The following is a 128770-nucleotide window of genomic DNA, read 5'->3' as shown; positions in this document are numbered from 1 at the left end:
TGACTTAACGTCAGTGTCAAAATTGATTCGAGTTTCGCAAATTTTCCACCGTTTGTGAATTATTCGGCGAAGCAGGACAAATTCGCACATCATTGCTTGGATAATAAAGGGGCTGTTCACCTTTAAATTAATGTTTAGTATGATATAGAGAGTGATATTCTGGGAAAATTTGCAATTTGTTTTCATTTTTTATTATTTGTGGTTTATTAAGCTTTTTATTCAGAAGCTCTCCAGTTTGTAATTTTAGCAATCTGATTGCTAGGGTCCAAATTCCCCTAGCAACCATGCATTGATTTGAATAAGAGACTGGAATATGAATAGGAGAGGCCTGAACAGAAAGATGAGTAATAAAAAGTAACAATTACAGCACATTTGTAGCTTTACAGAGCTTTTATTTTTTAGATACTGTAGGGTCAGTGACCCCATGTGAAAGCTGGAAAGAGTCAGAAGAGTAAAGCAGTTAACTTAAAAATGAGAAAAAAGAAAAAAATGAAGGCCAATTGAAAAGTTGATTACAGCTAGCCATTCCATAACAAACTAAGGGTTAGTTCACAGGAAGATATTCGGGGAGATTTTGTCGTCTGGGGACTAATCATCTCGTCTTCTGAGCGACAATCTCCCCAAACTGCCTCAGCGTGTTTTCCCATAGGCTATAAGGAAAAAGCACATGCGGCAATGCATTTTCCATAGTCGCCCGAAGTTGCCTCACAGAGGAAACTTCGGGCGACTATGAAAAACGAATCACTGCTTGTGATTAGCGCCGGAGTTTTCTCATTTTAGCCGGCGTAGATTGAGGGAAGGCGTTTGGGGAGATTGGTAGCCGCAAAGACAAGGCGATTAGTCGCCAAGCGACCAAATCTCCCCAAAAAGCCCAGTGTGGCCTTACCCTTAGATACATTTGTAACAATTTAAGATAAACCGCACCGGGATAAAGAAGCAATTGTAACAATTTAAGATAAGCAGGTCTCTTGGGGAAACTGACTTGCAGCTTAAAGGGAAATTCAACTTTATTAGCAAAACTGTAATAACACATAAAAACCACAGAAATGAGTTTTCATAACCTGCCAAATTTTGTAAAATGAACATTAGGGGGCATGGCCACAAAATGGGCATGGTCAAAAAAAAATTCACCTCTTTCTATTTCCAAAATGTTGGGAGGTATGTTACAGTAATATCTGAGTTAGCTGCAGTGTAGCCATGAGGGCAGCCATTCATAGGAAAAAGCCTTAGATTACACAACAGATAAGCTTTGTAAAATGTGACAGTGTTCTATAGAGCGTATCTGTTATCTGCTATTTAAAGGAGAAGGAATGCTATTTTCTACTTGGGGGTGCAAAAAGTTAGGAACCCCCAAGTAACTGCTTTTACTTACCTGACACCCGGGCAGGTGCTCCTATCAGCAGAAAACTGCACCGGCCCGGGGTTCTTCTAGCGAGAACCACGGAGCGATCCTCTTCCCGCTTCTTCGGGTCTTCTCGCGGCTGCGCATGCGCAGTAGAACGATATGTTGAACTTTAACGGAAAAAACGGCTATTTTGCTCTACTGCGCATGCTTCTGCCCCGGTAAATTTAAAAACTGAAGAAGCAGGAAGAGGATCCCTCGCTAGAAGAACCCTGGCCGGTGCGGTTTTCTGCATGATAAGTGCACCGGCCCGGGGTGTCAGGTAAGTAAAAGTAGTCCAAAAAGTTCCAAAGGAGTGTTACCGATCGTACCTCAAAGAAGATGAGTGTAGAAAAAAACAAGAAAAAGCATATACAGGGGCATGTAATAAAAGTCGCAAAGAGCAAAACAATTCGCACCAATAAGACTAAAAATCCACATCTCGCAATGTAATATTGTTCCTTAAACTTTTATTGCATTGCTTGAAGGTGTCGTAATCTTTTGGAGCAAACATAACGAATTTTTCAGTAAGAAGTTTTATTACATTGACTGCGCATTGGCGCAAACTATAAAATTCGCAAACGATCTTTCACTGTCGGAAGTGGACGCTAAACAGTTTCCGGGCTCGCAAAAGCTACATTAAATTCGCACAAAGCAAAATTTGTTCGCGCAAAGGCATAACTTTTCGCATTGCGAATAGTTTTTCCGTTAGCGATTTTTATTACATTCCCCCGATAGTGTAGCGTTCTTGGGTAAGGTTACACCCAAAGTGATATCATTCACTCACTATCAGTGTATCAATTCCGATTCCAAGGTAATTTGTGCGTTAGTGAGATTAATTCTCATCTATACTTAAACACCTTCAACTTAAAGTGCGATTGTGCTAAAGAGTGAAGAAAAAGTTTTAAGAGGTAGAGGGATACCCACATAATTTTAGACGCCGTTTCTGGTAGTCGATTATACTCACAGACAGTCAGGTTAAAATTCCCATATAAAAATTGTTAGCTGCTTCTCGAGTCCTTCCTTGTGGACAACAATAAGAGTGGCATGTGCGGAAATTTTTTTTAAAACACTTTAATAAAAATATATTGCACTTACAAAATTAAAAAAACGCCTTAAAATCAACACGCAACGTCCTTTCTCCTAAGGGCCAAATGCTTTGTGCAGTTTTGTGACCTTTACGGCGCTTTCTCCCTGTGTGCAGGTACTCCACTCTGTGTCTTGGGAGAAACCGCACCCAGGGAGAAAGCGCCGTAAAGGTCACAAAACTGCACGAGTGAATGATATCACTTTGAGTGTAACCTTACCCAAGAACGCTACACTATATGCTTTTTCTTTCCTTTGGAACTTTTTGAACTATTTTGGAGGTTGGAGAGAACCTTCGTTGCTACCAAACTGGAGAACACTTTTGATTTGGAACTTTAATCCTTATTATTAAGTACTTGGCACCCCAAGTAGTGTCGGATTTTCAAATAAATGAATTAATCATAAGAGTGTTTAGGTTTAATAATAACACATAATTGTTTCTGTTTTATATAATATAACCTCCTATTATTTTATGTATACACGATTTATATATTATGCATGTAGTCATGAAGAATAAGTATTTTATTTTGTTTTATACAAATTAATGTTGGGTGGTGAAGATCCATGAAAATTTTCGAAAAGGATAAGTTAGTTGACCCAGGTGTGCCACAGCTTTAGACTTAAGCAAATTTCAAAGGTTGTAGAATCCTTGGTGTATGTTTGAGTATAAGATGAGAACATCTTAAAGAATAGAGTCTATATGTGTGTTAGGGTAATAATTAATCAAAGACCAGACCAATTTTGAATGGCTAGTGTTTTCACAAGTATATTATATGTTCCAAAAGTATTAAGGAATTGTAGCACCTATTTGGGCTGCATAGCACACAAATAGTTAAACTGTCCAGCTAGCAGTAGAAGCATGGGTTACACTGCGACTTACACAACAGGGCCAGGGCCTTCGCCATGTGGAAGTGTTCCCTCTATGGTGTAGTGCAACTACATCCCCCAGGCTACTGTGCATACAACAAAAGATGGGCGCCAGGAGGTTCTTGCAGTAAAACAGAAAATGGTTTATTTAACTATGCACGAGGCAAGTGACCACAGGTTTAGTACTCACACAGGAGCTGAGGCAATAGTACATTTCTCACACAGAGCTGCAGGCATTAGGCATTTCTCACAGAGGAAAGGTCTCCATTAGGCATTTGCAGTATTCACACACATTCCCTCCTGGAAGTTGTCAGGAAGCAGCTTCTACCCTACAGTCCCTCTTCACTGAGGTCCCTGACTGGAGGCAACACACAGAGCCTCTGGGAAGCTCCTCCCTTACTGCAAATCCTTGTTGGAGCTTCAGCTGCTCTTTCTCTCTCACCTCTCTGCCTTTCTCTCCTAGAGAGACTATGACAAGTCTGCCCTAGTGTAACTATTCCTCATTCACGGGGTTACCTGGTCCCCGACTTCTTCTCCAAAGCACATGGGCCTTTCTGGGCCTTCTGTATCCAGGCTCCCCTGAGCACACCCAGCTGGATCACCATCCACAGGCCAAAGAGGAAGTGGCCACTCCCTACACACACTATATAGCAGTGTAGCAGGGGAGTGTCATTTCTTTCCTGGCAGATCACTCTAAGAAAAAGGTGGGGGCCTTAAAGCTGCAGGGCACATTAACCCATAGGGGCCCCTACATACACCCGGGGGAAAAACCCATTTAGTCCCGACAATGGTTCAAACATCCCCAACATATATCAACTTACAGTACCATCACATCCACTTCTGGTATCCTCTCCTAAGGCATACCTGGTAACAATGGTCACTGTAAAGGAAACACAGCATGCACAATACTGTATCAAACATTTTCAATTGCATTATAAACAGTTGCGGTTGGTCAACTTTATTACACATCAGCAAAAATACTTCTCCCCCTCCCAAGGGTCCACACAGGCCAGTCCTTGGGTGCAGAAACACTACTCAGCGAGTAGGTGAAGGCAGAAGAAATGGTGGTGGGGATCAATAGTCTTTTGTTAGAACCCACTTAGTCCACAGTCCTTCAAGCCACAAATAGCAGCTGTACGCTAGGCATCTCAAACTCTGAAGTGAGTCCGTAGAGAAGCTGTAGAAATCAGAAGAATCCATCCTCCAGGTCCTTCTATCACATCAGGGGGCACAAATGAACAGGGAGTGGTCCCAGCAGAGACATCCATCTTCCTCCCATCCATTCCAACTGACATCCGCAGGCCTTCGTGAAATTCGGGGCGAACCTCCAAGCCCGAACCCACGACCAAATACTTTGAAGGAAATCCATACGATTCGAGCAAAACAATGCACAGCCTGGTTTTAGGGAATCAAGCCCACATTGGGCGCCAAATGTAACACCTATTTGGGCTGCATAGCACACAAATAGTTAAACTGTCCAGCTAGCAGTAGAAGCATGGGTTACACTGCGACTTACACAACAGGGTCAGGGCCTTCATCATGTGGAAGTGTTCCCTCTATGGTGTAGTGAAACTACATCCCCCAGGCTACTGTGCATACAACATAAGATGGGCGCCAGGAGGTTCTTGCAGTAAAACAGAAACGATTTATTTAACTATGCACGAGGCAAGTGACCACAGGTTTAGTAGTCACACAGGAGCTGAGGCAATAGCACATTTCTCACACAGAGCTGCAGGCATTAGGCATTTCTCATAGAGGAAAGGTCTCCATTAGGCATTTGCAGTATTCACACACATTCCCTCCTGGAAGTTGTCAGGAAGCAGCTTCTACCCTACAGTCCCTCTTCACTGAGGTCCCTGACTGGAGGCAACACATAGAGCCTCTGGGAAGCTACTCCCTTACTGCAAATCCTTGTTGGAGCTTCAGCTGCTCTTTCTCTCTCACCTCTCTGCCTTTCTCTCCTAGAGAGACTATGACATGTCTGCCCTAGTGTAACTATTCCTCATTCACGGGGTTACCTGGTCCCCGACTTCTTCTCCAAAGCACATGGGCCTTTCTGGGCCTAGCTGTAGCCAGGCTCCCCTGAGCACATTCAGCTGGATCACCACTCCCTACACACACTATATAGCAGTGTAGCAGGGGAGTGTCATTCTCTCCTGGCAGATCACTCTAACAAAATGGTGGGGGCCTTAAAGCTGCAGGGCAGATTAACCCATAGGGGCCCGAACAGAATCATAAAGTATTGTTCCAGTCTCAGACAATGTCAACAGTAATGTTTAACACCAGACTAAGGAGGTCAAAGGCTATTATGTATTTTTTAGATATTTTTAGGTCACGATGTTTGAGGCAATGGTGCCATCTACAGGTAGTGTAGGACATCACGCCCAAGGGTCAATGATTGACATTTTACAAAATATTTAGATTAGATGATGATAGTTTAACTTTTGGAGACTACCCTTCAATTCCAATTGGTTAATTGATTAATCCCAGGGGTTGAGTTTTAGACAGAAAGGAGGGATAAATTAGGGGACACTGGGGTACTAAAAAAGAAAAAAAGAACTGAGAAAAAAAGAAGAAAGGAATTAAAAAGAAACTGAAAAGAGGGAAAGGACTAAGAGCAGGAGAGGAACTAAGAACTGAAAAAGAGGAAAACAGACTTTTAAACTATAAGCCAAATTAAAGAAAATAATCAGATGTCTTAAAGCTCCAAGAAGAGATCAGGGTGACATCACAGGCCAGTGAGAACTTACAAACCGGTAAATATAAATTTCAGTTATATTTAATGCCATTTAAGTTATCTGCTTGGATATTTGTTATTCCTATATATTGTATAGTATACCCTAAACATTGACTTTCCCAGCATTGCAAACTGGGAATAATCTGTTTAATTTGGGTTTATTTTTCTTGTTATTAATATATATATATCTTATGATGTCCAAGCTAATGACTTAATGGGAAAATAAAAGATTGAGGGTAGAAGTCCTTAAACAGACCAGATCAGTCACATATTCCTCCTTTGATTCCAATACCTTATTATTAATAAGAGTGTATATTGTCTTGCCATATTGATGATTTTGGTCTTATCAATTAATATCTGTTGGTAAATTTTATCTTGTGTTTATATCAAGAAGTATTTGGTGGATTTTGTAAGAAGTGATAATTTGATTTGTTATTATTATATATAAATAAATTAATTATTTTGTTAAATAGTTGTCCTGATTTTTCACCCTTTTTCACCCTTTGTACCAATTGATTGGGAAGGCTCGATATCGAATTCAGAGTTGGGCATATATTATTTAAGACTCCTCCTGTTTATTACTTATAAGGAGCCTTAAATTCTTTTATATGATTTTTATCAAATATATGTTTAAATAGCCCGACATAATTTGGAGGCACTGCTGAGATCGAGATTATTTTCTCATATTGGTACAAATAGTGAAAAACCTTCCAATACTTCTGTCAAGATAGTTTTTTTTATTAATTAACTAATTGAGACCATGATTATTGCAAGCAGTGAGAGTGGGAACACCCCTGAGCAAATGATCCACAATGTTGTTCAATTCATATATACACGGTTAAAATTTGATCAAGGGATGGATAGTTGGATTAATGATTTGAAGAAAAATGCTAGAGCAGATCTTAATGATATCTGGGCAACAGACGGCATGGTTGAACGATATTTAACATGTATGAACTTAGCCTCTAATAGTTCAGACACAGAGAAAAAATTAATGTGTGCCCTACCGCCTGTTTTATATGCATTAATGGAAGTAGATACTCTATCAAAAGCTAGAAAAGAAGATGTAGAAAAATTGAGGTCTCAATTACATGAGATAGAATCAAACATCCAACATATGGAATCTGAGAGAAACCAATTAGAGATAGATATCTCAAACAATGCTTTCTTTTTGGTCTTGTTTGTACAATTTTTTCGTTCTTTTTCTTTTTCCTTCTCTTATTACTCATTTATACTGGCATTGCATCGATATTATTCTCTCTGAGTGCTTTGGAGTGTTTTGTTCTTTATAAGTAACCCTATTTCTGACACTTAATTATACATATTTAATTAATTATTTATTTATATGATATATTTCTATATATATAAGAAAATTCTAATACATATGTATAATTTGAGAATTATGCAATTTGTGACTACCATGTTTTTAACTAGATTGATATTCATCATCTGGTGTTTTTACTTATTTAATTAACGAATATGCATAAATGTGTTGTCAGCAGGGGGCGCTGTTGGCTTCTGATGAAGTGACCTTGCAGTCACGAAACGCGTAGAGCCATGCACTCCCCTGCCTTGCACTTCTGGATTTTGTGATTTTAATGAGATTCAATAAAGGAAAATATTTTATACAGTCATTTTCATATGTGGAGTCTATCCAAAAAAGTTCACCAACGTGTGCGCATTCATTCTTGAATCTCAAACAAGGAAGCCTTTATTAGGGACTTAGAAACTGATGCTGAACATAGTCGCATAGCATACCGTAAGCTCAGAGAGGATTTTGAAGAATTACGGCAACAGTTGTTTAAAAATCAACAGTCAGATATATATGGTGTGGAGAGATCTCCTGATCCTCCAATAATCACTCCCCAATATAAAAATTGGGCACCATCTGCTCCTAGAGCCAAACTAATTAGTAATGGTAATTAAGAGGTACAAGATGTTTTGAGCCGGTTGAGTGAAGCCTGCCAAGCTTAATAGGTAATCACAGAACAAGGGTTTATAAAGATTCTTCTTCGGACACATCCCCAGAGAGGAATGTGCGGAATCAAATACCTATGTCAAATGTATCCCATAGAAGTGGTGTTTCCTATTCTGATACAAGTGAAGTTGAGAGTGATGAGAGATGGCAGGGATCCAGTCCTTTCCCAAACAGGGGAAAGAATATCCATAAGAGGGGTTCAAAAGGGAAAAATCCCCAATCTCCAGTAGAAAAACAAAATTCTGCCAGCATAATTAAATTTTTGAATACTGCTGTACCAAAATTTTCTAAGAAAGGTTCTTCCCAAATTGCAAACCACTTAGAACTATATGAATCTACTATGGATTCATTAAAATTATCTGAGGCAGACAGAATCAGATTTCTTCCATGGGCCTTTGATGACAGATACCGTCATTACTTTTCCTCCTTTAGAGAGAGAAGAATCACCAAATGGCAGTCGGTCCTACATGAAGTTAAATTAGAATTTGGGCCATACCAAACTACCACTGCCGCAAAGAGAGAAATTTATAAACTTTCATGTAGATCTAATCAAAGCCCTCGAGAATTTCTCTCTGTACTTAAAAATGCCTATGGGTTGGCCTACAGAAACCCCGATTGGGAATCTGTGGAATTTAAACAAGTATTCTATGAGGCCTTACCAACCCAGATCAGATTAAGTCTTGCTCATGATCTTGATTTTGAAAACCCTCTAAAAAGACTGGTAACATCAGCAACCTTACTGTTTAACATCAGTGAGGGCCAAAACTTAAATGAAAGGAAAATTAAAAAATTCCCAGAACACAATGTTGATGAGTCCAGGGTAAAACCTGATTTAAATTTTGAGTCACAGCCAAAAAAAAATACCTTCAGCCACTGGGCCAAATCAACAAAACCAAAAACAACAGCTAAATCCCAGACAAACTAAACCTCAAATTGCTAAAGGGTCAGAAAGAATTAGCTCAGGTTCTGGAAGCCAGGATTACCGTCCTCGTTTCAACCAGGGGTACCAAGGATACTGGGGTAACCAAAGTTATAGGGGTTACCAAGGATACAGGGGTCCCCAGGGGTACAGACGTTGGGACAATAGGCCCAGGCAACAATAGGGAAAAAGGCAAGAACCACCAAATTCACCTAGGGATGGATCAGCCACAAGGAACCGGCATGACCCTCAAAACCAAAACACCCATAAACCTAGCAGGTTTGATCAGCTTACAGATCAGGTTTCCAAGTTAAGCGAAATTGTAATTAAATTATCTCAAGTTTCTGCAGGAAAACAACCTGAAGTTTTTTTAGAGGAAAAAGCGGGGCCAAGCTCCGCCAAATAAAGGAAGCAGAACCAGATCCCTATATGGAAATGAACATGAAAGAATCAAATATGGTCAACGAACATGTTTTGCATTGCCCCGACCCTGGATTCAGGGCCGGGGAGGGAAAATCTAATATTTCATTTGTGTTACAGCCTAATAAGGACAATTTTTATAATCCAGTGTTACTCAAACCCGTGTGTGAAGTACCCTCAGTTCAGTGTGGTCCACTGTTGAAATCCATAGAAACAAAGATGCCCTGCAGACAGAACAAGGAGGAGCAATCTCCAAATATCCTGACGCTGCAGAGAGATCATTTCTTAAATCAACAGATGATAAAACACTCCAATTTTCTCTGTTATCTCTTACAGTTAGACGGCCGGTATTTTATAGATACCTGTCTCCAAGATGGATGTGTCGGACCAATCCAAGGTTTATTGGATACCGGGTCTCAGGTCACTATCTTATCTTTTAGCTATTTCCAACAGGTTTTGGAATCCTCGAAAAATAAACCGAGATTGACGACATTCGATGGATCTCTGGTAAGTGTAGGTGGTGATAGTCTACAAGTAAGAGGCACATCCTGGTTGACATACTGTATAAGATTGGTAAAAAAAGATTGGTAAAAAGACCATTAGACATCCAACGTTGATTGTAGATCTTCCATATGATCGGCTGATCATTGGAATTGATCTGCTCAAAAGATTAAGATCCATAATTGACTTTGTTAACGAAGCAATATGGACTCAGTTAAAAACCCCAATCGCTTTTGAGCACTCCCACAATGCACGGCCACAACATAGTTGCCACATGATTGAAGAAAGGCCTAATTCTGTTGAAATCCATTTCTGGAACAGTCAAATACCAAATATATCAATCCTGAAAAACGGTAAACCTGAAGAAAGTGTTACTTCCTTCCACGTCATTAATATCCAAAAGGACAAAATTGAAAAAATAATCCTGGAGGGTGATGTACTAACCATTTCTCTTAAAGGTGGAAATCAGGAAGTTGCAGGCATAACCAGACATACACAATGATTGGTTAAAATCGAGAAGACCAACGATACTGTGCTGGTTCCCGTACAGGTAAATAATATTGCCCGGGTGAAGTATGCCAAGTTGGATCTGAAATCTGAGGCCAGCTACATAAGTCTAGGACTTCTAAAGTGTATTACAGATCCTCAGATGATTACGTTTTCCTCCTCACAGGAGTGGGTTTATGACCTGGATAAAGATGACCAGAGTCAAAATGTGATTGCAAGGTGCATTTTATCCATCTCCCTAGGAAACAAATCTACAGAACACGGTTTCAGTGTGCTAAAGGAACCACAATATCAAATGTATTTAGGAAATGACATTATACATCGATTTGGCATACAGGTTGATCTGATCAGTAATGTTCTGTGGTCCAAATTACCAGGAAATCCAGAGGAATTCCAGGATAAAGAGCAAACCCTGAGATGGGGGCAGCGAACACCCTATGCAGTGGATATCTTAGTCGCCGAAAAGGTAAAAATCCCTGCGGGATGTAAATCATTTCTTTTACCCATTCGAGTGAAGAAGGGGCAAAAGCTAAGAGATGCAGATGCATTATTTTGTTTATCCAATCAGATACAGCAATTTGGATTGAAGGTAAAACCAAATCCCATGATAAACATTCATCAGGATCCATTATACATGGTTATCCAAAACATGAGCCCTCATAGCATTACATTACAAGAGGATCAATCTAATAGCGTAAACAAGGAAAAACCTGGGAGGCAGAAGGTATCTGCTCAAGTGATTTTATTGGTATTTAACACTACATGTTTCGAGCCTCCTGGCTCTTTGACAAAGAGCCAGGAGGCTCGAAACGTAGTTTTAAATACCAATAAAATCACTTGAGCAGATACCTTCTGCCTCCCAGGTTTTTTCTTGTTTACGCTATTAGATTGTTCCAGTTTGAACTGTACCTTGGTGGAGGTACACAACAAGGAAGAAACCGACTACTGCACGCACCAGGGTCAAGGTCAACAGTCACCTGTGTTTATACATTACAAGAGGATACGATGATTGGTTTAGCCATTGACTCAGAGTATTACACTTTTGGGTTCCAAAATGATATAATTGGACTGATACCTGATGAATATTTGACAGAAGAACAAGTAGTGGATCAACATTTCTTCTCAACACCTGAGGGATTGTTCAGTGTTCACTCTGTTTATCCTTTTAGTCCTGAAGAAGGTACATGCTACATCGACAAGACATCATTGATCTTCAACCATGAGATCAATAAAAGTGAGTATAAGTTATTCCAACAGGGGAAGGATCAGATATATCACACCCCGGATGACCTGACCAGCAAGCTTGAAGAGGCTTATGAGGTAAGTCAACCTGAGATTTTCCCAGAATTTCAGGAGCGGGTGGAAGAGCAACTCTCTATAGCTGATGCATGTTCTGATGAATCAGAACGACAACAGCTAAAGGAACTATTCTGGGAATTCCAGGATATGTTTGCCAAGGACTCTTATGACTGTGGGGAAACTAACCTGCATGTTACAAGAATCCAGACCGATCCAGATGCATCCCCTGTGTTTGTTAAACAATACCGACTTCCGTTAGCGGCTTATGAGTCACTCTCGGAAATCGTTAAAAATCTGGAGAAAAAGGGTATCATCCGTCCAGTACACAGTTCTTTTAATCATCCAATACTTGAAGTCCTTAAACCCAATGGTCAGTTTTGTCTTTGCTCAGACTAAAGACAGTTAAACAAACGAGTCTACATGTCTGGTTGGCCCGTACCATACATTGACCAAGGCTTGGCGCAAATCCAAGGATCTAAAATCTTCACAGCCCTTGATTGCGCACAAGGATATTGGACAATTAAAACAGATGAAAGGGATCAACACAAACTGGCCTTTACATTTGGAAAACAACAGTATGCCTGGACCCAATTACCTTTCGGGTATATTAACGCAGGACATGAGTTTGCTGTATTCATGCACAAAGCAATGCCTGATGCTGCTGAACGAGGTACATTATCGTATGTGGATGACATATTGATAAAAAGTACAACTTTTGAAGAGCATATTGCAGAACTAAAATATGTATTAAACCAGCTGAAGAAGGCGGGTGTAAAACTTTCTTTTCAGAAGGTCCAATGGTGCCGATCTAAGGTAAATTTCCTAGGACATGAAGTTACTGCCGAAGGAATCAATCCACAGAAAAAGAAAGTCGAAGCGATAAAAAACACGAAATCTTATACAAATCTCAAGGAGCTGATCATTCCTGGGTATGATGAACTATTCACGTAAGTTCATAGACAACTATGCGGAAATTACAAAACCTCTTTTGCAGTTACTGAAGAAAGGAGCAAAATGGGAATGGAATGAGTTTCACGAACAAGAAGTATCTGAAATTAAAACTAAAGCTTATTCAGGCTCCATGCCTTGCTTATCCAGAAGGTGGAAAACCCTTCTATGTCGAAACAGGTTTTATCGACAAAAGTGTAAGTGCGTTTCTTTTCCAAAAACAAGAAAAACTGAATAAAATAATTGCTTATGCCAGCAAGTCATTATCTCCAGTTGAAATTAAATTTAATAACTGTGAAAAAGCGTTATTAGCGACTGTATGAGCTTTGCAATATTTCAGGAGCTTTATTCAGGGTGAAAAGATTATTGTGGAAACTGCACATCAATCACTACAATATTTACAGAGTGGTCAGTTAAAGGATGGAAACCTGTCGTCAGGTAGGATAACTGCATGGACAATGTCCCTTATGGGATGGCCATTAGAGATCAGATACAAACAGGATACTAAAAATCCAGTTGCTCAAGGATTAGCTGAACTCCATGATTGTATTAATATTGAACATAAAGATGAGTCACCAGAAAATGACTTTCTGGAGGAACAATCATTATCTCCATATAAATCATATGAAGAGGAATACTGCAAATCATTACCATGTGTATATGTTGATGGCTGTTCTTTCCACATAGAAGGATCTGAAAAGATGCTGGTTGCAGGTATCAGGATCGTTTGGAATAATACATTTCCCGAGATATCCGCAGGATATCAAATTGGTCCCAAAAGTAGCCAGGTCGCAGAGCTTGCTGTATACAAATGGCTATAGAATATGAGCTTAAGGAGCTTGTTTTAATTACAGATTCTGATTATGTTCGGAACAGTTTTGTGGAATACTTTCCCGGATGGAAAAGATCCAACATGTTGAGAAGTAACAAGAAACCAGTCAAACATGGTAAGCTGTTCTGCAAAATCGATGAATTGGTTACTACCTACGGTCTTACTATCTATTGGAAGAAGGTAAGGGGTCATTCAAAACATCCAGGCGCAGATAAAGATGGGAACGACCTAGCGGATTCCCTCGCCAAGAAAGCAGCCATTGATGGAGAGATCTTAGATATCGATGACCTCATGGGAACTATCCAAGTGGATGTCACAACCAGGGGACAGGCCCAAAAGGAGTCTCAACCTAATGTGGCGATGTGGAGCCAAGATTCCCCTAGCGAAGATCTCATTGAGAGCCAGAAAGGGGATCCTATTATCGGTTTATTTTATAAATATATTCAAAATCCACAAGATCATCCCATAACTATAGAAGACTGTGCTGATAATGAGGAGTTACGCGTTTTAATGAAAGGTGAGTCCCAATTCTCATTACAGGATGGATTGTTGATACGAACCTCGAAAAACGGTATCACACAATGGGTAGTACCTGCAGCATATCGGGGTTTGATGTTACAACATGCCCATGATGCCCCGACAGCTGGTCACCGAGGAGAGAAAATAACATATGAGTTGTTAAGGGACTGTGCTTACTGGCCACTCATGTTACAAGATGTCAGGACATATTGTCAAGGATGTTTGGTATGTCCTCAGTTCCAACCACAAGGACCCAATAATCGGGCACCACTGATGAAAAGAGGAATATCCATGCCATGGTCGGATATTCAGATTGATTTCATCGGACCAGTAACAACTTCCTCAAAAGGAAACCGATACATGCTGACTGTAATTTGTTTGTTCACAAAATGGGTAGAATGTCTGCCATGTAAAACATGCAGTTCTAGTGTATGCGCATCACTGCTCATTAACCATATATTTTCCAGATTTGGTCTTCCCCAGCATATTGAATCCGACCGTGGAAGTCACTTCACCAGTGAAGTAATGTGGGAAATTCTAGGAGTAAAAAGGAAGCTACACATAGCTTACCGACCAGCTTCTAGTGGTGGAGTAGAGCGTTACAATCAATCCATAGTAAAAATTTTGAAAAAGTTTCTCAAGGAATCTGGTTAAGACTGGGATGTCAAGTTGCCATTGGTTCTCATGGCTATTAGAGCCACTCCAAGTGCAGCAACCTACATTTCTCCATTTGAGATGATTACAGGTAGAAAAATGATGTTACCTCAACATTTACTTTACAGGACCACAGATCATAATTTGATGAATGCAACAACTGCACATCAATACGTGGAGAACTTACGTAAGCATCCACAAAATGCTTTTGCGTTTGCCCAAAGAAATATTGAAAAAGCTGCAGTAAGTACGAAAACGTACTATGATCTAAAAACAACTCAAAGGGAATATCAGGTGGATGACAAAGTTTATCTTTATAACTTTGTCAGGGATCAGGTAAAGGAAAGGAAATTCCTACCTTCATGGAAAGGTCCATATATAATCACTGATAAATTATCTCCTGTGGTCTATAAGGTTAAAATCCCTAAGGGGGATAAATTTGTAGAAAAATGGGTACATATTAACCAATTACGTGTTTGTCATCCTAGCTCACAGCTTCGGAAGATAGAGTAAGTCGAGAGCTGAGTGGTAAGAGATCCGGAAATTCTGGTTAAAGATGGAAGTAGAGATTAATATTGTATATAGATATGTGTATCATGCTATGCCTATGTCTACTTCCTCTGCCTTCCAACTATCCTTTATCTTACCTGTGAACTGAGACCTGCTCTGTTATAGGAAACTTGCACCAATCTGAAAATTTATGATGATGTTAAAACGTTGTCTTCATGATAGCTATACTTAATGGTGTTTCATATCATAGGCACAGAGATGCCATCCAAGAAGATTGCCATCATCTATGCTGTTCTGATCTTGGGGAAAGATTTCCACGCCGAGCCGATTGTTGTGCCAGGTCCATAATCCGGGATCATGCTACAGGATACGGCGGGGTTCATCATGACCAACAAGAGGGTCTTATCCCAGAAGGTCTATATAAGCCTAGACCAGCGCTGTATCATCGAAAGACAAGACAAGTATTAGGAAAGCTTTTCGAAGGGTTAATAAAGGATAAGATACTGGACTTCATAGCAAATCATAATACTATGAGTGTGTGCCAGCATGGTTTTATGCGTAATAGATCTTGCCAGACTAACTTAATTTCCTTTTACGAGAATGTAAGTAGAGACCTCGATTCTGGGATGGCAGTGGATGTGATTTACTTAGACTTTGCTAAAGCATTTGATACAGTGCCACACAAAAGGTTACTGGTTAAATTAAGGAATGTTGGCCTGGAACATAGTATTTGTACCTGGATAGAGAACTGGCTAAAAGGTAGACTACAAAGAGTGGTGGTAAATGGAACATTTTCTAATTGGACCAGTGTTGTTAGTGGAGTACCGCAGGGCTCTGTACTAGGTCCCTTGCTTTTCAACTTGTTTATTAATGACCTGGAGGTGGCCATTGAAAGTACTGTTTCTATTTTTGCAGATGATACTAAATTGTGCAGAACTATAGGTTCCATGCAGGATGCTGCCACTTTGCACAGTGATTTGTCTAAATTGGAAAACTGGGCAGCAAACTGGAAAATGAGGTTCAATGTTGATAAATGCAGGTTATGCACTTTGGCAAAAATAATATAAATGCAAGTTATACACTAAATGGCAGTGAGTTGGGAGTTTCCTTAAATGAGAAGGATCTAGGGGTCTTTGTAGATAACACGTTGTCTAATTCTGGGCAGTGTCATTCTGTGACTACTAAAGCAAATAAAGTTCTGTCTTGTATAAAAAAGGGCATTAACTCAAGGGATGAAAACATAATTATGCCTCTTTATAGGTCCCTGGTAAGGCCTCATCTGGAGTATGCAGTTCAGTTTTGGACTCCAGTCCTTAAGAGGGATATAAATGAGCTGGAGAGAGTGCAGAGACGTGCAACTAAATTGGTTAAAGGGACGGAAGACTTAAATTATGAGGGTAGACTGTCAAGGTTGGGGTTGTTTTGCGAGGGGACATGATTACACTTTACAAGTACATTAGAGGACATTATAGACAAATGGCAGGGGACCTTTTTACCCATAAAGTGGATCACGTACCAGAGGCCTCCCCTTCAGACTAGAAGAAAAGAACTTTCATTTGAAGCAACGTAGAGGGTTCTTCACAGTCAGGACAGTGAGGTTGTAGAATGCACTGCCGGGTGATGTTGTGATGCTGATTCAGTTAATGCCTTTAAGAATGGCTTGGATGATTTTTTGGACAGACATAATATCAAAGGCTATTGTGATACTAAACTCTATAGTTAGTATAGGTATGGGTATATAGAATTTTAATTAAAAGTAGGGAGGGGTGTGTGTATGGATGCTGGGTTTTCATTTGGAGGGGTTGAACTTGATGGACTTTGTCTTTTTTCAACCCAATTTAACTATGTAAAAATTTAACTATGTAACGTGTCCGAGATCCGATCACCAGAGATTCAAACTTGGTACCAGCTACATATCGAATATTCACAAGAGCGGGTTACTCAAATCCTGGAGCAAACCCGGAAAACTTTAACCAGAGAGCCCTTTTCTTCAAACCAAAGCGGTTAATTTCTGACATAGTTGCTGCAATGATTTTTGCGATAGTTGTAACTGTATTTGCAACCGGAGTAAGAATCGCCAATTCCGCCTCCCTTAAAATATTGAAGGAGAGGTGGAAAGCATTGATGCATTCCAAAACCAGGAGATTGCCATAAGTCCAGATTTAAAATTTTTGTTGGACAATAAGCCCAGCCATACTGTCCGTATGGTTATTAAAAAACGTAATGTTACCATGGATACCCCACAATTTTCATCAACCGATGACGAAATACTGTTTCCTTCTGTTTGGTCATGGGGGAAAACTACATATGGAGTATCTTGATCATAATTATAGTCGGGTGGTTAACTGTAATCACCATTTTGGCAACCCGTTGGATGAAGTTCATCAAAGAGACTCTAGATAAACTATGGCTTAGATCTCGTCGAATGAGTCTACATGATGTTTATAATGAAGATAGAGTTTGAAAACCCTTGTAGCTTTTCTGAAACCTTCACAGTATAGCAAAGATTTCAGAAAAGAGGGGGCTTTGTCGGGTTTCCAAATCAAGAGATTAATTAATACATTTATGATTGAATAAAATGATATAAAATGTTATTATCCTTATAGAATATAACCTCAAGATTATATAGTTTATTATAGATATTAGTGAAGTGTTTATTCGTTTAGGCGTAATTGGTCACATGGTTATAGAAGAAATTGGTATTTTATTCCCGTTTTTATACAATTTAATATTAAAAAATCTGAATTTAGGAAGAAATTCAGAGAGGTTCTTTATTTTTAGCTAGTGACAGAATGCTGAGACAGGTATTGACACAACCTTAGAATAGAACCAATATTTGTTCAAGTGTTTCTGTCTGAATGATTCCAAGTATCTCTGTTTACTAAGTCCAAAGAATAGAAATGACCTGAAGTTAGGAATCAGCTCATATATTTATATATCTAGATATCATTATTCGTAGGATATGCCACATATAAGGTAACGTTAGGAATAGAATATCATATCCAAATATGTATAGAAAGTAGAATTAAAATGGAATTATCCCATATTGATAAAAGATACATATCTATAGAGTTTTAAAAGGTCTGTTCTTACAGAAGACAGACGAAGCTATATGTTTGTTAAAAGGGTAATTATTAAGCTCTCCTGTGCTAGCCAGACACATTGGGGCAAATTCACTAAGGCGCGAAGCGCCGAACGCTAGCGTTAATTCGCTAGCATTTGGCATTTTCGATACTGCGCAAATTCACTAACGCTGGCGTAGTTTCGCTAGTGTTACTTCGCAACCTTACGCCAGGCGAATCTTCGCTAGCCACGAAACTACGCAAAGACTTTACGCTAGACTTCCTTCGCCACCTCAGACCTGGCGAAGCGCAATAGAGTAGATAGGGATTGTTTAAAAAAAAAGTCAAAATTTTTTCTAAGTCCCAAAAAACGCTGGCGTGTTTTCTACATGATGGCTGATAGGCTGAAAAAGATCGAAAATTTTTTGGGGCTCCCCTTCCTCCCCCCTACATTTCCTGACTCATTGCAACTTACCTAGACAGTGGGCACATGTGTAGGGCAAAATAAAATTTTTATTTGCAGATTTGAAGGTTTTCTAGGCATTTGTAGTGCAGATACGTGTTCCTCCATTGAAATTTGAATTTCGCGCCGTATGCAAATTAGCCTTCGATAGCGCAACTTCGCTTTATATAGCGAAACAACGCTAGCGCAACTCCGCAACCTTACGCTACCCCTGTGCGCAACTTCGGATTTTAGTAAATTTGCGAAGCGCTGGCGAAACTACGCCTGGCGAAGTGTGGCGAAGTTGCGCCTGGCGCAACTTCGCATCTTAGTGAATTTGCCCCTAGAGACACAACTATATTGACCCAGATGACCAACTGTTTGCCAGAATAACTGACTTTATCCAGTTGTATATTCCCAAGTATTGGAAGGTATTAAGAGATTACTGACCATTGTCTACTCAAAATGAAATGTAAACATATTGTCTATTGAAAAGCCGGCAGGTCAAAGTTTATTTGGGGAGATTTTGAATAAAATATATGTAAGACAATATTGCCCCTGCTGGAAAATGTAACACATCATTAAAAAAAAAATGGACAATGTATATATTGATTTATGGAGATTCACTGAGTAATATTTTACCCAGTGACTTCCCCATCATTTCCGATTGGGTAGTAGCTAATCCTTTAGGGACTGGATGATAGATAAGAACAGGATATAATGGTGTAACGCTTTCGTGGCCTATCCCGCCAATTAGGGGTTAAGGGTGTCCAGCTAGTGTATGAGCATGGGTAACACTATGATACTACACTCAGGGCGGAGCCTTCGCTAAATGGAAGCTTCCCCTTTAAGATGGTGTAAAACTACAACCCACAGGCTAATTAGTGTTAAAATAGAATAATGGACGCCAGGAGGTTCTTAGATAGTGAAAACAAGTGAGATAGTTTATTAGCACACAAATATGCAAAGGCAATTGACCACAGGTTTACTCACGCAGGAGCTGTAGTAGGAGTTAGCATATCACAGAGGAGAAAGGATAGCACGATGATGATGCAGCATGTACAGATGTCACTCCTCAGATCAAACAGTAGGAAGAATATCTCACTCTCAAAGACCAGCGACCAATGTGAAACAGGATCAATCAAGTAGGGGTCAGGCAGTGCTCTGCTAAACTGAATTCCCTATCACTGAGTTCCCTACACTAAAGGCAACCTTAGAAGCCTTTGGGAGGCTACTCCCTGCTATTCTCCTTGATGGAGCACACAACTGCTCATACTACATAAACCTGGCTATCTCTCTCTCCTAGAGAGACTATTACAGAATCTGCCCTAATGATAACTAATCCTCGTTCATGGGATTGCCTGGTTCCCGACTTCAGCACCAAAGGTACAGGTCCCTTTGGGGTAAATGGCTTTACTGGGGCCTTGGTGATCCCAGGCTCAATGGGAAACACCTAGCAGCACAGACACCAGGAGCCAAAGAGGAAGAGGCCACTCCCTACACAGCACTATATAGCAGTGTAGCAGGGCAGTGTCATTACACTCTTTGTCCAATAGGTGTAGATGTTACACTTTACCAGTTAGAAGGGCTTGGCCCAATAACAAAGGAAAAGAGAATTTAGAGAAGGTAGGGGATTAATGCTATAGGAGCCTAACAGATCCTATAGGTCCCTACAATGGGAAACAGGGGGAAAAAAAAAAAAAAGAAAGGAGGATGGAGAAAAAAGAAAAAGAAAGGAACTAAGAACAGTAGAGGAACTAAGAACAGGAAAAGAATCAGACAACTGCAAGGATAGAAAGGACAATTGGGATAACATCGTACGCCAACAGAATCCTATACTTGGTAATTATAAATTTCAATCATATTAAAGCACATTGAGCTATACGCTTGGATATTTGTTGATTCCCTATATATATATATCATATAGTCAGACTCTAATAGACACTAACTTCAATGGAGTTGCAAACCATTGACACATGTGTTTATTGTGGGTCCATACTTGTCCCAAGATATTATTAATATATGTGTTCCGATGTCCAAGCGTATAACTTAATAAGGAAAGAGATTGGTTAATATAAAAGTTTCATTAATAGATCAGGTCCAATTTTCATATTCCTTCCTTCGTTTTCCAATGGTGTTGTTATATGATTAAAGTTTTATAGTCAAATGTAATGTGGACTATTCTTGTGATTATCCATTGGAGAGGCTAAACAAATTAGATAATTTTTATATCTGCTTTGTTTTCAAAATAGCCTGTGTATCATAACTAAGCCTCGCTGAAAGTAAATGTATGCCATGTAGATGTTGCACAGCTTATTGCGATTAATAGTTTTCAACTGTGTTCAATTTTGCTCTAAATTTTTATAGTGAGCTTATATCAAAAAGTGTTTTGTGATTTTATTCGTATAACAACTTTATATATTTATAATAAATTAATTATTTTAATTTGTTGTCGTGATTTTTCACTCTTTGTATCAGTAGCTTGGAGAAGACTCAATAATACTGAACTTAATCGGTCATATTATAATAAGATTTCCTCCTATTACAATTTTTCAGGAAATTTTAATTTCGATTTTTATATTTCGGTTACTGTTTATGTGACTGTAATTATCTATCATAAATAGCCCGACAGTATTGGCGTTTCCCGTGGCGGATTTCGGCTGGCAAGCGCCCTATGAGAAATGCCCTATTGCGTTTTCCATTAGTTTCAGTGGTCGTGCAGTTTATGCGTATTTACGCCCGACGGAGCTTTTGTAAAAACAACGGCACATCTGGCCTTGCCCTAAATCTGCCTGAGTTTTTGTTTATTTCCACTTCTTGAACACAATTTTTACTTTTAAATACAAAAGAAAAAAAAATTAGAAAAATGGCTATTTTTACAATATAGGGATTTATACCAGAAAAATGTTTTATTTTGTGCACAACAATTCAACTGATTTGGAAAGCCTGAAGTGTCTCAAATGTGCCAATATCAAATCTGTTTAGTTTTATGAAGATTTCTGACTTCTATTGATCGGAAACTCCCAGCACTACCGAATTTCAAACCACTACAGTAGAATAAGGCCTACTTTAAATTCCAAAGCCAATAAATCCTGGAACATTAGGTTTACCCCCAGGAAACCATATATTTTTGAAAAGTACAGATTCTTTTGAATCCAAAATGGGTAAATATGTATTTCTACTTCTAATTATCAAACATCTAAGCTTTTCTGAATTCAAATCAAGACTTCTGGACACAATTTAATATAGGAGGTTGCTGGACAAAACCTAGGCAGGTCCAATTTTGTACAGAAACCTGCTATATTACATTTTGTCCAGAAGTTCTTTCTACGTCGAGTCTCGTTATTGGATACATTGTGGTCACTGGAGACTGAGCACCTGGGAGGAATTGAGCGGTGAGCTTGAGCGGTCTCCCCTTTTTGTTTTTTTACTTTTCTGAACTATAACAATTTCTATAACAATGTATGAAAATTCAGAAAAAAAACCTCAAACTTTCATTTTGCAAGTTTGTATCTCCCACACAGCATTGGGTACCAAGAGAGAACACCCTAAATATGAATGCCGGGGTCCAATGAACCGTTTGATGACCCCAAAATAAAGTTAGCCCATACAACTTGTCCCGGAGGTTATTTCAGCTACTGAATAATCACATTTACTGTATTTTTTGCGGGGTACGAAAGCAAATATATTTTTGGAAATTACACATTCAGGTGAATCAAAAATGGGTAATTATGTCTTTCTACTCCCAACTACTGAGTTGCAATGCTTCCCCAAAATTGTCGGTTTTAATGAAATACCTGAAAATCGCTCCTTATCTCATACATAGCATTAGGTACATAGAGAGAACACACACGGTCCGAAAATTGTACGAATCCTAGATTCGTACGATCTGATCTTTGTGTCTATGGCTTAACTCTGACTGGGCCTTATTTACTGGGACCGTCCCATCCCCCTGGTTCTTCCCTGAGGCCTAGAGCCTTTATCCAAATGGAGGAATTGCACTGGTACAGGTATCGCATCTGTTTCCCTGGAAACCCGTTATCCAGATAGCTCCAAATTATGGAAAAGTTGTCTCCCATAGACTCTCTCTTATCAAAATAATCCAAGTTTTTTAAAATGATTTCCTTTTTCTGTGTAATAATAAAACAGCCACTTGTTCTTGATTCCAACTAAGATATAATTAATCCTTATTGGAAGCAAAACCAGCCTATTGGGTTTATTTAATGGTTATATGATTTTCTAGTAGACTTAAGGTATGAAAATCCAAATTACGGCAAGATCCATTATCCGGAAAACCCCAAGTCTGGAGAATTCTGGATAACGTCCCATACTTGTAGTAAGAATGTTTATTATATAAGTGTATCATTCAGCTGTTTGCTCTTTGGGCAACTGGATCTGATATAAGGGCTGTCCTGCTCTGCACATTAATTGTGTAAATACAATTTAAAAAGGGTAACCCTAAGCAAAATAAATTCATAGTTTTCCAAAAGTTATTTGGAAATGTAACTTGTTGTTGAAAGCAGGACTCTTGTTTTGCTGGCCAAGCCTATGTTGCTGCATTAGTCAGAACCAGCAGTGCAGAGAAACAGCTAGACAGATGCTGCCTTTAATAGCAGTTGCAATTACCAATGAGTTTTTAAAAGTGGAAAATACTAAGGGGGTTATTTATCAAGGTCCGAATTTATCTCAATATCGTCTGCTACAAACTCCTGATCTAACCCGCTCGGGTTTTTAATGCTTATTTATTATTAACTTTTTCCCGAGAATTTGCTTTGCGGGAAAAGCTCAGATTTTCACAAATTTTTCGTGAATTTCCCCCGAAATCTCGGAGTTTTCACCCGAAAGCTCCGAAAACATAGTGAAATTGCCCGAAACCACCAACACATCCAAAAATCAATGGGACTGTACCCATTGACTTTTTTGCAACCTGGACAGGTTTGAGATGCCGTGTTTTTATATTCGGGCTTTTTAGCCCTCGGGGTTTAATAAATTCTGAAAAATTTGTGATTTTTTTTAAAAGTCCGATTTTATTAAAAAAAATCACCAATTTTTTGGATTTCAGGGAATTTCGTGTATTCGGAGCTTAGTAAATACCTCCTTAATGTAAGCGATGTCTGAAAGACGCTTAAATAAACATTTATTTCATCGAATGAAGTTCCCCTTTAACACAAAAGCTAGGAAATAAGGAAATAGAGAGAACTTTCTATTCTGGATTTCAGCATGCCTCTGCAGTTTCACTTTCATTTCTCCAGAAACTGGTGCAATGCGTGAGCTAGAGCCACTTATATAAGAATCCTTTCCTGGGAGGGGAGCTGCAGTCACTGTGTGTCAGGATTCCAGGTGAGAACAGCTCTTTCTTTGTAATGTTAGGGGAGCTGCTTTATTATTGTGCTTGCTGTGAATGTGCAGCTCCCCCTTTCTACAATATTATAATGGCACATCCTTAAATTAGCTTTTATGGCTGATCAGAATGATCCCATTATTATTTTTTAAGGGGCCAATGCATCAGAGAAGAGTCAGGCTGTTCCTGCTGAATTGTGCTTAGTATAGGGAATACCTATGCTGCCATAGTTTTATGGGATCTCTCTGTACAGACTATGAGCAAACTTAGGGACTGTTCCTGCTGAATTGTGCTTAGTACAGGGGAATACCTATGCTGCCATAGTTTTATGGGATCTCTCTGTACAGACTATGAGCAAACTTAGGGGCTGTTCCTGCTGAATTGTGCTTAGTACAGGGAATACCTATGCTGCCATAGTTTTATGGGATCTCTCTGTACAGACTATGAGCAAACTTAGGGACTGTTCCTGCTGAATTGTGCTTAGTACAGGGGAATACCTATGCTGCCATAGTTTTATGGGATCTCTCTGTACAGACTATGAGCAAACTTAGGGGCTGTTCCTGCTGAATTGTGCTTAGTACAGGGAATACCTATGCTGCCATAGTTTTATGGGATCTTTCTGTACAGACTATGAGCAAACTTAGGGGGCTGTTCCTGCTGAATTTTGCTTAGTACAGGGGAATATCTATGCTGCCATAGTTTTATGGGATCTCTCTGTACAGACTATGAGCAAACTTAGGGGACGGTTCCTGCTGAATTTTGCTTAGTACAGGGGAATATCTATGCTGCCATAGTTTTATGGGATCTCTCTGTACAGACTATGAGCAAACTTAGGGGACGGTTCCTGCTGAATTTTGCTTAGTACAGGGGAATATCTATGCTGCCATAGTTTTATGGAATCTCTCTGTACAGACTATGAGCAAACTTAGGGACTGCTCCTGTTGAATTGTGGTTAGTACAGGGGAATATCTATGCTGCCATAATTTTATGGGATCTCTCTGTACAGACTATGAGCAAACTGAGGGGGCTGCTCCTGCTGAATTGTGCTGAGTACAGAATTATTAAAGAAGAAGAATTAAAGGATAAGTTGACCTTTTCAAACTTACGGTATGTTATAGACTGGTTTCCTATTTCCTACTTTGTATGGTTTTCATACAAGTTCGTTTCCTATTCGCTTTCTGGGCTGCAACTAACAATGCTGTCTGGTTTTTCTGGGAGGGGACATTGACCCCAGCAATCAAAACTTAAAATGACCGAGAGGAGTTTGATGATTTGTCACTTTGGTTGACAGATGTCAGTCGACAACATCAGATCATCCCAAGGCTGGAACTCTGAAGTGAAAAAAAAAAAAAGAGAGTGTTGCAGGAGGTGATTAAGAGTCCAATAGACGCCGGTACCAAGAAGGTAAATCTAAATACAAAACTCTTGAAAATAAGAATATCGACTTTAAAGGGGAACTATTCTTTTTCAGATAGTAGGCCCCCTACTCAATCAGACCAAGGTGGCTGCTTAATTGTCTCATATCCATCCAATATCTTTTGTTCTACAGCAGAAGATGGAGAACATTATGAGCAGCCAGTACGAGGAGAAGATCCGCCCGTGCATTGACCTCATCGACTCTCTCAGAGCACTGGGGGTGGACAAGGACCTGGGCCTCCCATCTATTGCGGTCATTGGGGACCAGAGTTCTGGGAAAAGCTCAGTCCTGGAGGCGCTGTCTGGAGTGACCCTTCCTAGGGGCAGTGGTGAGATTTGCACTTTTATTATAAAGAGATATTGGCATTCAGCAGCAGGAAGTCTGAATACGTCTACATTTACATTTTGCCTGCATACTCTTACTTCTTTAAAATACACAGTACAGACAATGTATGTATATGCGAATTTATCTTTAGATGCATGCTGCAGACTACACTGATGCCCATGCAGCATGCATCTAATTGAATTGCTGCATGTGAACTTGATTAAACTGGCAGTTTAGATGAAGCAAAACATATATTTGTGGGAACCTCCGGCCAGGGCTTGATGAAGGCTGCACCTTCCCCTGTAGTTACACCCCTAAGGAAACAGATACAGTCAGATTTGTTTAGTCCTTTATATGTGTGTATCTAACAACAGGGGCTCTCAGCTGTTTATTGAAACTGGTTTAGCAACCACATAACCCATGCAGCCTTTTATTGCCAGCACCAACCGCTTATACCCCTTTGTTCTTTCTCAAAAGATTGCATTCCTATGTGATTTAATGAGCCTTTATTGGTACATGATACAATAGTTCTGCTGAAAAGGGGTGTGTAGTAACCGGAGACATCTTAGGGCAGAGACACGCTGCGATTCGGGGAGATTAGTCGCCCGGCGACATGGCACTCGGATCACTTCGTTTTCCGAAGTCGCCCGAGGTTGTCTTACGAGGAAACTTTGGAAAATGAAGTGCTCCGAGTGTCATCCCACTGGCGATTTACATTTTAGCCAACGGGAAGGCAGTTCGGAGAGATTAGTCGCCTCGAAGAAGAGGAGATTTGTCGCTGGGCGATTAATCTCCCCAAATCTGACCGTGTGTCTCTGCCCTAAATGTCCTATACTGGAAGTACTGGTAATTAAAAGTTGGAAAGGGAAAATGAAAGGAATTGGACCAAACCGGGGAATACAGAAGGATTCCCAGATGTTTCTAATATATTGGGAAGTGGTTTGAGAACGGACTCATATAAACGTTTCCCTCTTTTAAATGTGTCCCAATCCTGCAGGCATTGTTACGCGGTGCCCACTGGAACTGAAGCTTAAAAAAGCAACAAAGTCGACAACCTGGAGTGGAAAGATTTCCTACCGTGACCATGAACTGACCATTGCAAGTGCCGCAGAGGTGGAAAATCAAGTAAAACAAGGTAAATCTGATAAAGCAGCCGACTTATCCCACTGAGATGGGAGTGGAACATTATGAGCGGCCTCTAGAGATCCCTGAGCTTAACCCACCTGACCCCTGTGGGATGAAGTGGAATGAATATGTGAGCGAGGCCCCTGATCTTTCAACATCAGTGCCCAACAACTGGAAGCAAACCCCACCAGGGCTGCGCCTGCAATGAAGGAAGAGTTGAGAACCTTGCCTCAGGTGGCAGTTAGCTGCCAGTTACCATGGGTGGTAAAAATTCGACTCTAGGATACTTTAAGAGCTGAATTTCCATTTATTAAATTGAAAATTCAGATATTCCAGTGCAGACAGTTGAATAGCTGACCTGTTGTGATGCCAAAGTTTAAGCTATAACAGCCTCTGCTCTTCTGAGAAGACTTGCTAATTGAAGTTGGATCGTTGGTGGTGGAACTCAAGAATATTTCTGGGGAAGCATTGGGACTGGAGCTCCAGAAATGTCTCTGAATCCCACCAACAACATTCCAACTTTTAGTGGCAAGTCCTCTTAGAGAAGAAGAGGCTGTTGTAGCCTTGATATCTATGGTTTGGGAATGAGCTGTTGGATAGACGAACCATGTACTTGGACATATAGTGCAGGAGAAACAGGTCAGTAGATACACACAAACAATGTGGGCTCTTTCATATGCAACAAGTTATACATAATTTTCATCCAAATATGATCACTTTCTGAGGACTTTATCTGCCTCTTTTTTTCAGCTCAGAACCTTATGGCCGGTAACGGCAAAGGAATCAGTGATGAACTGATATCGCTAGAAGTGATATCTCCAGACGTTCCGGACTTAACGTTGATTGATCTGCCTGGAATCACTAGAGTTGCACTGCCCGATCAGCCCAAAGATATTGGACAGCAGGTACGACATATAGAGGCAGACAGTTTAACGATAGTACTTGGCTTCCATTGTCCCAGGCCATCAAGTTATAATCTACCCTATCTCTCATATGCCTGCCATAGGGACATACTCTTCTCCCATGACTTCAGTAATGTTGTGTGCTCTTGAGATGAGGAGTATTGGTTGAAGTCACTGGGAGTGGTCAGAGATAAACATCCATATATGGTTTTCAATAGCCACAGCTCTTAATATTTTGATTAAAGAAATATAAAGAGAAAATAACACATGGAGGTATAGGAGCCCCTTCAGTCTTATAATGCTTATGTTTTCATTCTGGCAAAAACCAGAAAAACAGCCAATCAGCAGTTGGCATATGAAAGTAAACATTTGATTGGCGCTATGGATAAGCGTCTGGCCACACGAGCAGATTCAGGGAGATTAGTTGCCCCATCGACAAATCTCCTCTTCTTTGGGGTGACAATCTCTCCGAACTGTCTTCCCCGAGCCCTCCGCCGGCTAAAATGGAAATCGTCTGCGACAATGCACACGCGGCACTTCATTTTCTGAAGTGGCCTGAAGTTTCCTCGTGAGGCAACTTCATGCGACTTCGGGAAACAAAGCAATCCGAGGGCCATCCTGCCTGCGATTACGATTCTAGCCGGCAGGGAGGCAGTTCGGGGAGATTAGTCACCTGAAGAAGAATCGGTTTGTCGATGGGTATGAAACAAGTGAATGGGTTGAGGGAATATGACCACTTGAAAAATATCAATAACTTACTAGGGTACAAATGTTTCATAGATCAAGAAAATGATCAGAAAATACATCCAGAGGCAGGAGACCATTAATCTGGTTGTGGTTCCCAGTAATGTGGATATAGCAACAACTGAGGCCCTGGAAATGGCCCGGGAGGTGGATCCTAATGGGGAAAGGACTTTAGGTAAGTGGTAAAATTTCAATGGGGTCGATAACCAAAAGCACCACCAGGGCTCCCCATATGGTCAATTGTAGGTTTTGAAGCTGAACATTTACTCACCTACATTTGACCCAATATCTTGAATGGGACAAGCGTGAGCTCTTTTTAAGTGCTAAATCCATTCAAGTCAATGGGAGTAGTGGCAGGCTTTTACTTTTTGTGTGTGGAGTGCATAGAAAGAACTGTTATCGTAAGTCTCAATAATAAGGCACAGACGCTGTCCTGCTTAAAGGACCAATAACATAAAACTTCCCTTATAAAAAACTTGTTTGCACACAACAACAAAAAAAAATGAAAAAAAAAAACCCCCACCAAGACTCACTAAGAAACAACCCACCAACACTCTGCCCAACACTCCTCCCCAGAAGCCATTTATTGAGCGTTATTTTGAACATATTCATATTATCTTGACAAAATGATAATAGTCTCTAGGAAGGGAGTGTGACCGTGGGATAGCAGGTATAGTAGTGACAGATGGTGCCTATAGTAACAGTGGATAATAGTCTCTGGGAAGGGAGTGTGACTGTGGGATAGCAGGTATAGTAGTGACAGATGGTGCCTATAGTAACAGTGGATAATAGTCTCTGGGAAGGGAGTGTGACTGTGGGATAGCAGGTATAGTAGGGAGAGATGGTGCCTATAGTAACAGTGGATAATAGTCTCTGGGAAGGGAGTGTGACTGTGGGATAGCAGGTATAGTAGTGACAGATGGTGCCTATAGTAACAGTGGATAATAGTATCTGGGAAGGGAGTGTGACTGTGAGATAGCAGGTATAGTAGGGAGAGATGGTGCCTATAGTAACAGTGGATAATAGTCTCTGGGAAGGGAGTGTGACTGTGGGATAGCAGGTATAGTAGGGAGAGATGGTGCCTATAGTAACAGTGGATAATAGTCTCTGGGAAGGGAGTGTGACTGTGGGATAGCAGGAATAGTAGGGAGAGATGGTGCCTATAGTAACAGTGGATAATAGTCTCTGGGAAGGGAGTGTGACTGTGGAATAACAGGTATAGAAGGGAGAGATGGTGCCTATAGTAACAGTGGATAATAGTCTCTGGGAAGGGAGTGTGACTGTGGAATAACAGGTATAGTAGGGAGAGATGGTGCCTATAGTAACAGTGGGATAATAGTCTCTGGGAAGGGAGTGTGACTGAGGGATAGCAGGTATAGTAGGGAGAGATGGTGCCTATAGTAACAGTGGATAATGTCTCTGGGAAGGGAGTGTGACTGTGGGATAGCAGGTATAGTAGGGAGAGATGGAGTCTATAGTAACAGTGGGATAATAGTCTCTGGAAGGGAGTGTGACTGTGGGATAGCAGGTATAGTAGGGAGAGATGGAGTCTTATAGTAACAGTGGGATAATAGTCTCTGGGAAGGGAGTGTGACTGTGGGATAGCAGGTATAGTAGGGAGAGATGGTGCCTATAGTAACAGTGGATAATAGTCTCTGGGAAGGGAGTGTGACTGTGGGATAGCAGGTATAGTAGGGAGAGATGGTGTCTATAGTAACAGTGGATAATAGTCTCTGGGAAGGGAGTGTGACTGTGGGATAGCAGGTATAGTAGGGAGAGATGGTGTCTATAGTAACAGTGGGATAATAGTCTCTGGGAAGGGAGTGTGACTGTGGGATAGCAGGTATAGTAGGGAGAGATGGTGCCTATAGTAACAGTGTATAATAGTCTCTGGGAAGGGAGTGTGACTGTGGGATAGCAGGTATAGTAGGGAGAGATGGTGTCCTATAGTAACAGTGGATAATAGTCTCTGGGAAGGGAGTGTGACTGTGGATAGCAGGTATAGTAGGGAGAATGGTGTCCTATAGTAACAGTGGATAATAGTCTCTGGGAAGGGAGTGTGACTGTGGGATAGCAGGTATAGTAGGGAGAGATGGTGTCTATAGTAACAGTGGGATAATAGTCTCTGGGAAGGGAGTGTGACTGTGGGATAGCAGTTATAGTAGGGAGAGATGGTGCCTATAGTAACAGTGTATAATAGTCTCTGGGAAGGGAGTGTGACTGTGGGATAGCAGGTATAGTAGGGAGAGATGGTGTCTATAGTAACAGTGGATAATAGTCTCTGGGAAGGGAGTGTGACTGCTGGATAGCAGGTATAGTAGGGAGAGATGGTGTCTATAGTAACAGTGGGATAATAGTCTCTGGGAAGGGATTGTGACTGTGGGATAGCAGGTATAGTAGGGAGAGATGGTGTCTATAGTAACAGTGGATAATAGTCTCTGGGAAGGGAGTGTGACTGTGGGATAGCAGGTATAGTAGGGAGAGATGGTGTCTATAGTAACAGTGGATAATAGTCTCTGGGAAGGGAGTGTGACTGTGGGATAGCAGGTATAGTAGGGAGAGATGGTGTCTATAGTAACAGTGGGATAATAGTCTCTGGGAAGGGAGTGTGACTGTGGATAGCAGGTATAGTAGGGAGAGATGGTGTCTATAGTAACAGTGGATAATAGTCTCTGGGAAGGGAGTGTGACTGTGGGATAGCAGGTATAGTAGGGAGAGATGGTGTCTATAGTAACAGTGGGATAATAGTCTCTGGGAAGGGAGTGTGACTGTGGGATAGCAGGTATAGTAGGGAGAGATGGTGCCTATAGTAACAGTGTATAATAGTCTCTGGGAAGGGAGTGTGACTGTGGGATAGCAGGTATAGTAGGGAGAGATGGTGCCTATAGTAACAGTGGATAATAGTCTCTGGGAAGGGAGTGTGACTGTGGGATAGCAGGTATAGTAGGGAGAGATGGTGCCTATAGTAACAGTGGGATAATAGTCTCTGGGAAGGGATTGTGACTGTGGGATAGCAGGTATAAGTAGGGAGAGATGGTGTCTATAGTAACAGTGGATAATAGTCTCTGGGAAGGGAGTGTGACTGTGGGATAGCAGGTATAGTAGGGAGAGATGGTGTCTATAGTAACAGTGGATAATAGTCTCTGGGAAGGGGAGTGTGACTGTGGGATAGCAGGTATAGTAGGGAGAGATGGTGTCTATAGTAACAGTGGGATAATAGTCTCTGGGAAGGGAGTGTGACTGTGGGATAGCAGGTATAGTAGGGAGAGATGGTGTCTATAGTAACAGTGGATAATAGTCTCTGGGAAGGGAGTGTGACTGTGGGATAGCAGGTATAGTAGGGAGAGATGGTGTCTATAGTAACAGTGGGATAATAGTCTCTGGGAAGGGAGTGTGACTGTGGGGATAGCAGGTATAGTAGGGAGAGATGGTGCCTATAGTAACAGTGTATAATAGTCTCTGGGAAGGGAGTGTGACTGTGGGATAGCAGGTATAGTAGGGAGAGATGGTGCCTATAGTAACAGTGGATAATAGTCTCTGGGAAGGGAGTGTGACTGTGGGATAGCAGGTATAGTAGGGAGAGATGGTGTCCTATAGTAACAGTGGATAATAGTCTCTGGGAAGGGAGTGTGACTGTGGGATAGCAGGTATAGTAGGGAGAGATGGTGTCTATAGTAACAGTGGGATAATAGTCTCTGGGAAGGGAGTGTGACTGTGGGATAGCAGTTATAGTAGGGAGAGATGGTGCTATAGTAACAGTGGATAATAGTCTCTGGGAAGGGAGTGTGACTGTGGGATAGCAGGTATAGTAGGGAGAGATGGTGTCTATAGTAACAGTGGATAATAGTCTCTGGGAAGGGAGTGTGACTGTGGGATAGCAGGTATAGTAGGGAGAGATGGTGTCTATAGTAACAGTGGATAATAGTCTCTGGGAAGGGATTGTGACTGTGGGATAGCAGGTATAGTAGGGAGAGATGGTGTCTATAGTAACAGTGGATAATAGTCTCTGGAAGGGAGTGTGACTGTGGGATAGCAGGTATAGTAGGGTAGAGATGGTGTCTATAGTAACAGTGGATAATAGTCTCTGGGAAGGGAGTGTGACTGTGGGATAGCAGGTATAGTAGGGAGAGATGGTGTCTATAGTAACAGTGGGATAATAGTCTCTGGGAAGGGAGTGTGACTGTGGGATAGCAGGTATAGTAGGGAGAGATGGTGCCTATAGTAAACAGTGTATAATAGTCTCTGGGAAGGGAGTGTGGACTGTGGGATAGCAGGTATAGTAGGGAGAGATGGTGCTATAGTAACAGTGGATAATAGTCTCTGGAAGGGAGTGTGACTGTGGGATAGCAGGTATAGTAGGGAGAGATGGTGCCTATAGTAACAGTGTATAATAGTCTCTGGAAGGGAGTGTGACTGTGGGATAGCAGGTATAGTAGGGAGAGATGGTGTCTATAGTAACAGTGGATAATAGTCTCTGGGAAGGGATTGTGACTGTGGGATAGCAGGTATAGTAGGGAGAGATGGTGTCTATAGTAACAGTGGATAATAGTCTCTGGGAAGGGAGTGTGACTGTGGGATAGCAGGTATAGTAGGGAGAGATGGTGTCTATAGTAACAGTGGATAATAGTCTCTGGGAAGGGAGTGTGACTGTGGGATAGCAGGTATAGTAGGGAGAGATGGTGTCTATAGTAACAGTGGGATAATAGTCTCTGGGAAGGGAGTGTGACTGTGGGATAGCAGGTATAGTAGGGAGAGATGGTGTCTATAGTAACAGTGGATAATAGTCTCTGGGAAGGGAGTGTGACTGTGGGATAGCAGGTATAGTAGGGAGAGATGGTGTCTATAGTAACAGTGGGATAATAGTCTCTGGGAAGGGAGTGTGACTGTGGGATAGCAGGTATAGTAGGGAGAGATGGTGCCTATAGTAACAGTGTATAATAGTCTCTGGGAAGGGAGTGTGACTGTGGGATAGCAGGTATAGTAGGGAGAGATGGTGCCTATAGTAACAGTGGATAATAGTCTCTGGGAAGGGAGTGTGACTGTGGGATAGCAGGTATAGTAGGGAGAGATGGTGTCTATAGTAACAGTGGATAATAGTCTCTGGGAAGGGAGTGTGACTGTGGGATAGCAGGTATAGTAGGGAGAGATGGTGTCTATAGTAACAGTGGGATAATAGTCTCTGGGAAGGGAGTGTGACTGTGGGATAGCAGTTATAGTAGGGAGAGATGGTGCCTATAGTAACAGTGTATAATAGTCTCTGGGAAGGGAGTGTGACTGTGGGATAGCAGGTATAGTAGGGAGAGATGGTGTCTATAGTAACAGTGGATAATAGTCTCTGGGAAGGGAGTGTGACTGCGGGATAGCAGGTATAGTAGGGAGAGATGGTGTCTATAGTAACAGTGGGATAATAGTCTCTGGGAAGGGATTGTGACTGTGGGATAGCAGGTATAGTAGGGAGAGATGGTGTCTATAGTAACAGTGGATAATAGTCTCTGGGAAGGGAGTGTGACTGTGGGATAGCAGGTATAGTAGGGAGAGATGGTGTCTATAGTAACAGTGGATAATAGTCTCTGGGAAGGGAGTGTGACTGTGGGATAGCAGGTATAGTAGGGAGAGATGGTGTCTATAGTAACAGTGGGATAATAGTCTCTGGGAAGGGAGTGTGACTGTGGGATAGCAGTTATAGTAGGGAGAGATGGTGCCTATAGTAACAGTGTATAATAGTCTCTGGGAAGGGAGTGTGACTGTGGGATAGCAGGTATAGTAGGGAGAGATGGTGTCTATAGTAACAGTGGATAATAGTCTCTGGGAAGGGAGTGTGACTGCGGGATAGCAGGTATAGTAGGGAGAGATGGTGTCTATAGTAACAGTGGGATAATAGTCTCTGGGAAGGGATTGTGACTGTGGGATAGCAGGTATAGTAGGGAGAGATGGTGTCTATAGTAACAGTGGATAATAGTCTCTGGGAAGGGAGTGTGACTGTGGGATAGCAGGTATAGTAGGGAGAGATGGTGTCTATAGTAACAGTGGATAATAGTCTCTGGGAAGGGAGTGTGACTGTGGGATAGCAGGTATAGTAGGGAGAGATGGTGTCTATAGTAACAGTGGGATAATAGTCTCTGGGAAGGGAGTGTGACTGTGGGATAGCAGGTATAGTAGGGAGAGATGGTGTCTATAGTAACAGTGGATAATAGTCTCTGGGAAGGGAGTGTGACTGTGGGATAGCAGGTATAGTAGGGAGAGATGGTGTCTATAGTAACAGTGGGATAATAGTCTCTGGGAAGGGAGTGTGACTGTGGGATAGCAGGTATAGTAGGGAGAGATGGTGCCTATAGTAACAGTGTATAATAGTCTCTGGGAAGGGAGTGTGACTGTGGGATAGCAGGTATAGTAGGGAGAGATGGTGCCTATAGTAACAGTGGATAATAGTCTCTGGGAAGGGAGTGTGACTGTGGGATAGCAGGTATAGTAGGGAGAGATGGTGTCTATAGTAGCAGTGGATAATAGTCTCTGGGAAGGAGTGTGACTGTGGGATAGCAGGTATAGTAGGGAGAGATGGTGTCTATAGTAACAGTGGGATAATAGTCTCTGGGAAGGGAGTGTGACTGTGGGATAGCAGTTATAGTAGGGAGAGATGGTGCCTATAGTAACAGTGTATAATAGTCTCTGGGAAGGGAGTGTGACTGTGGGATAGCAGGTATAGTAGGGAGAGATGGTGTCTATAGTAACAGTGGATAATAGTCTCTGGGAAGGGAGTGTGACTGCGGGATAGCAGGTATAGTAGGGAGAGATGGTGTCTATAGTAACAGTGGGATAATAGTCTCTGGGAAGGGATTGTGACTGTGGGATAGCAGGTATAGTAGGGAGAGATGGTGTCTATAGTAACAGTGGATAATAGTCTCTGGGAAGGGAGTGTGACTGTGGGATAGCAGGTATAGTAGGGAGAGATGGTGTCTATAGTAACAGTGGATAATAGTCTCTGGGAAGGGAGTGTGACTGTGGGATAGCAGGTATAGTAGGGAGAGATGGTGTCTATAGTAACAGTGGGATAATAGTCTCTGGGAAGGGAGTGTGACTGTGGGATAGCAGTTATAGTAGGGAGAGATGGTGCCTATAGTAACAGTGTATAATAGTCTCTGGGAAGGGAGTGTGACTGTGGGATAGCAGGTATAGTAGGGAGAGATGGTGTCTATAGTAACAGTGGATAATAGTCTCTGGGAAGGGAGTGTGACTGCGGGATAGCAGGTATAGTAGGGAGAGATGGTGTCTATAGTAACAGTGGATAATAGTCTCTGGGAAGGGAGTGTGACTGTGGGATAGCAGGTATAGTAGGGAGAGATGGTGTCTATAGTAACAGTGGATAATAGTCTCTGGGAAGGGAGTGTGACTGTGGGATAGCAGGTATAGTAGGGAGAGATGGTGTCTATAGTAACAGTGGATAATAGTCTCTGGGAAGGGAGTGTGACTGTGGGATAGCAGGTATAGTAGGGAGAGATGGTGCCTATAGTAACAGTGGGATAATAATCTCTGGGAAGGGAGTGTGACTGGGATAGCAGGTATAGTAGGGAGAGATGGTGTCTATAGTAACAGTGGATAATAATCTCTGGGAAGGGAGTGTGACTGTGGGATAGCAGGTATAGTAGGGAGAGATGATGCCTATAGTAACAGTGGATAATAGTCTCTGGGAAGGGAGTGTGACTGTGGGATAGCAGGTATAGCAGGGAGAGATGGTGCCTATAGTAACAGTGGATAATAGTCTCTGGGAAGGGAGTGTGACTGTGGGATAGCAGGTATAGTAGGGAGAGATGGTGCCTATAGTAACAGCGGTGAAGGAAGAGCAGGTATAGTAGGGCATGAAGGCAACTGTGTAGAATTTGTTTGTGAAGTTTTTTAAAACACTTTGTGTGCAGAGTGGTTGTGGGGACCAGGTAAGTACTAAATGACAACTTGGTCTGTGTGTAGATTTCATACTAGCGAGCAGAGCTATGAGGGACCCTTGGATGAAGGCATCAGTGTTATTGATACACAACACCCAGCAACATCTGTCATTTGGATTTTGCCGTGTGATTTTCAATTTTCGTTCTGTTGACAGGGATTTTAACAAAGCCAGACTTGGTTGACAGAGGAGCAGAGTCAGATGTTGTCAGCGTTGTTCGAAATCTTGTTTACTCCCTCCAAAAAGGCTACATGATTGTGAAATGCCGCGGGCAGCTGGAGATACAGGAGAATCTTTCGCTGAAGGAAGCTTTGGATAATGAACAGAATTTCTTTAAAGAGCACGAACACTTCAGGTAAAGTGAGCCCTTGGGACCGATATTTTATAGCCTGAGCCATCACAAGGGCATCTAAGACTTCTTACATCTAATACATCTAATACGTTTATCATTTGGCTCCTGACCATACGGTATATTAGATAACCGGCTCACTTTATGGAAACAGCTGGATCACAATGCACTAGAGAAAGGCTTTGGATGATCATAGACAAGGCTGTAACTAGACATTCTGATAAGTATTGAGTTTTAGGAAAGACTGGCTGTGTATTTATACATTAAACCCTTAATATTGCCATTAGCAAGCAACAAAGTAAAATGATTGTGACTTTACTGACCTCAATTTAGCTGATAAAAGTGTATTGCCATCGAGCAGTCACAAGGCATAACTTGAGTTTGGGGGTCCCTCCTGCAGACTAACACGGGGGGCTCCACCTCAGAGGAATAATGAAGCACATAGTAACTGGTAGATGTATTGTATACCTTGCAGAACATAATAGAGAAATAAATTATCTGGTGCATAGATCTGATTCACTCCACTTTTGTAAGTGTGAGTCCAGCATTTCAGACTCCCTGCTGGGTCAGAGATCATTCCTCAGATCTGGCAATAAATATTTGACTTTTTTTCTTTTAGCGTTCTTCTGGAGGAAGGGAATGCTACAATTGCTTGCTTGGCAGAGAAGCTCACCAACGAGCTTGTAGATCATATTGTTGTAAGTTTACTAACCAAATCAATGTACTGGATTTACTCTAATAGTATTTCTCATAACTGGTTAGAGAACAAATTGCACCCACTAGATGGCAGCAGCTAATATAGCTTCTTCATAAAGCCGATCTACCTCCCATACATAAGTATAACTACTGCAACTTCTACATAGAGCCTACTCCCCACACTTCGTCATATCTAGTGCTACTTATACATAAACTTTATATATGCCGCATGCATGGCTACAAATATTGCAGCTTCTATATAGAGCTCATCTACCCCCCCCCCCCATACATGGCTATATCTACTTCTATATATAGCCCATCTCTGCCCCATACATGGCTATACCTACTGCTTCTTCAGTATAGAGCTTGTCTACTCCCCATACATGGCCAAATGTATTGATACTTCTCTATAGAGCCTATCTACTTCCCATACATGGTTATATCTATTGCTACATCTATATAGACTCTATCTACTTCCCATACATGGTTATATCTATTGCTACATCTATATAGAGACTATCTAGTCCCCATACATGGCCATATGTATTGATACTTCTCTATAGAGCTTATCTACTTCCCATACATGGTTATATCTATTGCTACATCTATATAGAGACTATCTACTCCCCATACATGGCTATATCTATTGCTATATCTATATAGACTCTATCTACTCCCCATGCATGTTTCTATCTATTGCTACATCTATATAGACTCTATCTATTCCCCATACATGGCTATATCTATTGCTATATCTATATAGACTCTATCTACTTCTAATACATGGCTATATCTATTGCTACATCTATATAGACTCTATCTACTCCCCATACATGGTTATATCTATTGCTACATCTATATAGACTCTATCTATTCCCCATACATGGTTATATCTATTGCTACATCTATATAGAGCCTACCTGAAGGCTTCAAGTTGTTCAGTAATGGTATGAAGGGGCAAATTTATGAAGAAAAAACTCAGTGTTGGTCTTTGGGGAGTCTTTTCTCTATTCTTCTTCTTTTTCAAATACATTCATATTTGTACTGTTTATATCAGTACTTGATGCAGAGTCTAGTCCAGTGTACCTCTGATATTGCTTTTTTTTTTATCACACAGAAAACTCTGCCAGCACTGGATACCCAAATCAGAAAAAAACTCAATGAAGCGGAGGAAAAACTGAGAAACCTGGGCACCAGCGTCCCTGACTCGGAAACAGAGAAGCTGAGGTTTCTTATAGATGTAAGTCTAATGTATATTGGTAGGTTATTACCTTGAACATTGATCAATGACCAGAGTATGATGTAAAGATCACTATGGGGAAAGGGAAAATCAGGGATCTCTCTCACATAGGCTTTATCAGCATTTATATTAGGTTGCCATTTAAAGAGATGTCTAAACTAGGCATGTAAAAAATAGACAGTTGTTTTTATACAGTAAGTGGAATAGTCATAGGTTGAGAGGACTAAGAGACCATGAAACGCATCAGGCTGTGTGTCTATTTATATTTAAAGTAAACTTTCTTTTCCTCTTTGTCTAAACCGGGTTTTACACTGAGGACAACATTATAGACACAAGGTAAATCAAAGAAAGCTGTGATCAGACACCTGGAAGATACAGTATATATTCTACATAATGTCTGCAACAGAGCCTTATATGATTTATTAGCTCAGTGCAAGGAAAACTGCATATGCTCTCGGGAAGAACCTCTATATGTTCTGCCTTACAAAGAAACTGGTGCGCCATATGAGTAGATGTATTATTTATTTATCTATTGCAGGTTATTTCAGCTGTAGGGTGCCAAAGATGTTTGACCATAACAACAATTAATTGAACACTCTTGTTTTCTGTTTTTTTATCAGAAAATCACAAGGTTTGCAGGTGCAATCATAAATGCAACTCAAGGAGACGAAGAGATGACTAATGGTTCATTGAAACTGTTCACTGTGATCCGAAAACATTTCTACTTCTGGGAATCTTTTATCCAGAAACAATCCAAGAGTTGTAAGTATAGCTCTGACCCCAAATACAGGTGCACATTTGATTTTTAACCTAACAGTTAACCTGGGACATTCATAAATATCGGTGCCCCGGAGTTCGTACAATAGATACAAGGTAGAAACTATAAAGAGGGGTTGGAGCAATTCTGGAAAACTCAATAATAAAGCAAAAAATCTGTTATTGCTTAGTAAGCAACTAAAGGGATTCTGTTATTGGATATATCAGTTACTACTGCTGATGTGTTTATATTTAATTTTGAAATCTGACATGGTGCTAGACGTTTTCTCAGTTTCCCAAGTGTCCTCAGTCATGTGACTTGTGCACTCATAAACTTCAGTCACTCTTTACTGCTGTACTGCAAGTTGGAGTAATATCACCCCCTTCCTTTAGGGATCCACCATTTTTGATTCGGCCGAACCCCCGAATCCTATTCGAAAGATTCGGCCGAATACCGAACTGAATCCGAATTTGCATATGCAAATTAGAGGTGGGAAGGGGAAAACATTTTTTACTTCCTTGTTTTATGAAAAAAGTCACACGATTTCCCCCCCCGCCCTTAATTTTTATATGCAAATTAGGATTCGGATTCAGTTTGGCTGGGCAGAAGGATTCAGCCGAATCCGAATCCTGCTAAAAAAGGCTGAATCCGAAACCGGATCCTGGATTCGGTGCATCCATACCTTCCTTATGCCCCAGCAGCCTAACAACAGAACAATGTGAATGTAACCAGATAACAGTTCCCTGACACCTGCATTGCTAAAAATAAATAGATAGGGTCGATATGAGAATAGCTCTCAATAGTAAAACACCCAAGCCTGATCTCCACTCCTCCAGTTATAGTGAGTAGGAGAAACAATAGCTTATCTGAAAGCAGTTGCTTTGTGGAGTACTGGCTGTTTCTGATCAAAGATGGCTGCCTACACACCAAATAAGGTAGAATGAATTATGTGCAATGTACACAGTGTAATTTAGTGATAACAAACAAGGAAAAGTTGTGCTCACCACTCATTTTTAAAACCATTAGGCGGGGGCACAATGAGGCTGTGACCACAAAATACATATAGACAAATACATTATCAATATATTCAAGACATTGAGACATTTTGTGCATACTGCTACTGAAAAATGCCTTACCCTTTAAACAAAACAGGGATTGTTTGTCCATATATTGCAATATATTTAAGCTGGCCAACTACGTCAAAGTCATCCCATATCTGGCCAGTCCTACACTCAAATTGCATCTGATTCATTAAGAATTCTAATGAAGCAATAGAATTCTTAGTGAATCAGATACAAGTTGAGTGTAGGACTGGCCAGATATGGGATGACTTTGACGTAGTTGTTCAGCTTAAATAATTTAATAATAAAATAGCACCATAGAAATCATGAATCATGGAGAACTAAACCCCTTAAAATGAATACGGCTAAAAATACCATATTTTATATAGTGAACTTTTATTGCACCAGCCTAAAGTTTCAGCTTGTCAATAGCAGCAATGATCCAGGACTTCAAACTTGTCACAGGGGGTCACCATCTTGGAAAGTGTCTGTGACACTCACATGCTCAGTGGGCTCTGATTGGCTGTTGAGAAGCTAAGCTTAGGGCTCGTCACTAATTATCCAGCAGAAACTGAGCTTCCCTGGCTGTAATAGAAGCTGATGCTACAGGTTTGCTGATTATTAAATTCTGATGCTAATTGCACTGGTTTCTGTGCTGCCAAGTAGTAATTATCTGTATTAATTACTAATCAGCCTTATATTGTGACATTTCTATTCTATGTGTACTGGATATTGTGAGTGGCTCCCTAAGCTCAGTAAGTGACAGCAGCACAGAGCATGTGCAGTGAATCAGCAGAAAAGATGATGGGGAGCTACTGGGGCATCTTTGGAGACACAGATCTTTACTGCTAAAGGGCTGTGGTTGCCTTGGGCTGGTACAGAAACACAAAACATAATGTACAACATTTCCTACTTCTTTAGTTAAGCTTTAGTTCTCCTTTAAACCACAAACAAAAATAATAAAATAAAGTCAAGACTATGATACTCACTCACAGTGCCGAAGCTTCAATACGATACAACAGCCAGTGGTACTTTAACAGGTGCAACACACAGTATCATAATGTATCATAACTGTAGATTATGTAGATTCTAGTGTTGCTGGAGGCTCAGGGGGGAACTGATTGATGCTTTCAAAATCTGGGTAAGCTTCCAGTCAAGGACCCCAATACTGTGATACAGGTACTGGACCTGTTATCCACAATGCTCGGGATATGGGGCTTTCCGGATAATGGATCTTTCCGTAATTTGGATCTTCATACCTTAAGTCTACTAGAAAATCATATAAACATTAAATAAACCCAATAGGCTGGTTTTGCTTCCAATAAGGATTAATTATATCTTAGTTGGGATCAAGTACAAGCGACTGTTTTATTATTACTGAGAAAAAGCAAATAATTTTTTTAGAAGTTGGATTATTTGATTATAATGGAGTCTATGGGAGACTGCCTTTCCGTAATTCGGAGCTTTCTGGATAACGAGTTTCTGCATAACGGATCCGATACCTGTATATAATAAATACAGTTATAGGACCTGTTATCCAGAATGCTCAGGACCTGGAGTTTTCCAGATAACCAATCTTTCTGTAATTTTGAACTTCATACATTAAGTCTACTAAAAAAGCATGTAAAAATTAATGGGATTGTTCATCTTTGTGTAAATCGAGTAAATGTTTAGTTTAATGTAGAGGGTGATATTCTGAAACAATTTAAAGTTGGTTTATAATTTTTTATTATTTGTGTTATTTAGTGTTTTATTCAGCAGCTCTCCAACTTGCAGTTTCAGCAATCTGGTTGCTAGGGTCCAAATTAACCTAGCAACCATGCATTGATTTTAAAAAAGACTGGAATATGAATAGGAGAGGCCTGAATAGAAACATCAGTAATGACAAGCAGCCATAACAATAAATGTGTAGCCTTATAGAGCATTTGTTTTTTAGATGGGGTCAGTGACCCCCATTTGAAAGATGGAAAGAGGCAGAAGAAGAAGGCAAAAAATTAAAAACTTAAAAAAATAAATCATGAAAACCAATTGACCATTCTAGAACAATAAAAGTTAAGTTAAAGGTGAACTACCCACTAAAATAAACCCAATAGGCAACAAGGATTAATTATAATTTAGTTGGGATCAAGTACAAGGCACCGTTTTTTTTAATTTCTTCATTTTTAAGAATTTGGTTTATTTGGATAAAATCGAGTCTATGAGAGACGGCCTTTCCATAATTCAGAGCTTGCTGGATAACATAACTGTATTTGCATGGGAAGGGGAATTCTTTAAAGATTGGGGAGGTTCCTTCTGATGGGTGCAGGGGAAGGGTCTATCCCATTGAGTAGTAACATACAGTTTGTCTAGGTAAAGATATTTCCTTCATCTGCATGGATTTGTTCAAGAAGAGCTGGATGGCCATAGGTCACAGTCTCCAGAGACCCAAACTTGTCACAATCTCGCTCTATAATTTTGCAAGGACCTTATAAGACCTAATTCTTATCATTTCAGTTCAAGACAAATCAAAGGATGACATTTCCGAGTTTGAGAATAAATATCGCGGTCGGGAGCTTCCTGGATTTATCAGCTTCAAAGTGTTTGAGAATATTGCAAGAGGGCAAATCCGTTGCCTTGAGGAGCCGGCTATGGAGAAGCTGAAAGAGGTCACTGGTAAGGAAATGTCACCAAATGAAATGGTTACAGATTATGTTACAGATATTGACTTGTTGTAAATTATATATGGAAATATGGATTTTGTATGTATTCACCCCTGTAATGTGATGGGAAAAATATCAACTGTCTTTACAGGGATCAAATTGGGGTGACTGAGACCTCAAAGAGCAATAGGCAAAGTTGATAGTGGAAACTTCATATTTGATATACCCAACTTTCTGAACATTAAACACTTTTATTTTTTACTCCCATCAGAGGACATAATGTTATGTTGTATACAGTGAAACCTCAATATCCAGTCCCCTGATTTTAAGTTTTCCTGCATTTTACATTTTTTATTTGTGGTCCCACCAATTTATAATGCATTTCATTGGGTGAATTTACCTGATTTTAAGTAATGTTTTCCCGGATTTTACATCTAAATTTTGTCCTGATGTTGCCAAAAACTGCTTTTTTCCTCTATGAATATTATTATTTGTGAAATAAAGAGCACTAACCAGATGTACCGTATATACTCGAGTATAAGCCGACCCGAGTATAAGCCAAGGTACCTAATTTTACCTACGAAATCTGGGAAAACGTATTGACTCGAGTATAAGCCTAGACACAACTACAGCCCTGTCTCCCAGCAGCGCACATTCCGCCAAAGCGACCACCCAGCGATCAACCAGACTTCTTTGCAAAGTTGATGGTGACAGGGAATTGCCAAACGGATTACTGTGTGCATTGTCCCACTGTCCCGCTACCATGTCCAGAGGGTGCTGTGTGATATTGCCATCACTGTTAATCTTTCGTATAACCAACAGAAGGCGTTGTGTGATATTGCCATCACTGTTAATCCTTCATATAACCAACAGGGGGCGCTGTGTGATATTGCCATCACTGTTATTCTTTCATATAACCAACAGAGGGTGCATTGTTATTCTTTCATATAACCAACAGAGGGTGCTGTGTGATTCTGCAGTCACTGTTATTCTTTCATATAACCAACAGAGGGCGCTGTGTGATATTGCAGTCACTGTTATTCTTTCATATAACCAACAGAGGGCGCTGTGTGATATTGCAGTCTCTCCTCAAGCAAACTGTTGCTATAGGAATGATTAAAAGTGACTGCAATCTCAGCTACTGCCCACTGACTCTAGTATAAGCTGAGGCAGACTTTTTCAGCACATTTTGGATACTGAAAAACTCAGCTTATACTCGAGTATATATATTGTTCCATGGTTCTGTAAATGGTCAATTGCAATGAGTCTGGCCCTTATACAGTCCTGCGCCAATCACTTATTGCTTTAGGTTGTGTATGTGACTTGCACATGCCCCCCATAGTGTAACATTAACACTGCAATGCTTAAAGGAGAAGGAAAGTCATTTGACACTTGGGTTGCCAAATGTTAGGCACCCCCAAGTGATTGTATTTACTTACCTGAAACCCAGGACCGGTGCTCCTATCAGCAGAAAAATGCACCGGCCCGGGGTTATACCAGTGAGCACCACGGAGAGATCCTCTTCCAGCTTTTTATTTCCTGGTCCCCATAAAAAATGTAAAATGGGGGTTCTACTATATTTATATTGGATTCTTGCACATTCTAATTCTTTCTTTTACTCTCTAGAAATTGTCAAGGCACATTTCAATCAGATTGCAATGAAGCATTTTTTGGCATTTCCCAACCTGTACAGAGGTGCAAAGGTAGGAATGACTATATTGATTATAAAGTGATAACAGGGCAAAACTAGGATTGAGGGTAGACACAAGTAGCACCCACCCTTATTTCCTGCAATGCTTCCAGCAAATCATCAAATGTGCATGAAAAAATCCATAATGGGTATTGACATTTAAAAGGTAATGAACAGGAATGGGATCCGTTAACCGGAAACTCATAATCTAGAAAGCTCTGAATTACGGGAAGGCCATCTCCCATAGCCTCCATTTTATCTAAATAATTCAAATGTTTAAAAATGATTTCCTTTTTCTCTGTAATAATAAAACAGTAGCTTGTACTTGATCCCAACTAAGATATAATTAATCCTTATTGGAAGCAAAACCAGCCTACTGGGGTTATTTAATGTTTACATGATTTTTTTAGTAGACTTAAGGTACAAGATCTAAATTACAGAAAGAACTGTTATCCGGAAAACCCCAAGCATTCTGGAAAACAGCTCCCATACCTGTGTGTATATATTATGTATCTCAATCAAGGGTTTTATCAATGTAGAAAGAATCTCAAGCTGCTGTGGGGGGAAGAAGTATGAGAAAGCTGGTGGAGATCCCAATTGCCAAACTTCTATGAAATATGGCAGAGCTTAAAGGGATACTGGGGGTCATTTATAAAAGTTCTGGCAGCGCATATTTATTTGCAAATGGTTGTACTGCCCATTCTTTTTTCTGAACGCTAAAATATTTCATTGCTGTGCCCTTTTATCAGAAATAAATTTTCGCAAATGGCTTGCAAATTGTTGTGCGCGAAAATAGCGTTGACGATAACTGAAATTCGCGATTTGCAAAACTATTTTGCAAATATTTTCTTCACCACCTAAGTTGTGGCATAGTTCAAACGCAGAGTGCACACATAAATAATTGCACTTTGTGCCATATTTAAAAAGTTCTTATAGACATTCACAGTGAGAAAAAAAAATAGCAATTCTGTTTGCACACTTTTATTCAGCTTTATAGATATAATAATTTGCAGGGCAAATACATTCACTGTGAGAACCAATCTGCGCTGCACAAAGTTTATAAATGAGCCACACATCAGTTAATAGTGCTGCTCCAGGAGAATTCTGCAAACAGATTTTTTTATAATTTTGAAATCTGACATGGGGCTAGACGTATTGTCAGTTTCCCATCTGCCCCCAGCCATGTGACTTGTGCTCTGATAAACTTCAGTCACTCTTTACTGCTGTACTGCAAGTTGGAGTGATATCACCCCCCTCCCTTTTCCCCCCCCAGCAGCCAAACAAAAGACCAATGGGAAGGTAACCAGATAACAGCTCCCTAGCACAAGATAACAGCTGCCTGGTAGATATAAGAACAGCACTTGAAAGCTTTATTTCTAGGAAAAGGAGAAAAGGCAACTCTTCCTGCCATAAAGGGGCTTTAGGTTGAGTTTAAGCTGTTTATATGTATTGGTTTGCGGCTAAGGGCAGAGACACACGGGTAGATTTGGGAAGATGATTAGTGGCCTGGCGACAAATCTCTTCTTCGGGGCGACTAATATCCCTGAACTGACTTCCCGCCGGCTAGAATGAAAATCGCCGGCGAGATGGCACTCAGAGCGCTTTGTTTTCTGAAGTTGCCCGAAGTTTCCTCATGAGGTAAATTTGGGGTGACTTAGGAAAACAAAGTGCTCCGTGTGCCATTCCGCCAGCGATTTTCATTCTCACCGTCTTTGATATGTAAATAGGTCCCTGGCTTTAGAAATGTAAATGAGCCGTCCGTAACAAACGCCCACAGCTAAACCACTGCCTGTATTTGTTAGTGCACATGCAGATGCTATGGGGCGGGACCAGGAACTCTGCTATATACCCAGGCCCGGATTTGCGGCAAGGCCCGGGTCTAGGGCGGCAAAAAATTAGGGGCGGCATGCCGCCCAGCCGCATTATGGGGTGGTGTGCGTCCCCATTCAATTTCAGCAGCTGCGCCAGCGTTTTTTCACCGGCGCGCTGGGAAAGGGAGGTGAGCGCTAGGACCGCGCTGCCGCCTGGTCAGACCGCGCGGCCTAGGGGCGCCCGTCATTGAAATCCGGCGCTGTATCTACCCAATCTCCACGCAATATGGCTAATCCTACCCCTTGCTTATTTAATATCCAACAAGCTGTGCAGTTTTGCCTTTCCGTTAGCCTTAGTACCCAATTGGAAAAGAGCAGACTGTACACATTATTTTTGGGGTCCATGCTGTATGAAAAGTTAAGTTCCAGGGGATTGGGGGCAGGCCGAGGAGTCTTTTTAAGCGTATTACAAATTTACCGGCAGCTACATTGCCGGTAAATTTGTAATACAGGCACCGGCCTTGGCAGGTTTTTTACAGACGAGGCCTGTAAAATACCGTCCGGGTGGCAACCCTATCTGCAAACAAAGCTGCATATTGCTTCTGCCACTATATTGTGCTTATTGGATTGTTTTTGTATCTCAAGGTTAGAATTGAGGATATCTGCCATAAACAAGTGTGGGAGGCCGAAAGAACAATTCGAACTCAGTTTAAAATGGAAAAAATTATTTATTGCCAAGACAGACTCTACAGCGGACGACTCAACGAAGTCCGAAGTGCAGATGCAAAACCAACAAATCCTATCTTTCATTCCATCCAAACACCTGCACCCACCCCAATGCAGATCTCATGTGATGAAATGCACTATCATGTACAGGCCTACTTTAAGGTGAGTCTGCCCAGCCACACCAGAGCCGAAATTCCTTCCTTCCACATCGATTAACTTTGTGTAATTTGGGATTGGTACTGATATTTCAATGGCTGTTATCCTACAGCTTGGACTTTAAAGTGGAAAGGTTTTAAAGGAAAACCAAGCCATTAAAAGCAATATAGCTAGAAGTGTTTATGCAGTATATTGTGAGCTGATCCCTAATCTCAGGTAAGTGACAGCAACATGGAGCAGTAAATCAGCAGAAAAAGAAGATGGGTAGCTACTGGGGTATTTATTTAGAGGCACAGAGCTTCCGTGCTAAAGGGCTGTGGTTCCCTTGGACTGGTACAGAGCATTTCTGCCCTATTTCTTTGTTAAGCTTTAGCTCTCCTTGCCCCATACAAGCTGATTTCGGGTATAGCTGACCAATGGCGTAACTACTGAGGGTGCAGGTGGTCTGGGCCCAGACCCCCTTTGGGTCCACCAGAGTCGCAATGACAAGGCTTATCATGGGTGACACAGCAGGGAAGTCTTTGCATGCACCCAGGCCTGGTTTCCACTAGTTACACCACTTTAGCACCAGTTTCGCATTGACCAGTAAGCCACGTGCTGTGAAACCTGATTTGCATTTTGGCCAATCAAGTGCAGTGTAAAGCTCAGTAATTCAAAAGGTCCTTATACCATCATGCTTAGTACATCGGGATACCTACACTATCATAGAGTTATATTGCTCTTTACAGGTGATAGGTAAACACATGAGGTGGTTCTGGCTGAACTACTCTCAACTATACGGAAACTTATGCTATAGTTTTATGGTAGGTTGGATATTCTGGCAGAACTGTACTCATTACAATAACTACTTGTCCTGCCAAAGCTTTAGGGTCTCTGTCTCTGTGGTTAATGAGAAAGTCATGATCCTCAGCCACATCAGCTAAAGCTCTTCTACCTTCTTGTGATGGGTTCATTATAGAGGAAGATGATAAGTAAGGTTGGGGCAAGCTGTTGATTTCTTCGGAAATGTCCTTCTATGCACATTGGCCTTCATTAGAACTACAAGCTAGAAGAGCATCATCTAGAGGTCAAAAGCTTTCATCGATGTTCATGGAGAGTAAGTCCCATTAGACAAGCAGTGTGGCCTCTTCCCGTGTTGTGAGTGTCAATGGATATATATATGGAGTAGCGATATTCTGTGCACAGTATGAGTAATTATTGGTCATTTAATTGTCAGTAAACTTCATCTATGGGACAACTTCCTACAGTTCCAGCTTTGCCTTGAGTGTGATCCACCTACAGGTGTTCCTTTATATTAGATGGTTCCAGATTCATAGCATGGCACTGGCTGTATGTGGACTTGTTAACACTTCTCTACTAATTAAAATGTTGAAGGTGACTATGAAATATTTTACTTTCTTTTTTTTTAGAGTTTAAAAGAGCGTTTATCCAACCAAATTCCGATGATCATCCAATATTACATTCTCCACGAATTTTCAGAGAAGTTACAGAATCAAATGATGCAACTGATCCAAGAAAGGGAGAAACTGAACACACTCCTTGCTGAGAAAACTGATATCACCCGAGTGAGGGACAATCTCAGCAACCGGATCGAGCGGCTTACTGCTGCCAGTCATAAGCTGGCTAAATTTCACTGTTAAATGCTGTCTTTTGATGCCTGATAAATGTATTCTCCACTAAATTATTTATATATATATATATATAAATATAAATGTTGCTTAGTGATGTCATCAGTTATAATCAGTGCCAAGTGATGTAATAACTGTTACATCACTCACTGAAATATATTTCTAAATATGATGACAGTAGAAGTTATAGTCCTAGGACTCCTGTGTGAGTTATAATATCCCTATATTTTACAGCAGGAATTCTGTTTATTAATAAAATGTGTGTGTGTTTTTTTGTTGTAAATTAATGTCAATTACTCGACCACAACATTTTGCACTCCATTAGTCATACCTAGAAGATGGATTTTTATGCCTTCAGTGCTTTATCTTTAACCCTTTAGTCTCTGGCAGACAACTTTTCCATCAGTGCTTTGAATCTTGTAGCCCATATTTCATTATGAAATGTTATAAATAGAAGTCGTCCAGTTTGAGCCCCATGTTAAGCAGGGACCTCTTAACCTCTTATGGTCTGTTATTAATATTGTGTAATCTGTAGGTTTGATGTATACGCTCTTATTATACATCTCTTCAGAATCTGTAGTAATAAACATTGATATTATATTTAATCTGTCTGAAATCTGGCTGTGTAATGTTACTCCTGTGACAAAAAAAAACCCAATACAGTTTTTACAATACAATAACAAATTACCATATTTTCAAAGTACTGCAACAGAAACAAGCATATTTTTTAACTTTGCAATCCAAACAGTAAGCTGTGGCATGTAACCCCCAAAATGTAAATATTTGAAGTTGACTCCCGTATATTTTTGGAAAGTACACAGTCTGACAAATACAAATTGGCTAAATATGTCTTTTTACTCCAAAATACCTAACTGCAATATTATGTTCAAATTATTTTTTAATGAAAATTCTAAATATCAGCTCAAATCCTGCAATTTACAGCATCCTGTCTCCATTATGTTATTAGGTACAAAGATAAAACACCCTAAATATCAATACCAGCAGTCTTCTGAATAGTTTGACACCCAATACGCATAGGAATTACCCAAGTATGTGGCACAAAAACACCCCAAATGGTTTATACAATTTCCTATAGCAAGAACACACACTTCCTGCTTTTTATGTGGTAACAAGTGAACAACCACAAGGTGTCAGTGACATCCATGTTGACATAACCTCAACTTGCGTGTGATTTACAACTGGGGCAATAACACACCTGACCCTAACCTGGTTCAGCAGTGCCCTCACCCGGCCCTAACCTGGTGCGCCCCTTCAGTTATATACCATTTATATACACTGCCTGTGTGAGCATATAAAATGGTGCACATGGAAGCTGCAGTGGGGTAGTAAAAGGTTGTGGACAGGGTGTGTGTAGGTTAAGGTTCGGGCCGCACCCTTCTGCAGCCCGAAGACAGTTTGCGAAAGTCGGCCTGAACCTGTGGGCTTCGGGCCAGCCCGCACATCCCTACCATACAGTTAGATCTGAATATTCACTAGTTTGAATAGATAGCTACTATTTCAGGTAAACCATTTTTTTCTGTAGTAGAAAATGTGGGTGCCTTTTCAAGCTTCCAAATTCAATGTAAAGACAGCGGAATAAATAATGCACTATTGGTGATTTACTATAGAAAACTGCCCCTTGATTCATTTTCAGCATAATGACTGCAGTGGGAATCTTTTACTTTATTGGCTCTTTGTAATAAAATGAGGAAATGTAATAAAAATAAATGAATAAAAATATATTTTTTGATGACAGCTAAGTATATACAGGCATGAGATCCAATATCCAGAAACCAATTATCCAGAAAGCCATCTTTCATAGATTCCATTTTAATAAAAGAATTACATTTTCAAAAATAATTTCACTTTGCCTAGTAATAATAAGAAATGACCTTGTACATAATCCACCCAAAAATACAATTAATCCTTATTGGAGGCATAATACTTCTATTGGGTTCATTAATGTTTAAATTATTTTTTTTAGTAGGCTTAAGGTATGGTGATCCAAATTACAGAAAGATCCCTTATCCAGAAAAACCCAGGTCCCGAGCATTCTGGATATATTATGGCTGTATCTAACCTTCATGACAAGTGTATGTTACTCCACTAACCAGCACATATTATAGATAATAATAATATACAGCAGTAGTGATGGGCGAATTTGCGCCGCTTTGCTTCGCCAAAAAATTTGCGAAACGGCGAAAAATTCGCGCCGGCATCTCGTTTTTTACGCCGGCGTCCGTTTTTCGGGAAAACATTTTTGATGCGAATTTTCGCGGGCGTTTTGCGAATTTATTCGCTGGCGGCGAATCGCGCAAATTCGCCGCCACCTCGCGCCTGGCGAATAAATTCGCCCATCACTAAACAGCAGTTACAGGGTTAATTTATGGAGCCCCAATTATTGGGATGGTGCTCCAACCCAGAAAACAAATTCAAATGTTTTAAGACAAACATCAAGAATATAACAAAATAATTGAAATACATGTATCACTTAGTTTATTTGTGCAAATTCATTTTATCTCCATCACAATATAAACTATAAAGTGTTGCATAACGACTTAAAGACGGCATTTCACGATAAACTTCATCCAGGTTTGTAATTGGTCACATCCTCCTAGACTATTTATGTCCAATTGCGCCCAGAATGATTTACGTATTTACATCCTAAACACCTCACCTCCTATTTTAAACATAATGCTCACAACGTCTTTGAAAGCAGGATACGGGTTTGAAGATCTGTTATCCAGAAAGTTCTGAATTACAGAAAGGCAATCTCCCATGTACTCAATTTTAATGAAATAATTTTAAATACATGTCCTATTTCTCTGTAATAATAAAACAGTAGGTTGTACTTGATCCCAACTAATATATAATTAATCCTTATTGGAAGCAAAACCAGCCTATTGGGTTTATTTCATGTTTATATGATTTTCTAGTAGTTCAGTGCTGGGAAACTTGGCTTAAAGCTTCCAACTCCAGTTGCAGGAACAAAGAACATGGAGTCAGATTTACACAGATCAGCTGGGATTCTCATTCAATTTTTTTGCATTAAATGCAGCCGTGGGCCCTGGAGAGCTGGGGAAATTTTCTTTGTGCAATATTGCTTTAAGAATACAAGATGATAAATAGTGATGGGCTGGCACAAACCGGATCTCACTCCAAAATTAGATGTAGTAAAAGTAATTTTTTAGAACAAAAACATCACAACAAACCCTTACGCTATTGTGCCATAGGGACGCTAAGTCACATGACTAAGTGCCCCCATGTCACGAAACGCGTAAGGCCTTTGTTGTGATGTTTTTTTCTAATAAAAAGACTACGAATAATTAAAAAAACGATTACAGTTTGTTACATCGTACTAAAAGTTAACTTAAAGGTGACCAATCCCTTTAAAACAATTGGGAAATGGTTTCTCTTTTTGTCCATCCCCCAAAAATGTAATGTGGGTTGAATCCATTGTTGATGTTAATGAGTTTATTGGAAACATTTTCATTAAGGATCACAGTGTTACTGTAGCCCTTAGACATCTCTCTGTGTAGGTACAGTGGTGTCTACTCTAAAGGTTTAATTCAGCCAGTGACATATAAAAGATAAGTATTGAAAAAGTACATTACTAATGGTCTAGTTCAGGGCTGTCCAACTGGCGGCCCGCGGGCCGACCCTCCTTCTTTGGCCCCCCAGATGCTGTGTCTGTTTACCATATGTAAAATTTAAAAGGTATCACTGTAGAGATAAACTGCACCCTGCATTGTTTAAACCTCAAATTCAGACTCTAATCCCTGTATTTTTCACACTTGTGATCCCCCTGTATTGTTCACACTTGTGACACCTCTATTGTTCACATCCTAAAACCCTGTACTGTTCACACCTGAGACCCAGACTGAAACTGCCCCCATTGTTCACCTGTTCACACCATATTCAAAATGCTAATGGGTCACCAGCACTGTGTCACTGTATGTAGTACATATTAGACTGAGAGCTTTCCTTGTCTCCTGCTCTGTTCTGTCTTCCTTCCCTGCAGGGCTGGAACAAGGGGCAGGCAGAGTAGGCGCCCACCTAGGGCGCAATCATGGGTGGGGCACACTTTTAAGGGGAATTTCCTTTCTTTCTTTTTTAAACCCTGATTTGCTTGGCCTTTAATAGTTTTTCAACTTTATAAACCCCCTGTTCCAGACAGAATCACTCCCCGGCTCCTTTTTGGCAGCTGCTGGCACAGGTACATATTTGTGGGCAATATCTTGGCTGCTACTTACACAGGTAAACAGATGATGTGATGAATATTTGGCTGCTGCTGGCACAAGTACATATATGGAGGCAATAGTGTGTATTTTTTGGCTGATGTTGGCACAGGTACAGATTGGGGGCAATATAAGGGATTGGCTGCTGTTGGCTCAGGTACATGGGGCAATATTGTGGCTGCTGGCACAGGTACACAGATGTTTGAGGGCAATATGATGGATTTTTGGCTACTGCCGGAACAGAGACAAATTGGGCAATATGATGGATTATTTTGGTTGCCGCTGGTTTAGGTACAGATTGGGGTGAAAATATGATGGATGTTTTGGCTTATGCTGGCACAGGTACGGATTGGGGCCTGGAGGCAATCTGAGGGATTGACTGCCATTGGTATTGGTACAAATGGAGGCAATATGATAGGTGCTGGCACAGGTACAGGGGGCTATATGACTGGTAAGGTGGGAAATGGTAATGCAGGACTGGGTGGGGGGGGGTTCACTGATTGAAGCCTTTGCCTAGGGTGCAAAAATCCCTGTGTGTGCCATTCTCAGTTTGCCCTACCCTACCTGTGGGATGTAACCCTGTTAGGGGTTTGTTCTTGGGGTTATTAGCATTTGGAAATTGTTGTTAAGGGCCCCTACGGTGTTTAATCATGTGTTGGGGGGCTGTTGTATTATCCACAGGGGAGGATGAGGCATATGGATTTAAGGGTATGTTTTAACATGACTTCAATTTTTCCCATAGAGTGATTTCCCTGCAGTGAGCACCAACCATTTGGTTTTTTGGTGTGCTACCACCGTTAATGTGGATATGATCTTAAAAGTTCTTGTGGTAATGTGGGTGTGGTTTACAGTGGGTGTGGTTTAAAAGGGGAGTGGCCAACACTGACTTCCATTATCGGCTCTCCTCCACATAGGCCAGTAAAATTTTGGCCCTCGGTACCACAGAACTTGGACAGCACTGGCTCTAGTTAATTCCCCAGGGAATGCCCACCTTTCTTTTTATTTCCTCCTTTTGTTTTACAAGTGCAATAGCTTGGATATAGTGATGGGCGAATAAATTTGGTAGGCGCGAATTCGAGGTGAATTTGCACGTTTCACCGCCGGCAAATAAATTCGTGAAACCGGCGTAAAAAATAAAATTTGGACTTGCATCGGAAAAGTTGCTCACGTCAAAACCATCACGTGCCCATTGACTTAACGACTGTGTCAAAATTGACGTGGTCGTCAACATTCGAGTTTCGCAAATTTTCCACCGCGAATTATTCGGCGAAGCAGGACAAATTCGCACATTATTGCTTGGATAATAAAGGGGCTGTTCAACTTTAAATTAATGTTTAATATGATGTAGAGAGTGATATTCTAGGACAATTTGCAATTTGTTTTCATTTTTTATTACAGAGCTTTTATTTTTTAGATAGGGTCAGTGACCCCATGTGAAAGCTGGAAAGAGTCAGAAGAGTAAAGCAGATAACTTAAAAATGAGAAAAAAGAAAAAAAACGAAGGCCAATTGAAAAGTTGATTACAACTAGCCATTCCATAACATACTAAGGGTTAGTTCACAGGAAGATATTCGGGGAGATTTTGTCGTCTGGGGACTAATCGCTTCGTCTTCTGAGCGACAATCTCCCCAAACTGCCTCAGCGTGTTTTCCCATAGGCTATAAGTAAAAGTCGCCTGCGCTAAAGCACAAGCGACAATGTATTTTCCATAGTCGCCCGAAGTTGCCTCACAGAGGAAACTTCGGGCGACTTTGGAAAACGAATCACTGCTTGTGATTAGCGCCGGAGTTTTCTCATTTTAGCTGGCGTAGATTGAGGGAAGGCGTTTGGGGAGATTGGTAGCCGCAAAGACAAGGCGATTAGTCGCCAAGCGACCAAATCTCCCCAAAACACCCAGTGTGGCCTTACCCTTAGATACATTTGTAACAATTTAAGATAAGTAAAGAAGCAATTGTAACAATTTAAAATAAGCAGGTCTCTTGGGGAAACTGACTTGCAGCTTAAAGGGAAATTCAACTTTATTAGCAAAACTGTAATAACACATAAAAACCACAGAAATGAGTTCAAACTTTCATAACCTGCCAAATTTTGTAAAATGAACATTAGGGGGCGTGGCCACAAAATGGGCATGGTCAAAAAAAAAATTCACCTCTTTCTATTTCCAAAATGTTGTGAGGTATGTTACAGTAATATCTGAGTTAGCTGCAGTGTAGCCATGAGGGCAGCCATTCATAGGAAAAAGCCTTAGATTACACAACAGATAAGCTTTGTAAAATGTGATGGTGTTCTATAGAGCGTATCTGTTATCTGCTATTTAAAGGAGAAGGAATGCCATTTTCTACTTGGGAGTGCCAAAAGATAGGCACCCCCAAGTGACTGCTTTTACTTACCTGACACCCGGGCAGGTGCTCCTATCAGCAGAAAACTGCACCGGCCCGGGGTTCTTCTAGCGAGCACCACGGAGCGATCCTCTTCCCACTTCTTCGGGTCTTCTCGCGGCTGCGCATGCGCAGTAGAACGATATGTTGAACTTAAACGGAAAAAACTGCTATTTTGCTCTACTGCGCATGCTTCTGCCCCGGTAAATTTAAAAACCGAAGAAGCAGGAAGAGGATCCCTCCGTGGTGCTCACTAGAAGAACCCTGGCCGGTGCGGTTTTCTGCATGATAAGTGCACCGGCCCGGGGTGTCAGGTAAGTAAAAGTAGTCCAAAAAGTTCCAAAGCAGTGTTACCAATCGTACCTCAAAGAAGATGAGTATAGAAAAAAACAAGAAAAAGCATATAGTGTAGCGTTCTTGGGTAAGGTTACACCCAGGGGCGTAACTACAGAGGAAGCAGACCCTGCGGCTGCAGGGGGGCCCAGGAGGTACAGGGAGCCCCATGAGGCCCTCATTGATGAGCAATTTGAACATATATTGGTAAAACAGGACAAACACTGGATATGTTGGGGGCTCTAAAATTAATTTGCTATGGGGCCCAGCAACATCTAGTTATGCCACTGGTTACACCCAAAGTGATATCATTCACACACTATCAGTGTATCAATTCCGATTCCAAGGTAATTTGTGCGTTAGTGAGATTAATTCTCATCTATACTTAAACACCTTCAACTTAAAGTGCGTTTGTGCTAAAGAGTGAAGAAAAAGTTTTAAGAGGTAGAGGGATACCCACACAATTATAGACGCCGTTTCTGGTAGTCGATTATACTCACAGACAGTCAGGATAAAATTCCCATATAAAAATTGTTAGCTGCTTCTCGAGTCCTTCCTTGTGGACAACAATAAGAGTGGCATGTGCGGAAACTTTTTTTTAAAACACTTTAATAAAAATATATTGCACTTACAAAATTCTCATAAGGGCCAAATGCTTTGTGCAGTTTTGTGACCTTTACGGCGCTTTCTCCCTGGGTGCAGGTACTCCACTCTGTGTCATGGGAGAAACCGCACCCAGGGAGAAAGCGCCGTAAAGGTCACAAAACTGCACGAGTGAATGATATCACTTTGAGTGTAACCTTACCCAAGAACGCTACACTATATGCTTTTTCTTGTTTTTTTTTTCCACTCATTTTCTTTGAGGTACGATCGGTAACACTCCTTTGGAACTTTTTGAACTATTTTGGAGGTTGGAGAGAACCTTCGTTGCTACCGAACTGGAGAACACTTTTGATTTAGAACTTTAATCCAGTGTCGAACTGGCCCACCGGGATACCAGGAAAAGTCCCGGTGGGCCAAGGTGTCAGTGGCCCCTCATGCTGCTAAATTTTTGGCCTATTTCATGGTCATTCACTATTTCTATGAGAAAAAGAGGCTAAATAGATGGAATAATTGATTATAGTGTGTAAAGAAAACAGACTAGGAGAACAGAGGTTGATTGAGGAGCTGAAGAATAATAGTACTGAGAGTGGGCCCCTGGTCTAAGATTACTTGGTGGGCCCCTGGTCTAAGGTTTTTGGGTGGGCCCCTGGTGTCCCAGTCCGACGCTGCTTTAATCCTTATTATTAAGTACTTAGCACCCCAAGTAGAAAATGGCATTCCTTCTCCTTTAACCTTTGCTGTTTAGCCCTTTTCTAATTGCCTCCAATGCTTCACAGCAGCAGCAGTTGTTATAAACAATAGTGGCGTATTTGATCAGTTTTACCAGTGCAGGGTAACATTATGGGATGGGATTCAGAACATTCTTTCCAGTTTTAGGAAATTTGGAGTTAATCTGTGAATATTTCTTGAAATGACAGCGGTATGAAGCATTTGACTGCAGTTGGCCTCCACCCTATAATTTGGGCAATGCCTTAGGGTGCTAATGAGAATCAAAGTCATAAATGGAAAAAAAAATAAAAATAAGAATATTCTGAATATTGTATTTGTGGTTCATAAAATCTATATTGAACTGAAGCAGAGGAGAATCTTTTCACATCAAGCATCAACTTCCATTGGCAGCTTTGTAACCAGTGGTGGATTACTAACTTTGCTAGATGGGCAACTGCCCACGGCTCATAGTTTGTAGGGGACCAGTTCAGTTGAAAATGGTGGACCTGAAGTGGTTCAAGGGTGGAGCTTAAGTTGGCTGGGTGGAGCTTAATTTAGCTGGGTGGGGCTTACGTTAGCTGGGTGGAGCTTGAGCCCCCTAGTGCCCTGTTGGTGCATAATCTGTCCTTGTAGGTGAATTACATTCAGTAAAGGCATCCCAATGCTAATTACAGCCTCAACTCGAGAGCAGCATTTTTTTGTGTAAGGTTAGGCAAATATACCAAATATACCAATGTTATTTATAACACACAGGTGACTAAAAAAAACACAACTTTTTTATGATAAACAAATATAGATCACGGAAACCAAACTGATTTTCTTCAGAAACATATTTTTATATTCACGGAAACCAAACTGATTTTCTTCAGAAACGTATTTTTATATTCACGGAAACCAAACTGATTTTCTTCAGAAACGTATTCTAACAGGAAGTGGATGAATAAAGCAACAACAACAACAACAACAACAACAATAAAAGACAAGTATAAATTATCAATGTGGTTTATTTATTTAAATGTTCTGGTTTTATTTTGTCCAAGGTGTAGCATTGACCCAAATGGGAAATAACAAAGTTTGGTGAAACTAAAGAGGCTTTCCAAAAGCTACAATGCTTGGTTTCACCTGAACAGACAGTATAAATAGAAGCCCTGGGACTCCAGGGGACTTTGCTCCCATAATTGGGTCCTCTGTAACTGAACTTTAAAACAAAAAGAGTTTAAAATTTAATGTTTTTTAAGTAAGTATTATAATTTGTTTTTCCTGTTTTGTGCACTGTAACTGGGTTAATGAGTGGCAGCAAGACGGAAGGTCGGACTCAGTGCCCAGTTTGCCGTGTGTATGCAGATTTGGATCAGGAGTTCCAAAGTGCTTACCTCTGTGGTGGATGAGATCAAATCGACACCTTAGAAGATCGAAATAAAGCCCTAGAACAAACACTACAGCCAACTGCCAGCCTTGAGAGGAGTCTATTGCTCATAGATCGAGAACTAGCAGGACCAGAGGTCAGTACTGGGGGAGGAGAACAGCAGAAGGATGATGAGGCAGTCAGTTGGGTGAAAGTGATGAAGGCCAGTGTGGGGCAAAGGAAGGCTGCTCTGGGGTTTGTGCATTCCAATAGACTGAGTAAATTGTGCGAGGATGATGGGAGCAGTCCTAGATGGGGCTGATCTTTCAAACAGTCAGGAGACCAGTCTCTGTAACTGTGGTGGGGAGGAGAGAAGGGCTGGTCCTAAACAGAATGTGCTTATAGGGGATTCTATTATTAGGAAAACCATTAGAAAGTGTTCATTTCCTGGTGCCAGGGTGTTGCACCAGGTAGAGAAATGATTGGGTCTTGGTACATATTGGAATTAATGACCCACTTAATGCTAGTTTGCCAGAGCAGTATTGCTTTTGCATTATAAAGGGTTAGCACTAGAAATGTTTGGTCTCAGACTCACAGAGAGACCCTTTATAAGGTAATACACTTAGGTGGCTAGAAGGTAGGGGGCCCTCTGGACCCCCTACTGTGATGCCGCACATGTACAAAAGGAGCCGCGTCACACACGGAGTTGCAAAATGTTTTTTTTTTTTTTACGGCCAGGAGATCAGAAGAGGTGGTCTGGCCCGGTGGGGGCCAGTCCGACCCTGCTAGAAGGCAATTTGAAGAAGGACAGGGCCAGGCCGGGCACCCTAGACAACCCGGCTGGCCAATCCCCCCACACATGCATGTGTGATGGAGAGAGAGTAGATGGAGGGGAGGAGACAGAGGGGAAGGAGGGGTGAGCAATGGAGAGGAGGGAGGGGAGAGCGACGGAGGGGAGGGTGACAGGAGAAAAGGGGGTGCGACGGGGGGTGGTTGACGGAGGGAAGGAAGGGGCGAAACACTGACTGGTGTGGACTAGTTGTAGGCAGAAGACAATTTTAGAGGTATACACCAACAGATGAACGGCACTCCGATAAAAAACAGGCTTTTTATTACTGGGCAAAAAGCCTGTTTTTTATCGGAGTGCCGTTCATCTGTTGGTGTATACATTTGTGGCAGTGGGGACACTGCGGACTGAGCACCCGACCTCAAAGGGAAGCAGCTAAGTGGTGGTGAGTTGGAGCGGTCCTAATTGGTGTTGTTGAATTTTAGAGGTAGCTGCCCTGCGCCCCCCCTGGGCAGCTGCCTCTTCTACCCCTAGTTCCAGCCCTGATTTTATAGACACACTATTTGGGCCGCAAACTAACAGTCATTGCTTTTTGAACTGTTTAACAAAGGAAAGGGTCAAGTGGACCCAGAGCTTCAGGGGGTCAGTTATGAGTATACATGGATTCCAGAAAGGGATCCATATAGTCTTTGACTTGGGGCTGAGTCCCTTATTAATCCCATATTGGTTGTAAGGAGATCACATGCTTCCTAATGATACCAGGCAAGCAAGTACCAATATTATACTGTAGAAAGTGACCTGGAACCATTGACAGAGGGTCAGTATGACATGTTCCCTGGCACTCCTACATTATGCATAAGGACATGAGGAGTAATGTCCCAGTAGGGTATAAAAAGGTCAGAGGTCCAATACTTTATGTCACGCAAGGAGTTCTTGGGTTGTATTCCCAGTTTCCAAGCCAATGATATATTTTTTTGTAATATCTTTTTTTGTAAATGTTTACTTTTGTAATATTACAGATAATATTACAGATAACATTTAAGTGTTGCCCTTGTTGCTCTAGAACAGTGATCCCCAACCAGTAGCTCGTGAGTAACAAGTTACTCTCCTACCCCTTGAATGTTGCTCTCAGTGACCTCAAAGCAGGTGCTTCTTTTTGAATTCTGGGCTTGGAAGCAAGATTTAATTGCATAAAAACTAAGTATAATGCCAAGTTGAGTCTCCTGTAGGCTGCCAGTCCACATGGGGCTACCAAATGGCCAATCACAGCCCTTATATGGCACCGCAAGGGACTTTTTCATGCTTCTGTTGCTCCCCAACTCCTTTTACATTTGAATGTGGCTCAAGGGTAAAAAAGGTCGGGGACCTCTGCTCTAGAAAGAACCCTTAGTCCGCATGAAAGTGCCTGCCGGTGTAAAATTAACTGTGTGTGTTGAAAGGGAAAGTTATATATTTATTTGCTAATTAAACAGTTGACTGGCAGGAAGAACGTGTCTTTGAATGTGATTTAACACTTTTGCTGCTGTAGTGCTTGTTGAATTAGTAGAAACTAATGGTAGGCTGCTGGCCTGTTAAGTTGCATCTTACGTTCGTCTAACCTGTGTGTATGGTGGGTGTGATACTGAGCCCATAACTCTTAATAATCTCACCTACAGTCAAGGTATCATTTTCCTAACATAGATGGAGGACCTTAAAGGGAAATAGTTTTACCCCCAAAATGAATACTAAACAACAGATCACAACAGTTTATATCATAATAAGTGGCTTATAAATGAACCTTACCAAACTGGTATATATATATATATATATATTTATTTAAGTAAATCTTGCCCTTTTACATCTCTTGCCTTGAACTACCATTTAGTGATGGTCTGTGTGTTGCCTCAGAGATCACCTGACCAGAAATACTGCAGCTCTAACTGTAATAGGAAGAAGTGTGGAAGCAAAAGACACAACTCTGTCTGTTAATTGGCTCATGTGACCTAACATGTGTGGTTTGTTTGTGTGTACCATGAATCATAGGATTCCAGGGGGTGGTTCTGAGTACTTAAAATGACAATTTTCTATTTACTATTACCCAATGGCACATACTACCAAAAAAGTACATTATTATGAAAATTGTTTATTTACATGAAGCGGGGTTTTAAATATAAGCGTTTTATGCAATATATTTTTATAGAGATCTACATTGTTTGAGGGGTTTATTTTTCTTTTAAAGAGTGAGTCTCAGGATTTAGGATTTTAGAATCTAAGCTTAAAGGAACAGTAACACCAAAAATGTGTTATAAAGTATTTAAAATATAAAGTGCTATTGTCCTGCACTGGTACAACTGGTGTTTTTGCTTCAAGCTGCTGTGTATTACACCAAACAATTTTCCCAGCGTCACTTATTGGAATCTTAGGAATAATTCACACTACGGGTCCTATAGTAAATCTCAAGCTGCAGACTCAAGCTGCTGTGTAGCCATGGGGGCAGCCATTCAAGCACAGGATACACAGTAGATAACAGATAAGTACTACTATAGTTTATATAAACAAGCTGTTGTGTAGCCATGGGGGCAGCCATTCAAGCACAGGATACACAGTAGATAACAGATAAGTACTACTATAGTTTATATAAACAAGCTGCTGTGTAGCCATGGGGGCAACCATTCAAGCACAGGATACACAGTAGATAACAGATAAGTACTACTATAGTTTATATAAACAAGCTGTTGTGTAGCCATGGGGGCAGCCATTCAAGCACAGGATACACAGTAGATAACAGATAAGTACTACTATAGTTTATATAAACAAGCTACAAATGGTGGAGAGAGATAGGGATGGAGGGTGAGTGGCCAGTTGGCTGGGAATACAGGCAGGTAGTGCCAAGTCCCTCTGTAGTTTTTTTGCAAAGGTGGCCTGGTGCAATCTAGGAAGGCCACTGTATACCCAGTTTATGCCTAAGCTCAGGTAACTGACAGTAGCCCAAAGTAGACCGAGCATGTTTGCTGCCTCAGCAAAATACTAAGATGGGGAGCAACTGTGGACATCTTTGGAGACATGGATCTTTAAATCTATAGGGCTGTGGTGGCCTTTTGCTGTTACAAAACTCCAAAACATGAAGCATACCGTGCCTAATTCTTTGTTAGTCTAATTTATTAGAGACAGCATTTATAGCCTTGATTCTCTGTGGATAGCTGTAAAGGTTTAGGCATATCTGGACATTGGCATGTTAACTCATATCACTGTATTTTGCTGCATTCATTCTCTCCTAAGTCTTCCATAACCTGCTGCCACCATGCTTCATTGCGCTTCATTGTGACAGTGGTGTGTAGTGTGTTTGTCTTATTGCATTTAGACTTGATAGAGAATAAAATGATGTGTATGCAGATTCCCATGTGAACCCAAATGACTTGGATGGGTTCTGTTCTTAAGCTAGCCTTGGTCACTAGTACCCTGGCCTTGAGGCAGAGCCACCTGTTTGGCTGAAAAGAGAAGTTCTTTGTTTTCCTGTGCTGTGGAATGATATCTCTAAACTCTCCAACCAGTAACTCCCTTTTTACAAGTCTATAAAAACCCTGTGATTCCTTTGTTTGGGGTACTGACTCCTGAGAGTGCACAATCCATGCAGCTTGTGTCAAATAAACTTTGTCTTTACCTCAAGTGATCTCTGTTCCTGAATTTTCAATTCAAAGCTGAATTGAATCAAGGTGTTTGTATGTTTTCTTGGCCTACATGGGGTTCCACCGGGTAGTCAATTTTCTTTGGCTCCAATTTAATTGGCTCCTGATAAAACTGACCCTAGTGTATGTGAATGTGGTCGGTGCCTTAGACTGTAAGCTCCACTGGGGCGCATTGAAACGTGGCTCTATAAAAACAAGGATAAAAAAGACTAAAAAAATTCTAGGGCTTACTGAGATAATAACGTAAAACAACAGGTTCCCAGAATAGATTTCGTTATAGACTAAACCTGTTCCTTGTTGACAGATCAAGAAAAAAGTCTTTGAGTATGTGATACAAAGGCGCATACTTTGTTGGATGGATGAAATTCTTCCTATTGTTCTCACAGAAACAGATGATAGAGGACATGACAAAATGTGAGTTATTTATACTATGATTAACTCAGACAGTGGAAATTCTTTTGTACTCTGATACCCTTATGTTGGTATCAGCTGTACATCAGAGCTTAGTCCAAAAAAACTTTTTTATAGATCTGTTGTTCCATTGGTTGGGTTTGACCTTTCCCCCCCCCATTGATTGGAACATCAAAGCTGTCACTCCTCTCAACTTCCTTTTTCCTGAAGTTTTCCATCAGCATCGATAAACTTCAATCCACCAGGAGTACAGGATTATCTGTCCGATGGGCAGCAGAGCTACTATATGAGCCTAGATGATTGGCCAAATCTGCCAGAATCAGAGCACGCCTTACCACCTTTAAGCTCATTTTATAAAATGACATTTTTGCTCCTTATTTTAGAGAACATTACACTACAATACAGATTCTTGGATTTCTCCTTGTTTGTATGCTAATATATTACATGCCGTATATAATCCATTTAATGTATAGCTTCAGTGTGTCTTTAAGAATAACCTACACAAATGTTTTATCTCTAGTGATGAGCGAATAAATTGCCAGGCCCGAATTGGCTGTGAATTTCCATGTTTCACCGACGGCGAATAAATTCAGGAAACAGCGCCGAAAAATAAAAACAAAAATTGTTGTGCGTCAAAATAGCCGCGCACATAAAATTGTCGTGCGTCAAAAATTATAAGACGCCCATTGACTACTGCATTTGGACAAAATAGTTGCGCATATAAAAAATGACGCTTGCGTCAAAATTGTCGCCTGTCAAATTTATTTTGACGCCCTTTGACTTTAATGCATTTTTTCGAATTTTTCACAGTTTCCCAAATATTTTGGTAAATTCGCAAATTTTTCAGCAAAGTGAAATGGCACAGATAGGTTTCTTATAGGAGACAGGATTCCTCAAGATATAAAACCTCATGGGATGTCTAGAAACTGTGTCAGAGAATGGCCTTACCATGTAATCATATCTATGTAGCTAGTCTTGCTATCTCATTAGCAAGACTAACTACATAGATATGATTCCTGTAGATAATTTTATGGTTCTATACCTTAAAGGAGCACTAAACCTGAAAAACAAATATGGCTTTATATGATGAATTTAATGCACAAGCCTAAAGGTTCAGAATCTCTATAACAGTAATGATCCCGGGCATCAAAGCTGTTACAGGAGCTCACCATCTTGGATTGTGTTAGGAGTGTCAGCGACATGTCTCATGCTCAGTGTGCTCTGGGCAATTGTTGAGAGGCTAACTACAGGGATGATAATTGAATTATGATGCTAATTGTTCTCTTTTTTACCCTGAAATGAGAATTTGAATGAATTAATAATCCACCCTGTAATGTAATATTTCAATTCTATGTACACTGTATATTGTGAATTGGTCTCTAAGCTCAGGTAAGTGACAGCAGCCAAGAAGGTCAATATACAAAAAGATTGGGAGCTACTAGGAGCATATTTGGCGGCACAAATCTTTACATCTAAAGAGCTTTGAATGATGTGGGCTGGCAGAGAACCCTAAAACATAATGTATACCATTTCTACCCTATGTCTTTGTTAAGATTTAGTTGTCCTTTAACCATAGTATTATAACTGAGGTTAAATGAGGATGATTTTTTTCTTTATTTTCACCCATTAATCAAAGGGTGAAAATAACATTCACCAAAGAAGGACTCCACAGCTTTCTGTTTACTTCTACATGATATTTCAAAGCATATCTTTCAGGGATAGGTAGGGGGCACTGGGAAGGCAGAAGTAGGAAGGCAAGTGTATCAGACAAGAGCTAATACAGTGTGGGCAGTAGTAGGGTGATGAGGGGGTAGAATCAGGGCCATGCCAAATAATAATGGAGTGGATGAAGAACTAGACAAGGCAGACCTGGTTAGAAGTGATCCTTTTATAGACCCCACAGATGACGTCACAAAAGGGGCGGTCGAGCAGGCAGCAGCTATAAAAGCGGAAGCCAGAAGTTGGAAGTGGCCAGTGTAAGGTGGCAAGCAGGGAGAGCAGGAAGAAGAGCCTGACCGGGGCTGCCCACTACCCGCAAATAGGGGTGCGAGGTCGGCCCTAACCCGACCCACCCTCGGGTAAACCTGGGGGTCCCGTGGGTATCGGGCCGGACTGCACATCACTAACACAGGATGAAGCAGGCGAAGACCAGGACTAGGCAGAGCAGGACAGGACTGGACAGGAGCTGACCATGGGTGAACAAGAAAAAGGCAAGGAAAGGGAAAGAGCAGAATCAGATCAGGAGGCAAAGCAGGAAGACTGGAGCAGGAAGGCTGGAGCAAAGAGCAGACAGGACTTGAGCAGGAGGACTGGAGAGCAGAGAGAACATGAGCAGGACAGAAAGGGCAAGAATCAGGAGTAGGGAATAGGACACAAACTAGACAAGGCAAGACAGGGTAAGGCAAGAGCGGGGAAACAAGACCTAGGGGTGGTGCCTCAGTGCTTAAGTTAGGCCAATGTTCAGGCACTGGCAGTGAGGAAGACTGGCCTTATATAGGGCAGGGTCAGCCCTAATTGGCTGACCCCAACCCACCAATAAAGATGCTTGGGTGAAATGACTAAACCTGAGACCCAGCAGAAGAGCAAGTGAGAACTTGCTGGCTAACCAGGAGGTTTCAGGATCAAACCCTAGCAGAGTCTGACAATATACATAGTAACATAGTAAGTAAGGTTGAAAAAAGACACACGTCCATCAAGTTCAACCTTTTAGTTTTTTTTTATCTGCCTAACTGCTAGTTGATCCAGAGGAAGGCAAAAAAAAACCCATCTGAAGCCTCTCCAATTTGCCTCAGATGGGGAAAAATTCCTTCCTGACTCCAAAATGGCAATCGGACTAGTTCCTGGATCAACTTGTACTATGAGCTATCTCCCATAACCCTGTATTCCCTCACTTGCTAAAAAGCCATCCAACCCCTTCTTAAAGCTATCTAATGTATCAGCCTGTACCACTGATTCAGGGAGACAATTCCACATCTTCACAGCTCTCACTGTAAAAAACCCCTTCCGAATATTTAGGCGGAACCTCTTTTCTTCTAATCGGAATGGGTGACCCTGTGTCAGCTGGAAAGACCTACTGGTAAATAAATCATTAGAGAGATTATTATACGATCCCCTTATATATTTATACATAGTTATCATATCACCCCTTAAGCGCCTCTTCTCCAGTGTGAACATCCCCAATTTGGCCAGTCTTTCCTCATAGCTAAGATTTTCCATACCTTTTACCAGCTTAGTTGCCCTTCTCTGTACCCTCTCTAATACAATAATGTCCTGTTTGAGTGATGGAAACCAAAACTGTACTGTATATTCTAGATGGGGCCTTACAAGTGTTCTATACAGTGGAAGAATGACCCCCTCCTCCCATGTCTCCATGCCCCTTTTAATACAGCTCAAGACCTTATTTGCCCTTGATGCTGCTGACTGGCATTGCTTGCTACAGACAAGTTTATCATCTACAAGGACTCCAAGGTCCTTTTCCATTATGGATTTGCCTAGTGCAGTCCCATTAAGGGTATAAGTGGATATTTGTACATCCCAGGTGCATGTAGATAGATCACATCTACTGCCCCCCCCCACTGTCCAGCATCTTACTTACCTCATCATAAAAAGCAATCAAATTTGTCTGACATGACCTATCCTTCATAAATAGTACTGGAACAAGGTAGAGCAAACGCACACCCACGGCACTTCCGCACTTCGAATTAAAGCAAGGGTTTCCCTGCAAATAAGCCTTATGTGCTGGTATCTTTGTTCTTTGGCTATCCTTCATAAAGCCATGCTGATTGCTGCTCATAATGCTATTGGCTAGAATATCACTCAATTATTCACCACGGTCTCTTTTCCAGTAGAGTTTACAATCCTTTTTCCATTCACGCACACTACTGTCATTTTTATTATGAGTTAGTTAACCGGCCTGTATGGAGATAGTGTCATGGTTGGAATTGCATTTAGGACCCCAGTGTTACAAGACAGTCATTAGACCACCGTTCTGCTTATTAGCTTCTGACAGAGCCAGGAAGTGGTTTATTACAAACAGGAAGCTACAAGTAAAACTGTAGCCTTATTTAGATCATAATGCCCATTTCATTGTTTCTTGTGCATTTTACCATTCCTACTTGACATATGCCCTTGTTAGTGACAATAGAAGAGAGGCTCACTAGGACATCAGTAACAAGTAAGTCACGGAGATATGGTACAAAAGTGAGTTTGACAAAATCAGCTGGCCAAGGCTGATTCTGAAACAGTTTATAGCAGAAAACATGTATTTTTTATGCTACCACCCAAAATATATCTAAAGCAAAAAAGCAATAGAATACTGCCCTGTCTCCTCTAAATTCTCTCTCTCTTTGTTACTGGAACCTTTGGCAGCAAAACTTTCCTCAATGTTTAGTCATCACACTTTAATGTTTCATCTTTTTCCAGTGTTTTTTCTGCAAGCTCAAAATGTTTCCCACCCACACTTACCTGTATTTCTAGCATGCCTATAATAGATGCATGACATTAAAGTGCCCTTGGCGACAGTAGCCCCCGAGGCTACGATAACATTTTTTTTGCCCTCACAATAATGTTTCCTTGTCTGTGTTTATTGTTCTGTGACATACAGTAACTCACAAATGAAAATCTGTCACGACCAGCACCCGATACCAGAACAAGTGCCAAGCACCCTGGTCTCGGCTCGGCTTCACCAGTAGTGTGACCACCGTTGGGCTTCGGGAGGAGCCCTCAGCTTACTTGGGTGCCACCTGGACTTAACGAGGGGTACAAGGCGAGATGTTCTGGCTGGCGAAGGGGCACGGCTGTTAACAAAGTCTTTTGGGCCGAAGGTCACGGTACAAAAGGATTTGGCAGAAGGATGGTCAGACAGGCTGGGTCGAGGCAGGCGGATATCAAAATCGTCAGGCAGGCAAGGGTCAAACCGGGTTGTCAATCAAGGGGTTAAGCAGGAAGAGTTGTCGTAGGCAGGCAAGGGTCAGGATACAGAGTTCAGAGTAGTCAGGATATAGAGAGGGTCAAACACGGATAATCAAGATAACAGATATCAGACGCACTAGGCTCAGAAACCACTAGAAACAGAGTTCTATCACGGGCAACCATTGCTATGCTGGGCAGCTATTTATATGTTTGAAATTCGCGCCTTTGCACGCTGGCGTCACTACGCCATCGCGCCTGCGCCTTTAAATAGGAAGGAGGCGCGGCGCGCGCACCCAAGAGAGCAGGCGCCAGCGCGAATACGCTGACGCCGCATAAGATGGCTGCACAGGTACTGTTACAAAACCTCAAGTAAACTAAGGAAAAATAATATTTTATGTGTGTTTCCCTGTTGTGTCACATAAACCTTTAAATGTACTGTGCAGTATTTCTTCTTTCATACTAACATTAGCCACAAACTTTATTATCGTTACGATTTTCATTAATTATGCATCTAAACAGAAATTAGAGGGTGATTGAATTCACATTGTTGCCACAATTTAATTTTTTTTGCACCCCGAGGATGGAAAAAGTCTGAATTGATAAATAGGGATACATTGATAAATAAGTGTAAATAACCTGTGCGGATTTGGTCGGAGTATATTTCAGAAATAAATTCAATATTTTCAGATTTTTAGAAATAACCCCATAAGTGTGAAATTCAGCCAAACGAAATGCAGATGCACACCTGGTCCCTCTTTCAACGTCCACGGTGCATGGACCATAGGAGGACGGCACCCCCAACAAATGGTACGTAATAGAATTAATCCAGCACACGAAATCTGCTCAAGGGTTATTACCCGTGTTTAATGTCAAGACAAACAGGTTACAACGTTTCGGGGGCGTACCTGACGAAGGGGTACGCCCCCAAAACGTTGTAACCTGTTTGGCTTGACATTAAACACGGGTAATAACCCTTGAGCAGATTTCGTGTGCTGGATTAATTCTATTACGTAGCATAAGAGTGAAAACCACTGACCGAAATATTTGCATGCAATTAAAACTGGGGGAAAACCTTGCCCTTAAGCAAAATGTGATATTTTTACTCAAATACCGTAATTACAACCCAAAAGGTCCAGAATCTCTATAACAGTAGCTTTGAAGTTGTCACAGGAGCTCACCGTCTTGGAGTGTCAGTGACATGCTCAGTGTGCTCTGGGAAACTGTTGAGATGCTAAGCTACAGGGACGATGACTGAATTATGATGCAAATGTAACACCTATTTGGGCCACTCGGGGTTAATTCACCAGCTAGAACACTAGAGCATGGGTTACACGCGACTTACACCCAGGGCAGGGCCTTCGCTAAGTGGAAGTGTTCCCTCTATGGTGTAGTGCAACTACATCCCCCCCAGGCTACTGTGCACACAAAAACAACTTGGGCGCCAGGAGGTTCTTAACAATCAGGAACGGTTTATTATGCCAAAAAGGGCAAATGACCACAGGTTTCAGTAGTCACGCAGGAGTTGAGGAAAACAGCATATTGAGAGGTCACACAGATCAAAGGCAGACTCACACAGAGAGTACACAGGCAAATGCAGTACAACCTTTCCCTCCTGGAAGTTGTCAGGAAGCAGCTTCTACCCTACAGTCCCTCTTCACTGAGGTCCCTGACTGGAGGCAACACACAGAGCCTCTGGGAAGCTCCTCCCTTACTGCAAATCCTTGTTGGAGCTTCAGCTGCTCTTTCTCTCTATCCTCTCTGCCTTTCTCTCCTAGAGAGACTATGACAAGTCTGCCCTAGTGTATCTGTTCCTCATTCACGGGGTTACCTGGTCCCCGACTTGGACACATGACTTCTTCTGGGCCTGGTGTACTCAGTCCCCCTGAGCACATCCAGCTGGAATCACATCCAGAGGCAAAAGAGGAAGAGGCCACTCCCTGCACACACTATATAGGAGTGAGTCAGAGCAGTGTCATCAAATCTCTCAGCCTATCACTGTAAAGGTTATTTTGTAACAGGGATTCTACCCAATAACCCAAGGAAATGGTGAAAAGATTAACTCTATAGGGCCTGTATCCCTATAGGGCCCTACATTCACCCGGGGGGAAAAAAAACCCATTTCTCCTGACAATGGTTTAACAATCCCCAACATTTCAACTTACAGTACCATCACATCCGCTTCTGGTATCCTCTCCTAGGCATACCTGGTAACAATGGTCACTGCAAAGGAAACACACAGCATACACAATACTGTATCAACATTAAATAATAACAGTTGCAGTTGGTCAACTTTATTATACGCCAATACTTTCTTTCCTCCCAAGGGTCCACACAGGTCATCCTTGAAGTGCAGAAACAAGGCAGAAGAGTTGTGGTGGGGATCAATAGTCCTGAATTAGAACCCACTTAGTCCAGCAGTCCTTCCAGCCACAAAAAAAACAAGCAAGCAGCACTCTAGGCATCTCACTCTGCAGGAGTCCATAGAAGAGCTGTAGCAAACATCAGAAGAATCCATCCTCCAGGTTCTCCTCTTCCAGATCCATGATCCGGGATCACACATGAGCAGGAAATGGCTCCATCCGGGACATCCATCTTCCTCCCATCCAAATGACATCCGCAGGCCTTCGAGAAATTCGGGGCGAACCTCCAAGCCCGAACCCACGGCCAAATACTTCGAAGGAAATTCGTACATCCATTCGTACGATTCGAACAAAATAATGCACAGCCTGGTATTTAAAGGGTTAATGCCCCACCTTGGGCAGCCAAATGTAACACCTATTTGGGCCACTCGGGGTTAATTCACCAGCTAGAACACTAGAGCATGGGTTACACGCGACTTACACCTAGGGCAGGGCCTTCGCTAAGTGGAAGTGTTCCCTCTATGGTGTAGTGCAACTACATCCCCCCCAGGCTACTGTGCACACAAAAACAACTTGGGCGCCAGGAGGTTCTTAACAATCAGGAACGGTTTATTATGCCAAAAAGGGCAAATGAGCACAGGTTTAGTAGTCACGCAGGAGTTGAGGAAAACAGCATATTGAGAGTTCACACAGAACAAGGCAGGCTCACACAGAGAGTACACAGGCAAATGCAGTCCAACCTTTCCCTCCTGGAAGTTGTCAGGAAGCAGCTTGTACCCTACAGTCCCTCTTCACTGAGGTCCCTGACTGGAGGCAACACATAAAGCCTCTGGGAAGCTCCTCCCTTACTGCAAATCCTTGTTGGAGCTTCAGCTGCTCTTTCTCTCTCACCTCTCTGCCTTTCTCTCCTAGAGAGACTATGACAAGTCTGCCCTAGTATATCTGTTCCTCATTCACAGGGTTTCCTGGTCCCCGACTTCCCCAACTTGGTCACATGACTTCTTCTGGGCCTATTGCACTTAGTCCCCTGAGCACATCCAGCTGGAATAACATTCAGAGGCAAAAGAGGAAGTGGCCACTCCCTGCACACACTATATAGGAGTGAGTCAGAGCAGTGTCATCAAATCTCTCAGCCTATCACTGTAAAGGTTATTCTGTAACAGGGATTCTACCCAATAACCCAAGGAAATGGTGAAAAGATTAACTCTATAGGGCCTGTATCCCTATAGGGCCCTACACAAATTTTTCTCTTTTTGTGACTACCCTATAATGAAAATCGGAATCAATTACTAATCAGCTGTGTATTGTAACATTTAAATTCTATGTACACTAGGGGGCAAATTCATCAAGGGTCGAATTTCGAGGGGTTAAATCCCTCGAAATTCGACTGGGGAATAGAATCAAATAGAATCGAATAGGCAATTCGGGCAAATTTACGCGCTGGCGAATAGTCGAATTGGTGAATATTCGCCAGGCGAATAGGCGCTCGATCAAACATTCGCTCGAAGGATTTTCATTCGATCGAATGCCTTTTTATTCGATCAAAAACTTGGAAAACAAGCCTATGGGACTTTCCCATAGGCTTTTAAAGCAATTCGGTAGGTTTTAGGTGGCGAAGTAGGCAGTCAAAGTATTTTTTAAAAGAGACAGTACTTCGACTATCGAATTTTCGGTAGCGACGAAACTACGCAAATTCACTAACTTGCGCAGTGTACTAACGCTACCTTTTACGCTAGACTTCCTTCGCCACCTCAGACCTGGCGAGTAGATAGGGATTGTTTAAAAAAAAGTCAATTTTTTTTCTAAGTCCCAAAAAACGCTGGCGTGTTTTCTACATGATGGCTGATAGGCTGAAAAAGATCGAAAATTTTTTGGGGCTCCCCTTCCTCCCCCCTACATTTCCTGACTCATGGCAACTTACCTACCTATACAGTGGGCACATGTGTAGGGCAAAATAAAAATTTTATTTGCTGATTTGAAGGTTTTCTAGGCATTTGTAGTGCAGATACGTGTTCCTCCATTGAAATTTGAATTTCGCGCCGTATGCAAATTAGCCTTCGCTAGAGTAACTTCGCTTTATATAGCGAATCAACGCTAGCGCAACTTCGCAACCTTACGCTACCCCTGTGCGCAACTTCGGATTTTAGTGACTTTGCGGAGCCCTGGCGAAACTACGCCTGGCGAAGTGCGGCGAAGTGCGGTGAAGTTGCGCCTGGCGCAAAATCGCATCTTAGTGAATTTGCCCCATGGTGCAGAAGTGAGTTTGACAAAATCAGCTGGCCAAGGCTGAATCTGAAACAGTTTATAGCAGAAAACTTCACCCAAAATATATCTAAAGCAAATAAGCAATAGGATACTCCCCTGTCTCACCTAAATTCTCTCTCTCTTTGTAATTGGAATCTTTGGCAGCACAACTTTCCTCAACGTTTAGTCATCACAATTTAATGTTTCATCTTTTTCCAGTGTTTTTTCTGCAAGCTCAAAATGTTTCCCACCCACACTTACCTGTATTTCTAGCATGCCTATAATAGATGCATGACATTAAAGTGCCCTCGGTGACAGAGGCTACAATATCATGTTTCAAATGGAAAAAGTCTGAATTCGAAAATCCGGCATCTCAGACTTGCTGAGGTTGTATCTAAGTCAATGGGAAAAGTCCCGATGATATCCTGATCTGCACTGGGTTTCGTGCAATAATCTAATATTTTCGTGGTTTTCGGCAAAAATCAAAAAAAAATCTGATTTTTTGCGACGAAAATCCAAAAAATTCGAACAATCCAAAATTTCCACCTCACTAGTGATAAACAGTTTGGATTCATATATTAAACTTTATTAAATATGTTTTCATAAATTTACACTGATATTGAAAGAACAGAAACAAAAGAGGAGGTATAAATAGCAAGAATAAATTAAATACAAAATAAAAAATACCAGCCATTTACACATCTGACAAATAAATATCACATAGGACCTGATGTTCCAATGTAAGAGTAAGAATTTTTTTTTTACTATATAATCCAAATTTAATGAAAAAAAAAAACTTTTTTAAATTTATTATCCCCCGAGGATGGAAAAAGTCTGACTCCGAAAATCCGGCATTTCTAACCTGCCGAGGTTGTATATAAGTCAATGGGAGAAGTCATCATCATCATTTCATCATCATTTATTTATATAGCGCTGTCAGGATACGCAGTGCTTTAATGTCCCGAAGATATCTTGATCTGCACTGGGTTTCACTCAATAATCTGAAGTTTTTGTGTTTTTTTTTTTATAAATAAATAACCCACTTAAAGTGAAAACCACTGACAGAAATATTTGCATACAATTAAAACTGGGGGAAAATCTTGTTCTTACGGAAAATGTGCTATTTTTACTCCAATAATTACCTTTCTTAAACCTGCTAGGAATAATTATGTATGCTTCATACAACAATGCCCTGCTAGTAGACGGTCCGACATGCACCTGTAATTCATTCTCAACTTGAATAAACAGATTTCAAGGGTTCTGCCTCTGTTTGTCATGTCAGTTTATTTAGATCTGCACTGTTATTACTTGTGTTGTCTCTTTTCTGTGCCTTATCTTCAGCTGAGAGTGATCATTATGAATTATGTAACAGCTTGTACTGGGCGTTACTAGGTGTGGTTTGGGAGGAGAAAGCTCTAGAAATAAACTGGCAGACAACCCATTTTTTACTCTTTTTAAGAACCAAACAAGACAAGAACAACTGCACAGAAAACAAATTTAGGAAGAAGCCGAATACAGGTAAAAAATATTCTGATATTGTAAAACTGAAAATAGTATTGTGTTAAATTGTATTGAGGATGAAAGATTCATCACTGATACCCTAAAATAATGGAATGGACTTAAGTAACACTCAAATATTCTAAGAACACATACTTTAAAAACAAAAATTAGGTGGATAATAATTGTCCTTCTTCCACATATATTTTAAGCTCAGTTACTTGTTAAAGAAAAATTTACAGTAATTATACATTTTTACTTTCATAATTGATACTAAGGGGCCAATTCATTAACTTCGAGTGAAGGATTCGAAGTAAAAAAACTTCGAATTTCGAAGTGTTTTTTTGGCTACTTCGACCACGACTTCAACTTTGAATCGAAGGATTCAAACTAAAAATCGTTCGACTATTCGACCATTCGATAGTCGAAGTACTGTCTCTTTAAGAAAAAACTTCGACCCCCTAGTTCGCCACCTAAAAGCTACCAAACCCAATGTTAGCCTATGGGGAAGGTCCCCATAGGCTTGACTAACTTTTTTTGGTCGAAGGATAATCCTTCGATCGTTGAATTAAAATCCTTCGAATCGTTCGAAGTCGAATATCGAGGGTTAATTAACCCTCGATATTCGACCCTTGATGAATTTGCCCCTAATTGTTCTTTTTACATAGATATTTAAAATCAGTTTAATATTAAAGAAAACAAAGCATTGTAACTTTTTACTTTCATAATTATAATAATATTTGTTCTTATTCCATCAATATTTTAGGTCCGTTATCTTTATAAAAGAAAAAAATCTTATAATTGTAAATTTATACTTTCATAATTGATAATATTTCTTCTTGTTCCCTAGATATTTTAGGTCAGTTTCTTGTAAAAGAACAAACATTTTCTAATTGTAAAATTATACTTTCATAATTGATAATAATTCTTCTTGTTCCCTAGATATTTTAGGCCAGTTTCTTGTAAAAGAACAAACATTTTGTAATTGTACATTTTTACTTTCATAATTGATAATAATTGTTCTTGTTCCATAGATCTTTTAGGTCAGTTTTTTTAATAAAAAAAAATCTTGTAATTGTACTGCATAATTGAAAATAGTTCTTGTTCCATAAATATTTTAAAACAGTTTATTGTAAAAGAATAAACATTTTGCAATTATACATTTTTTCTTTCATAATTGAAAGTAATTGTTCTTGATCCATAGATATTTTAATTCAGTTTATTGTAAAAGAATAAGCAATTTGTAATTATACATATTTACTTGAATGTAAGTAACTCTGTCTAAATTAATGTGATATGGCCTGATGGGTAACGTATTTTAACATAGGTTATCATTGATTGTGAAGTCCAAGGATAAAGCACATACTAGTGGATAACAAGTATTTAATGGAGAATTTGAACAGATATTGGTCATTTTAGATACTTTGATGCTTTTGAATTTGCATTTATCCAATTTGGAAAATCTAAATACTAACGATGCAGCCAATATTTAGAAGGCCAAGGTATAGCTACATAGACAATGCTACAGTATGATCACTTTTTACTGGTTAATATGAGGACTTATGCTTCCATAGTCCTAGCCCTGCTTTGTCAAGATAAAAGGGCTCAGCATAATTTTAATATAATACAAATATTTTTATAAATAAAGAAAAGTTCACCCATATGCACTCAATGACATAATTATATTATTTTATTTTCATGTGTCTATCAGCAAGAATGCATGGCAGGGTATGGTAGCTCATATGGTATTGGAATGTTATCCATGGTATTAATCATGGATTATTATGTTTGATAGTCAAAAGATACATTGTATTCAGAGCCGGGCTCATTTTAGTTATAGTAAAAGTCAGATTGCTGTTCACTTTTATATGGTAATGTGGGAAGAGACTCCGCTTTTTCTTTGGCTAAAGAAAATTGAGCTTGGAGTTTGGGCAGATGAGCTACTGAACCTACTGTGTTTTGAAAGAAAATAACAGGGTCCTAGGGTTCAGAAGGTTATGATTTCTTAAATCAAGAGAGTATCCATGATGACATGCCACTCACCTGCACTTTATGGGGGAATTAGCGTTTGGTAGCCAGTTAAGCAAAGGATTTTGAGCTTAGAGACAGGGACACCAAGGCTTTGGACAAAACATAGGTTTATTAAGCACAGGGCATTCCCAACAAAAGGCAACAGAAAATGTTCAGGGTACAGTTCAACAACTTTAATGTAGAACATTCAAGGTACAGTTCAGCAACTTCAAAGCAAGACATAAAGGGGTTTTCACCCTCTCTGGGCTCTCTTCTCACCATTCAGGGAAACTCTCACCCTCTGGAACCTCAGACCATTTGGGCTTCTCACTCAGCCCTGCTGGCTTCCCTTCCTGGGACTCAGGCTCGCTAGCCTCTGCCAGTCCCTTGTCCCCTCCAGAGATTTAGGCTCACTAGCCTTTGCAACACTCTGCTGGCAGCAAGGGCCCTTCTGCCAGGCACTGTCTCTCCTAGCAGCACCCACTTCCCTCCAAACTAGGAGGTTTTCGGAGAGCTCTGAGGTCTTCAGTCCATTCATTATTTTTGAGCCCTTTTACCTTTCCTAGGTAGCTCCTCTCTCAGCTGCCACTTAATTACTTGGCTGAGAGGGAATATCAACCCTACCTCTGCAATACATATGCAACTTAAATGCACTCTTTTCAGGGCACTTTCCTGCAAGACATTGGTGTTTCCCAAACACACTGTCACACCATCTAAAACATATTATAATGACAGTTCCACCTTAACAAGACTACCAACTAGGGTAACCAACTAGGGTATATGATCATGGAGAAACGTATACCAAAGTAACAAATAATCCTTAGAAGACAATGGATCATATGCTAAAGGCTTGGTTTTAACTCTTAAGGCCATTGCTTAACTCATGCTCCCAGGGTCCGCTTTAATAAATTTTTCTATGTGTCCACCCTGGATGGTTCTCCTCATGAAAGCTTACAATCTAGAGTACCGTGAGCTGCCACATGGACTATTTATGGTGGAGGTGTTTTGCTTATACTGATAAGTTGCATGATCAAGGATTTACATTAGTGAAGTGCTAGCAACCCTTTTTTAATTATTGGGGTGTGTAAACTATGATCTTGTGTTCCTGCTCTTCTTGTATTATTTTTTGAGCTCTGGGAGATGTACATCTATTTTTAAGATGGTATGCACAGCCCATGAAGAAACTGTGATGCCTGTGGTAGGAGGGAAGTAGATGGAATACCTTTAGGCTTTATCTAGAAGCCATGTCACTTGTCAGCATTAGTTACTAAACAAGGGTTGCAGGTTTTCTGAAACTACCTAAAGACGAGGTGGGTTGGAACTCAGGAGAAAATAATGAAATTTATAGAAAACTACTTGGGTTTACCTGGAAAGGCATTTTTAGTTATTACATTGTATATTCTCTGAGTATTCATATTGTCTGCTCATTAATTATATATCTTTGTTATTATTCTTCCAGGTTCTGATTACTACAAGTGGAATTCAAAATGGTAAGTAGATATGTCTCTGTTTGTGAATGTGAATATTATATTACTGTCCACTAACAATTACTACACTGGGGACCCACAATTTGATACATTTTGCCTCTTAAGGGAATAATATTATAGATTAGGGACATGTTTCTATGTATTTTTTTTAATCGTTATGAGGGTGATTTGGCCATTTTTGCCTTTCTTAAACACCATTCACTCTCAACACTTTTTTGCCCAATGTTGTCTTTATCTGATATTGCAAGGCCACTTGTCTGAGGAATACAGATGTAGATATACATACACACAGGCACCACTTTACTATTGTCCATCATTGCCCACCAAGAAGACCTTCATGGTCTGTTCCATCTCAAACCCTAAAGTACAATGACCCTGTATATTCACAGTGTCTTTAGCTTCACATGGGCTTGATAAAGGGCTGGTATAGCCCGAAATGTTGCCGTGTTAGTGGCACGAATAAAAGTTTAATCAATGATCGGAGTGCTGCTGCAGTTATTATTTTCATGTGGATTGAACCTGTGCAGAGAGGAGTACAGTGTGCACCCAATGCTTCAAACAGCGGATTAGTGTGAGTGTGGCACTTTACTTTGACTTTTTAGCTTCACGTGGTTCTCTAAAACTCAGATTAGCTAGAGGTACTTAGAGTACAGAAGAGCTCATTTACATTGCTAGGTGCAAAAGAAAGAGTTCAGAATTGCACCGTTAAAAAATGCTTACACGCCTTCATCTATAATACTGCTGTGTGCCCTTTTACTATTGGTGCTTACTTTGGTGCATAAGTTGCAAGTTACTCGGTGGAGAGGGAGCAAGGGAGTTACGTAAATAACAGCTGTACTGACCAGTAGGTAGGTAAATATTTCTTATGTTTGCTGTACCCACTAGCTAGTTAAAGAGCTGTTGACATGTACTATACATACCTATGTCTTGCATAGAGCATATCTTACTCATTTAGGCACTTTTCGCAGAATGTTCTGAATGTCCTAACTTTTCCACCTAATATGGGCCTGCCCAGCGATTGCCAGATACTGGGAACAAGTGATTACGTTTATATACAATGTCATGGGATCCCCGGTCCCTTTGGACCCCAAAGTCTGCCTATTGGCAATTATAGAGGACCTGTACCCCAACACATATCTATGAACAGCAATGGCAGAACTACTCCATTGTTCAAGGAAACTCATAACCAGTAAGTGGCTGTGACCACAGTACCCAACGCTGAATGGCTGGATCACCCTAGTGAACCAAGCAATCCCACATAGGGAAATTACCTATAGAAACAGGGGATGCCCTGATAAATATGATCAGATATGGAACTCTTGGCTAGAGAACCCCCAAACTATAACACGTCAAGGTTAGTGGCCCCCGCACAATAGAACTTACAAAATATGCACCTCTGCATGACCATAGTATCCTGTATCTTTTCTCGAAACTTGCAATATGTATGAGTATATGTAAAGGTGTAAAATTAATATGACAATCTCTGCTCAATGTCACCCATAACTTGTATGAGACTATGTAACCAAAGATATCTTGCTATCTGAAGAACTGTAAACTATATACTTTATATCTGTGCCAAATCAGCAACAAACTTTGTAAAAAAAATAAAAACTTTTGAATCAAAAAAAAATAAAAATAAAAAAGCAGTTAACTATATGCCCATGTCCACAATCTGCACCTTCTTTGCAGGTAGAAATTACACCAGTTTAAGTGATGTTTACTTTTCACCCTGGTGGGATCAATTGTGCTGGGATTCTGAGAAACTTGATGTATTTCATAAATATTCAACTGTTTCCAAGCTTTAAGTCCAGGTCCCTTCTAGTTCTTCTGCTTTCAGAATTCCAATATTTAGGACCAATGATACAAGAAACAAAAAATGTATTAAAATAAAAAATGTAAAGGAATATTTAAATAGAACTGGGGTCTTTTTTACCTGTGGTCTACATTTAATTGTAAAAAGAGTTGGAGAGCAACAAATGCATGAAAAAGTTCCTGGGGATGCCAAATAAGCACAGTCATTTGCTATTTGGTAGCCCCTATGTGGACTGGCAGCCTACAGGAGGCTCTGTTTGGCAGTATACCTGGTTTTTATTCAACCAAATGTTGCTTTCAATCCTGGAGTTCAAAAATATGAACCTCCCTTGAAGCCACTGAGATCAACAACAACTGGGTGAGCAGCAGGTTGCTCCAGAGCCACTGGTTGGGGGTCACTGAAATAGAACACCAAACTGATGTACAAGAACATTATAAATGGCTATGTGTGAATGAAGTGCACTCTATGGGCATTACAAGCAAATTCTAAAATGGCAAATAAATGGGCAGCATTTAAGCACTTTACACCTTACCCTTATTTTTAAGCACAGTAATATCCTATTCTCATTTTCCATTGAGACTTTTTTTTCATCTTCACATCCAGCAGGACTGTAAAAAAAACCCAGAACTGGAGTCAGACCCACAGGACATTCAACAAGTATATACAATAGGGATTATGCCTCCAGATCCAAAGAAACCAAACGAAACATGGTATACAGCAAGTAAGTGTCTTATAGTCTATAAACTTACATAAGGGGAACTAAATAACCAAAGACCTGAGGATAAGACATTAGATCTCTGTAAATAATGTTTTGACTGACACTTACATTAACAGGGATTTCAATATAACTTTTCACTTTCATTTCGCTGAATCTGACTTTTGTCTTTTCAAGGAAGAAAAAAAATGATTTGTATTGCCTCCAGTGTTTGCGTGCTCATAGCGGCGGCCATCATTATCGCTGTGCTGTGTTCGATTTATGGTAAGGACATAAAAAAGGAATAAATCCCTATTGTGGTTTTTTTGATCTCACCTGGTCTGAAAGTGTTTTCAGTGTTTGGAATACTGGAAAACAGTAATATTTTACCAAATGTATCATTGTTAGTGCCGCCAAGTACACCGTGGGAATATTTTAATAAAAACTATATCTATGGTTCAGGTACTATTGCAATACTTAAGAAAAACATCTATATGCACACTCTTTGATAAAAATTACTTTTATTGTATCATATTAAAATATCAAAACAACCCCACATGGAGCCTCCAGTGGGGTTGTTTTGATATTTTAATGATGCAAGAAAAGTAATTTTTTTTATCAAAGAGCATGCATATAGATGTTTTTCTTGAGTATTTGGTCACTAGAGATTTCTAGCATACCATAACTTGATATAAACTATATATAGGTCTGTATCCAAGGCTTTTTGTATGTGTCAGGTACTTTTGGGTTTTAATAAAACGTTTAGGTAAGATACCACTTTGGAAATGTTTTTTTTTTCCATGCTGGTCCTTTATTACCATTGGGCTATAAATCTGGGCTTTTCCATTGGATGGGTTGACTGCTTATTGTAACAAATTTTAGTACCCTTATTATTACCCTTATTATAAGGTGAAACATGTTCTTATAAGTTATAAGATGTCACCTAGTGAGGATTTCAACCTACCCAGTGACTCAAGCTTTGGTGTTCTGTTTATAGCCCCAATAACGAGTACAAACTGTGAAAAGAAATGTGGAACAAATGGAACCTGTGTGCTTTCGTCCCAGTGGTGTGATGGGGAACCTGATTGTCCTAATAAGGAAGATGAGACATCCTGTGGTAAGTAGGGAGCATTGTGTGCCTCTTCAGCCAAATATATCACATAATGAAAGAAAATGTTGCCCCATGTTTGTCAACTTAAGAATTAAGATGGCTCGTTATCAACTTTTAAGTGAACATAAACCAATGTATAACCCAGAAGTACTGTATCTGTAGCCGTTTTTGATAATTAGAGCTGTATTGGGACAACTCCTCTTGGACCCTGCAGAGCAGCAGTTGCAAATAGTAAGATTAAAGGAATAGTCATTGGTAACAAGTTAATATCTGTGTAGCCCAACCTGTTGCTCTTCAGTTGCTGTTAGAGATTCACTCACCATCAGCTGATGACTGCACCATGCACATTCTCTAAGATGCTCATCATAAGGCACCCAACTGAACTATGATTTTGTGTCTCTTCCCACAGGAGAAACAAAAGCTTGTCAGATGCCATGTGGAAGCTCTGGTGCCTGTGTCCTTTATTCTCAGTGGTGTGATGGACTTTCCCAGTGCCCTAGTGGAGAAGATGAAAAAACCTGTGGTGAGTAGTGAGAGAAGAGTCTAGGATGACAGGTGTGCCATTTGCCTTAGAATCTTAAATATGAAAACAAATGGAATGTTGGAGCCAGATTAAAAAAAAATTACAAATCCTTTTTTATCATGTTAGTCAAGCAAAAAGAATTTAATTACACTGTTTACATTATCTGAATCTTGTTTCCATCAGTCTGGGAACTCATAATTATAGCAAGCAGGCAGGAACCATTTTGTGGACACTGTTATTAAGGCAAGCCTTGTATCATCTCAGAATCTTGTTTGTGCACCAGAATGGGGGACCTGATGTCCATCCCCATGTCCTGGTTACACAATTAAAGAGAACTGGGGAAATGTGAGGAAAGCAGTGAAATCTAGCAAGTGCTGAATGGAAAGTGAAAGTAACTGCCTGCCCTGCCTCTATGCTTAAGCTATGAACGCTTTAATAAAAAATAAAAAAAATTTGGATTTCATGTTTAAGAAAAGGACTTATAATATATAGCTTTTTATGTCTGGACAGGTCCACTTTAAGAGCTGAAAGTGTTACAGCTGAAAGGATATTAATGAAAGAATCAACCAAAGGCAGGAGACATGAGAAAGCAGTAGGAGTGAGCCATAATGGAAATTAATACAAAAGCAAAATTCTATGCGTCTACGGGCGACAATATTTTTTTGCTGTGCGACAAATTGTGAGATGAATTTTTGGAGCGTAACAATTTTTTTTCACCCATTAGAGTCTATGGGCATAATTTTTGTGGCAAAACGGTGAAAAAATTTGCTCATCACTAGTTAAAATGAACTCTAGAAGGGAAGATGGTTTTACTGAGGGTTCCATAGATAAAAAGCTAAGTTCTAACTTCCTCTTCTAGTTCGACTTTCTGGACCCAACTTCCAACTAGAGGCCTATTCTCCTACAAAAGCAACATGGCTGCCGGTGTGCTATGACAGTTGGAGTGACAACAGTGGAAAGATTGCCTGCCAGAACATTGGATATAGCATGTCAGTAGTCCTAATATTAATCTATATACAACATAAATAACTATATATATATATATATATATATATATATATATATATATATATATATATATATATACTGTATATATATATATAAACAGTAGTTAATATTCATATACTCTTTCCCAGGTTTTTTAGTGGCAACAAGGATAAGAATGGGATATCATTATATGGAACATAAGTGCTTACATACTATGGAAAATATTATTACAATTTGTCTCTAGTTACAGGCCCATTTAACAAAGATTATTAAAGACTGATTGATTCTGATCAATCTATAAAGATTTTGGATCCATCAAACTAATTAACAAATCGTATTGAATTCGATGGAATCTAAACAGATGGTCCTGAATTGATCTAATTACAATCTACTGCTGTTCAAATTTGATTAATATTATTATTAATATAATTATTGATCAAATGAAAAGGTAAAACAGTTAAAAACTATTGCCCAAAGTTTATAAAGGCATTCATAAATATCAAATTTTGGTTGATTATCTTTGATAAAAGTATCCTTAAGTTCTGCCCAGACAGTATTATTTATAATGAATTGTTGCCCAGTCCGTGGGCACAACCAACAAAGGAGAAACAAACTTAACTTATTCTTTACTTTTTGTTTTTCCCCCTCAGGAGCACCTATGTGGGGAGCAGTCAGTTGTTGGCCTCCTCAAGAAATGGTTATGTCAAGCTCAAATCCAGCACCGTGACTGGCAAGTTGTACCAAAATCTTTATTACAGGTATTGCTTTCCTCTTTATTGCAAGTGATAAATGTTGACATGACAAATTTATTCTGCTTTAGCTAAAGCTTATTTTAGTACAGTGAATTTTATCAATCAATTGACTCTTTTAAGTCATAAGCCAGAGGTAACATAGTAACATAGTAACATAGTAAGTAAGGTTGAAAAAAGACACATGTCCATCGAGTTCAACCTTTTTTTTTTTTTTTTTTGTTTATTAACTACCTATCTGCCAGTTGATCCAGAGGAAGGCAAAAAACCCATCTGTTTTCAAACACTTTAGGTTTAAGCCCCACTTTGTGGTCCAGTATTTGGTCAGGCTTATATCAAGGAATTAATGAAAACAGGAAGCAAATGAGTGTTTAACACAAGGTCTCACCCAACAAAAGTCCAGTTTGAGCTTCTACAATTCTCGAAATATAGTGTTGTTGCAGATCTACATAAGTTGTGGCAAAGGCAGCGCCCGTTGTCATTTCATAAATTTAGCTGTACAATAACCCTTCAAAACCAATATAAAATAAAACAAATTCCTTTCATAAAAAAATATTTCTATGACCACATAGAATTTGTTTCCCACAAATTAATAAATGATAAAACAATAGCAAAATAATTATAGATTTGTCTATAACATTATTATTTGATTAATGCAAAATGGGAATCAAATTAATTCAGAGTGCGCTTTAATACTTATAATCTCTTGCAATAAAAATGTTATGATGTACAAAAGAACATATATTTTAACACATTCTAAATAATCACATTTATTGATTTCAGTACTACCTGTACCACAGGGAAAATGGTTTCATTGCGCTGTATAAGTAAGTAATTAAAAGTTAACTATGTTTTTGTTTTTTTAATTTAAGAGGTGTAAATTTGAATCTCTCAAAGTTTGCCCCTAGTCCAGACTAGTAACTAGTAAAACTAGTAAAAGCTAACTCCTCGTTGGTTATTATGGACAAATAGTGATGGGCGAATTTGCGCCGTTTCAATTCACCGCAAAATTTGCGAATTTCCCACGAAATTCGCAAAACGGTGAAGAATTTGCGAAATGGCGCTGGCGCCTGTTTTGGCGGAATTTTTTTTGACACTGACGAATTTTTTCGTTCTAATTTTCGGGGGTGTTTTGCGAATTTATTCACTGGCAGCGAATCGCACAAATTTGCCGCGAATTTGCGCCTGGCGAATAAATTCGCCCATCACTATGGACAAACTTTATTCCATTAGCTTTTATGTGAGTGTGGAATCTTCAAACTTTTTTGCTCTCAGTTTTCCTGCTATTTGTGTGAGGCTCTATCTAGATCTTTTAGTTCTAGTTTGTCTCCAGTGTGCAAAAATCCCATTATCAATAGTGTGTCCATAGAAGGGCAAATAATATAAAGAATAAAGAAGATCTAAATTTTTAAAAAAAGGTCTGCTACAGTTGGGAGTTTGTGGTTGCCAAATTGTTAGGCACCCCCAGGGATTATAATAACTAGCCTGAGACCTCGGGCCAGTTCTCTTCTTGGCTCAAAACTGCACCTGCCCAAGGTAGAAATGTTGGAGTTTCCTCTCTATGGATTTCTCTAAAGCAGTGGTCCCCAACCCTCTAGACCAGTGGTCCCCAACATGTTGCTCACCAAACCCTTGGATGTTGCTCCAAGTTGCCTCAAAGCAGGTGCTTATTTTTACATTCCTGGATTAGGGGAAAGTTCTGGTTGCTTATACCCAAATGTACTGCCAAAGATAGCCTTCTGTAGGCTACAACTCCACATAGTCAAATACCACCAATAGTCAAATATCACAGCCCATAATTGACAACCCCAAAAACTTTTGCTTGTGTTGTTCTCCAAATTTTATTTACATGTGCATGTGGCTCACTGGTAAAAAAAAAAAAAAAGATTGGAGATCCCTGCTCTAGAGAAACTGAGAACGTTGGTGCATAGTTTCAAGAAAAAGATGGAAGTTTTTTTTGGCAAGTTTGAAAATATGAAGCTCCTGGTATATATATTCAAAGTAAGGTTGACCCAAGGATTGATCTGATTGATTTTTGAAGACAGAAATGTACTTTTTCCTCCTTCTGAAGGAAACTGTAGACAATTTAAAGGGATACTCCCGTGAAAGAACTTGCATTGTGCCGTGCTGGCTGTTACTGAAATCTCAGGACATTGCATAATGAACTGAGACGGCTTCCTACACACCATAACTAAATTTCAAAAGAAAAAAAATAATGATTTTGAAATTAAAAATTGGGGGCGACACAATCATTTTTAATGACTTTCAAACTATACGTAAATATCTGGTTGCAACCAGAGCAAACGATGAAATTGTTTCCTACAAGAAGAGGGTTCCACAATGATGTTGTATATCAGATACTGTTTCAAATCACTGCCCGGTCTAACAGTTTATCTCCTGTCACTGCAGATTGCGGTTTATCTACAAAGGTGGATAGCAGAATAGTAGGAGGCACATTTGCTTCAGCAGGAGATTGGCCGTGGCAAATAAGTCTTCTGAAGAAAGTCGGTACCAGCACTTATTTATGTGGTGGATCCATCATCACACCATACTGGGTAGTGACTGCTGCTCACTGCGTATATGGGTATGTTTTTGTAAATGCCAGTTTTGCTGCATTCACTAGAGTGTGGGACTATTGCAAAAATTTTTTTTTCTGTTGGTAACTTTAAAATGGTCAGAACAGAAGACTGGAAAATTTCCAAGGCAAGTCTAGTCTAAGTCTAAGGGGGCTATTTATTAAAGTCCATATGCAAAAAAATTGTAATTTTTTTTTTTTTTACTATAAAATCTAAATTTTTAGTGGAAAAAAAACTCGAACTTTTCTAGATTTATTATACCCCGAAGATGGAAAACATCTGAATCCAAAAATCCAACATCTCAGACCTGTTGAGGTTGTAAATAAGTCAATGGGAGAGGTCCCTATCCTATTTGGAAGTCCAACCATTTCAGGCAAAAATCAAAAAAATTCTGCCTTTTTGAGAAAAAGTCCAAAAAAAATTGTATGATTCAGATCCCATTAGACTGTGCTTTTTAAATAATAAATAAGGTCAAATCGTGGATTCTAGTTTGCTCTGACTTTTTTTTAATAAAACTATCAGAAAAATTCAGATTTTGATAAATAACCCCCTTACTATTAATCAGTCAGAATATTAGAATTCACAAGAATAAACAAGATATTGAACCATACTCTTCTTTATTAATACCACTTCAGGATAACCCACAAGGAACACAAAGAATATATTATTTATTTACTCTTCCTTAAGAGTAAAATACTTTATAGTAAAAGTCAAAGTAATAACAAAACCTGAATTAATATCTACTTATGGCATGCATCCAAGGGTCCACTGGAAATACAAACAAATTTCACACTACATTTGTTCACTGCAAGTGAGAAAGTAAAAATTCACTCACTTAGTGGGACATTCACTAAGATTCGTAGTTGCGCCAGGCGTAACTTTGCCGCACTTTGCCAGGCGTAGTTTCGCCAGCGCTTCACAAATTCACTAAAATCCGAAGTTGTGCTCAGGGGTAGCGTAAGGTTGCGAAGTTGCGGTAGCTTTGATTCGCTAAGCGAAGCAAAGTTACGCTAGCGATGGTTAATTTGCATACGGCGCCAAATTCAAATTTCAACGGAGGAATACGTACAATCACTACAAATGCCTGGGAAACCTTCAAAACATCAAATAAAATTTTTATTTTGCCCTACACATGTGCCCACTGTATAGTTAAGTTGCCATGAGTTAGGAAATGTAGGGGGGAAGGAGGGGAGCCCCAAAAAATGTTTCGATCTTTTTCAGCCTATCACCCATAATATAGAAAAAATGGCAGCATTTTTTGGGACTTAGAAAAATTTTTGACTTTGTTTGAAGCGATCCCTATCTACTCTATTGCGCTTCGCCTGGTCTGAGGTGGCGAAGGAAGTCTAGCGTAAAAGGTAGCGTTCAGAACAATGCGCGCGTAGTTACGTCCGTGGCGCAAATTCGCCAGGCGTAAGGGTGCGAAGTTACACTAGAGAAGTTACGCCAGCGTCCATTAGTGAATTTGCGAAGTAACGAAAATGTCCAATGCTAGCGAATTGACGCTAGCGTTAGGCGCTTCGGCGCATAGTGAATTTGCCCCTTAGTTTGAATCACTGTTAGACAGAGGAGGGAGAATACAACACAGTATTTCTTTCTGCTCTAAAAATCTAATAGAATGAGTTGGTGCCAAGTTATGTCACTAAATGACATGTTAGTCTGGTAACTAGGGTCATTAATATCTAACAATAGAAATGTTGCCTTTTTCTTATATCATTGTAGTGTCTGAATTTCGTTATGAAATATAAAAAAGGATAATTCATCAAGAACTGAGAATTGCGTTCAATTTAAATTTGTTGAACTGCTTGAAAAAAATCAGAAACTTTTCAAATTGATCTTTGAATACCATGCTGATGAGAACTGTAATAATATTTTATTCCATTTGATAAATTAGTGACACCATACAACAGATTTGTCTGGGAAAAAAAAAAGATTTGCCAGGAAAAATGAAAAAAAACAATAGATTTTCTTTTAGCCAATTGCAACTTTTCTTATACATTAAAAATGATTGATACAGCGGGAAGAACATTTATTTATGAAATAAAGGGTAAACGAAATAATAGATGCAGTTTGCAACAGGTTTTAGTAACCCATTGAACCAACCAGATTCTTACCAACTAATGTCTGATTAGTTGGTAAGGGTTATGAGATCTGGCGTGGCACTTTTATTACATTATTTCTATTTCTTTTTAAATGTTTTGTTTTTTTGTTTCACTTTGGACTAAAAAATGTTATTTAAAAAAAATTGACTAATTGCAAAGCTGCTTAAGTTCGTTCTACAATATACTGGATGTAAATATTTTTCTAGTTTCTGAACATTCAAGAGCAGAATATATGCGTAAGCAACAAAATCATCAGGATTTCAAAGTCAGAATGTCTTGCATTTTTCAATGGTTCTCTTTTGTGAATATCTTCTAGTAGACTATATGTGACAGATCATCAGAATTTCTTAATTTTTTTTTATAGATATACTTCTTCTCCATCCATATTTAAAGTATTTGCTGGAACGATCACCCTTTCCAGCTATTCTTCTGTTGGCTATTTGGTGGACAGAGTGCTAATGCATCCCAGCTACGTAACAAACACATACAACTACGATGTTGCTCTGCTTAAGCTTAAAACAGCTCTTGTATTTACTAGTACGTATTGGTCATATATTGTATTCTCATTTTAACAGTTCTGATATAATCTGTAAAATACAAGACTAGCAATTTTATGTATCAAGTTTAATCCTATATTTATTTTACATGTAAGCTTCCATGTTGTGACTAGAGAACTATTGGTACTGGTACAAACTGCTTTGAGACTAGGCTTTTCTCCTGGAAACCTAATCACCATGGGGCAAATTCACTAAGATTCGTAGTTGCGCCAGGCGCAACTTCGCCACACTTCGCCACACTTCGCCAGGCGTAGTTTCGCCAGCGCTCTGCAAATTCACTAAAACCCGAAGTTGCGCACAGGGGTAGCGTAAGCTTGCGAAGTTGCGCTAGCGTTGATTCGCTAAGTGAACCGAAGTTACGCTAGTGAAGGTTAATTTGCATACGCGCCAAATTCAAATTTCAATGGAGGAATATGTATCAGCACTACAAATGCCTAGAAAACCTTCAAAACATCAAATAAAAATTTTATTTTATTCTACACATGTGCCCACTGTATAGATAAGTTGCCATGAGTCAGGAAATGTAGGGGGGAAGGAGGGGAGCCCCAAAAATTTTTTCGATCTTTTTCAGCCTATCACCCATAATGTAGAAAACACGCCAGCGTTTTTTGGGACTTAGAAAAATTTTTGACTTTTTTTGAAGCAATCCCTATCTACTCTATTGCACTTCGCCTGGTCTGAGGTGGCGAAGGAAGTCTAGTGTAAAAGGTAGCGTTCAGTACACTGCGCGCGTTAGTGAATTTGCGTAGTTACGTCCGTAGCGAAAATTCGCCAGGCATAAGGGTGCGAAGTAACACTAGCGAATCTACGCCAGCGTTCGTTAGTGAATTTGCGCAGTAACGAAAATGCCAAACGCTAGCGAATTAACGCTAGCGTTCGGCGCTTCGGCGCTTAGTGAATTTGCCCCCATGCCTTTACCTTTAGCCGGAGTCAAATAATTTTTTTAAAATTCCATATGGCCCCAGTACTGCTACTGCTAGGTGGTTACACCACTGGTGTTAACTGTGGAGGGCTCAATTAAATCATTATACTCTGATGGCCTCCAGTAGGCCTTTTACAGTACGGCTAGATCCACAATTCCACAGTGGTATGGCTTCAATTGGACCTTGAGAGCTTCACTAAAGAATAATCACTCAGAGCAGTAATATGCCTAAAACACAAACTAATTATACTGACTTTTTGGGAAGGGAAAAGTTGCACCATTTCGGTATAATCATTTGCTCATTTGCAAAGCTCTTAAAGGACCAGTAACATAAACATTTTTTTTTTAATTAAATTAAATTAAAATTGTTTGTACTTAACAAAAATAAAACACCAAGACACTTTCTACTTTAAATTCGCAAAGTCTTTATTAAGAAATAACTTACCGAGTCTCCGCTTGCGCTCCTCTTCAGAAACGGCGACAGGGTGACGATCCATCGCGTGACGCTCAATTTCTCCTCCGTGGCTATCTCCTATAGAAGGCAGGGGGGAGAAATCGAGTGCTGTACGATGGATCATTGCCCTGTCGCCGTTTGAGAAGCGGAGCACACACGGAGAATCGGTAAGTTATTTCTTAATAAAGACTTTGCAAACTTTGAATGTGATTTTGCGAATTTTAAATGTGTCTTGGTCTTTTTTCTTTGTTATTTAGAAACAAGTTTTTTAAAAATTTTTTATGTTACTGGTCTTAAATACTCATCAACTATTCAGTAATACAATTTCAAGCAACAATTCAATCCCACGTACATTTCCTTGGTTAAACTTTACATTGCCGTGAACTTAGGGATGCACCGAATTCAGGATTCGGTTCTGGATTTGGCCAGGATTCAGCCTTTTTCCGCAGGATTTGATTTGGCCGAATCCTTCTGCCCGGCAGAACCAAATTCTAATTTGCATATGCAAATTGGGGGCAGGGAGGGAAATTGCATAACTTTTTGTCACAAAACAAGGAAGTAACATATGCAAATTGGGATTCGGTTCTGTATTTGGCTGAATCTTTTGCAAAGGATTCGGGGGTTTGGCTGAATCCAAAATAGTGGATTTGGTGCATCCCGACTTGAAATGGGGTCCAGCCTTATTACTAGCAGCTGATTAAGGGCACTTAATTATAGGCTAAAGCAATTTTTGGTTTTCGATCCATAAGTTAAGAATCATTTTGAAAAAATTCTAGACCTCTTTCATAAGGTTCAGTTGATACAGTATGCAGAGTTTCTTCCAAAATTCACTGGGAAGAAAAAATACTGTAAAGAGGGTATTTAAATTTTAATTTATCCTTCCATCCTCTCCTAAACTGTGTTGTTTTGGTCTTCAGATAATCTCAGACCCGTATGTTTACCTAATGTTAGGATGCCCTGGGCAGCTGGACAACCATGTTGGATATCTGGATGGGGAACAACATCAGAAGGAGGTAACAAAATAACATAGTTTGGTTGAAACTATCCAATTTGAATCCTCTGCAGTTTGCCTCAGAGGGGTAAATTCCTTCCTGACTCCAAAATGGCAATCGGACCAGTCCCTGGATCAACTTGTTCTAGGAGCTATCTTTCATAACCCTGTATTCCCTCACTTGCTAAACACCATCCAACCCCTTCTTATACCTATCTAATGTATCAGCCAGTACAACTGATTCAGGGAGACAATTCCACATCTTCACAGCTCTCACTGTAACAAACCCCTTCTGAATAGTTAGACAGAACCTCTTTTCTTCTAATCGGAATGGGTGCTCTCTTGTCAGCTGGAAGGATCTACTTGTAAATAAAGGATTAGGGAGCTTATTGTATGATCCCCTTGTATATTTACGTATACATAGTCATCACATCACCCCTTAAAAAAGTGGACCTGTCACCTACACATAAAAAACTGCATAATGAAAGTCCTTTCCAAATTAAATATGGAACCCCAAAAATCTTTTTCATTAAAACATCCATACCTGTTATAAAGGGGTTTAAATATCTAAACTGTCAATCAAATATTACCTGCCCCGCCTCTATGCCCGTGGCATAGAGGAGGGGCAGGCAATTACTTTCACTTTCCATTCAGCACTTCCTATATGTCACTGCTCACATTCCCCCTTCCTTTCTCAGGCTCTATAATTGTGTAGGGCACTGCACATGGACATTAGGTCCCTCATTCTGGTTCAGACACAAGATTTTGGGGTGATACACAATTTCCCTTAATAACCGTGTCCACAAAATGGCAGCTGCCTGCTTGCTGTGATTATATAATTCCAACACAGAAGGAAACAAAATTTAAATAATAAATACAGTGTAAGTAAAGTTTATTTTGCTCAACTAACATGATAGAAAAGAATTTGAAATTATTTCTTAGGGTGACAGGTCCCCTTTAAGCGCCTCTTCTCCAGTGTGAACAACCCCAACTTGGCCAGTCTTTCCTCATAGCTGAGATTTTCCATATCTTGAAGCTGCTGACTGGCATTGCTTGCTACAGCCAAGTTTATTATCTACCAGGACTCCAAGGTCCTTTCCCATTATGGATTTGCCTAGTTCATATTATTATAACATATCCATATTTTTACATCCCAGGTGCATGCCTTTACATTTATCAACATTGAATCTCATTTTCCACTTAGCTGCCCAGATTGCCAGTTTGTCAAGATCCTGTTGCAAGGATGCTGCATCCTGAATGCAATTAATATGGCTGTATAGTTTTGTGTCATCTACAAACAGATAACACAATGATTTAGTTCTTATATGCTCCATTTCTAGCTAAGGGTTAGAGTGATAATTGTGTTATAAGCATATATGTTGCCTAGAGTGCCCCTGGAACCCTACATCTTGAGTCCTTACATTTATTATGGCATCTCTGCATATTAAGAATGACCTATTTGCCGTTGTAGACATGGTATCCTATGAATTAGCACATAAAACATGTAAAGAGGAGCTTATTGGTGGGGCTGGTGTAACTCATAACTCATATAACAGTGATATGACTTGATCAAAACCAGTGGTTTATTTCCCCATAGTTCAATTTAAAGGTACTAAAAGTTTACTGAGGTACTAATTCTAAGTTCTGCCTTTGTATCACAGGTAGTATTTCCACTACTCTAAAGGCAGCTTCAGTGCCAATTATCTCCTCCACTACATGCAACCAAGCCTCGGTGTATGGTGGAGCCATCAGTTCTACTATGATATGTGCTGGTTATCTCAACGGAGGAACAGACACTTGCCAGGTAAGGCCAAGAATGATTAATTTAGGTCTTTTGTTCAGAAATATAAAACCAATAGCAGTGGCGTAACTAGTTGTTGCTGGGCCCCACAGCAAATTAATTTTAGGGCCCCCAACATATCCAGTGTTTGTCCTGTTTTACCAATATATGTTCAAATTGCTCATCAATGAGAGCCTCATGGGGCCCCCTGTACCTCCTGGGCCCCCCTGCGGCCGCAGGGTCTGCTTCCTCTGTAGTTACGCCCCTGACCAATAGTTAAAAAAAAGGAGACTATAGTATTCTTGTTATTGTACAAAAAAGTCACTTCCCGGAGAGAAGGAGGTATCAATTACTCATTTTAGATTAACTTTATATAGAAAAAATATTAAAACCCCCTCTCTTCACCACTTAACCAATTAATAATCTATAGCAACTGACAAAGTGCTATGTGCAATTATTAAAAATTGATTAAAGTAATCTGTGATCACAGGTGTAATTCATTAGTCATTAATAATTATCATAAAAATACTTGCAAAATTAATTGGCATTAGCACTTTATTTGAATTGATTGTAACAGTGTATAAATCAAGGTCTAGATCATTGTATTTATTATCAATGAACTAAAATTCAATTTTGCGAATTAATTGGCACATAGCACTTTTAAGCTCAACGCTTATTTAATTCCGCACAAGCACTCTAATCAATTAATTTCGCAAGTATTTTTATGATAATAATTAATGACTAATGAATTACACCTGTGATCATAGATTACTTTAATCAATTTTTAATAATTGCACATAATACTTTGTCAGTTGCTATAGATTATTCATTGGTTAAGTGGTGAAGAGAGGGGGTTTTACTATATTTTCTATATAAACAGAAATATAAAACCATAAATATTATTTTTTATGTTTCGATGACTTGCCCTTCAATATTAATATTAGTATTATAGTCCCTCTGCTTTCCATCTGTGCACAACTGATTATAGAAAGGGGGGTTCAAAATGCAGAATGCATCATTCTATAATGCCACTTTATAATGGAAAAAAGTGATCCCAGAGATCACAAACAGAATATCATGGTGAATATCATGGGGATGTGTATATATTTTTCCTTTAATTACTGTATAAAGAAACTATTTGTACGGAAATATGATTGCTGTCTATCTGTTGTTTTCAGGGTGACAGTGGTGGACCTCTGGTTACCAAAACCAACTCCTTGTGGTGGCTTGTTGGTGACACAAGCTGGGGATACGGATGTGCCAGGGCCACTAAACCTGGTGTATATGGGAACGTTACTGTCTTTTTGGAATGGATATACTCACAGATGCAGGTAACAACCTTACAGCTTGGGATATAAGATTAAATTAAATGTTCTAATTGACTGTATGGCATTACTAGTAGAATAACGTGTTCTACAGGTTAAGGCATAGATTGTATACTGTTAGATATGACAACCATTTATATAGATGTGTGTGCTTCAACCACCGCACAAGAGCCCCTTTCGGTCAGAGTGCAGAGCAGTCCACAGACCCTTGCCAGTGGCCAAATATACAGCAGAAAAGAAAACTGCAGCACCTCTTAGTTGCAAAATGTGAAAATCTGTGTCTATTGGTCACCAACAGGCAACATTTCGGGCCTAGTCTTGCCCTTTCTCAAGATATGACAACCATTAACCTAAAACATTATTCTCGTAGGTTTCAATGTGCAATGATTAGCCCTACATCCTCACTGGTTTGCAGAGGGTCAAAAGCTAATCCCTGCAGTAGTGATGTCACATAACATGTGTTGATATCGTCCATGGACCATGTGTAGACCATGAGCAGAGTTCAAGGTGCCCACCTACATGCACAAGACTCCATTGTCACACTGAGTAGGGATGGGTGAATTTTTTCGCCTTGTTTCGCCAAAACAATGACGCCCATAGACATGTATGGCATTGTGAGTTAAAATAAAAAGACGCACGTCAAAAAAATTTCACCGTGCGACCACATTCTTTTGATGCCCATAGACTTTAATGGGCGTTGGCGGCGAATTTTTTGCAAAACGAAAAGGGTCAAATTCGCCCATCCCTAACACTGAGCACAAAAGACATTGCTTAACCAGAATTACAGATGCAAGGGTCAGATTCTCATGCCTGTAGTCACATGACACAGCAGGCTACTAAGAAAGACATGATTAGTGATGGGTGAATTTGCACCGTTTCGCTGAAAAATTTGCGAATTTCCAGTGAAATTCGCAAAACGGCGAAAAATTTGCGAATTTATTTGCGCTTGGCGAATAAATTCGCCCATCTCTAGACATGATTATAACTTTCAGAAATGCCATTACAATTATAAATTAAGTGCAAATTTATGGCCATAAATGTGGGTTCTGAACATTCTCTGGCAGGTATACAAACTAAGTTTTTTGTGTGGTCGCAAAATGCTAACGGAACCCTTGACTAATCTGGTTATAAAAGTGTAGTTTGAATTGATTTATCAACGTTCAAATTCAAATTTTTACAATTTGAGGGGGGTTTGCACTTAAACTCATAAATTCAAGTTTGAGTTTTCAAAACTTGAATTTTCGCTGCCAAATTCATGTAGAAGTTTATGGGTGCTGTCCTAGGCAAAATTTGAAGGATTAAATCAATTCAAGTTTTGTGAGAGTTGGTAGACCCATTGAAAATTGATGCGTAGAATAGCAATTTGCTGCATCCAAGGGTTTTTTTCATATTTTTATTTGATTGAGTTTGATCGAGGTAGTAAATAATACATATAGTGCAAAGACACAAATTTATGTCTGTTTTTAAGATTTGCACTACTGGTCATCTTCATAATTGAGAATACTGGGACTTTACCTTCTGCTCTGCTTTGCACCCAGTGAATAGCTCTCTGATGGAGGCCTTTAGATAAATAATCCATTATTCTTGTAGATTTCAATGTGCAACCTACGCACTGGGATTCTGCCATGATTTTTATGATGTCATTTTTATTTCTAAATTACACTTACACTGCAAATAATTCACTCTATAATATATAATTTAATTCCTGAACCAGCAAGTGTATTTTTTAGTTGTAATATTGGTGTGTAGGTGCATCTCAGGTCATTTTACCTGGTAATGTGTTTTCAGAAAGAGCCAGCACTTTAGGATGGAACTGCTTTCTGGCAGGCTGTTGTTTCTCCTACTCAATGTAACTGAATATATCTCAGTGGGACTTGGATTTTACCATTGAGTGTTGTTCTACCAGGCAGCTGTTATCTTGTGTTAGGGAGCTGCTATCGGGTTACCTTCCCATTGTTCTGTTGTTAGGCTGCTGGGGGGGAGGGGGGTGATATCACTCCAACTTGCAGTACAGCAGTAAAGAGTGACTGAAGTTTATCAAAGCACAAGTCACATAACTGGGGGCAGCTGGGAAACTGACAATATGTCTAGCCCCATGTCAGATTTCAAAAAATCTGTTTGCTCTTTTGAGAAATGCTTTCCAGTTCAGAATTCTGCTGGAGCAGCGCTATTAACTGATATGTTTTGAAAAAAAATGTTCCCATGACAGTATCCCTTTAACTAAAAAGCACATTCTTTTGCAGACATACGGTGGCTGAATGGAACATCACAGATGAGAGCAAGAGAACATGAACAAGAGCAAGAGACCGTGCTTTTTAATTGAGTCAAATACAGTAATGACTGTAATATAAGAAGTAATTTAAGAGGAACACATACCTTATTTGTACATAGAAATTTACCTTTCCTTCAGGGTGCGGTGGTGTAACAGACATTGGGGACCAATTATAAAGTAGAACTATCAAGGCAATATATATATGACTATGTACACATGTAATAGAGGCTGTTTACTGAGTCTTCTGTAATTGGTTTACAGCCTTAAATCTGATACACTAGGTTCTATGAAACACAACCATTAAGGTCCCCATACATGGATAGATCCGCTCGTTTGGCGATGTCGCCAAATGAGCGGATCTCCCTCCGATATGCCCACCTTGAGGTGGGCAATATCGGGCAGATCTGATCGTGGGCCCTAGGGCCCAACGATCGGATCCTAGCATTCGGCATACGGGCGGTCGGATCGCGGGACCGCATCAATGAACAGATGCGGCCGCGATCCGACGGGATTTTTAAACCCATCCGATCGAGATCTGGCCGACTTTCGGCCAGATCTCGATTGGGGAAGCCCGTCGGGGGCCCCCATACATGGGCCAATAAGCTGCCGACACAGTCTGTCGGCAGCTTTTATCGGCCCGTGTATGGCCACCTTTACACTCCATGGAAGCAGTTTAGTAGGCAATGTTTGTTTGTGTAGGCAGTGTTTGAGAAGTGAACAGTTCTTCCTTAGTCTAGCACTTCAAATCCCATGTCCAGCATGGATATACATCATATAACTAAAACTAAAAAAGAAAAAACAAATCTCCTTCGAAGCTTGATCAAAGTCAGAGGCTTACCCAGCCATCTGCTCCCGTGCCTTGGAAGCTCAATTCATTATTTATTTCACTTATAAAAGGAGGATTTAAATAACATATTTGCAGTTTCTGTGCACTTTTACATGGTGCATAATGGTGCATACTTAGGGGCACATTTACTTAGCTCGAGTGAAGTATTAGAATGAAAAATACTTAAAAGTTTTTTTGGCTACTTCAACCATCGAATTGGCTACATCGACCTTCGACTACGACTTCGACTGGAACAATTCGAACTAAAAATCGTTCGACTATTCGACCATTTGATAGTCAAAGTACTGTCTCTTTAAAAAAAACTTCGACTACCTACTTCGCCACGTAAAACCTACCGAGCACCAATGTTAGCCTATGGGGACCTTCCCCATAAGCTTTCCTAGCAATTTCTGATAGAAGGAAAATCGTTCGATCGATGGATTAAAATCCTTCGAATTGTTCGAACGATTTTTCCTTCGATCGAACTTAATGCGGTAAATCCTTCGAGTTCGATATTCGAAGTCGAAGGATTTTACTTCAATGGTCGAATCTCGAGGGTTAATTATCCCTCGATATTCTACCCATAGTAAATGTGTCCCTTACTGTATGTTAGGTCTCAGGGTCATGGAACAAATTAATTATTATGATTTGTTTTTCTGTGTCTTTCACAGGGAATGTTGTTTTTTGAATTTTATATGTAGATTAAAATTTTATATTAAATAAATAAACTTCAGTGAGAAAATCAAATACACATTGCCCTGTTTGGTAGATATCCAAAGAAATCTCTAGGTGGCATCACACTCAAAGCAAAACTTTAACTGCAGTAGGTGGCACACAGACAAATGCCCAGTAGGTAACGTTCATGTTAAATTAAAATTCCAATGATTACTCAAGCAATGCACAGTCCTCTCTCTCTCTCTCTCTCTCTCTCTCTCTCTCTCTCTCTCTCTACATTCATACACTATCCAAGTGAGTGTGAATGTGATAGGGAGCTTAGATTGTCAGCTCCACTGGGGCAGGGACTGATGGAAACGATGGACAAGCTCAATAAAAGTGTGTAAATTTGTCAGTGTTGTCAAAATAACAGATAATAAATATAATACAGGTGTGGTATCCATTATCTGGAAACACGTTATCCAGAAAGCTCCGAATTTCGGAAAGTCTGTCTCTCCCGTAGACTCAATTTTATCCAAATAATCCAGATTTTTAAAAATGATTTCCTTTTTTCTGTAATAATTAAACAGTAGTTTGTACTTGATCCCAACTAAGATATAATTAATCCTTATTGGAAGCAAAACCAGCCTATTGGGTTTATTTAATGTTTATGTGATTTTCTAGTAGACTTAAGGTATGAAGATCCAAATTACAGAAATCCGGAAAACCGTAGAGCAAGATGGCAACAACAGAACAAGATGGCATCAGCCGTGCTTTATATATCAGTGCTGTCCAGTCTGCTGTACATCAGTTGTTGCGGAACTCCAGCTCTCAGAACCCACCAACAGCTAAAGGCTTGCTTGCATAAGTCAGCAGCAGCTGGCCAGGTTTATTTGATTAAATAAGAAATATAATTAGTTTAAATTATTTTACATGGATAATATTTGATTAATTCCATTAAAAAGTAAATTATTCATGTTCTCTTCTGATCTTCTGTCTGTGATGTTCATTTTATCCACCATATGTCTGCAAAAGATAAGTGTTTTTAGTTTGGACTAGAGCCAGTATGTAGTCAGAATGGGCATGTCTCCATCAGAGTGCTATTCAGTGGGTGCAAAAGGCTCTACCTGTGGGTGCCAGAGCAAAAAGGAACCTTGGACTAAATGGGTCAAAGAGAGGGTAAGGGTTAGAGGGTCCCAGGGGACCACTATTTTTAAGATGATCAACTGTTTAAAGCTCAGAAACTGGCACAAATTTGTGATATTAAAATGGCTGTGCATAAATATGCCTTGCCTTATGTATATTGTAATCTTTGTATTCAGTCTTGCAGCATGTGTTATACTGTATATAAGCCATAACATTTGGCTATTGCGATTCAGACACAAACTCTTCTTCTTAACCATCAATTAAGTGCAAGGATTCCTTAAGTTCTGCACCTAGAGTACAAGCATATCTGCTTCAACCTTATTGTGCCTTTGGGTGCTCAGGTAAATCTGGGTGCAAACACAGTATATTTGGATTGTAGTGCAAAGTAGAGTCCTGCACAGGTCCATTTTTTGGAAAACCCGTACCCGACCCGTACCCGCAATCTGCAATCCGCAACCCGGACCCGCAACCCGCATTCTTACCCGATTGGAACCGCTACCTGATCCTACCCGTAAGTACCTTATCCACAACCCGGACCAGCGACCCGCTGACCATCAAGAATCAGGAAGTGCTGTCATTGTAAACCGGAAGTGACATCATTGGAAGTAGCCGTGATCAGAAAAAAAGAGTAAATATCGCTACTGAGAAGACCCGCAGCCCGACCCGCAGAACCGCCGAAATGCGTCTTTACCCGCACTCAGAACTACTCCCCTCAACCCGCAAGGTACCGCAGTTTTTTGCGGATGACCCGCGGGTACCCGACCCGCTGCAGGACTCTAGTGCAAAGCACAAAGTTGATTGTGATTCTGAAGCCCATGTACTTGTAGCTGATATACAGTGATAACGAAGTTTCTAGGGATTGTCCAGAAGAAAGCAATAAACCCCACACTCTTTGATTATTTACCCAAAATTGATTTAAATCATTAAATTACCCTTAAAGTGCATCAATTAGTGAACGTGCTTCACACAAGGTGCAAAAGTGTGTAAATACTGGGTAAACAATCAGAGAGTGTGGGGTTTACTGCTTTCTTCTGGACAATTTATGATTAGTAACTACACCTCTACATAACCTGATCAATTGAAGGTGAGAACGAACTATTGTGGATTCGGCCGAACCCTTGGAACCTTTGTGAAAGATTTGGCCAAATACCAAACTGAATCCAAACCATAACTAGCATATGCAAATCAGGGTGGTGGCAGAAAAAAAAACCATGCCCACAAACACTTGGCTAAGAAAACATTTTTAGTTCCTTGTTTTGTGACAAAAAGTCACATGATTTTAAAGATTCAGATTTGGTTCAACCAGGCACAAGGATTCATCTGAATCCTGCTGAAAAAGGCAGAATACTGGCTTTGGTGCATCACTAGAAATTTCATTAAATTACATTACTACACTACTGTCATCTTACTATTAGCAGGTGTACTACAAGGGAATATAGTCTAGAAATAAATATTTAACATGAGATTAAAGAAACCTAAGCAACTTTGCAATTGTCCTGTGCTGTTTAGGGCAATGGCACTTGTGATGGCTAGTATAATAAAATCACCAGACATGAATTTACAGCAAATTTCCTTGTTTCGCAGCAAGCGAATTAATTTGGGCATCCAAATTATTTTGACGCCCATTGACTTCAATGTGTTTCGCACATTTTTTGCCGTTATTTTTCGGCAAAGCGAAACTGCACAGATTCGCCCATCACTACTGATGGCCTTGAACCTTTTAGGGGGAAACTGGCAAAATTTTGTGTGCTTAGTGCAACAATGGAGTCTTGTGCCAGTATGTGAAGAAAGTGCATGCAGGTGTGCACCATTATTAATGAGCTCAATGAAATGCCACTCCATGGTGAATGTCAGTAGCACCAGTGATTTCTTTTGGCCTCCAGGCATCTCTATGTGACATCATTTCTGTAGGGATTCATTTTTCTGGTTCTGTTTTGGTTCTCTGGGGAAATGGTGAGGGTATATAAGGCAATTTAGGGCGAATCCGTATAACTGATAGTATAGTACCTCAAATACCAGAATGATAGATTATTTAAAGAAAACATTTTATCTGGTGTAGGTGTTATCTGTAAATTATCTAACAATATATAATTGTTGCCTTATTCTGTAGGACAAGATACCTCACTCCATATAATTCAGTATAAACTGCTTAGTAATATCTTCTAGTCCAAAGGTTTGTTACCTGCATCTGCGAGTATATCCATTCCAAAAAGAGCATAGTATTCCCGTAAACTCCAGGTTTATTGGCCCTGGCACATCCGTATCCCCAGCTTGTGTCACCAACAAGCCACCACAAGGAGTTGGTTTTGGTAACCAGAGGTCCACCACTGTCACCCTGAAGACAACAAACAGATGATATACAGTTTAATATGCTCTTTAATTGAAGATGCCTTGACCACTCTTCCTCAGAGAAACTGTGTACTAGAAGTACCATTTGTTTCTGCTAATAAACTCTAATTTTATTGAAAAACTTCTGGTGATGAATTTGAGCAGCTGAGATGTATAGTTCTGCAACATCTCTTTCTTCCTTCACACATTAATTCGAAATCCCAGCTGTGCTATACCCTTTTAGAGACCTTTTTTTAAAATTCATGTTTGCAATGTTTCAAGTTTTTATTGAACACTCAAAAACACATCAAATTCGAATGTGAGCTCATTTATGAAAAAAATCATTTTCAATGAGTCCAATTTTTTTAAAAAAGTCTAGAAAGAAATGTAATAATAAATCACTCAAATTTTGCCTAGGACAACTTTCATTGACTTCTACATGAACTCAGCAGCTTTTAGAAGCCACATTTTTACATTCATTTTTTTCATACTTAATAAATCTCGATAATGTTAGTTTTGGTAAATCTAATTAGAGTTTGTGAGTCTTAGTGCCAAAATCTCTGCAAAACTTACAGTAAACACTCAAACATTGAGAAATCTAGACCTGCTTATTGACAATTTTTGGCAGACGTGGCTGCCCTTTCAAAATAGTGAAATAATGTTAATGGTTTTATACAGGTATGGGACCTGTTATCCAAAATGCTCAGGACCTGAGATTTTCCTGATAACGCATCTTTCCGTAATTTGGATTTTCATACCTTAAGTCTACCAGAAAATCATGTAAACATTAAATCAACCCAATTGGCTGGTTTTACTTCCCATAAGGATTAATTATATCTTAGTTGGGATCAAGCTACTGTTTTATAATTACAGAGAAAAAGGAAATCATTTTTAAAAATGTGGATTATTTGGATAAAATGGAGTCTATGGGAGATGACCTTTCCATAATTTGGAGCTTTCTGGATAACGGGTTTCCTGTATTTCTGAATGAAAGACCCAAACTAATCATTCCTGACCTTACCTGGCAAGTGTCTGTTCCTCCGCTCAGATAACCAGCACATATCATAGTAGAACTGATGGCTCCACCATACACCGAGGCTTGGTTACATATAGTGGAGGAGATAAGAGGCACTGAAGCTGCCTTTAGAGTAGGGGAAAGATTGCCTGTGGTACAAAGGAGAAGATAGGCTTAACAGCACAGTGAACTTTTGGAACATTAAAATGGAACTATAGGGAAATAAAACTATGAATTAGAATACAAATATGTATTTTATCAAGACATAAGACTATTATATCAACAAAGAAATACAGTAGCCCCATGGAAGGTTTCCCCCCCAAAAATAAGTGCAGGTGACAAAGATTTCACCCTACCTATAAGTTCCTCTTTATACCTGTTTGTCTGCCAGTTCATATGGAGAGTGGCTTTTGCCTGCTGAGTTAGGAAAACTAACATGAAATATAGTGATGGGTGAATTTATTCGGCAGGCGCGAATTCGCGCGATTTGCCGCCTGGCGGAAAAAAACTCGAAACACAGGCGTCAAAAAAATTTTCAGAAAAAACGAGACGCCGGCCCCGTTTCGTGAATTTTTTGCCGTTTCGCGAATTTTGCTGGAAATATGCCCATCACTAATGAAATATCATGTGTAGTCTTTTTATGGAGTTGGGGGAGCATGAACATGTATTCCCCCACTCACTTCTGTTCACTTACCTCCTTCTGATGTAGTTCCCCATCCAGATATCCAGCAGGGTTGTCCAGCTGCCCAGGGCATTCCAACATTAGGTAAGCATACAGGTCTTAGATTATCTGAAGAAAAAGACAACAAAACCAGCGTAGGAATTAGGAATTTTGATAGAATTATCATAAAAGTAGATTTATACAAAAAGATAAATTAAGATATAAACTTTGATCTAAATCGATATCAACCCATCTGAAATAATACTATCACTGTGCTGCAAGCTCCATATCTGTAGGTTCATTTGTATCCCTGCAAATCTACTGACCCTAGTGAGCAGGGCTATAATTCTTTCAAAAGGACTCAATCTATGGGTGGGGAGCAACAATTTATTTGATCTGCTGTTTTTAGTGGTTCTTCTTGAGCCCTTTAATACAGTGAAACTTCTACAGTTACAGAAGGAATTCTAATTTAATGAATAGGGATGTTGACTCCCAGAATTAACATGGGTCGTCTAACATTTACGCTATTTTCCCTTGTCTTTAACTTCAATGAATTATACGCAATTTCTGCCAATAAATACTAATGAATATACCCAAGTGGTGCAATGGAATGACTCAGTACCGATGGTCAGTACTTATACTGCATCCCTGAATAGTTATTATTTGTTATGTGGAAGCACACATGGTCCACCTGAATGCAAGTAGTAGACATTAAGCCCATCCTTTCTCCATACCATTGGATCACTCTATACTGGTCTTAAAGCAACTGGTGTGTGTGTGGTAAGATATAAAGGTTTTATTGTGCCCCCCAAAGAACAGCAGGTGTAAATGTCACAAGGGATCCAAAAATCATGACCCCTGTAGCACAACCTGGGACTAAAGAAAAATAAACCATCACTAAAGCACCTATGTACATTCAGGAGCTGATGAAGCTGATGTAGAGAAAGGTTCAGGCTGCCAGGAGGTAGGACCAGTCATCCAGCAGTTGCTACCAGAACCAATGGATCTCTAGTTACAATATTAAATGTCATATTTAAAATTATGACTTGGATAGAAATATATAAAACGTACTGCTTATATGACTTCTGAATTGTTTAGAAAACAATATATGACCAACACGTACTAGTAAATACCAGCGCTGTTGTGAGCTTCAGTAGAGCAACATCATAGATTTGTGTGCTTGATGCATAGTTGGGATGCATGAGCACTCTTTCCACCAAAGCGCCTGTATAATAATAGTTTTGCAGGCTCAGTGTTCCGGCAAAGACTCTAAAAGCAGAAGGAGTAGAAGTAGACCTAAAAGATACAAAAAATACATAAATCTGAAATTCTGATAATCCTCCTGCTCATGCAGATAATTTCCTACAGAATGTTCAGAAAGTAGCATGATAGGTAAATTAATTAACTGGAAAGTTTATATGGCTCCATTAACAGGCCAATGAGAGCAGAATATAACCTCCAGAATCAAAGAACAACATCGAAGTTGTGAAACAAATATCCTGCAACTCGAAACTGAATGTAAAACCAAAAATTGTATTCAGATCATAATGTTAAAAAAACACACATATAGACCCCATGGTATTCTGCCTTATGCATTTTGTACCCTTGTTCATAAGCCTTAAGTTTCAGAATGCAAATGGGAAAACGCTCCAAAAACCACTTAAAATAATTATTTTCAGACATATTTTAAATTATTATAAATAATAATAATACATTTTTAATTCTATTTAGGACCTTTGAATGAGAAAATTTTTTCCTGTCTACCACATTTTGTGGCACTGCACCCAGGCATATTTTTCGTTTTGATGTGAGCGCCGACATTTTTCCAGTTGAGAGATATATTTATATATAATATTGCTACCTACGAATAAGTACCGAAGGGTATGAAAGGCAGAGTACCATGGGATCTATATTTATTTTTTAACATTCTGATAGCATTAACATTATGATAATTAAAATCAATTTGGAGTTGCGCGAAATTTTTCTTTACAATTTTAAAGGAAAATATTTACATGTAGGGGCTATTTATCAAAGTCCGAATTTATCTCAACATTTTCTGCTACAAACTCTGATCAAATCCGCTTGGGTTTTTTATGCTTATTTATTATTACATTTTCCCAAAAATTAGCTTTTCACGATTTTCACATTTTTTGTCACGATTTTTCGGGAATTTTCACCCGAAAACTTCAAAAAATTTGGGTTATTGCACAAAACCCAGCGCACATCAAAATTTTTTATAAAATCACAAATTTTTCGTGATTTTTGCATTTGGAGATTAGTAAATATCCCCCTTAGTATGTTGTAGTTATAATTCGTTTAACCAACTTTGTACAGGTATGGGACCTGTTATGCAGAATGCTTGAGACCTGGGGTTTTCTGGATAACGGATCTTTTCCTTTCTAGTAACCTTAAGTCTACTAAAAAATCATGTAAATATTAAATAAACCCAATAGGCTGGTTTTGCTTCCAGGATTGAGGATTAATTATATCTTAGTTGGGATCGAGTAAAAGGTACTGTTTTATTATTACAGAGAAAAAGGCATCATTTGTAAAAATTTTGGATTATTTGGAGTCTCTTGGATAACAGATCCATACCTGTAAATAATTTTAATTTTTTTCTTTGCAAAAGACATCCTTTTTTTTTAAAAAAAACAACAACAGTTTTTCCTTGTTTTTACTAGAGCTTTTTTTTATTAACTGCTTTTTGTAGAATTTAATAATATTCAAATACAGATGTATTTGTGTATCTTTTAAAATTGTGATAATTTTACAACTAAATGGAAGTGAAGCAAAAGCACGCCCTCTAGTGCTCAGTCAGAGAGAACATGTGCTGTACATAGGTCTAGTGTCTGCCTACGTTCAGCACATTTCGGCAGATAAAAAATCTATTGTGAGGTGCTGAGAACAGCGTCAGCGGGTAAAAGGTAGGGCTGTCTTTACATCATAGTTGGGTTGCCAGATCATGTAAAAATTTAGAGACACATTGAACTAGAAGGGCTGCACTGTTGAAATGTAACTTTAATAAATGTTTCTCCAAATGGTTCTCCAATTGGTTCTGGCCATGTCCACTTAAAGTTGGCTACATCCAGACATAGAAGTGATTACAATAGGAGCATACCCTCCAGTGAATGCGGAACATACCCATATACGCAGTGAGCAGCAGTCACTATCCAGTATGGTGTGATGATGGATCCACCGCATAAATAAAGATTAGTACCGACGAGCTTCAGAAAATAAACCTGCCACGGCCAATCTCCTGCTGAGGCAACTGTTCCCCCTACTATCCTGCTGTCTACCTTTGTAGACAAACCACAATCTGCAATGACGGGAAAGAAACAGTTAGACCAGGCAATGACTGGAGACAGTGGGGCTCATTTATCAGCACTGGGCAAATTTGCCCATGGGCTGTTACCTATAGCAACCAATCAGTGATTATCTTTTTAAAGACAGCTGCAAGAAGAACAATGAATGCAGCAATCTGATTGGTTGCTATAGGTAACAGCCCATGGGCAAATTTGACCAGTGACCAGTGTTGATAAATGAGCCCCAGTATCTATTACAAACCACAGTGAAATCAGCCATTATTTTAAAACCATATCAGGAAACATTTATTTTGGCAATATTTTACTCCTGTTTTATCCAGATACCCATTCAATACAGTGTGAAGCAACTCAAAACATTCAGTTGTTGCGGATGTGCAGTTTCAGGGTTAAATTGGGAAAGTTTGGAGGTGGCAAATTACATCCTTATCAAACTTTTAGAGGGGCATAATTCAGTGTTTGAATTCAAAATTTTGCTGCAATTCAATTTTTATTTTCGCGAAAACTCACAAATTCAAATTATATTTTCAAAAACTAGAGTGCTTGGTATTTATAAAGTAGAAAAACAAAAGAATACAAAACTTCGGCACCTAAAAGCTTGAGAGTTCACGTAGAAGTCAATGGGAGTTGTCCTATGCAAAATCCAAGCCATTTTTTCAGTTGGAGATCCTCGAGTTTTTTTGAGCTTGTAAACTCACATGTTCGAGGTAGTAGAGCTTTTTTCCACAATTGTATTCAATCGAGTTTTTTTAATATTCTGATTTTTCAATAAATAAGCAAGCAAGTTTTTTTAAAGTAGAAAAGACCTCTAAAACCCCACAAGTTAGAATTTTGATAAACAGGCCTCTTATTGTTTACAATTGTTCTTTACTGAATCTATTTTTAGTAGGGATGTAGCGAACTGTTCGCCGGCGAACTAGTTCGCGCAAACTTCGACTGTTCGCGTCTGCCGCAAGTTCGCGAACGTCGCGCGACGTTCGCCAATAGGCGTTCGCGTCAAAATCGTTCGACCATTCGTTCGCTAAAATCGAACGATTTTCGTTCGATTCGAACGAAAATCGTTCGATCGAACGATTAAAATCCTTCGATCTTTCGAATCGAACGATTTTCGGATGTTCGAAGTTCGCGAACAGTTCGCGAACAGTTCGCGAACAGTTCGCGAACTGTTCGCATTTTTTGCCGGTGTTCGCGAACGACATACTCGGCGGTTCGCTACATCCCTAATTTTTAGTCAGGCTGACAAGAAGGAACTACAGCACCACTAACAAAATAGTATAGCAGTCGAAAAAAGAGAGGTGTCTACAGTAGCGCAACTAGAGGGGGGCCCTGGCGCGTAACGTGTAGCTGGACCCCCGCCCCCTCCGTATAGCCGCAATTAGTAAAAAAACTCAGTGGCACGCAATCTACCGGGGGGCCCTGAGGGGGTGCGGGCCCTGGCCCAATCGCACCCCCTGCTCCCCCGGTAGTTACACTACTGGGTGTCTATCACCATCAAGATCTAGATAAAAATAGTCCTTTTTAACTTCTACTTTATACAAGAGAAGGCATAATAGACAGATAGTGGGGGATATTTTTCTCAATACAAAGGAACAATTGACCATTTAGACTTGAGGAACAGAACTTTCAAATGAAAGAGCTTAGGTGGTTCTTCAGTAAGGTTGTGGAATGTCCTACTGGGTGATTCTAGTGGCTTGGATGATTTCTTGAACAAGCATAATATCCAAGGCTACAGTGAGTCCAAGATCTACAATTAGTATGTAGATCCTTTATGGCCACACCCCCAATTACCATGTCCAAGTTTGAACACATTTCTGGGAGTTTTAGGGCAATGTTTTATTTTATAACAGTTTTGCTAATGAAGCTGAAATAGTCTTTTAACCTGTAAATCTCAGTTCTATCAAGAGACTTGCATATCTTAAATAGTTACAACTGTATCTTTGCTTATCTTATATTGTTACAAAGGTATCTAAGTGCAGGTGCTAAGTGTTCTGGGCTTACGCCCAAAAAGTATTTTATTTTAATTAAGTTTCAGAAACTGTGTATGTTTTTCTGCCATCAATGCAGGAGATCAAAGAGAAACTTGGGACTTTTTAATAAAAATCCAGGGCTTGGGGCTGAGCGGTCAAAATCAGGACTGTCCCGCAGAAAACAGAACAGTTCGGATGCATGCTATGGGTATATGTATATATATATATATATATATATATATATATATATATATATATATATAAAATATATATATATATATATATATATTTTTTTTTTTTTTAATTCACAAAGTGTTATTTGGATATGTTGAACTTGATGGACTTTTGTCATTTGGTAACCTCAAATTAACTATGTAATGATGTAAGAAATTATGTAACAAAATTCCCTGTCCATAGCAACCAGTCTGCAGTCATCTTTTACTGGTCTAGTGGGTTACATCTATTAGCTTGAGGGATGCAAATTATACCCCTGGTTTACATAAAAATAAAGTTCTTTTTTAATTACTTACTTATACAGCGCAATGAAACCATATTCTCAGAGGCACAGGTAGCACTGAAATTAAATATATATGTTTAATTAGAATTTGTTTGATGTATTCTACTGTTCATCGCAATCTTATAAGAGCAAAAGATTGTGTTACTAAAGGGCACTCTAATGTTATTTTCCATTTACATTAATCTAATAATATCTTTAATGAAAGTAGAAATGAATTAACGTTTGTGCATTTTTTGGTCAATCAATGTAGTCACAGCAATATCTTTTAGGTTTATGAATGGAATTTGAATTAATGATTTAAAATTCTACAGAATAATTTGTGGGACTGCAATGGGCACTTTTGCTATTTATGTAGGTGTTTTTGTTGACTTTTGTGGGGAGACTAACATTTTGACTTCTAGATCTTGCATGTTTATAAACTTATGAGGGGGCCATAATAAGAATATTAACCTCAAAATATGGGGAGATTCCAAAAAAAGAGAGTTGAAAGATTTTTATAAAAAGATGAATGTTTATAGTTACTAGGAAAAAACTTTTTAAGATAATTCAGTAATTGAAGGGAAATAACCTCCAACCATAACACCAACTTACACAATGCCCCATGCAGTGTGAAAAGTGCAAAAAAAGGCTGCAATCATTCATTTTTAGATTAGAAAAAAGGAATTATCATTTTAAGCAGTTTACATATCTGGTTCCTTATCTAAAAGATCTGCTAGATCTTATTGGCACATAATACAGTGGGGCTAATGCAATAAAATATATAATATAACTGTAAATTTATTTTATTAGCCTACTACTTATATACAAGTATTTTCCTTATAAGTAAGTGTCCCAGGAGGCTTTAGTACTCATGTCCTAATAAATGTTTTTGTTCTGTTAAATGTTTTGTTAATATTTTCCTCAATGACTTCCCGGGCATAGTCTCCTTTATCATTTCCTTTGCCTTTCTATAGTGAACCCCCTTAAAAGAAGCCTCTGAAAGCAAGCACATTTTAAAGCAATTTACAAGCTATTAATAAATAGAATAAATAAAAACAGATAAAAATGGACTTTACTGGCAAGAAGAGATCGAAACATTTGCTCATAGCCTGTACAAAATAATGAATAATACAACATTTATAGAAACAAGTAGAAGTCCTGCCACAGCAATGATTTAACTAGATTAATTTGGGTGGGATCTTGGGTGAACACATTTTCTGTTTGTTTTTATATATATCGCAACCTTGTTATGAGCCAAAGGGCAGAACAATGACCAAATACTGAAATGCAAATGGGGCTTAAACCTTAAAAGTCTGGCTTATGAAAGAAGATTTAAGAATTCGCCGTTATAACATTAGCTTTAATGAACATACAGTAAATAGAAATAACTAGATGGCTTACAATAAAGATAAAATAAATACCTGTAATTGAGATTTCTGTACAACTTGCCAGTCAAAGTACTGGACTGTAGGGTGAAATATCCAGAACTTGAAGAGGCCAACAGCTGACTGCTCTGGTAATAGCTGCTCCTACAGATGGCAGAATGAAGAAAGACATATGTTTGTTGTTGCTCTGTTGGACATGTTCACTGGTCAAGAAACAGCTCAGTAAAAAACTGGAAAAAAATTGAATATTTGGAAAAACTCTTGCTGCCAGCAATGTAGACTCCTCTAAAACATTCAGTTTCCCCAGGATACCTCTCCTGACCTTAAACTGGGGCACAATCTACAGTCAAAAAACTGGAAAGGTGACTCTTGAAGCTCCATCTGACAAATAATGTTAAAACTGCTTATTATAACCTTACTCGGTTACTCTGAATACAAAATACGATACTCCGTTATCGATAGATTATAATAGATTAGTGATAGAGAAAGAGCTATTGAGAGGCCTGGGTATTAGCTACAGTTTGTTCATAGAAGAGCAATAGTTACAACATAAGTGTTTTTAGGGCTACTGACGTGCTATATCCAATGTCATTGCAGGCACTCTTTCCACTGTTGTCATTCCATTTGTCGTAGCACACTGGCAGCCATGTTGCTTTTTCAGGAGAAAAGGCCTGTAGTTGGAAACTGGGTCCATACAGTCGAACTGCAATAGAAGATGAGAGCTTAACTTCTTAACTATGGAACACACCATACATTCTTAACTCTCCACCTGACAACTTTCCACACCACCCAGCCCACTGCTTTCCCATGCATCAAGGCTTTCACTTATATTTTCAGATGCTTGCCGTTTCCTTAATCTGGAGCTGGCATTCTATTTAGTCTCTAATTTTAGACTCTAAGGGTTCTGTTAGACATGTCATTCTGGATACTCTCCTCTATTTACTTACCACATGTTTTTTCATCTTCCCCATTAGGACAGTGGGAAATGCCATCACACCACTGGGAAAAAAGGACACAGACTCCAGAGCTTCCACATGATGCCTGACAAGCTTTTGGTGCAACTGTGGAAAGAGAAGCAAAACCAGAATTTAATTTTGTGCCATATGGTGAGAATATAGAGCATTGTAGAACCTTGAGGTATTCAGAATCTAATTTTTTGAGTATTTGGCCAGGGTTCCCCATTAAAATGCTCATAATTATGAAGTTCATCCCCTCCAAATGAAGCTCAGCCTTCATACAAACACATAATCATACTGACCTCTCCATACACTCACATATACTATATATACCAATATCTATACTAACTGTAGAGTTTAGTGTCACAATAGCCTTAGATATTATGTCTGTCTTTCATTTATCAACATTGAACCTCATTTTCCAGTTTGCTGCCCAGTTCTCCAATTTAGACAAATCATACTGCAAAGTGGCAGCATCCTGCATGGAACCTATAGTTCTGCACAATTTAGTATCATCTGCAAAAATAGAAACAGTACTTTCAATGCCCACCTCTAGGTCATTAATAAACAAGTTGAAAAGCAAGGGACCTAGTACAGAGCCCTGTGGTACTCCACTAACAACACTGGTCCAATTAGAAAATGTTCCACCACTCTTTGTCGTCTATATTTTAGCCAGTTCTCTATCCAGGTACAAATACTATATTCCAGGACAACATTCCTTAATTTAACCAGTAACCTTCTCGGTGGCACTGTATCAAATGCTTTAGCAACTTTAAGTAGATCACATTCACTGCCAGTGGATCTAATAAACATAAAACCATGCTGGCACAAACTCATAGTATTATTATTTGAAATAGATGAAGTCATCTCTTCTTACCACAGGATGTCTCATCTTCACCATTAGGACAATCAGATACCCCATCACACCACTGCGAAGAAAGGACACACTTTCCGTTGGTTCCACATGCTTTTTCACAGTTTGATCTTGTGGTCGGTAGTGGAGCTTGAAACAAAGGACCAAACTTAAGTCATTGAGTAAGTTGAAATCCTCACTAGGTGACAACTAAGTTCTAAGAGTTGTATACGGGTTTCAATATCAGAACTCAAGTAATTCAGTCCCAGCAAAGCCAACCTTTGGGATGAGTAACCTGTGCAACCACCCACGTGTGCCAAGCTTGGCAAATGCACAAGTAACAGAGAAGGTTTAAAGGGGGAACTAAAACCTATAAAAGAATAGAAATTGAGCATGACAAAAATCTCAGTGCAGAATTTAAAAGACTCTATGATTAAGGTTTAACCTTCAGCCACAATAGGTGTGAAAAAAAAAAAAAAAACTCAACTTGAATTCTATAGTTTTATTTTCGCAGGAGGAATATGAGCAGATCCCAGGAAGGTCACAGCCATGATTCATGAGGTAACCAGTGAAGTGTACAGTTTCCTTGGCATGACTTGCTACTGCTCTTGTTTCATTCCTCATTTTTCTTCTCTAGCTACTGCACTGAGAGTGAACCATGACACTGGGGAGAAACCACGAAAATGCCTTCCAGACATAGACATAGACTGAACTGATTGTATATTCACCAGTCCAGTCAGCCTTGGTGCGGCACTAACACAAAAACACAAAGACCAATAAGTCATTGCATATGGCAGCTTCCGTTAAATGAGGAAGGGTTAGCCGATCAAACTATGAAGCAGTGTAGACAGAGAGGCTCTTAGCCTCACATAGAAGACAATGAATCTTACAAGAAGCAGATCAATTGTACCCAAAATATTCAATTAGAGGCCTCCAAAACATTATCTGGCACTTGTCTGTGTCTTACTTATTTGAGGCCCATTGTCACATTTTTGTGATTTCCAAATATTTTTGGAAAAATCTTGTATGAAACCATCAATATAGACTTTTATAGTGTGATTTATGATGTTCCTAAGCTTCTGATTGTCAACACTGGGGTAGGGTCCCCAACCTTCTTTCCCATGAGCCATATTCAAATGTAAAAAGAGTTGGGAAGCTACACAGGCCTGCAAAAAGTGCCAAATAAGTGTTGTGATTGGCTTTTGGTAGCCCCTATGTGGGCTGCCAGCCTACAGGAGGCTCTGTTTGTCAGTACCTCTGGTTTTAAAATAACCAAAACTTGCCTGGAATTCAAAAATAAGCACCTGCCTTGAGGCCACTAGGAGCAACATCCATGGGGTTGGTGATCAACATGTTGTTCATGAGCCACTGCAGTGTCGGACTGGGCCAGCAGGACACAGGGAAAAAACCTAGTGGGCCTTGGGCCTCATGGGCCCCCGCCGGCCCAGCCATGTTCCCCCGATGGGGCGTTCCATTAAAAAACTTTTGCTGCTGCGCCTCTGCGCATGCGTGCGTCGTACCGGCATTCGCACAGGAGCACGCCGCACCGACGTTTCTGCAGGGGCTGACTCACTGTACTGGCACTCACACAGAGGGAAGCCGGGCTGTGCGAGAGGGAGGCACACGGAGGGGAAGCCAGGAGGGGGCCCCCAGTGACTGCCTGGAGGGGCCTTCATGTGGCAGTCCCAGTGGGCCCCCATTACTCCAGTCCGACCCTGAGCCACTGGTTGGGGATCACTATATCTACTATCTTGGCCACTGGCCAGTGATCTTGTATCCTATATTTTGCATGTATTGATTTTTTAATGATAATTTTTTATTCTCCTGGCCATAGCCAGATGAGAGGTAACTACAAATGGCTTGAAAACTATTTTTACATTATTATATGTATGAAAAATCAAGTTTGTCACATAGTCTTTTTTTCTTGACTTTTTTCCTGATTTACTAAATCATTGTTCAGGACTCAGGACTGTTTTGGGCTTAAAGTGTCCTCCTGCTCAGTAACTGTTTTCCAGCATTCTATAAAAAGTCACAAAAATGCTTTCAGACCAGATTAAATTTCTTATAATTGCTTTCTATTGTGAAAGTCTTTCATGGTATAGAGTCTAATTTTATGTGGTAGAAAATAATAGCAAAATGTCTAAATGATAATGATGGGCAAATCTGACCCATTTTGCTTTTCCGAAGTTTGCAAAATGCCGAAAGTTCGACTGAATGCATTGAAGTCTATGGGCGGCACGCACATTTTCTTTCACTCATTGAAGTCTATGGGCATCATTTTTGCTGTGAAACCTGGCGAAGAATTTTGCTAACAGTTGATGTAAAAATAAATTTTCTGTGATTTTAGCCACAATTTCCCATAAAGGCAAGTTTTTAACTTCAGTAGAACATCATTATTATTTCTTTCTGTATTCTTACCGTATCTTGAAGCCAGCACGGCAATAATAATGGCTGCTGCTATGAGCATACAGACGCTGGAGAAAATCCAAGCAATTTTTTTTCTTCCTTGAAGAGACAAATGTTGCATTCAATAAATTATTTATTATTAAGAATCAGACTAGAAACCACAATAAACCTTTCAGTTTGAATGCCATGTTAAATCTCATTTTTTTTTTTTTTTTGACTTTACAGTGATAAACATTTCACTCATAGGTCTTTGTTGGGATAATATTTATTTATTTTCCCTAAGGTAACTTCATAGATTATAAGAATCACTTACGTGCCATACGCCATGTTTCATCCTCTTTTTTTGGATCTGGAGGTGTCGAGTCTATTGTATATACTGTTTGTATGTTGTTTGGTTCCGATGGGACAATTGACGTTGGACTGTGTTTATACGCATTGGGTTCAATGGGTTTTATACATTCCTAAACATGAGACAAGATAGATAATCAAAATTGGATAGTACACTATTCGACTCAAAGAATCGGAGATGGTGCAAAATGCAATTAACAATGGCCACATTGAATTTAATCGCATTTCCCATAGACTGCACTGGTGGAAGGGGCAGAACCAAGTTCTTCGTGAATGGGGCTCTAGGGGCTGCCAATATGTAGTCATTAGCTCTCATGTGTTTGCTCCTAGCCCTTCATAAACAAGTCCATATATTTTCATAGCATATGACAAAGTTTTATATATAAAAATATATACTGTATATATATTTATAGTGTCAAAGAGACAAGAGGCTGGAGGTTCCTGCCCCATAGAGCTTATAATCTAAGACACAAATAGAGGGATATTAAGTGCTGTAGGTTACAGTAGGTGACATATAAGTGCCGTTTCCCACTTTGGATGTTATGCAAATGCTCCAAAAGGGGATCTTTGATTTCAGTTCTAAAGGAACTAAATTTAGCATAAAAAGTATAGTCATTGCTTTCTAGACTGAGATACAATATACTGTAGCTCATGGACACATTCATTGCATTTTAAAAGACATGCTGTGCCTCATTGAGATAAATGGCCCTGCAAAGTAAGAGGGACAAACAGAAGGGAAAAAGTTGAGAGTCAGCGGTGTTTCTGAAAAGTAAAAATAACAGCGCCCCACAAAAATGAATGGACACAGAGAATACTACATCTATCTATTAGATTGGTGCCTTAAAAAGGCAAAATATATATCAAGCTGTGGTTCACCAGTATGCAAGTGATTGTTATTTAAATGCATGTACACATCTCAAACATATACTAATAGATTTGGGTACATACCATATTAAACTTCACATATAATGAACAGAGCCTGGAACAGACAAAATGAAAAACATGTAGTTAATGAGTATGTAATTTAAATTATTTATGAATCAATAAGTAAATAAAATTAAAATTTGTTCTCTGTGTATCACCTGGCTTCTAAACTTCCCAATATTTCTTCAGGTATTTCCTGAGAACCTATAATCCTTGTGTCATGTCTTCTGGCTAAACCCTAAAGCTGCCCCATCTTCCTCACACTATTGGCATCACAATTTCTACATGGGCAGGACATTTTAAAAGTTGAAGGTATGCACATGTCACAATCTAAAAACAAAGCTCTTCACCCTCTCCTATAAGAAAAAAGGGGTTCTGTAACCTTGCCTATAATTAATCATTTTAGTAAAACAATTCCACCTTCAAAAGACTACTTTTTGTTATTTTGGGGTTCCATAATTCATGTTCTGGTGCTCCCTAAGCACAGATTAAAATCTCAATTACAACCCAAAACCAGCCCAACACCCAAAAACTCAATTTGAAAAATTTAATAACAGATTTCTCAGTATACTGAGCGCCTGACAAAGGATGCAATGATGCAAGGTGAGAACCATACCTCAGGTGGCAGCAAGCGGCCAGTTATAAGGGGTGGTGGCAAAAACTGCCTCTTGTAAATTTAAGAGCCAAATTTCTGTGTTTTAACCCGAAAATTTGGCTTTGCTAGTGCAGCGAACGCTATTTCGCTCAATGCACTAGTGATGCTGCCCCCCTTTGACCCACTCCGACGCTGCTTTTTCACCGTGGAACGGGAGTGGCATCTGGGCTGCTGCCTCAGGTGGCAGCAGCCCCAAAATCGCCCCTGGAAATATGTTGTGCACTACTCAATAAACAGATAACTGCATGATAGACAGGTTTTCCAGAGTCAATTTTTTTATTAACTTGTAAAGTTGGGAAGGCTTCACAGACCCTCTACTCTGTATTAAAGATCTTAAAACAGAACTAACAAGGAGAATATCACCTATTTCACATCTTAACAATATGAAAAAAGGCATTAGAAGCCCAAATTGTTACACAAGAAAATGTTACTGACACTAAAAAACAACTTTTCAAAATATTAATGTACACAAAATATTACCTATGGGTCATGTTGACCGTTTTTCGCAAATAGTTCTGCTTTTGTAAGTAATTGTTACTTGAAGTTCCTAAACCTGACTGTTTTGCCAACCTGACTGTCCCTTCTTAACCTGTCAGTCAGAGTTTCTAATGCTACCGGACTCCTGCTGCACAAATATGGCAGCCCCCGCATACAGGAACATGGGGGATCAGAAAGGAAACGTAAAATCATCAGTAAATACTGTGATGGCAAAATTATAAATAGCAAATGCAAAGACAATGTTATGATAGATGTTAAAAATGGTTTAATTTCAGGTATCACTAATCTCTTAACAATGTAAGGTTTAATAAGAATTTGGAGAAAATCTAGGAGAAACTCTTCAAATCCTTAAAAGGGAATCTTTGCAGGCTTCCACATGTGTTTATGTTTAATCTCTGACAAGTAATGGGCGAATTTCTCCCTCTTCGCTGAAAAATTTGCGAATTTCCCGCAAAATTCACAAAACGGCTAAAAATTTGCAAAAAAGCGTGAAATCAGAAAGTTCACAAAAAAATCGTAAAATCCTAACGTTTTCATGAAAAAAGCATGCAAATCGGATGTTTTCACGCAAATATCGTGAAATTAGAAGGATTCCACTCAAAAATCTTGAAATTTGAAGGATTTCACTCAAAAATCTTGAAATTTGAAGGTTTTCACTCCAAAATTATGAAATTTGAAGGATTTCACTAAAAAATCATGAAATTTGAAGGTTTTCACAAAACAATCGTCAAAACCGGACATTTCACAAAAAACCCCGCAAAAATCGGAAATTGATGATGGCAAATTTTCACCGGCAAACTTTCACGGGAGATTCGCAAATTTATTCTCTGGCGGCGAAACTCGGAATTCGCCGCGAATTTGTGCCAGACAAATTTATTCGCCCATCACTACCTTTGACCTAAGCTCTTTCTAAGGTACATAGTCAATAGTGTAGGTTATATACAAATGTACCAATCAGAATATACCATGTTACCCTCTATCTAATGATTTTAAAATATGTTAATTTTGAACTTTCTGAAATTAGTATAACTATGTCTTGAAATTGTACTCGGGGCCAGCAGTCCTTTTTACATTGCTGGCCCACACATGTCTGTGTAATAAATCTTCTCTGATAGGATTTTCTTTGTCTGAAACAGTCGTGGTTTCTTTAAGAGACTAACTTTTACATTGGTAGCAAAGGATCTGCTTCAAAGAAAGGGCTGGCTTCTGCTAATTCGCCAAGCATTTATGGTAAAAAGGGTTAATGTACCTTTAAAAGAGAATGAAAAACACAAAGAAAACCGATATGTACGTTATCGGCTAGAAAATCTCTTTGTGTCCCCTGATGCAATGTGAAAACTGAACACACCATCCCCAACATTCAAAGGTGTTGCTCTGCATGAATGCAGAATACAATAGTGATAACCAAGGCTTACTTGAAACTACATTTTATGGAGTGTAAAATATACGGAGAGTCTGAAGGTCTGAATGTTATAGAAAAAGAATAAGTAAACCAGACTGCTGGCCACAGATAATCCATACAATAGAATCAATATCCAACCAAACTGCTTAATCATTCATATGGTATGGGATCCATTATCCAGAAACCCGTTATCCAGAAAGCTCCTATTTCCAGAAAGGTCATCTCACATAGACTCCATTTTAATCAAATAATTAAAATTTAAAAAAAAAATTCTGTGTAATAATAAAACAGTAGCTTGTTTATCCCAACTAAGATACAATTAATCCTTATTGGAAGCAAAACCAGCCTATTGGGTTTATTTAATGTTTACATGATTTTTTTGTAGACTTAAGGTATGGTGAATAAAATTGTAGAAAGATCCCTTATCCAGAAAACCCCAGGTCCCAAACATTCTGGATAACAGGTCCAATACCCGTACTTGTGTTTGTTCCCTAACAAGCATTTTGATCAATTATACTTTCATGGGATACCAGATTGGCTGTTGACCTGATCTGGCTCATAAATTTGGTTATTATAACTTATCCATAGTTATCATCATATAAACACTATTTTGATGCTTTATTTCTTGGCAAAGCAGGTACAGGACTATTAGAGGTCTATTTATTAAACCTTGATTTTTTTCTGGTAGAGTTGTTAAAAGGAAAAACTTTTTAGAGATTTATTATGCTCCAAAGCTGCTAAAAATTTGAATCTGAAAATACTCCAGCTCAAACCTATTGAGGTCATGTAGAAGTCAATGGTAGATGGTCCTTTTAACAATTGGAACATATTTTTTACCTTCGGGATTCTCAATCGTTTTTGGCTTTTTGAGATGTTTTTTTTTTTTTTTTGATAATCTGAGTTGTCTCAGCGACAATTAGATAAAGTTGCGTTTTCTAAAAAGTAGCATGATTCGAATTGTTATGATTTTTTTTGCACCAACTTTTTTATTAGAATGAGAAAGAGTAAAGTTGTAGTAGACACCCCCTTAAAGTATCAGGATATCAGGCCTTTTCACATTATTTTAGATTTATTATTAGATTATTAATAGATTTAGATATAGATTTTAGATTTGTTTTAGATTATTTAGCCTTGCATGCAAATTCATCTTTAACAAAAAAAAAAAGACAATGAAAATTTCAGTGGAACAAGATAAAGTTTGGGGCTTTTCCCTTAATCTTTTCATAAAATTAAAAAATATTTCAAAGTACAGGTATAGGATCCCTTATCCGGAAACCCGATATCCAGAAAGCTCTGAATTACGGAATGGCTGTCTCCCATGGACTCCATTTTATCAAAATAATCCAAATTTTTAAAAATGATTTCCTTTTTCTCTGTAATAATAAAACAGTAGCTTGTACTTGATCCCAACTAAGATATAATTAATCCTTATTGGAAGCAAAACCAGCCTATTGGGTTTATTTAATGTTTAAATTAATTTCTAGTAGACTTAAGGCATGAAGACCCAAATTACGGAAACATCCGTTATCCGGAAAACCCCAGGTCCCGAGCATTCTGGATAACAGGTCCCATACCTGTATCAGTGTTGGATCTTTCACTCGTGTCTATTTACACACAATATAATTATCTTTTAATAAAGAATATAATTATATATTTTTACCCGTGTTCCAAGCTCTTCTACAGTGTCTTCCTTGATAAATTCTTTTTGCAGATCTTCTTGTCTTGTGTGGATATAGGAAAATAAGAGACACTGGTTGTCTGCTAATTTAATTCTAGAGTTTCTACTTTTAAAGTAAAGCTGGTAACACCCAGTTGACACTATTTATAGCATGAATAGTATGAGGGCTGGGAGAAAATATGATATGACTATTCATTAAGAGACAAATGTACATAAAGTCATCACCCCAGGTGAAAATAAGAGAACACGTGAAATATCCATGCTCAGCTATGAGGTAATTTCTGAGATAAAACTGGACAAATGTATTGTTTTCAAACTCTTATTGGGTTATTTACTAAACTCTGAATAGTAATGTTTTAGCATAACATCTGAATTTTTCGGTATTTAATATACCCTGAGGAGGGAAAAAGTCTGAATCCGAAAATCCGGCATCTCAGACCTGCCGATGTTGCCTATAAGTCAATGGGAGAAGTTCCAAAGATATTTTGATCTGAGCTGGGTTTCATGCAATAATCCAAAGATTTTGTGGTTTTCGGAAAAAAAATCAGATAAAAACTGCGAAAAATCGTGAAAAAAGCAAATTGTACAAATTTTTGCGGATTTTCCCTGAATTTTTCTGATTTGTGTTTGAAAACCACAAAACCACAAAAATTATTGCACGATTTTCAGATTTGGACTTTTTTCATCCTCGGGGTATAATAAATGCCTCATTTTTTCCCACTACAAATTTGGATTTTATATCCTTAGCGGTATATTTATTAACATTCGAATTTTCTTTTTTTTTACTAATCATATTTTTTCTTAAAAATGTTGTACAAAAAGTACAAATATGAAACTTCTTCATGTAAAAGTCATCTACAGTGGTGTGGATCCTATTGGACTTTGTTTTCAGCCATCCAGAGTTTTAGAAGTTTTCGGATTTTTTTTTCTCTAGTAATCATCTGAAAAACTCAAATTTTTAGAGGTTTTAGAGATATTTTTTCTGCTCTTTTTTTCCGTTTGTATTTTTATATTCCTATCTTTTAACAACTGTCATGATGTTTGTGATTACAGAGAAATAGAGTTTAGTTGTGGTTCAAAAATTTGATCTTTAATAGATGGCTTCTTATAAGGAATACCTTAAACTAGCATTAAAATATTATAATTTCTACAGTTCAGACTAATGGAAATATACCAACAGTGTCCTGAAATCCTTTAAAATATATATATTTATGTTTGAGGACAAATGTGTTACAGGTACAAATTTTTGTGGACATACAAACTAGGACAGGTCACCAGTAAAGGTCACAATCTTTTCCTCATGGCAGTTTATAGAAAAATGGCATCATAGTCACAATATTTCTTTCTTTCTATTTGCTCTTAGCAGTTTTTATTTCCTTTTCAATAGGTTTATCTAGGTTTTCAATAGATCAATAGATTTGTATTTGATAATACAACGTAGTGATGGGGTAGTGATGGTCGAAACGTCGATCCTAATAAAATATTTTTTTACTTTTCTATAAAGTCCCTCGAGTGCAGCAGCTTACTTTTGCAATTATATATATATTCTGTTGGCACCAGGGCATTATCTCCATTTGAGGTGTGTACAGCAGTCCTACAATTTGTATGCAAATTTTGGTACAACTAGAGATGAGCAAATTTTTTCACCAGATACAGATTCATTGCAAATTCTTCATTAGTAACTATTAACTATACTAACTATATGACTATTTGTAACTATATTTTCCTCCTACTCAAAGGTTAATTAATGGTTTAAGATGTTTTCGACTTGGAATTGGAATCAATTTTTATTTAAAAACTCAAACTGCATCTTTCTCGTTTATACGTTATTAATCTCCAATTTACAGACAATGTTGGTAGAGTTGTTACCCAATTTCAGCTGATCTTATAATTTCTCTTAGATTCCTTTTTTTGTCTAGCCTTGTGATGTTCCCATGCCAGACAGGCAGACATATTGTCTGGGTGATTTCAACTGCAGACATAGACGGGGTTATTTATCAAAGGTCTATTTTAGAGTTTTTTTTATACTTCGATTAAACTCGAATGAACTCACAAATCGAATGGTTTCTAATTTAAGAAAAAACTCAAATCAGCAAGTTCGGGGGTTAATCCATAAACTCGAACTGATCGAGTTTTCGGGCAAAACCCTCCGAAAAAAACTTGAACATTATGAAGGCTATTAACATCTTCAAATGGTTCAAGTGACCTCTGCTATTAACTCCTACACGATCTCGACAGGTTTTAGATTATGTATTTTCAGATTCTAACTATTTCTAGGGTTGGGGTATAATAAATCTTGAAATTCTAGTTTTTTTTTTAAAAAAACTCAAAAAATTTATATTTGACAAAAAAATAACATTGAAAACTCAAATTTTTAAGGAAAACACAACTCCTCAATTCCCTTTTCTTAATAAAACTGCCCCAGAATGTTGTGAGCACTTTTTAATGCTATTGATGTATAAAGACCGGACCAGGCTCCTCTGCATCGCCCCCTATGTATACTTCAAAGTGTGCCCCACTTTTGACATCTTTGGCATTTTCTATTACAAATTATCAGATGCACAATACTTCATATGATGTTTCATGCCCTGATATATTGTTTGCAAATTTAGTAGTATTTTCCTACATGTGTTTCCTTGAGAACATTCAGCTTCTTTTCCCATTGTACTACATATGACATATCAGTTTCTGTTTTAGCGGGTATTTTATTATAGAGTTAAAATGCCTGAGGCACAAGGATCTTCTATACAAAGAAAGTATAGAAATGTGCATTGTGTTGCATGATATATTGTAGGTGACAGGCTATAGGGTGTCAGTTAGTTCTCCCACTATATACAGTACATATCAAACCATCAAAAATGCTAATTTTTTAGTAATCCACTATTGGTGAAATTCTAGATATGCAAATACAGAGTTTCCACATATTAGTGTTGCTGGAAGATCCCATACAGCCAATATAATTACACAAATCAGAGGTGTATCAAAATTTCCTCCTTGGTTATTAATCCACAGCAGAGCAGTCACCTATATTGGTTTCATGAATTAATTCTCAGAATGTACCATTAATGATGGGACAGGTGATAACATGACTAATTGGAGCAATATCAGTTGCTTTTTTGTACAGGTATAAGATCCGTTATCTGGAAACTGTTATCCAGAAATCTCCGAATTATGGAAAGGCCATTTCCCATAAACTGCATTTTATCCAAATAATCCAAATTTTTAGAAATTATTTCCTTTGTCCCTGTAATAATAAAACCGTACCTTGTACTTGATTTTCAAGAAGTGACCTGAACTGTTTGCAGCATCCAGGACCTGTTTGAAGTCTCTATCCAAGATGATCCAGCAGAGTCCTGCTCTTGAGCCACAACTGTAGTCAATAGAGGGGGGCATTTTTAAATATACATAGTTAAGTTGGTTTGAAAAAAGACCAAAGTCCATCAAGCTCAACTCCTCCAAATGAAACCCAGTGCACATACATTCACTGACTTATACTAACCTATATATACACTACCAAATTATATATATATAATACACAAAAGCCATGAATATCTTGTAAATTATATCCTTATAAACGGTGAGTAGTGATGTCATCAGTTATAAACGGTGAGTAGTGATGTAATTTCTGTCACATGACTCACTAAAATTTGTGTATTATAATTAATAAAGTACCCCCAGTTGTAAAATATGAGGATATTATAAGTTACCTCGGAGTTCCATGACCTGTATAAAAACACTCGGCCTTCGGCCTCGTGTTTTTATATGGTCATGAAACTCCTCGGTAACTTATAATATCCTTATATTTTACAAGAGGGGGTACTTTATTCACTATATATATATATATATATATATATATATATATATATATATATATATATATATATATATACATATATAGTTAGGCCCATAAATATTTGGACAGAGACAACTTTTTTCTAATTTTGGTTCTGTACATGACCACAATGAATTTTAAATGAAACAACTCAGATGCAGTTGAACTGCAGACTTTCAGCTTTAATTCAGTGGGTGGAACAAAAAGATTTCATAAAAATATGAGGAACTAAAACTTTTTTTTAACACAATCACTTCATTTCAGGGGCTCACAAGTAATTGGACAAAAAAAACTGAAAATAAAATGTTAATTTCTAATACTTGGTTGAAAACCCCTTTGCTGGCAATGAAAGCCTGAAGTTTTGAACTCATGGACATCACCAGATTCTGGGTTTCCTCCTTTTTAATGCTCTGCCAGGCCTTTACTGCAGCTGTTTTTAGTTGTTTGTTTGTGGGCCTTTCTCTCCCAAGTTTAGTCTTCAACAAGTGAAATGCAGCTCAATTTAGTTCAGGTGACTGGCTTGGCCATTCAAGAATATTCCACTTCTTTGCTTTAATAAACTCCTGGGTTGCTTTGACTGTATGTTTTGGGTCATTGTCCATCTGTATTATGAAACGGCTCCCAATCAATGTGAGTGCATTTAGCTGGATTTGAGCAGACAGTGGGACTCATTTATCAACACTGGGCAAATTTGCCCATGGGCAGTTACCTATAACAACCAATCAGTGACTAGCTTTTTGAAGCCAGCTGCAAGTAGAACAATGATTGCAGAAATTTGATTGGCTGCCATGGGTTACTGCCCATGGGCAAATTTGCCCAGTGTTGATAAATGACCCCCACTGTCTCTGAACATCTCAGAATTCATATACATCATGTGCTATGCTTTGGATCATGAGCTGTTCCACGCCTTCTCCATACTTTTTTCTTGCCATCATTCTGGTGGAGGTTGATCTTGGTTTCATCTGTCCAAAGAATGTTTTTCCAGAACTGTGCTGGCTTTTTTTAGAAGTTTTTATTTTTTTAGCAAAGTCCAATCTAGCCTTTCTATTCTTGATGCTTATGAGTGGCTTGCACCTTGCAGTGCACCCTCTGTATTTACTTTCATGCAGTCTTCTCTTTATGGTAGACTTAGATATGGATACTCTACCTCCTGGAGAGTGTTGTTCACTTGTTTGACTGTTGTGAAGGGGTTTCTCTTCACCGTGGAAATGATTCTGTGATCATCCACCACTGTTGTCTTCTGTGGAAGTCCAGGTCTCTTTGTGTTGCTGAGTTCACCAGTGATTTCTTTCTTTCTCAGGATGAACCAAACTGTAGATTTGGCCACTCCTAATATTGTAGCAAATTCTTTGATGTTTTTTTTTTGTTTTTGCAGCTTAAGGATGGCTTAACCATCTGCATGTTTTCCCCTCATTTTAATGCTGGAAAGAGTCAGAAGAAAAAGTAATTTAAAAAAACTATACATATTAATATATAAAATAATATATAATATTAATGCAGGGTAATTGAAAAGTTGATCAGAATTGGCCATTCTATAACACACTAAAAGTTAACTTTAAGGCGAACCACCCTTTTAGGACTGGAGCCCAAAACTGCACACTTAAAGGGCAGATTTAATAAAGGGCAAAGTGACTAACGCTGCAGACGATTCGCCAGGGTTACCGTTTTTAGGCACTTCGGCAATTTACTAATGGGGGCAGGCGTAACTTCGCTAGTAAAAGAGACAGATGCCAGTGCTCATTCGCACTCTATCGCCAGGCGAATTTTTGCTCTGGCGAAAGGACGTTACTCCGCAAATTCACTAAGATGCAGATTTTACTGAACGATACCTCTTTCGCCAGACTTACTTTTGCCAGCTCGGACCAGGCGAAGTGCATTGGAGTGCATAGATCTTCCTCAATCTTTTAGTGGAAAAAGTTTCCCCAAAAAAATGCTGGCGTCTTTTCCTTTTTTCAGAGTGATAGCCTGCAAAAGACCTTAAATTTTCTTTTGGATAACCGGGTTCCCCCATACATTTACTAACATATGGAACATAAACTATACAGTGGGCTCATGTGTAGGGCATTATGACAACTCTATTGTCTTTATTAAGGCTCCCTGGACTTGTGTAATGTAATGTATTTGCTGCAACAAATACGTCCATGTAACTTTATCATTTCCTGATGTATGGAAATTAGCCTGAGCAAAGACTTCTAATGAAGTTGTGCAAGGTATAATTGAATTCTAGCGCATCTTCTATTTGATTACCGTGATAACACTAGAAAAAATTCCCAGCGTTCAGTGCCCTGAACGCAACTTCACATTTCAGTAAATTAGCATTGTCCTAGTAAATTTATGCCTGGCGAAGTGTGAGCTGGCTGCGAAGCCGTTGGTGGCGAATTTTTGACGCTTAGTAAAGTTACCCAAAGTGAGGCCTTACCAAGAACCTATAAAGAGGAAAAATTATGTTTTCATCTCTTGAGTTAATGCCCTTTTTTTAAAGAAAGCACTTTATTTTCTTTAGTAGCCACATAATGAAACTGCCTGGAATAGACAACTTGTTCTCTACAAAAACCCTTTTATCCTTCTCAATTAAGGAAACCCCCAACACACTGTCATTTAGTGTATAACTTGCAGTTATTTTATTTCTGCATAACCTAGCATTTATCAACATTGAATCTAATTTTCCAGTTTGCTGCCCAGTTTTCCAATTTAGTCAAATCACTCTTAAAGTGGCAACATCCTGCATGGAACTATTTCTGCACAATTTAGTCTCATCAGCAAAAATAGAAACTGTATATTTAATGCCCACCTCCAGGTCATTAATAAACAATTTAAAAATCAAAGGACCAGTAACAGATCCCTGCAGTAAGTACTCCATTAACAACACCGGTCCATTTGAAAATGTTTTTGTAATCTATCTTTCAGCCAGTTCCCTATCCAAGTACAAATACTATGTTCCAGGCCAATATTGCTGAATTTAACCAGTAACATTTGTGTGGTATTTGTAACAAATAATTTAGCAAAGTCTAAGTAGATCACATCCACTGCCATCCCAGAGTCAATGTTCCTGCTCCCTCCTCATAAAAAGAATTTAAATTAGTCTGTTGTGCTGGCACAAACTCATAGCATTGTGATCTGCAATGTGGTCAAGTCAGAGATTCTGACACTTGCATCTCAGCACACAAAAGTTTCCAAACCAAATCCTAGCATATGGCCAACCTTAGGGGAATATATATTTCAAAAGAGTTCAAAAGATGGAAATTCCACAGTTTTCTACTCACTACATGCCTCCACATACCATAAAGTAAGGGTTTCTTCTGTTAAAGGAAACCTTTCTACTGCTTCACTGTTCTTCTGAAATGGATATGTACAATGGATATGTAAAAGGATACAGAACAATTTACACTGAGGCAGTTATATTTAAAAAAAAAAAAAACCCTCATATTGTCACGTTCTGTAGCTCAGGTTCTCTGAGAACAGTAACAAAAGATTCATCCATTTAACAACCACAGCAACAACACAGATACTTTTTCCCTATCCATAAACAAAAATGTGGTGAATTTGCATCACGGAACTGGTTTAGACTGTAACAAAATCTGTTTTGGGAATTTATCTCAATAATATAAGGAAGTGATATTAAAGGTTTTTCTTTGCATTTCTTTTCATATTGAATTATAATAGACACACAGGGACATTTGACACCCACATTTAAATGACACCCCTCGTATTTTTTTTCCATTGGCAATTTACTTTATTTCCAATGGGAAAGCATTTCAGGGAGATTTGTTGACTGCGGGAGTGCAGTTTATAATGCAAGCAACAAATGTTCCTGTGTCGTTACCCTTATAGTGGCCATGTAATCAGCAGTATTTAGCGAAATTATTCATCAGTTCTTGCCCTGCTGGAGTACACACACTAAGGTGCCTATGACAGTCACACACCCTATGGCCAGTTGTACCAGCAATTAATAATCCTGCCTTTACAGCAGTGGTTCCTAACAAGTGGCTTGTGAGCAATGTGTTGCTCACCAACCCTTTGGATGTTGCTTCCAGTTGCCTCAAAACAGGTGATTATTTTTAAATCCCTGGCTTGGAGGCAAGTATTGGTTCCATAAAACCAGGTGTATTGCCAAACAGAGTCTATTGTAGGCTGTCAGTCTGCATAGAGGCCAAATAGCCAATCACAGACTTTGACATCCTCAGGAACTATTTGCATGCTTGTGTTACTCCCCAACTTTTTTTTACACTTATGTGGCTCCTGGGCTCCTGGGTAAAACATACTGATCTACAGTATGTTTTTGGAGTGTGGGAGGAAGCAGAGAAATATAAACATGCAAACTCCTAGCAGATAGTGCCCTGGCTGGAAATGATGCTATAACGCCAGTGCTGCAAGCCAGCAGAG

At 39.4% G+C, this 128770-nt stretch overlaps 3 protein-coding genes and 1 pseudogene across 8 annotated transcripts; 3 read left to right on the top strand and 1 right to left on the bottom strand.

Moving 5' to 3' along the window:
- Window positions 1-7098: 7098 nt before the first annotated feature.
- Window positions 7099-9187, top strand: LOC108707412 (annotated as a pseudogene).
- Window positions 9188-25006: 15819 nt separating this feature from the next.
- On the top strand, window positions 25007-49809 carry mx1.L (MX dynamin-like GTPase 1 L homeolog). Of its 2 annotated transcripts, XM_018244732.2 has the most exons (14): window positions 25007-25110; window positions 25295-25407; window positions 25553-25748; window positions 26742-26879; window positions 27620-27774; window positions 28552-28690; window positions 36608-36806; window positions 37420-37498; window positions 38614-38736; window positions 39357-39498; window positions 43048-43206; window positions 44820-44896; window positions 47340-47582; window positions 48986-49809. In XM_018244732.2, exons 3-14 carry the CDS (start codon window positions 25559-25561, stop codon window positions 49214-49216), a joined length of 1875 nt encoding a protein of 624 aa, XP_018100221.1. In that variant the 5' UTR covers window positions 25007-25110; window positions 25295-25407; window positions 25553-25558; the 3' UTR covers window positions 49217-49809.
- Window positions 49810-58772: 8963 nt separating this feature from the next.
- tmprss2.15.L (transmembrane serine protease 2 gene 15 L homeolog) lies at window positions 58773-97412 on the top strand. Of its 5 annotated transcripts, XM_041581529.1 has the most exons (17): window positions 58774-58966; window positions 63566-63675; window positions 74647-74705; window positions 78154-78184; window positions 80598-80715; window positions 80887-80973; window positions 81686-81805; window positions 82209-82322; window positions 83182-83311; window positions 83960-84067; window positions 84842-84885; window positions 86468-86642; window positions 89101-89273; window positions 91587-91682; window positions 93322-93464; window positions 94619-94771; window positions 97009-97412. In XM_041581529.1, the coding sequence occupies exons 4-17, from the start codon at window positions 78182-78184 to the stop codon at window positions 97021-97023; spliced, it is 1479 nt and encodes a 492-aa protein (XP_041437463.1). In that variant the 5' UTR covers window positions 58774-58966; window positions 63566-63675; window positions 74647-74705; window positions 78154-78181; the 3' UTR covers window positions 97024-97412. The 5 variants fall into 5 exon arrangements, with proteins under 5 accessions (XP_041437465.1, XP_041437466.1, XP_041437464.1 ...); XM_041581531.1 differs by lacking the exon at window positions 63566-63675 and having other exon boundaries at window positions 58773-58966; window positions 80601-80715; XM_041581528.1 differs by lacking the exon at window positions 63566-63675.
- Window positions 97413-99168: 1756 nt separating this feature from the next.
- On the bottom strand, window positions 99169-120623 carry tmprss2.14.L (transmembrane serine protease 2 gene 14 L homeolog). The gene is made up of 15 exons (XM_041581175.1): window positions 120538-120623; window positions 116347-116377; window positions 115364-115511; window positions 115063-115149; window positions 112669-112794; window positions 111783-111896; window positions 111409-111538; window positions 110872-110979; window positions 109485-109528; window positions 106809-106983; window positions 104791-104963; window positions 103701-103796; window positions 103013-103155; window positions 101846-101998; window positions 99169-99543 (listed from the first exon to the last, which is right to left on the bottom strand). The coding sequence occupies exons 2-15, from the start codon at window positions 116347-116349 to the stop codon at window positions 99529-99531; spliced, it is 1515 nt and encodes a 504-aa protein (XP_041437109.1). The 5' UTR covers window positions 116350-116377; window positions 120538-120623; the 3' UTR covers window positions 99169-99528.
- Between the last annotated feature and the right edge of the window lie 8147 nt (window positions 120624-128770).

This window comes from Xenopus laevis, chromosome 2L, assembly GCF_017654675.1.
Source record: "Xenopus laevis strain J_2021 chromosome 2L, Xenopus_laevis_v10.1, whole genome shotgun sequence".
Taxonomy (NCBI): Eukaryota; Metazoa; Chordata; class Amphibia; order Anura; family Pipidae; genus Xenopus; species Xenopus laevis.
This window is presented reverse-complemented; position numbering and strand designations above follow the sequence as displayed.

What these genes read in the sequence shown, in the direction of transcription:
- mx1.L (XM_018244732.2), top strand. Translation starts at nt 25,559, where the DNA reads ATGGAGAACATTATGAGCAGCCAGTACGAGGAGAAGATCCGCCCGTGC. An exon ending in GACCCTTCCTAGGGGCAGTG is followed by an intron (nt 25,749 to 26,741) that starts GTGAGATTTGCA and finishes CCAATCCTGCAG; the next exon opens with GCATTGTTACGCGGTGCCCA. An exon ending in GGAAAATCAAGTAAAACAAG is followed by an intron (nt 26,880 to 27,619) that starts GTAAATCTGATA and finishes TCTTTTTTTCAG; the next exon opens with CTCAGAACCTTATGGCCGGT.
- tmprss2.15.L (XM_041581530.1), top strand. An exon ending in GGAAGATGAGACATCCTGTG is followed by an intron (nt 81,806 to 82,208) that starts GTAAGTAGGGAG and finishes CTCTTCCCACAG; the next exon opens with GAGAAACAAAAGCTTGTCAG. An exon ending in AACAGCTCTTGTATTTACTA is followed by an intron (nt 89,274 to 91,586) that starts GTACGTATTGGT and finishes TTTGGTCTTCAG; the next exon opens with ATAATCTCAGACCCGTATGT.
- tmprss2.14.L (XM_041581175.1), bottom strand. An exon ending in AATGACATTGGATATAGCAC is followed by an intron (nt 110,980 to 111,408) that starts GTCAGTAGCCCT and finishes TGCCATCTGTAG; the next exon opens with GAGCAGCTATTACCAGAGCA. An exon ending in GCTGCTCACTGCGTATATGG is followed by an intron (nt 104,964 to 106,808) that starts GTATGTTCCGCA and finishes TGTATCTTTTAG; the next exon opens with GTCTACTTCTACTCCTTCTG.